General features: G+C 37.0%; 2 protein-coding genes and 2 long non-coding RNA genes across 5 annotated transcripts; all 4 read right to left on the minus strand.

Annotated features, from left to right (window-relative positions):
• Positions 1–15,198: 15,198 nt before the first annotated feature.
• Positions 15,199–38,787, minus strand: LOC117672382 (uncharacterized). Its single transcript, XR_015732904.1, has 2 exons — positions 38,721–38,787; positions 15,199–15,595 (listed from the first exon to the last, which is right to left on the minus strand). It is a non-coding gene; the product is annotated as an uncharacterized LOC117672382 (long non-coding RNA).
• A 13,361-nt stretch (positions 38,788–52,148) lies between these two features.
• On the minus strand, positions 52,149–58,285 carry LOC148114900 (uncharacterized). The gene is made up of 2 exons (XR_015733355.1): positions 55,439–58,285; positions 52,149–52,556 (listed from the first exon to the last, which is right to left on the minus strand). It is a non-coding gene; the product is annotated as an uncharacterized LOC148114900 (long non-coding RNA).
• A 3,992-nt stretch (positions 58,286–62,277) lies between these two features.
• LOC117672734 (desmocollin-2-like) lies at positions 62,278–94,414 on the minus strand. 2 transcript variants are annotated; one of them, XM_034429654.3, is made up of 17 exons: positions 93,983–94,414; positions 86,536–86,620; positions 85,434–85,636; positions 84,144–84,254; positions 82,613–82,768; positions 80,347–80,491; positions 78,999–79,171; positions 77,998–78,132; positions 76,134–76,319; positions 74,799–75,058; positions 73,730–73,869; positions 71,765–71,977; positions 71,427–71,669; positions 69,767–69,894; positions 67,067–67,333; positions 66,457–66,502; positions 62,278–66,372 (listed from the first exon to the last, which is right to left on the minus strand). In XM_034429654.3, the coding sequence occupies exons 1-16, from the start codon at positions 94,058–94,060 to the stop codon at positions 66,467–66,469; spliced, it is 2,559 nt and encodes an 852-aa protein (XP_034285545.1). In that variant the 5' UTR covers positions 94,061–94,414; the 3' UTR covers positions 62,278–66,372; positions 66,457–66,466. The 2 variants fall into 2 exon arrangements, with proteins under 2 accessions (XP_034285545.1, XP_034285544.1); XM_034429653.3 differs by lacking the exon at positions 66,457–66,502 and having other exon boundaries at positions 93,983–94,115.
• Positions 94,415–98,981: 4,567 nt separating this feature from the next.
• Positions 98,982–121,580, minus strand: LOC117672409 (desmocollin-1-like). The gene is made up of 16 exons (XM_087890511.1): positions 121,189–121,580; positions 114,649–114,733; positions 114,084–114,286; positions 111,903–112,028; positions 110,799–110,954; positions 109,055–109,199; positions 108,216–108,379; positions 107,619–107,753; positions 106,636–106,821; positions 106,083–106,339; positions 105,821–105,960; positions 103,927–104,136; positions 103,559–103,831; positions 102,525–102,751; positions 101,423–101,668; positions 98,982–99,340 (listed from the first exon to the last, which is right to left on the minus strand). Exons 1-16 carry the CDS (start codon positions 121,267–121,269, stop codon positions 99,134–99,136), a joined length of 2,841 nt encoding a protein of 946 aa, XP_087746637.1. The 5' UTR covers positions 121,270–121,580; the 3' UTR covers positions 98,982–99,133.
• Positions 121,581–138,473: the final 16,893 nt, after the last annotated feature.

Below are 138,473 nucleotides of genomic sequence, written 5' to 3' on the forward strand. Positions count from 1 at the left end.
AAACATTCAAAACAAAAAGAAGACAGGTGCTTATTGTCCTATTATTATGGGGTTTTTTTCAAAATAAAATCCATACTGTTTTATAAATTATAGCATAATTAATAACTGGGAAGGAAAGCTTTGGCAAATCTCGACAACATACTAAAAAGCAGAGACATCACACTGCCAACAAAAGTGCATATAGTCAAGGCCATGGTTTTCCCAGTTGCATGTATGGCTGTGAAAGTTGGACCATAAAAAAGGCTGAGTGCCAAAGAATTGAGGCCTTTGAACTATGGTGCTGGAGAAGACTCCTGCGAGTCCCTTGGACTGAAAGGCGATCCAACCGGTCAGTCCTAGAGGAGATCAACCCTGATTGCTCTTTAGAAGGCCAGATCCTGAAGATAAAACTAAATACTTTGGCCACCTAATGAGAAGGAAGGTTGGTGCTGGCCTCCCAGGAGGTTACACGAGGCTGGCTCCAGGGGATTATAAATGCTTCTTTGAGTGAGGGTGTCTTCCCCGCTGCCCTGAAAGAAGCGATGGTGAGGCCCCTCCTCAAGAAGCCTTCCCTGGGACCCGGCAATGTTAGCAAATTATCATCCTGTCTCCAACCTTCGCTTTGTTGCGAAAGTTGTTGAGAGTGCGGTTGCGCGACAGCTGCCTCAGTACCTGGATGAATCGACCTATCTAGATCCATTCCAGTCAGGCTTCAGGCCTGGGTACAGCACGGAGACGGCATTGGTCGCATTGGTTGATGATGTCTGAAGGGCTCGGGACAGGGGCTGCTCTCTGTCCTGGTCCTATTAGACCTCTCAGCGGCTTTTGATACCATCGACCATGGTATCATGCTGCACTGGTTGGAAGGGTTGGGGGTGGGGGGCACTGTTCTATGGTGGTTCTCCTCCTTTCTCTCCGACCAGTCGCAGTCTGTGTTGACAGGGGGGCAGAGGTCGACCCCGAGGCCCCTTGTATGTGGGGTGCCGCAAGGATGAGTCCTCTCACCCCTTCTGTTCAACATTTATGTGAAGCCGCTGGGCGAGATCATCCGTGGTTTTGGGGTGAAGTACCACCATACGCTAATGACACCCAGCTGTACATCTCCACCCCAGACCACCTCAATGATGCCCTCGAAGTGATGTCCCGGTCCCTGGAGGCCGTACGGATCTGGATGGAGAGGAACAGACTCAGGTTCAACCCATCCAAGACCGAGTGGCTGTGGTTTCCGACGTCCCGATATAGTCAGTTGGCGCCATCACTGACTATTGGGGGTGAGTCGTTGGCCCCCACGGATGGGGTTCACAACTTGGGCATCTTCCTGGACTCACGGCTGTCTTTAGAAGTGCATATGACGGCCGTGGCCGGGAGGACTTTTTATCAGGTTCGCCTGATTCGCCAGTTGCGTCCCTTTCTGGATCGGGACTCGTTACGCACGGTCACTCATGCCCTTGTCACCTCACGCCTGGGGCTCTACATGGGGCTCTCCTTGAGGAGCACCCGGAGGCTCCAACTGGTGCAGAATGCGGCCGCGCGGGTGGTGATGGCAGTGACGTGGCGCTCCCATATGACCCCTCCCTGCGTGAGCTGCACTGGCTCCCAGTGGTCTTCTGGGTGCGCTTCAAGGTTTTGGTTACCACCTTTAGAGCGCTCCATGGCTTCGCAACTAACAACAACATAATTAATTAATAAACAAAATAATAATAAACACCTGCTTAATCTATATAAATAAAAATGTAAATGTCCGTTTGTACATAATCGCACATCTCTGAAAATTCTTCACAGATTGCTTTCAAATTTTGACACAATGTTGCATTTGACTATGGGAGTGTTTTTATATACATATATTATATACATGTCACACCGGTGACAGGTAAAACATGAAAAACATTGGAAAACATTGAAAGACATTGACAAACATTGAAAAACATTGAAAAACAGCGCAATCTGCTGGACATAAAACCAACATGGCAGCCTCCCAGCCCTGATTACGCTCAACAGATTTCTGTTCCTTATATTTAGACTCTCCATATTGCTTCCAAGAAACTGCGCATTTGGAAGGCAGAGACGCCCAAGGGCCATATCCTGCCACCAGGCTCAGCAGGTAGGCAGCTGGCTCCCCGCCCAAGCCTGGCTCTGACCTCCTCCTCCTCCCCTGGCTGCCCCGTGAACTAGCCTTGCCCGCTGCTGCCCATCCCCCTCACCAGCTGCTCTCGGGGCTCCCTCCAAAGAACACCTGGCAACGAGGCTGCCTGGGTCCGCCAAGCGGGAACCCTCAGTCCCTCGCCTGGCCTGAATCGTGCCTGGCCCAGCGCTACCACGGGCCCCAAGGTCAGAAAGACCAGCCACTAACCGGCTCTATGCGAATCCAGTCGGTGAGTGGGAGATGGAAGCAACTGGAACCTTGGGGTTGCCTTTGACCAGCACTGCCTTTGATTCCCAGGTGGGCGCTCTGGCAGTTCATGGAGCCTACATGAAAATTTTGGCCTCTGGCAGAAAAGGGGCTCCGGGGAGACTTCGGGGGGCAGAAACAGGCAGGAGGGAGGATGGCCAGCCCTCCTTCGTTTCACCTGGAAGAGCAGAGGATTTAATCATTCCCCTGCCCTTGGCAGGCGGGGGAGGAGAACTGCGCAGCAGGGGTCCAGTGGGGTGTGTGTGGCTCCTGGCTTTGCTGCTTTCTTCCTTTGGGCGGGAAGCCCCAAACCAGCCTCAAACCCTCACCACACCCCCTCCCTCCCTCCCTTCCCTTCCCTTCTCTGCTATGTGTCTCCCTGTCGAGCCACCAGAGAACATCTGTGTAGGGAGGACGGAGGGCCCCCCCGAGTTTCTGCTGTGGTGCAGAGAACTGCGAAGGCCTGGCCTGAAAAGGTAAGGGTGATGGAGGGGGATGCAGAAGAGACCGGGCCAGAGACAGAGTTAAATAGAGAGAGAGGGAGAGAAAGACATAGAGAAATACAGAGAGACGGGTGGGAGAGAGAGAGACACATACAGAGATACATGGGGGGGAAGAAAGAGACAGAGAGAGATACAGAGAGGGGGGAGAGAGATACATAGAGAGATACAGGGGGAGAGAGAGACAGAGAGAGATACAGAAGGGGGAGAGAGAGAGACATAGAGAAATACAGAGGGAGGGAGAGAGAGACACATAGAGAGATACAGGGGGGGAAGAGAGAGAGAGACATAGAGAGATAGACGGGGGAGAGAGAGGGAGACATAGAGAGATACAAAGAGAGAGGGGGAGACAGAGAGGGAGGATTTTATGGTTCCCATTGTTTTTTAGCAACCGGTTCTCTGCCCTAATCACCAGCTGGGTAGGCGTGGCTCGGGGGCTGTCATGTGACTGATGAAAGTGAGTGATGTCGAGTTGGCCACACCCACCAAATGTTCGTGGAGAGTTTGTAACTTCAGCCTCGCTCTTTTAACAGAAGCACCAGACTGGGCCACAGCAACGCGTGGCCGGGTACAGCTAGTAATAATATAAGATAATAAACATATTTTCATGCACATGAGGTAATAGACTTCTATCATGCCCTGCAGGCTAAGAGGTGTATCTCTTCCACCCTAGAGACAGGACAAATAGAAAAGCTATATTGGAACTATTGGAAATATTGGAATACAATTTCATTCACAATCTACTTGCTTTCAAGTAAGTAAAATATATATGTACTCAGGTTTATGGGAAAAGTCTGTAAAAATCTATTTCCTGAAGGAATTTCCATGTGAAACAGTCCCAGTGATCCCAACACATTCTTTACTCATGTCTTTTAAAGTTTAAAGAAACTTCCTACAAAGATTTACCAGCATAAAACAAAGACTGGTAACTTGAGCTGATTTTTTTCCTACAAATCAAATTGGTGTATCTGCAGCACTAGCTCAAATATTACAATACGTTTATGAACTCAAAAATATTAGACTATTTTCAAAACTATTTCATTTGCCAAGGTATCTTATTTCTGTTCTGCCCCAACTACGGACCCCAAAGAACGCAGCACACACAAAGTCCATTAAAACCTTAGTTTACTGAATAAACCAGTTTTTTACAACAACGGCTGTTAATTAATTGCATTAACAGCCGCCAAGAATTCAAAAAATAATAACTGAAAACTTACTGTGGTTGGCAGAATGCCCAGAAGCAATTTGCAGAAAGCTAATAAGATAAGCAAGACAAGACACAAAGGTATGTGAACTAAGTTGTTCCCTGCAAATTGCTTCAGTCGGTGTTCCTCCTTAAATAGGCTAAGGGAGTGGCCAATTAGCCACTTACTCTCGAGGAGACCTCCTCCTAAGGAGCCACACCTGCCTTTTGACAGCTCTGCACACCCGTGCATCGAGAAGAGGCTCCTCTTCTTCATCCTGTTTACTTAAGGGAGCTTCTGGAGGTTCTGAAGGCCCTGGCTGAATCCCCACCTCTGGCACCACATCTTCTTCAGCCTCCTCATTGTCTGACTTGAGTGCCAGCTGCACAGACTGCTGGTGCAGCATCACACCAGCCTCCTCGCTGTCTGAATCAGCTACTAGCTGCACAGGCCGCGAACGGGCCACAACTATTTCAGAGAGCAGCATCTCAACATTTTCTGAGATTTTAATAGTCTCAAAATAAAAATTTTGATTGTGCATATTCAATATCAGAATTAAACAGTGTATAATAACATTCAAGTTACTTCGGATTTAGAAAATCAGAATTTTTTCCCAATCAGGTTTGGAAAAAAAAAATGTGTAAACTTTGATTGAGCTTTGCATGATAACTGTTACCATGAACATCACCAAGAATTAGCAATAGCAATAGCAATAGCAATAGCACTTAGACTTATATATACCGCTTTGCAGTGCTTTATAGCCCTCTCTAAACAGTTTACAGGGTCAACATATTGCCTCTGACAATTTCGGTCCTCATTTTATCGACCTCGGAAGGATGGAAGACTGTGTCAACTTTGAGCCTAATGAGATTTGAATTGCCAAATTTCAGGCAGCTGGCAGGCAGCAGAAATAGCCTGCACTACTGCACTTTAACCACTGCTCCACCATGGCTCATTGTATTGTTAATTCCTCCTTTCTGCCAGATGTGAAATTATTTGGATCTCATAAGGTGAAAAATAAGTAACTTATTGTTTATTTTTGTAGTAATAGCTCTAAAAGTTTATCTGATATAGTAATGTAATGCATTCAGGCCAAGTTTAAGCAATTAATATTAAACAGAATATTAATCATCTTTTTGGCATTTTTATTATTTGTTTATCAAATTTAAATGTCAAAAAGATGACTTTGGATGGCATAGAACAAGTAAAACAACAAATTTATTTATTTATTTTAATGATTTTAATAAGCATTTTTAACTGTATTAAAAAATTGTATTAATTTCCTTTGGTCAAATATTTCCTAGCTGATTTAGGAAGTTGGGTGGAGTTCAGTATACCTTGCTTATGGTCGCTTTTTAATTCACACGAATTTCCAAACTGTTTAAAAGTTAATACTGTACTGAAACAATTAGTGGCATGCAAGCCTATTCATCTTTCTCTGCCTCATCCTTAAAAAATGGATTTTTTGAACATTCCTGATTAACATCTGATAACTGAATATGTTTTCAGCTGAAATATTCAAAATGTGAAATATATCATAAAAGAATTGCCAATTCCAAGTCTAGTTCCTGTACCTGTTGTCATTAGTTTGCTCTTCTTTCTATTTAATCTTAGTCCCATTTTTACTGTGTTCCTTGACTTTTATTACTGCAGTTTGCAGATCATTTGCATTTTCAGCTATCAGAGTTGTGTTATTAACATAGTTCAAGTTATTGATATGTATGCCTTCAATTTTAAAACCACACTCATCTTCCAGTCCAGTTTACCTCAATGTATATTCAGCATTCATGTTGACTAAAGAAATATATATAACTTTAAGTCCAGGGAGAGAAAAAAAAATGGTAATGGCAGATTACAGGAACCATAGCACTACTCAGGTGACCCTGAGGATACTGATATACCTGCAAGTGCTTCAACAACCCTCTAAAACAGAGGTCTTCAAACTTGGCAGCTTTAAGACTTGTGGACTTCAACTCCCATGAGCTATGCTGGCTGGAGAATTCTGAGAGTTGAAGTCCACAAGTCTTAAAGCTGCCAAGTTTGAAGACCTCTGCTCTAAAAGGATGCAAATTACCAGCTTTCTGCAAGGAATATAAATCCTTCCATTCCCCACTATCTTGTCAGAGCTGAAGAAGCTTCTTGGATGGGAAGTGAAACATCTTCAAAAGGAAAAAAAAACAAGAAAGTCCAGTTGCCTCTGGACTTATAGCATCTTTGGAATATATAGGTTTATCTCATTTCTTTGGCAACCAGTTTGTTTCACCATACGCTGTCCAGGCACAACTTCCCAACCTGACCATTCATGAAGACAATGACATATTTTGAGATTCCTCTGTTTCTAAGCAAATTCCACAAATTGACATGATCAACACAATTGGATGGAGCACTGATAGATTTTGGGGAGTATGCTTTGAGTATGCTTTCAATTATCTAGCGTGCATCAGCAATAATATATTACATTTCTTGGTCTTTTATAAAGCTAGCTTGAAATATTTGGAAGCTCCCTTTCCATGTAGGGCTCTAATTTATATTGGATAAGCCTAAGTATTATTTTATTTGAATGTGAAATTAAGGATAATCTATAATATTTTGCACATTCTATTAAATCCCCTTTATTGGAACTGATATGTTGACTGACCTCTTCCAATCTATTGCCCACTGCGTCATTCTCCAGATTTGCTGGCATGGCTTAGGCAAAACCTTTACAGATTTTACTTCTGTTGCTTTCCATATTTCAGTGGTTACTCCATCAGTTCCTGAAGCTTTCTAACTTGGTAATTATCTAACTCAGGGATGTCAAACTTTCATCATCATGGTGGCATCACGTGACATATCATGACCTTTATTTCCCTTCGTTAAACCGGGCATGGCCAGCGCGTGACACATCCAGCCCATGGGCCACGAGTTTGACACCCCTGATCTAACTTCATCTTGTAGTATTCTAGTTTCTTGTGAAATAGGGAGATATCAATATGCAATTAGTCCAGTGGAAACATCTCTCTTGAATGTCTGGGTTTTAAACACTACTTTTGTCAATCAGAAATTTTCAAGATATGACATTAAGATAATTGACACTTCAAGACTTATTTGCAGAAAACTGATAGAAAACTGTTGTGACCTAGGCTTCCTGAGTCATTAAAACACACCAGTAGTTCCCAAAAATCTCTTTTATTACATTCATTCACAGCTGAGTCCCAATTAGTTGCAAAAAGTCCTTCGGGAGAAGTCCTTCGGGATAATCACCAACCTTTATCTTCCTTGACAGTCTGCCAAAGACCTACTTGGCAAAGCCACACAACAGAATCAAACAGAGATGCTGACTGGGAACAGAATTAACAACGTTGCTTTCCTGCAAAGTGCCCACGTGCGTTTGCTCCTCTTTTAAGCCTTATGGGAGGGGCCAATCATCTCCAGGCCTTACTCCTGAGTTGTCCTTTTTGTTTTAACTGTTCATGCCTTCTGGGAGCTCTGAGCATGCATGCACTAGGAACAGGCTCTTCCTATTCCTCTGCCTCTCTGCTGTCTGACTCTGGAGGCTCTGGAGCCCACGCATCACTCCCAGATGGCTCTGGCCCCATCTCTGCCTCCGACGCAGAGTCCACATCCGGGCCTTCCCGAGACTTCAGGACTGGCCCATGTTCCTCCCCAGCCTCTTCACTGTCAAACTCCGCTGCCAGCTCTGCAGGCTGCTGGTGGACCACAACAAAATATTTTATCATATCAACCTGAGAACAGAATATATCCACTATGCACATCCATGATTGTGGGTATTTGTGGATACATATCTTTGCAACAACTTATGAAGCATATATCATATTAATTTTTTAATTTTTCTGCTACATCATCTTTGGCATATTCAAAAATATATGTATTTATAATCCATATTCTGTTGTAGATGGAATTACTCGCTTCTTATCCCACTGACTCATCTTCTTTCATACATGCATTAATGTAAAAAGTAAAGGCCTGGATTATAAGGGAAACTGGCAAGGTGTAGAGAAATAATGGAGATACAAAATATAAGGGATTCCTATTTTGTGAAAGCCCTTTAAAGCATTTTGAAAAATAAGAGCAGTCTCAAAGGATTTCTGATGGAGTGACTTCACATTTGGCAACTTGCTCTGGAGCTCTCTGATACCTGTAGAGTCTTAAGATGTCATCATTTCTCTTCCTTAGTCTCTAGGAATGTCCAGCAAAATGCATCTGCCAGGTGCAGAAGATGCCCTGCTGTGCAGTTATTTTATACAGGGCAAAATGAATTCTTACTGATTTTCTTTTGAGGAAAAAACTAATTTTAACTCTTTAATACAGACTCTAATACATTACAGCTTTGAATAAGTGGCTTTTTGTGTCCCACTGATTTCTTTGGAATATATTGGTCCAAAATTTGACACAATCCGTATAAAAATGCTGCTGCTTCTGTTTGGTGAAGCTTTGATTGAATCCCTCTGTCCAACTAGATTTTCAAATTCTAGACAATTTTCAAAAGAAGGAATTAACTCAAGTGGCTCTGAAGCATTTCAGAAATATAGTTACTTTTCTGTTGCTTTTTGTATTATTACAAGCAATATATAATTATTTTTAAGATATAACACTCGATACAAGTACAATGCGTGAACAGCCCATGAGTGAAGGATCATCACACATGGATCATCATCATTATTTAGGGCTATGTACAAGAAATTCTTTCTCCATTCTGCAGGAGGAATATTTAATTCTGCTATATAGTTATTCGTAGTCATAGTAGGTTCCTAACTACTGGTAGGGCAGAGAGGGGAAAAGCAATGAGTTCTGCAATAGTTAATAGTGACTAATTCTGTTCCACAACACAACAATCCACATCCAGTCACATGACTTTTCTTATTCACACCTAGCATCCCTGTTTCCAGTCTCTAATGTTTCTGTTCTCAAGCTAAGCAACCTGTCTTACAACATCCTCCCCCCCGCCCCAGTAGTCCTTCTACTGGCTCATCAAAGTCTATAGAGTCATACACAAAAGAAATCCTATTATTCCCATATAAGTGATGCTTGAGCAGGGTCCACAGGATTGTCTGGGATATCCTCTTCATGACCTGTTTTCCTTGTTATCTTCTGGGAGAAGGCTTTGTGGTATCCAAAGCAGAACAAGATTCAATCACAGTTTTGTTCCATACAGTGTCAACCTTGTGAACTCTCAAGTTTCCTCTTTCCGCTAGGTATTCAAAATGGACAGTGATTAATGTGTGTGTGTGTGTGTGTGTGTGTGTGTGTGTGTGTGTGTGTGTAGCATGTATATGTGTGTTATGTATGTGTATGGGTAGATATATACTTTATTTTGAGAGCAGGCAACAGAATTTCATTTTAAATGTAGGCCAATAAGAAAAAACGATAAAAGTTTTCCTCTCTTATCTTATTCAATTGGTGTATTTCTTTCTCTGCAGTCTCTCCTTAGCTCAAATTCTATTTCTTAATACAGAGGTCTTTTTCTGTCCACCCGTGGCCTGGGATTTGGTTTTGACTTTCCTGCTTTCTTGAGGCCATTGAACTCTCTAGCTCAGGGGTGTCAAACTCACATCATCATGGTGATGTCATGTGACGTATTGGGACTTTTTTCCCCTTCGCTAAATCAGACATGGGCATGGCCAGCGCATGACACATCTGGCCCATGGGCTGGGATTTTAACAGCTCTGCTCTAGCCTCCCTAAAATTTTGGGAGCTGAATTTAAAGGTGCTCAGGTTAAGAAATGCTGCTCTAACCATATCTCACTTTGGTGGTAGTACTTGTTCTGATCTAGGTTTCCTTAACAAGTGGGAGGCAGGAATTGGTCCCGGCAAAACCTCTTTTATTTACACGACTGTGAATTACATTCATTCACAGTCAGCAAGGTTTGTCCAAACAGTTTTTCAAAGGAATATTTCTCAACACACCTTATCTCGTTTGGCAAGCTGCTATGTAATTTGTTTCCAACCGCAGTACAAGGCAAAACTTGACACAGAGTCTCTCAGAGTCACAGAATGAACTAATTGTTTCCTGCAAAGGCCCACTCCCTGTTCGCTCCTCTTTTATTTCCTGTGGGAGGGACCAATCACCTCCAAGGTGTGGCTTTGCTCCAGAGTCAACCCTGCTTTCTGAGCTGTTCTTGTCTTCTGGCAGCTCTGCGCATGCGCACACTGGGAATGGGCTCCAGGTGTTCCTCTGCCTCACTGCTGTCTAACTCCCTCTCTGCCTCCAATGCAGAGCCCTCCTCTGAGCTTTCCCCAGTCCCCAAGACTAGCCCAAGTTCCTCCCCAACCTCCTCACTGTCCGACTGCTGCCAGCTCCACTGGCCACCGGCAGGCCAGAACAGTTCTACATTCCTAATGCATGCTTTTTCCACCTGCCCCTTTTTCTTCACTTGTTCCTTCTATTTTCCCACACTTCTATTTCATTTTGTCCTATTTTATAGCCTTGCCTTTGGGGAACAAGAGATTTGGCTCTATATTAGCTAGAGGTGGCAGACATTGATGGCTGCTCCTTTCCCAATCCTCAGAAGAGGTGGGGAAGGGAGAAGGGGAAGAACAGATGATTTATTTAGCTACTTTCCGTCTTCTACAAACCCTCTGTGATATCATCTGCCCTATGGTGGGAGGTTAAGAGAGCTAAATCTGTCTTCAGATCAAATTTAGTTAAACATACATGAATGTTTATGAAGTCATTAATGTTTATTAAAGTTCAGACCTATCTAAAATTAGATTGTAGCCCCCACCTGAATGAAAATCGTCAAGATACAAAAGAGGCTTTTTATTACATTAGCAGGGTTGTTTGTGTATTTTGGTCATTTCTATGGTATCTGGGGTACCCTTTCTTCCCAATCTACAAGAAACACTAGACAATGCTTTGTTGTATATTCATTGCTTTAATTCTCCATGTCTCCTTATGGGAGTGCTATACCATATTAAAATAGCATTTCAGTTGAAGGGCTGGTTCACATATTACTGTGGGTTAGTTTTTCACTCATGGGAGCTGTTTGGTGACCAACAGCATGATTCTAGAGTTAGTCACCCAAGGCACTTAGCCATAATTTCTGCCATCTCTCGATAAAAACATTTTAGAAATGTTTGCCTGTGTGGGTATAAATAACTCCCATGAATGGAAAAATCGGCCCCTAAGTAATGTGTGAATTGATCAAAGAGTTATATTTCCTAGGAATACCTTACATATTCCCCACCTCCCTCTACATCTTCAAACAGACTAGGCCACCCAGCATTTCTGCTCCTGGGAGCCATTCATTCCTATCAGTATTCTTAAATTCACATTACAAATTCTTCCTGTGGTTGAGCTGCAATTTCTTCTAGCCTTGTGAAATGATTTGGAGAATTTTTTTTTTAAAACAGTTTATTTAATATCACTTAATTCTTGCAGCACAACACTGTCTACTGCATTGTTCTGATTATTTTTGCTGGCTATTTTCTATGATTTGCACATTAAAAAGGGGAGAATAACATGGTTAAAGTTCTCTGTGGGTCACTGTTAAGCAGTAAAGTAACTGAAGTCAAATCCTGGAATAAGTTCCAGATGGTTGCATCTTTTAAGTTCAATAAAGAATGACTGCAGTGATAGCAAATTGATCGTCTCTTTTCTGAAAAAAAAAAATAAAAGATTCTGTATTATAGTCTGGTGCTAATCAACAGCACCACCTTCAGTTTGCAAAAGCTGAACAGTTTACAAAAGGCTATTTTTACTTCTTTTTCACATTAGATCATGCAATTATGTCATTATTTCTCGGTTTTTATTTGTGTACTTCACTTGTTTCTGTGATGTGTGAACATGAATCTGGCCATAATAAAGAATCAAATGGCATTCATTCATTAAATATAATTGTTTGATTTCTCCAATTACTTTTGGAATGCTATGCTAATACTCACCAATTTATCTGTAAGACAAGCATAATAGAGTGATAAATAGCCATATCAAGATAATTTGATTATTTTTTTTAAATGGTTACATTAATACAATTTCCATTAAAAACTCTGTTTGTTTATTTATGACAGCCAAGATCTCCTCATACAGCCTCACATTACTAACACTTCACTTGCTATTATACAATTTATATGATGGGTTTCTTGAAATTTTGATTGATGCTATAGTGAACTTGCAATGGCAAACTTGCCACAGCCAACTTGTTGTGGCCAGTTTGCTGTGGGACAACTTGCCAAAGCCAACTTGCCTCAGGGCAACTCACTGCAGGACAAGAGTTACACTAATATCAAAGAAATTGTGGAATAGGTTAATTAAAGGATGCAAAAGGAGAGACAGAATGAAATGTAATGGTAAATGGTAAAAATTAAAATAATGTTTTTATTTATTTTAAATAATTAAATGAAATTGTTATCTTGTCCTGCAGCAAGTTGTCCCATGGCAAGTTGGCCATGGCGACTTTGTCTGCAGTAAGTTGGCTGTGGTGAGTTGGCCACAGTGAGTTGGTTGTGGCAAATTGTCCCATTCCGGTCTCTATCTACTGGGATAAAATGCTGAGATCAAATCATCTTTTCTTTTGTCTTTTGTCTATCGGTGTTGTGACCTAGAGTCCCAAACAAACCTATTTTATTGTAACAGCTGAGAATTGCGTTCATTCCCAGTTGAGTTTCAATTAGTTGCAAAACAAGACCTTCGGAAGAAGTCCTTCGGGATAATCACTAACCTTTATCTTCTTTGACACCCTGCCAAAGGCCTTACTTGGCAAAGCCCCACGAAGTTCAGAAACAAACAAGAGATGCCAACTAGAAACAGAGTTAGTGACGTTGCTTTCCTGCAAAAGTCCCAAGTGCCTTTGTTTCTCTTTTAAGCCTTATGGGAGGGGCCAATCATCTGGCCTTACTCCTGAGTCGCCCCTTTTGCTTTAGCTGCTCTTGCCTTCTGGCAGCTCTGCACATGCATGCACTAGGAACAGGCTTCTCCTGTTGCTCTGCCTCTCTGCTGTCTGACTCTGGAGGCTCTGGAGTCCATGCATCACTCTACCAGATGGCCCTGGCCCCATCTCTGCCTCCGATGCAGAGCCCTTGTCCGGGCCTTCCCCAGACTGGCTCATGTTCCTCTCCAGCCTCCTCACTGTCCGACTCCACTGCCAGCTCCACAGGCTGCTGGCGGACCACAACAATCAGGTGCAGAGACTATTAAATTATTTTTGAGGCAATTTACATGATAGATATCTTGAAAGCAGCTTGGAACCATACACCTCTTTTTGATCCTTTTTTATGACCAGGTGGAGAGGTTTTTATTAAAAATTTTATTAAATCTCTGATTTCAGTAAAAGTGTTAAAAGCTCAGCATTGTGCTCTTAATTCACAAGGTTTAAGATGATAGAAAGGTGCATTTGCTTGTTGGTGTTAAAAGAAAATGGATATAGTTAGGAATGAAATTGAGATTTATTTTAAGTGATCCTTTTACCTTTAAATAGGTGCATGAAACATAAAAGTATTACAAGCCATGCTTTTAACATTCCCTTTTCTACATTATAACTATCTGCTTCATAAAAGTGGCCACCATCATCTTAAATTTTGCTTTAGCTTTAACACCTGTACCGAACCTAAGACCCATCGTGAGTGCAGGAGGGGGATAAAATAATCATTTCTAATAATACTTTGTTGCAATATTATGTTTTTAGCAAACTCTAAATAACTTTCCTATCTTAAAAAAAATTAGATAAAAGCGGTCATCCCATCACAGTCAGCCTTTTATCTTATCGGCTGTTCATTAACATCAATTTTTACCAAATTAGCACTTCTCATTTACTGCACATTTTGTTGCCATGCTGCCAATACTTTATTTCTTAGCTTTTTTGCTGTCACTCCATTAAACAGAACTTGCTATGTTACTTAGAGTCTCTGTTACTCAAAATCTGCCAGGAAGCAGCAAGTAACTTCACAACATGAGACCCAGTATCAGAAACATAACAACTAGGGGATTATTTTTCTCTTTTAAGCTCTTAATTGCTGGTGAGGCCAACTTGCCTTTCTTTGGAAAGAAGAAGCAGCAAGATATTTTTATAGATGTCACATTCATGATTCTGGCATTTGTAATGCATGGGAGCTATGACAATGATTGGGAAAAGTAAATACCAAGATATTTAAGCTATTTGCTTATTCAGGTTCATCTCTGCCAAGCAATAGCAATAGCACTTAGATTTATATACCACTTCACAGTGCTTTACAGTGCTAAGCAGTTTACAGAGTTACCATATTTGCCCCCAACAATCTGAGTCCTCATTTTACCAACCTCAGAAGGATGGAAGGCTGAGTCAACCTTGAGCCTGATGAGATTTGAATTGCCAAATTGCAGGCAGTTGGCAGTCAGCAGAAGTAGCCTGCATTCTAACCACTGCCCCATCAAGGCTCAAGAAGCCATTTGTGTTCTCCCTCTTGATTTTAAAGTATCATATTTTTCAGAGTATAAGACGCTCCGGACTATAAGAGTCACCTACCTTTTTTTGGTGAGGAAAACAAGAAAAAAAATCTGCTCCCAGCAATTTACATCCTTGCAGCAATCAGCAGAGGCCCACGCAAAACAGCTGAGAGCAAAACAGCTGAGAATCAGGAGGCCGATCCAATCAACTTGTGCTAATTAGGCTGTGCTGAAGCTGAAACGAGCTGTTTCTTCTTGCTGCTTGCTGCAAGGAGGTAAACTGTTGGGAGGCAGAGGCCAAAGGGTAGGAGCCAGTGGGTGGGCGGGGCTACATTTGGTGTATAAGACGCATCTAAATTTTCACTCCCTTTTAGGGGGAAAAAAGATGCATCTTATACTCCAAAAAATATGGTAGTTAATTTTAAATGACTTAAATCTACAGAATTCACTCAGAATTTATCTACAGAATTTTGGAGAATCCGTACAATACAATTTTGGGTATTGAGAGCAACATTACATCACCAGCATATAAAGAAAAGAAATTTAACAATTTCCAGTTCATTGTGGGAAAGCAGTAGTCTCTACTATCTTAAGCAGGACTTGCCTTAAGCTACATTTTATAGCTATAATGCACCTGGAAGAGCATGTCATCAGAAATATCTATTTTTTTTTTCTCAGATAATAGGTCTCACCGGCTTTCTTTACCTTAATCAGTTTCATGAAGTAGATCCCTCAATGATGAATGAATAATATTGTTTTTCATATACAAGAAGAGGATAAAACAAATCAGCTAATTATGCTTTAATTCATTTGAAGGTTGCAATAACGGCTGCAAAATAAATGCAAAATCTTCTGTCATGGAAAGAATTAAATTTGCATACAGATTTGCTGGATTTAGGACAGGCTTCAGTATACTGGATCAATGCTTTATATTGAAGCATTTGATTTGGAAGTTGTCTGGAAAATCTATCCAGCAGCCTTTAGGTGGTATTCATTGATTCATGTCCAGTGTTTGATTTAATGAGTAAATAAATGAATATGAAATGCTTTGTACAAAATATGTCTCTAATTTCTGATTCTAACATCTTGGCAAGTGCATCTAATAATAGAGGCCAGCTCTGAATGTACATGTAAATTCATTACTTTGTCTTTCAAAACACTGTCAAGTATACCAGCTGGAGTTCTGTAAGAAAAAAAAATAAATATTACATAGCTGGGTAAACTTTATAATAATAATAATTTAAAGAAGGACATATTTTGAACTTGGTCACATTTTTAGCAAAAGATGAATAGAACCCATTTTTTTACAGAGAAATAATCATGAAAGATCAGAACAATATTAGAATTTTACTTGAAAACATGAAAAGAAAGTCTGAAAGGAAAGATTGATTTATTATTGATTATGTGCCATCAAGTCATTGTCAACTCCTAGTGACTACATAGATATATTTTCTCCATTATGTTCTGTCCCTAACCTGGTCTTTCAGCTCTTCCAATAGTGCAGTTACCACTACTATACCCAAAGCCATTCATCTTTTCCATGTCTTTGTATAATATGTTTAAAGTAGGATAATTTGAGCCTAGTCATTTGTAGTTCAAGTGAGAACTCTGGGTTGATTGATGATCCATTTGTTGTTTCCTTGGCTGTCCAGAGTATTTTCAGGAGTCTTCTCTCCAACACCAAGTTCAAATACACCAATACACTTCCTAACCTGCTTCTTGAAAAACTTCAGGTTTCATGGAGTATCACAGCAGCTACTATGGTTTGCATGATTCTAACTAATTTGTAGCTATAGACACATCACATTATTAGAATATCTTTTCCATGGCCTTCTGTACCAAGTGTTAATCTGTGACATATGTCTTCACTGCTTGTTTCTTTATTTTAAAAGTTAATCTTAGTAGTCAGAAGCTATCTACCACTTTGGTATCCTTAATGCCAACTCTAAAGCTAATTGTTCTACCTATTATCATTAGTTTGGTCTTTTTCGTATTTAATTTTAGTCCCATTTTTTCACTGTGCTTGTTAATGTTTAGTACTGGAACTGGGAGGTCCTTTGTATTTGTGGCTATCAGGGTAGTGTCATAAGCATAATGCAAGTTATTGAAGTTTCTTCCTTCAGTTTTAAAACTACACTTGACTCTTTCTAATCCACACTACGATTATAATTCTAAGAAATTAATGTGCAAGACAAAGAGTAAATAAAAGACTGAGGCTGGTCAATTTCCATTCTGTGATCCATTGAATCCAGACTCAGCATCAAAATAATGTAACATGATAAAAGCTCTATCCCTTATGTATTGAGTTGGTGCAGAGCCGTGGTGGTGCAGGGGTTAGAATGCAGTATTGCAGGCTAATTCTGCTGACTGCTGTTTGCCAGCAGTTCGGCAGTTTGAATCTCACCCATTCAAGGTTGACTCAAGGTTTTATCCTTCCAAGGTTGGTAAAATGAGGACCCAGATTGTTGGAGGTAATGTGCTGACTCTGTAAATTGCTTAGAAAGGGCTGTAAAGCATTGTGAAGTAGTATATAAGTCTAAGTGCTATTGCTATTGTACTATTGTGACATGCAGTGTCACAATGCAGCATAAAAAGAGCGGAATTTGCATCATAATACTATGACATAAACATTTCCCTACTTTCCCTGCCATATTCCTAGGCCCTTTGATGTCCCTTTAAATCTGGCAGAATACTGAAGCAGTTAAAATTAAAGGTTGGCATAATACAAAGTGACCACATAAAGAAAATCTTACTGCAAGTTCTGCATTGACTGTTTCACTGGTTCATAAAAGGCAGCAAATACTGCAGATAATTTTGTTCCTGTTCTCCCAACAGAAGCATCTACATTATTATTTCCTCAAATGTCTGCAGGAAATATTATTTTACTCATAGCTGCAACTGGCACAGTGACTCATAAGGTTTATAAAGCTATTTTTGAAATAGTCCCTAAGGCAGAGGAATTGGTGGGCGCAGTTGGATTTATATATTCTTAAACCTGTCACTTTCTGCATTCAATTCCCATTATTAAGTTCCTAGAATAACATTTGTAACATTGTCATTTTCCTCATACGTTAACCCTTCTTCAAATGGCCATTGCTGTCATTAGCTCCTGATGGGGCTGTCTTGCCTAGCTGCGGTTATTAATAAGAACATAAAGCATACTGTCACCAAATTACCTCAGTTCTTCCATACTTCAGCTAAAGAAAGGGAGAAGGAGCTGATTTCTAAAGGGAAAAAAACAGGCAGTACAAATTCTTCCACTGCCCAGAGATTAAAGCAAAGCTTTAATAAGCAGATGGTGACCTCTGTGAATCGGCCTGCCTATAGTGATTTATTAAAGTGGTTCTTACTCTAAGTTAATACTTGATAAACTTTGAGGCTTTGGGTCTGTGAGCATTCCTTTGTCAATTATTTGTAGCAAAGGCCACATGCAGCAGATCTAGAAAATAGACTAGGTGTATGAGTTCAGGGTGGATACAGTCTTTATAATATTAAAGTTGTAGGATGTGCAAAAGTCTCTACAGACAAAATTCTGCTCAAGCATTTTAACTCTGTTCAAACAGTCATTATATTTGACTGTTCTTAAAAATTTGCCCTGCTTTCACCTCCATCCTCTGCTGGTCTCATCTTTTGGGCACCTTTTCTATTGGCTCTCTTACCATTGCTTTTCTTATTATAGAGCTATCAGCTATCGTTTCCTAGGTTGCAAAAACTGGAGAGCTACTAGATGGCAGCAGACTTGTGAGAGTATTATCTCTTTACTGCCATGCAATGGTCAGCCAAATTTTTTTTTTTTTTTTTTTTTGCAGCCAAAATATGATAGCCTTATGCTAGGGGAGAAAAATGTCATTTTAAAATCCAAGCTAAATGGGAGGTGGGGAGATTTAAAAAAAAAAACTCTGGAAAGGAAAACATAAGACAGAGTTGGAAGGATCGGCTAAAGATGAGTAGGGCTTTATTAGTTCCCCTGAGTCTTAAAGTAAACTTGATACAACTGAAAAGCTAAAAACAAGCCAAAATAACATTGAATTAAGAAGGAACTTCTAATTCAAGAGCTGTTGTTTGTGTAAAGGTAAACAAGTTCAGCTAAAATTATCTGTCAGGATTTATGCATTCTTTCATGGGTATCCATCCGATAGTTAAATGCTGTGATGTTCCTGAAGTTTTTGGACCTGATATTATTGTCTCTCATTTTCATGTTCTCTGCATATGGTTAGTGATTTACTTAGTTCTTTGTTTCTGTGCAGTACAGAATCTCATTACATTAGAATATTTCCAAACAAGAGCAGGCTGTTAAACCTTGCATAGTCACTCAGCTCTCTTATGTGAATTGCTTCACATAAGAGAGAAGAGATTATTTTTAAGATTCTGCCTATGATTTTAGTGGTACTGTAGGATTATTTTCTCCAACAGTGATTGTTTTCACAGGAGCCTAGTTAAAATGGAATGGGAAGTTTCACATCCCTTTTTAAAAAATTTTTAATAAAGTTTAATTCGCCGTTAATGCCTTTATATTATTTCGACTCCCAAGTGGGGAAGGAAATAGCTTTTCCCCTGGCACACATCTCAAGCTCACATTACAGCAACAGAAGACGGTGCTACAAAATCTATTTCATTTTTGTTCTTATTTTTCTTTGATTTGCCATTTTGGACTGTGGAATTTCTTTTTCTCCCATACACTGGGGTTAGGGGAAAGAGTATCCCTTCAGCAGATTGGGGGGGGGGGAGTATAGCAAAAGTATTACAAAGCAGTTAAGGCAGGAAAACAGGTCAGGCTATATAAAACCAAAGTATTCCTGGGAAGGGAAAGTAGAGAGCCATAAATTCTTACTCTTCAGGCTCAGCCTTTAAGCATTAAAACTACAACATTGCTCTTTATTATTAGAAGGTTATTTTTTAATTGAGGTGTGTCTATGTCTATGCTTGTGTGTAAAATCTTTATCATTACTATCTTCCTATCTTTCATAATGTCCTTGGTTAGGGACACTATCTTTCTTTCTTTTTTTAGAGTATTATAAAGGCCACCCTCACTGCACAGGTACTTAAAGTGAATACCTCTGAGGGAATGAATAAAGAGCTATTTCAAGTCAATCAAGTGAGTGAAGGTAGCAAGTACAGTGGCCTCTATCAGCTCCAATGTTACCAACTTGAACAGAAAGGTTCAAACCATGCCCTGTTTTCTTTTTCATCTCCAGTTCTCATTTACTTAGATGAAAGATTAATTGCCTTTGAATTTTCATTCAAAATAGAATCTTGGTAGCCAGGGTGTGTGCATGAATATTCAGTCTTTAGCACTCCAGTCACCTCACTTGCAGTCTGTAGCTTCCCTGATCGTCCATGTTTGAATAAAACCACAAGGGAAGCTCTCATAAATCCAAAAAGGACTTTGGAGTGATGGGAAAAAATATAACCGAAAACAATATCAGAAGAAGTGTCCTTGACCACCTCAATAAAAAAAAGGACCCCCAAAAGAAATTCAGTCAAAAATCTCAAGCATCCTCAGTGTAAGAGAGAAAAACAGAAGTGTTTTTGAGAGGAGCAAGGGAAGGAATGTTTTAAGGAATTGCAAGGCATCTTTAAGCATAATACTCATCATAAGAGGGTCCTTGTATTTGCTTCACCTAAAAGATATTTTCTTCTAATCTTGTCATTCAATATAACAAGAAGCAAACCCAGGAGATGGGGTGATGTGTATATTATGTATACAAATGTTTATATATCACCTGTTTCCTGTTGGCTCCTTGCCTTTTAAATGTGTTTAAATTAATTTTTGGCTGAAATCTGATTTTCTAACTCTCAAGTTTTCTTCTCTCACAAAATATGCTTGTTCCAAAGCTTTTTAAAGAGGCAGGCTTTTTCAAGAAGCAACCAAGAAGTCTCTTCAGTTCCAGTTGCCTCTTTAAAAAGCACCTTTGGGACAACCATGACCTGGATGACTGAGAATCTCCCTAGACAAAACATGCTTGTGTTTTTCTATTGCATTCCAGATTCCAAGTATTTCTTGTGAAATTCTTTTAAACTTCCGTGTTGTTTGAAAAGGGCAAAAAAATGTTGTTGCTACTAATGTTACTCCCTGATTCTATGGTCTCTGTGGTTACCTCACCGTTCTTTTCTTTTTTTTTTAAACCCTTCATGGTAAATCCCAAATTTAGGTTAATGAAATACAATCCTATAATGACATAATTTTCTATATCCAAACAAATAAGCTCTATTATGCTGACTGTATAAATCGCTTAGAGAGGGCTGTAAAGCACTGTAAATCAGTATATAAATCTAAGCGCTATTGCTACTGTATATTCTTAAGATTGTAAAGTGAAAAACACATATAACAGATTGCAACTTCCCCATTCATTTAAGAAAGCAAAAGATCTGTTCTTATAAAAAAGGCAGCTACCTATTTGATTTATCATCCATATTTGTTTTATTTGCTCAGCAATAATTCTCATTAAGTTGAATAGAATATATTTCTCATCACATAAGTATTCTTAGGCTGATGAAGTGATATTTAACTCTAATAATGCTAAGGTCACATATGGTCTGTTTCAAATTTGGTTGTGACCCCTCCTGCCCATGAGCTCCCAGACTTGTTACCAAATTGTAACTTTTAATATGGCATAAGGGGAAAATATTAAGGAAATGGAGAGTAATCAATAATATAAACTGCATTTAGTGTTAATTCAATTTAAATCAAATCAATTTATTTATTTATTTTTTACTTGACTCAAGCTTTTGAGAAGGGTCCCAACACACTACTCAAAGATCAAATCAATCTGTGGTTACAAAAAAAAAACATCTTCAGTAGCTGGCTGGAGAATATAATATAGAGAATAGTGTGAATTAATTGCTCTTTGGTCTCTATTGCTAAATGAACTTTTATTAAAAGGATAATGTTTGAATGTAGTTGGCTTTTACTTTCATTCTCAAGTGAGCTTTTCACAGTGTAAAGTGTACAGTTGTGTAAACAGCATGAAGTCTGTTTATTATGTCAGCCTTATGAAGCTGTTTCCATACCTATCAAAGTTTTTAAAGACATCTTTGTAAAATGGAAATTAGAACACAGAAGAGAAACATATGCCTGAAAAATAACAAGGTTATAGAGTACTGAATTTTAATCTACATATTTAATTATTACTGAGAAATTTCAAACAAATTAACAAATCTGAACTCTAAATTTGTTTTTGATCATATTTTTTTATCCCACCTATATTATTTTTACAAAAATAATAGCATATCTCATGCTCCCTCCTCCTGCTCCTATTTTACCCACAAAAACCACCCTGTGAGGTGAGTTGGATTGAGAGGGAGTGACAGGCCCAAGTCACCCAGCCCACAATATATGAGAATGAAGATTCCAAATTATATTGAAGTTAGCATGTAGACTTAAATAATGTCTTGTAAAGATGTAATGTTTTCATGCAGTAGAATCAAGCAATTTGTCAATTGCTGAAGTGAACCTGGCTGAGACCATCTTGGAAGCTTCAGGATTGCCACACAAAAGAGGGAAGGGGAAAATAGTTAGATGGGGCTTTGTAGCCAAAGCAATAAAGCTTTCCTGTGGGAACCAAGGACATTCACACAGCAGGAAGAGGAAGAGTCAGCAACCAAGCAACCAGCCAGCCAGCAATTGGATTGGACAGTGTGACCAATAACTTGGGAAGAAAGGGGAAACTTTTACTTTTTAATTAGGTGAAAGTCACAGGAACTTTAGAGTTAGCTTTTACTAATTGTGCCAATATGATGTTTCCAATAAACCGTTCTTTGAGGAACTTGCCTGCCTCAAAGTTCTCCTTTCTATGGGCACATTACTTGGAACGCTGACACAATTCCTCTTTCACAAAGTACTAGAAAGCACCAATATTCATTGCCTTACTAGTACAATGATGCAATAAGAGCTATGTTACCAAGGATTTTTGTTCCTTGAAAGATAGAAACAACAGAAATCTGCACTGGAGATTAAGGCATCAACTATTTGCATGTTTTTCCACAAAGTACATACAAATCTTGTTTTTTTATATCAACTAAAGCCAAATGTGCTCACTGAAATTGTACAACTGACATCTGGAACAAAATGATAGGATAATCTGCCTATGATATACAAGAAGGCCACTTCCAAACAAAATAACTTGGAAATATTCAAGAAATGGTATAGAGTTTTCTGCCTAAGAAAGGGGTTGGACTAGAAGACCTCCAAGGTTCCTTCCAACTCGGTTATTCTATTCTATTCTATTCTATTCTATTCTATTCTATTCTATTCTATTCTATTCTATTCAAAAAGGTTGCATTATAGCTTTTGGGACCATTTGTGGTTGGTCTCAAATCCTTCCATGCCCAGACAGGAATTCCCCAGTTCTTCATTCTGCCACATTCATCAGCTCTGCATTTTGCAAAGCCATCTTCAGTCCACTACATTTTCCCCAGAAACCTAATTTTGTTTCACTTTATACAATTAAATCTATTTTTAGAAGTAAACTCTTTGACTGTCTCATTGACCACTCTTCAGGATTCTTCCAGTTTAAGAACATATGCAGAGAACATTGTTCCCAGTCTATGAACTCATTCTTGTCCTATGGAATGCATTCTCTTGGGAGTTAAGCTTCATCCCACCCTTTAGGAAAAAACTTAAGAGTCTTCAACCAAATTCTTTAAGTTAAATTAAAATTATTTTTGCCTTTTAAAAAGTTTTATTAGTAAATTATTATTATTATTATTATTATTATTATTATTATTATTATTATTAAATATATTATTATTATTGGTTAATCTTTAGTGAGATTCACAGCCTTTGAGGCTGGTTAATAGCTCAGCAGCTCGAATCCTAACCAAGGACCTAGGAACTGTTAAGGTATCGTCGGAGGATGTAAGCTGTTCCGAGTAAGGTGGTTTTTTGTAGAGTCAAAATGTTCAAGTCCGGCAATTTTAGAATTTCTAAATAGCGTGGTAGCCCTTTGGGTATTGCTCCAAGGGCTCCAATTACAATTGGGACAACACACGATTTCTTTTTCCACAGTCACTCAACTTCAATTTGTAAGTCCCGGTACTTTGTGATTTTTTCTTGCTGCTTATCTTCAATTCGTGCATCACCAGGTATTGCAATGTCAATGAACCATACTTTTTTCTTTTCAACTATTGTTATGTCAGGTGTGTTGTGGACCAAGTGCCTGTCAGTCTGAATCCTAAAGTCCCACAAAATCTTGAGTTTCTCATTCTCTAAAACTTTCTCAATCTGATGTTCCCAGTGGTTTTTGCTGTACTCAAATCCAAACTTCTGGCACAATTTCCAGTGAATGATCTTAGCAACATGGTCATGGCGTTGTAGGTAGTCAGTTTGTGAAATTTTGCTGCACCCACTGATCAGGTGGTCGACTGTCTCATCTTTCTCATTGCATAGGCAGCATTTGCTGTTGGTGGTAACATGTTGAATTTTTGCCTTCATGCAGTTTGTGGCTAGGGCTTGTTCTTGAGCTGCCAAAATAAAGCTTTCTGTTTCTTTTTTCAGTACTCCTGATCTTAACCAGTTCCAAGTTAGTTTCTGGTCAGCTCTGCCTTCAATATTTTTCAAGTATTGGCCATGCAGAGCTTTGTGTTTCCAATTTTCAGCTCGCTGCTCAATTACTTCTTTCTTATATTCTGCTTTTGTTTTGATTAGATACTCTGCAGGAATAATTGACTGGACCCAGATGGAGTTAGACAATTTGGACAGAAAAACAAGGAAGCTTATGACAATGAATCATGCCTTGCACCCTAAAAGTGATGTTGGCCGATTATATTTACCAAGAGCAGAGGGTGGTCAAGGACTCCTACAAATAAAGCAGACTGTGGAAGAAGAAAAATGCAGCTTGAATGATTACATCCAGAAAAGTGAAGAACCAATGATTAAGGAAGTAAATAAAGGAGGCCTTTTAAAAATATATTATTATTATTATTATTATTATTATTATTATTATTATTATTATTATTTGCTTACATTTTTATTAAACTTAATGACTGAAGAGGATAGTAACGTCTTTAGCATAGTCTAATCCTAATTTCTAACCAAATCTTAATAATTCCCAATGTAATGCAAATGATAAAAGAATTTAAATTGCATATATCATGCACATATTAATATATCCCAAGTCCATAGTTCATTTGACTCGGTGGGGAAAACATTCAAAGAGTAACTTATTTTATCTAGCATTTGGGGTTGTTTTTTTAGATTTTCCCTCCTATCTTTTTTTTTTCATTTCTGATCTTAACTGCTATAGACCTTGGCTTTGAGGATTCTTGTGCTCTGCATATTTTTAGTAAATGAAAGCAAGACCTTATAATCCCAAAGCGTGAGGCGAGCATTATCTCTCTGTATGCTACTACGCCTCATTTCACACTTGATGAAATATGTTCCACTGCAACCACATCACATAACAGCTTTAATTATTTCCAAGCTAAAGTGGATTAATGTATTTATTTGGTAGAAGTACCAGCAACTGATAAGTTATGATCCAGCAAAGATGTAGCAGCCAAATTCTTATTATATAGTAGTTTCCCTTAGAAATATGAACACCATATGGCTCTATAGCTCTTGAAAATCAGGCTATGAGATGAGTCAGCACAGCTATCTATAAGCCAAAAGAATGTATGTATATTGGAAAAACAATAATGTTTTTCATGGACAGCCATATATATTAAATCTTCTGTAAAAAGCTTTGGTGAACTTGCAAAAAGAAAAAGCCTGCTTTGCCACAGAGAATGGAAGGAAGGAAGGAAGGAAGGAAGGAAGGAAGGAAGGAAGGAAGGAAGGAAGGAAGGAAGGAAGGAATCATTGTTCAACTTTTCCACAGAGATCCGACACTGAAATTCCTACTAGGGTGAAATCACACAAAAAAGGTATGATGTTCATCCTTCTGGCTGAAATTGTTGTTAGAAGGAAAATTTCCCATTTATATCAAGTTTTGTATTTCTTTAAAATTGGAGTGGCAGAAAAAGGAAACATGCCTGCTATCATAAGAGCCACGGTGACGTAGTGGTTAGAGTACAGTACTGCAGGCTACTTCTGCTGATTACCGGCTGCCAACAGTTTGGCAGATTGAATCTCACCAGGCTCAAGGTTGACTCAGCCTTCCATCCTTCTGAGGTGGGTAAAATGAGGACCCAGATTGTTGGGGGCAATCTGCTGGCTCTGTAAACTGCTTAGAGAGGGCCTAAAAGCACTATGAAGCAGTATATAAGTAAGTGCTATTGCTATTGCTATCTGCTGGCTGGAATATATAGTACACTGCATTCAATTTCCCAAAACAGAGGACTTCGGGGAAATGGCAAACTCCATTTTCAGCAGAGTCAATGACTGGCAGAATGAAAAACAGGCAAGTATACTGCCTCTTCATAATTTCTTTTCTGGACAAGAAAAGGATTTAAGAGAGCTCCAGAGCTTTACTTGTTGCAAGGAGGCCACAAAACAGGCAAGGAACAGCCATTTTTGCTCAAACCACAGTTGATGCTTCTCAATGGATACTGAGTTCATATATTTCATTTTCGGGTCAGTTTTGAAAACTGTTAACCACAAAAGAAGTTTTAAATAGATTAAGTTTATTTATTTTGTCGCATTTCTATGCCGCCCAACTCCAAAGGGACTCTGGGCAGCTTACAACAAAGAATAAAACAATGAGAACAATCCATAAAAAATGTTAAAAGAAAAACATTAAAACTTTAAAAATGTTAAAACACATGCACTCCAATTCGTGGCTGGATCTCGCAAGATCATTATAACGAGATCAATGGCCCCAGGCCTGCCGGAAGAGCCAGATCTTCACCACTTTGCGGAAGGCCCATAGGGTGGGGGCGGTCCGGACCTCAGGAGGTAATTGGTTCCAGAGAGCTGGGGCCACCAGCCAACATTGTTTAGCTGAGGGGACCCGGAGGAGACTGACTCTGTGGGATCTTACCGGATCTTCAAGACCACCTTCTACCACATAGCTCCCAGCGACCGGTAAGATCACTGGGAGCTATGTGGTAGAAGGCGGTCTTGAAGATAGCCTGGCCCTGAGCCGTATAGGGCTTTAAAGGTAATGACCAACACCTTGAATTGCACCCGGAGACCAATAGGGAGCCAGTGCAGCTCGCGGAGAATTGGGTAATGTGTAATGTGGATGTATCTAGGCGCACCCACTATAACTCATGCGGCTGCATTCTGGACCAACTGTAGTCTCTGAACACTTTTCAAGGGGAGCCCCATGTAGAGCGCATTGCAATAATCCAACCGTGAGGTGACAAGGGCATGAATGACTGTGAGGAGAGCCTCCTGATCCAAGTAGGGTCGCAATTGGTGCACCAGACGAACCTGTGCAAAAGTCCCCCTAGCCACAGCTGTCAGATGTTGCTCTAATCTTAGCTGTGAGTCTAGAAGGACACCCAAATTGCAAGCCCGTTCTGAGGGGGGTACTTTCTCACACCCCAGAACCAAGGATGGACAATCGACATAGTCTTTAGGGGGCAATACCCAGAGCCATTTGGTCTTGTCTGGGTTAAGTCTGAGCCTGTTGACTCCCATCCAGGCACTGGCACATCACATCTACTGCTCCACCCCTCATCACTGAACTGATGAGGGGTGGAGATATACAGCTGGGTATCATAATACGTTTTAATAAGTATATTAAATCATATTTTGGAATATACAGCAAAAGGGGATTTAGAATTTTGATTTTGAAAAATTACAAATAGACTAAGAATCTAGCTAGATTCAACTAAGATTTTGAATTTAACTAAAAGGAATTCTCTCTGTGGGAAAATATTTTTGTTTGAACTCTCTTTTTAAAAAATGATAGGATGAAATTTTGAAGGTTGAGCAATAGAGAGAACCAGAAAGAACTAAAGATTACAACTAAAGGAGAAGAACACTTAAATTCTACTTACTAATACAAAATGGAACAAAATATTTTAACATTGGACAAATTGAAAGATATTTTTCAACAAGAGCCTCAGATGTTTGTTTTAAGAGTCTCTGCTTCTGTAGACTCCATAGAAGTGTAGAATTTAAAACTAACAGTGAAAAACAAGCATGGCCTCTAGTGTTGACTCAATGAATATACACGTGGCTAATTAGCTTGGTCAAGGTAAACACTATTAGTGATAAAAGTAGTATTATACTCAGTGTAGCATTTCATTAATAAAAGAAAGGAACATCTTCACTCTACATGAGAATCGTAAGTACTTCAGGCCAGACTAACTGGTGAATCATGCAATCTGATATAGGCATTTAGAAATGGAATGTATTCTTTTGAATGCAATTTACAGTCAGGTGAGTGCATGCTCCATTCAACATTCAAAAAGAACAACTGCAGGTTATTTATTTATTTATTTATTTATTTATTTATTTATTTATTTATTTATTTATTTAATTTCTATACCGCCTTTCTCCCGTAGGACTCAAGGCGGTGTACAGTCAAGAAAAATATAGATACACAAACATCATAAAATTGCTAATTAAAATTATTATTATAACATAGTTTGGCCCAATTAAATAGAACCTAAAATTAGATAACATTTTAAAAACATTCACATGTTCATATGTTTAGCCCTGCCTGTTGGAACATAAGGGTTTCGAGGGCACGGCGGAAAGCACAGAGATCAGGGATATTTCGTATCTCAGGGGGCAGTTCATTCCAAAGGGTTGGAGCCCTCACAGAGAAGGCCCTCCCCCTGGGAGTTGCCATTTGGCATAATTTGACTGACGGTACCCTGAGTAGTCCCTCCCTGTGAGAACGAACTGGTCGGTGGGAGGCTATTGGTGGCAAAAGACGGTTTCGTAGGTACCCAGGTAAAGAACTCTTTGCTCCTATTCAATTTCTTAAGAAACAATTAGCAGCCCTCTGTTCATTACTGAACTTCAATTTCCAGAAGCCTAAATATTGGAAACACCAGGGCTTAGAGATCTACTTTAAGTAATGCTCCATTTTCTAATGAATATGACTGTCTGTTTGCTTGTCTCAGCTTCAAGATCTCCTTATGAAGCAATACAGTACAACAGTTCATTTAGTAACCATTCAAAGTTACGACGACACTGAAAAAAATGACTTATTACCATTTTTCACATTTACAACCTTTGCAGCATCCCCATGGTCACGTGATTTACATACAAATGTTTGACAACTGTTATGACAATTTTAGTGTCCTGGGGTCATGTGATCACCTTTTCTGACCTTCTGACTAACAAAGTCAATGGAAAAGCCAGATTCGCTTAACAACCATGTTACTAATTTAACAATTGCAGTGATTCACTTAACAAAGGTGCCAAGAAAAGTCGTAAAATGGGCCAAAACTCACTTAACAAATTTTTCACTTAGCAACATAAATGCTGGACTCAATTGTGGTCGTAAGTCAAGGACTATCTGTATATGTGCTCAGTCTTCAAATAATCCTGGTTCTCTTTACAATTGCTGTGACCTTGCTTTGTGATTGATTCATTAGCTGAACTGTAAGTCTTCCATTTTTGCTAAACCTTAGTTCTTCTTTTGTTCAGTATTATTTCTGTGTTTCTTAATTCCTAGCATCCTGGGTAGGGAATTCTGGGAGTTGAAGTTCATACATCTTGAAATTGCTAAGACTGAACCCACTGGTGTTGGAGGTTAAAACTTTTTTTTTTTCTGTGTGAGTTGTTTGTGCCTGCTTATTTCATTTGTGCTATTTGAAATAGATTTGAAATAGTTTTGCTTTCCTTGTGGCTGTCAGGCTACAGACCTAATGATTAAGGTAGGGAGGATTGGTGATCAATGTTCACATGTTCTTGTAGTAAAGGAACATATCTTGAGCATACCCTGGTTATGTTGGGAAGCCACACCATTCTTTCCAGCATCCTTCCAGCTCTAAAGGTAAATGTAAAGGTTCCCCTCGCACATATGTGCTAGTTGCTTCCAAGTCTAAGGGGCGGTGCTCATCTCTGTTTCAAAGTCGAAGAGCCAGCACTGTCCAAAGACGTCTCCATGGTCATGTGGTTGGCATGACTAAACGCCAAAGGTGCACAGAAGGCTGTTACTGTTCCACCAAAGGTGGTTCCTATTTTTCTACTTGCATTTTTTACATGCTTTCGAACTGCTAGGTTGGCAGAAGCTGGGACAAGTAACGGGAGCTCACCCCATTACGCAGCACTAGGGATTCAAACCGCTGAACTATCGACCTTTCGATCGACAAACTCATCGTCTTTGCCACCAAGCCACCACATCCCTTCCAGCTCTACTTATATGCTATATTTGTGCTTCTAGCTCTGTTGGGATTTTATCAGATATGCATTCTAAACTATATTCTATCCAGCAAAAGTATGATTTCTTTCCCCGTCTTTGTACATTCTTTCTTAATCCTTTTTATATTGATTGCTCTTATACCTGTGTTTCTATGTTTCTTCTTTCTTCTAACCCTCTAGAAATTACCTAGGTGGGCAATTAAACCTTCTGGCAAGGTCTTTGAATCATTATGTTCTTTCATCAGAAGAATCACTTATGCTGGAAATGTTTATGGCTAATCCCATCAATTAAATTTTTAATTGCTCATAAGTGGTACTACATCATGATCATGTATAACAAAGAGATGGAGGGCTATAAGTCATATTTTTATATTTACCTATAAAATTCTAGACAACCGCAATTTGTAAGACTTTTGGTGGTTCACAACATAATCAATAAATTATTAAAATATTCACAGTATACAATAAAGCATCCAGGGTAAATATCAATAATTAATTTAAAATTAAACTTAAATTTCTTTAAAAAACAGCATACAGAAATAATCAATTAAACCACAAAAGCTTCCAGAAAGAGATCTACGTCAGGTCAAGATGTTGTATAACACAGAGGCCATAATGGAGAAACACTACCTCCTATTCTTCTCATCTCATGGAAGATATGTCACTATTAGTACATGTTCTGTGGACCTGCACTGTGAAAGATGTATTTGGAATCAGTTATTGGAGGCCATTGTTGGACTTATAAGTACCTTTAAAGCAATCAGGTTTAAATCTCCACTCATCCTGAATAGAAAAAAAAAATCCTATTTTGCAATGTCTATGTGCTTTTTGTCAGAGAACTCTTTATAAGAAGGGAACATGAGTTTTAGCTTGAAGAGAGCCTAAGACTTAGCATAAGTTTTTCCTCAAGTATTAATCAGTGTAGTTTTAATAAGATAACCTGTGTCTAAGTGTATTGCTAAATGTTTTAACTTCTACCAAATATATGCATCAATCACACCTATTTCGCATATTGAGTTGTTGATAGCATACATTGCTTAAACTAATTCCTATGCCAGCCAGCAAAATCAATAATAAAAGATGCTGAGAGTTATAGTCAACCCTAAGTTGCCACACACTCCTCTTAAACAAATGGCTCTTTATGTATAATCAATTTGAGGTGCTAAGATACTAAAAGCATGTGGTTTAGGAATAGAGCTCTGTATTAAGATATCTGGATCAGTGGTGGGTTCCAACCGGTGTTACCACTGGTTCTCTTCCCGCTTGCGCTTTGCGTGTGATCGCCGCCTGCGTGCTCATGGCGCTCGCACACACGCTGAACTTGTGCTCCATGAAAGCACATTAGATTTCTGCCCAGCTGAAGCACAGCAATCCACTCTGCCGCGCCTATCAGCTGGGCTAAAAAATGACAAGTAAAGGTAGGTATAAAGCGGGGGCGGGCGGGAGGGCCCAGCTCACAGTCATAGAGAACCGATTTGCTGATGTCATATCATCACCACTACTGGCTTGCCCGAACCGGGCCAAACCGGGAGCAACCCACCACTGATCTGGATGCATATCTGGATGTATAATACCTAAGAAATCAGTATGTTTAAATTCTGTAATCAAATTATAGTATAAAACAACTTTGCATCAGATATCTATTGATCACTGAAATCTTGAGATTTCCTAAACACACAAAACATAAATTAATTTGTCATGCAATTAATTCAAAATGACTGCCATGGGAAATTAATATTATGGAATATTTGTAAATGATAATTTTAGTAACTATGGTAAATGATGTGTCAAACAGATCTCATAATTGTAGTATCAGTTAAATTGGCTTGAGGAAGGGAACAATTGTGCCTTGTTAATCACCCATCTGTAAGCTTTTTTTTTTTTTTTTGGTGATTCTTGTAGTCCCCTGCATAACACTGATAGCACTATGTTCTATTTATATCATAACGTTGAGGGTACATTCTAGAAAATGCATGGAAATATGTTTGAATTATCCTAAGGCACATTAGAATGGGTCATCTATTTAAATCTTCACCTTTCTTCAGTTGCACCCCTTTGCGATCACCGGTGCTGTCCGGTCCTCCTTCCCAGTATGTGAGAGCTGTTTATCTGCCCCAAATGACTAATAGATCCTATAAGGTTGAGATAGAACTCCTGTTTTCGCCTGAGCATCTGATGGGTAGTTCAATGAAGCCCTTGTTCATAGTTTAAAATGGTTTTGTGGTGGAAGCATTAGATTGGATTGTTCCTATGCAGTTTCTCACTGTGCATCAGTCCCAAAGTGCTCCTTGGTTTTCTAAGGAATTTTAGAATATAAAGCACCAGAAGAGATGCCTAACTGCAACATTTATAATCCAACATGATCCAAGTGCTGCTCATCATCAAACAAGTTTTTATTTTTCATTCTCTCCCTTTCCTCTAGTGTTTTTGTAGCAGAAATAAGGAGCCACAGTGGTTCCTGTGGTTAGAATGCTGAGTCAAAAGACCATTGAGAGGTCAATAACTTAGCAGTTCAAAACCCAAGAGTGAGCCATGTGATGGAATGAGCTCCCATCAGTTTGCCCTAACTCCTAATCATCTAGCAGTTCGAAAGGATGCCAAGCAAGTAGATAAATAGGTACCACTTCAGTGGGAAAATAAAGGGTCATGAAAGGAGCCTCTTTGGGTGTCTCCTGGATAACGGTGATATCACCAGCTAATCTTTTCAACCCAGAAGCCCCTTGGTAGGGGCTTCTGACATGAATGTAGTAGTAACAGTAGTAACAGAAATGCTAAAATAAAGCATGCTGTCTTCTACTAACTTCTTAAAATAAGATAAATGATTAACATAATTTAGGAGATATCTATAAACTGATTGTAAGAATGCTTCTCAAAATCTGGGATGAGGCAATATAGTGTGTCTATATATGTGAATCCTCCTGTTAAAAGATTCCTATGCTCAATTTATTAGAGAAAGGAAATCCACAAGCTATTAATTATGTGTAAATTAAACTTAATCATGGCATCATTGGACCTTTCTAAAAATGACCATAAGAAGCAAGGGATGGAGTTATATCTAATCCCTTATAATTCTGCTTATAATATTAATATTATCCAAAACTTTTTTATGCTCAGATAGACTATTCCTGCTGCTTTTTGATGGTCAGGCTAGCTAAGAATTCTGGGAACTGGCATTCAGCAGGAAAAAAAATATTTTTGAACAAAATGCCCTAATAGATCAGCAAGTTGAAGTCAAGTTTGTTCTGCAAAGAACTTTACATAGTTCTGCATGCAGTTAATTAACTGCACAATAGGCCTTTGATATTCTAATATGTCCACAGAGTCTACTAATTACTCTGTCTGTACATACTAAATTATTATAATGTGAGGTGTATTCATCAAGGGTTTTTTTTCTGGGGAGGACCAAAAGTGATTAATGAATTTTATTCAGTGGAGGGGAAGGAGAGAAAGACCATGTCCATGTGCTTGTCAACTCCTAGTCAGATTATCTTTTTAGCTGGTGACTTCCTTAGTTGCTGGGTACAAAAATACTTAGCTGATTCCCATCCCGCATACATGCATCTTTTTAATCACCCTGTAGATGATTCTTCCTAAGTCGGGATCAAACCATTAATTAACATGTCATTTTCCTTGCCCACGGAATTCAGAAAAACATTTGTCATCTGTCATGGTTCTGGGGGAGTTCAATCTGCCAATGGCCCAGGAGTTCATGACCACCATAGAGTTCACAGGCCTAACCCAGATCATCATGAGTCGAACTCAAGATAGTGGTGACACACCAGATATTATCATCTTGGTTCACAGAGGAGCTGTGAGTTCTGAAAAGGATTAAGAGATGCTAGAATGCTGCTAGAGAAAATGAAGGATGATTCAACTGTACATGATTTAGAGCCACTATTAAGCCCATTTTCTCTGCCCTTATTGCATCTGTAGAGTGTCATCCAGCCACCCTGTTCTGAATCACCTGGTCCCTCCTGGGTCAGGAGGACCCAGGTGATCATCTTCAGGACCATGCAGATGAATTTGTTCAATACCAGACGGTTAAAGTCTGTAGCTGAACGCATGCATGGCGCAGGTCCATGTGAGATGCAGAGGAAAAGTCTTGCCCAGTTACCTGGGATCAGTTCAGTTCTGTTGGACCTGAGGAATGGATGGGGTCCTTGATGAGGTCAGTTCAATCATCTGTCAATTAGATCCTTGTCCATCATGGTTGGTAAAAGCCTCCAGATGGTGACTAGCAGGTGGGTCCAGGCAGTGATAAATTCTTCATTGCAGGAGACAATGTTCCTGGGGCCTTTTAAGAAATTTTCATCCAGTGTCCCATTTTCTCTTTTTATGGAAGTAGTACAGTAGAAAAGGTATTGCTACAGAGGGTCCTGGATGAAATGAATTATCTCTTCCAGTTAGGAATCAGGCACAGGTATGAGACAGAGATAACTTTGGTTGCTCTTGTGGATGATCTTGATGAGAGCAAGCTAGTGGAGTAGCCTGCTCAGTAGAGAAACCATTCTTATTCTCCTTGATCTCTCAGCAGCCTTCAATACCATCAACCATGGTATCCTTATTGGCTGGCTACACTTTTGTGCTGGTTTAGTTTCTTTCTCCAAGGTTAGTTCCAATTGGTGTTACTAGAGATCCAGCACAGCACACGGCTGTTATTTTATGGTGTGCTGCAGGGCTCAGTACTCTCTCCACTCCTTTTTAACATCTACATGAAGATGTCACCATGAGTTGAGATATCATCAGTATGCCGATGATACTCAACTGTATATATCCACTGTAGGTGACCCAAGTGATGCTGTTGCTACCCTTTCATGGTGCCTGGAGACTCTGGGGCCTGGATGGGAGGGAATAAAAGCCTTTGGATGAACCCTGGGGAGACCAAATGGCTTTGGGTGCATGGAGTTTCAAGATCCAAGATTTTGATATCTTTAGTTTTGGATGCGGTTGCACTACCCCATACAGATCCGGTTTTAAACTTGGGTATTTTCCTGAATTCACAACTCCTGCTCAAAGAGTAAGTGGTAGTCATAGCTAGAAGACTCTTTGCACAGCTTCAGATTATGCAACAGTTGCAGTCTTTACTAGATCAGGAGTCCCTGTGCTCAGTTATTCAAACCCTGGTCATCTCACCCTTGGAATACTGCAATGCACTCTACATGAGGATGTCCTTGAAGAGCATTTGGAAGCTTCAACTGGTGCAGAGTTCCATTTTGGGGACTTAATGTTACACCACTATTCTGGAACTGAACTGACTGCCAGTGAGCTTCTAGGTATAACTCAAGGTGTTGGTTATTACACATAAAGCCCTGCATGGCATGGGTTCAGTTTACTTGAGGGACCACCTCATCCCTATGGGACAGGGCCGCCCTAACCTTGCTGGTAGAGAAAGCATGCTGTGGATAGCATAGCAATAGCATTTTAGACTTATATGTCACCCCATAGTGCTTTATTGCATTCTCTGGGTGGCTTACAATGTCAGCATTGCTTGCATATTGCTCCCAACCATCTGGGCCCTCATTTTACTGACCTCAGAAGGATGGATATGTCAGGGTCGAATTCCAGGCTATCAGCAGAATTTGCATGCAATACTGCACTTAACCACTGTGCCATCAAGGAAATCCAGTTGGCAGTGCCCAGGAAGAGAGCCTTCTCTGCCATGGCCTGTTCCTTTGGAACATTTTACACCCTGAGATGAAATTGGCTCCCATCCTTCTGGCCTTATGCAAGATCGTGAAGACCTGGTTCTGACAGTTGGCCTGGGACCCAAAAGGGACAATCATGATGCTGGAGGTGGTCTAACAATAGATTAGCTGGACAGAAAGAGACTGAAATATGGATTATTTATTTAAAAATACAAAATATAAAATTTGCCCAGCTGAAGCATACTTGGAAATGCACATCAACAATGGGAAGAATTAATGCTCCCCAGGAAAATGCATTCTTAGGTAGAGGTAATTGTCATTTTTCTTTCATACCATTAAATCCATCATTTATAAATGTAAAGATTAAACCTTGCTGTTCTAAATTATTCATTATAATTTACGGCACTGTTACATGGTAGATTTGGGCTAAGATACTTGATTTGGCAACTCTCTAAATGTCACTAGTTCCCTGCAACTCATTAATCATTCTGTTCCTAGCCCCCAAACACCATTTAGCAAAGTAGAAAACATTGTGCGTGGAGTAAAGTTATGTCAGTTCTTTGCCCCAAAGTAATCTTTCTGTATTTTCAGTGGAACTCAGACAATATAATCTAGTAATAAGATTCTAGGCCTACAAAGCAATATTGCTGAATGTTTTGGTTTCTCCATTAGATTGAATTGGTTAGTACTGATCAGTACTTTTATTTTAACACATGAATGAAGAAGTTTAAAAGGAAATCTAGAATAAAAAATTGCCCCAAATACACTTTTTAATAGAGTTTCCTTCAGGAAAAATAGTGCAATTTATTCTTTTTTGATTATGTGTGCTTAATCAAACCATTGGCAAATTTCTAGGTAATTGACTTTTTGTTCCTGTTTAAATACCAGAGGGTATAACATAACCTGAATTATGAAACAAAATATTACATTTTATTTTTGCATCAGGATATTTTAATGAGAGGAAGAAAAGACTTATTTAGAATGGCAATAAATATGCAGAATTCCACAGCTAAGACAAACATTTCAATAAATAACTTAATTGAACTGTGCATATTCGGTGATTGAAATCCGATTACTTTGTAACTTAATTTGTGTACTGCTTGACTGTTCTGCTGTTTCAAGCAATTTAACATTGTTGGCAGTACATGAAGATAGAATGTTAAACAGAGACTAATGCACAGTGATTTTTTATTATTATTCATAGTAGGAATTCTAATAGCAATAGTAGTAGTTTTCAGCATGCTGCGCTATATGAGATACTGCCATTATTTGAAAACCATAAATAAGCTTAATTTTAGACTAGGGGATCCAAGCTGGGATAGCAGAAACATGTGTAGCTTTGAGTGTGTGCATGTAGCATTTGCACAAAATTATTTGTTTGTTAATATGTACCTTTTTAAGATGGATATGTTGACATTTTAGCAGAAGCAGTGCTGTTGGCATCAAAGACAGCATTAATCTTGCAATGGTGGAGAGCACTTAAACTGTAAAGTCTTTAGAAAGAGGGGAAGCTGAAATAAGCACTCAGGACAACTACCAAGGTGAATGTGGACAATTGCAATGTATCTATGTATCAGAAAGCAACCCAAAAATCAGGCAACAGCCACCCAGTATTTTATTTCCTAAGAGTGCCCATGAGGTCTATGTGAATCTCTGAATCCTTGTTAGAAATATAGGTTAGGCTTCAGATTGCTGCTTTGAAGCAAGCAGCTTCCCTTTTCATTTGAAATAAGGAAACAAAAAACCCTAAAATGAGTAGGACAAGAAGTTTGGCACACATCAAGGCATAAGCCATATGTTACATCATTACACTATGTCATGGGCAAATTGAATGTTAGGACAAAGTGAAGATACTGTGGTTTTGCAGAAGGTACCAATCAATCTACAATTTCCAGGATTCTTCACCAGGCTGATTGGAACTATTAAGAAGATCAAAAGTTCCCTACCTTTATAAAGAGTTCCCATTTTCTGTTCTGTAATCCATGCCTTGCAAAGCTAATATCAGGACCAATTAGTACCCAGAGCTTGGGTGGAGTCTGAGAGAATATGAAGACTCAGCTTCGAGTCACTTCAGTGCTGAACAAAAAAAATCTTCAAAAACCTTTTACCTTGACATTTAACCTGTGTATGCTAACTAAAATCTCTTATCTCCCTTTGATTAGTTTGATGCTATGTGCTTTGCCACCCTGTGTTTCTATCTATAGAAATAGAAGAACCCAGGGATGCTATTCAGCAGGTTCAACAGGTTCTGGAGAACCGGTAGTGGAAATTTTGAGTAGTTTGGAGAACCGGCAAATACCATCTCTGGCTGGCCCCAGAGTGGAATGGGAATGGAGATTTTGCAGTATCCTTCCCCTGCCATGCCCACCAAGCCATGCCTACAGAACTGGTAATAAAAAAATTTGAATTCCACCATTGCAAGAACCTATTTGTATATGAACTTGGGCTGAATTTGTTTACAGTACACATGCTGGCTGGGGAATTATGAGAATTGAAATCCATGCATCTTAAAGTTCCTGAGGTTAAGAAACAGTGAGTTACACACACTGAGACAAAGAGCACTAGAAGAAGGAAGAACTGGCAAACATTGGTTCCATCCCTTTTCATCTGCAGGGGCTCCCACAGTATTTGCCTCGGTTCCATGAACAGGACAATTTATTATACACACAATGTAAAATAATATAGAACAGTGATTCAATGCTGTCCAATGTCTTTTTAAGTATCCATTTTAATTTGCTAGATTTTGAATATAAACTATAGCTTGAAGCAAGTCTTCCACGCAATACTTTACAAGATTCCTTAAACTGTATAAAATATATAAATGTCCATTTATAATTAACTTTCCCATTTATCTCATCTACCAAAATGTTTTCACCCAGGATCCATCAGAATTCTTTAGCCCACATATTTTTATTTTTATTATTAGAATTTTTTTATCCCACATTTATTACTTTATAAGTCACTCAAGGCAGCAAAAATGCATAACAGAGTATGCATCTCCTATTTTCTCCACAACAATAACCCTGTGAGTTAGACTGGGCCGAGAAATGACTAGAAATCTCAGTCTCCTGTTTCTATATGAATAGCTAGTAAGTTCATAGTGCCAATTATGTAATTCAGTACAAATCCAAGAACTGTAGGAGAGAATGCACACGATTTTCTACCCTTGGTTTGTCTGAGCCTGAAATGTTTCTTTTATTTATTAATAAGAGTTATATAGCCATCCATTCACATGACTCAGGTCAGAATAAATCATCCAAAAATGACAATTATGAGCATATAAAAATGATGCAATGTACCAGTTAAAATATAAGGACATAAAATGCCAGGAAAATTTCAGCCAACAGGATCATATCATTGTCTATCCTTAATATGGAAAGAGCTAGATCTTTAATATCTTTAATACCTCTTGGCTCCCCAGATTTCACTGCCTAAACAATCTAAACTTTACTGACCTTATCAGAAGTTAAAGGATAGGCAGAAGTGATAGGAAATGGATGATTCCACAAATAATCTGGACCTGCACCATGAAGTAATAAACAGGTGAGGGAGAAAATTATTTATCATGGCACGTAGTTTTAAATTTCATTGAAATCCAAGATATTCAGGATCATCTGATTGTAAACAAACACTGCAAGACATATTGTTAGAGTTACTTATATACTTGTTCTCACCATGTGATCTGCTGAGCAGGTGCTCTTCATGAATAACAATAAGATAGATATCTCGGTTACTTCAACTTACATTTCATTCATATTATTACTTTTTTGCGTTATAGTAGCCCAGCATGACTGCTGTGATTTGAGCAGTATATGGATTATTTAAATTAAGTAGATATTTAAATAAATGTCTGAAACTATTGGGACTTAGGAAGTATGTCTTCTCTTTCATCTGGAATATCATATCTGCAGAGACTTGGATGGCCCTTCCGCTGTCAATCTTTCATAAAGTAGTAAAGATCTGCTAGCTAGACTACTGCGTGAACCCATCGTAATATTGTATTTTTAGTCATCCAGAGTATAATGTGCCTTTTTAAAATATTTGGTTTATTTGTTATTTTAAACTGATTGCTAGCCACTCAGAGTTCTGTTTTGAATGGGAAGCCATGTAAATTCAAATTAATTAATTAATTATTAAATGAATGAATGAATGAATGAATGAATGAATGAATGAATGAATAAATAAATAAATAAATAAATAAATAAATAAATAAATAAATAAAATGGTGTAGGTGTTTTTTCATTCTATAGTCATCTCTTAATCTGTGAACACTCCTTGCATATCTCTACTTTGAATCCCAAAGTAAAACATCATGAAGTAATTAGTTCATTGTTTCTTAATTTTTAGATTAAGAAGTAATGATGAAAACCAAAAATAAATAATAGAACCCTTTATCACTTTATAAAAATATAGTTTCAATGGGAGGAAAGGCTGGAAGCTGTGCTAATGGTAAATCCCAACTGAAATCGATAGAGAAATTTAGGAAAATAGTACTGTCAATTTCACTGCTGAAAATTAGCATGCAACATTTTCAGAATCTGTCCACCCCAGTTGAATAGTAATTCTTCTAGGATTTAAAAAAAAAAACTGGAGATGGAAAATCATTTGGTTAGGAGAAAAAAGAATTTGGAGTTGGTATGGCAGCAGACTAACCAGTCTGCTTTAAAAAATAGATAAATCAGGAATGGGGGAGTTGTTTTCAACAAAAGAAGAAAACTATTGCTAGATACTTTCTTTAAGTAATACATTATAAAGTTATACTTTTAACTCAGGAAGTATTCTTAATCTGATCCATCTATTGCTCTAGCCACTAGTCTTTCCAAAGAGAAAAAGAGAAAAGATGCTTCAAAGTGCAGCACTTTGAAAGTTAAAGAGTATCACTTGTATATGTGTACAAGTGATTGACCATATGCATTGACCATATATTTACTAATTAAGGTAGGTTTAAAAATACATATGCATGTATGCATACATATGCATTGACCATATATTTACTAATTAAGGTAGGTTTAAAAATACACATCAGTCAAGGCAACTCATCCCTGAAAGAAGGACCACATAATATATGACATTCTGCCACAGATTCCACTGGGAATGTAGCATTTCAGTCTTGGTGAATCCATGATGACATGATCAACACTACAAGAATAGCATTTAAGTTAGCATTTGAAGTTGCTATGAGACTGATGAATGGCAGTGGATTTATTTCATTCACTTGTAAAGTAACCATGGCAGCACATGCTACCACAAAAACACTGTCTCTTTTGCAGTGCTTTCTGGAGTGACCATGTAAACCCGTACTATCAGATGGTTGCATGATTATGTCAGGAAACACTGCAGGAATAATACTATATCTGTGATGAGTCCCAACTTCAAGAATTTTAACTTCTAAGAAAGGGAGAAAAAACTAAAAGATGAATATATTCCAGCTATCTTGTGCAGGAAATAAATTAATCAGGCTAATTTTCTGGGAAGATTTAATTTAAAATCTGAAGAGAAATCTGTCTCCAAAAGTGTACTGTAGAATGTGGCTGCTGGGCTTTTCCTTAATCTGCACATTTTTGCTAATGATTAATAATGGTTAATTATTTAGTGATATCTGGAGCACAAATGTTTTGGGGAAACAGTCGTGTTTTAAGTCTAAAACCATATCAATAATTAAGAAAACAGCATTCAGCAGCCTTGAAAATAAGCAATATGCTTGGGAACATGAAAGGAATTGCTTTATTATTATTTATTATGTCTTGATGATCTTCACTCTGAAAGTTTCCTGGCCTAGCTTAAAATGGTTTTAATGGGGTTCTTAAATTTTCGATTTTATTGAATCTGGGTTTTAAATTGGGAATTTTTCGATTTTGCAGATCTGGGATTTTAAATTGGAAATGCCGATGATTTAATTTATTTTAGTTTTTTCTTAACTTTTGTACTATATGTGTTTTAAGTTTGGCTGTCCACCGCCCTGAGTCCCCCTGGGGAAAAGGGCGGTATATAAGTTGAATTAATAAATAAATAAATAAAGGCCTGTTGTCTTTCAATCAGCCTGCTTGGGGGGAGGGAGGCTTGTCAACAAAAAGAAAATACTGGGAAGTAAGTATGGAAGAAATCGGGAATAGCTCACCAGATAATCTGTGGGGAATACCAGGTTTAAGAATGCAATATGTTTTTTATATCCCAACAACTTTCTTGTTACGCTATCCACCCTGGGGAAACACTTTCTATTTTGGCATCCCAGGACACTATTCAAGGCAAGGTTAAAGGACTGGCAATGGAATGTGCCTAAAATCATAATTGAGAGGAGAATTATCTTCCTGTGTTTTTCAGCATGAATAAACTTTTCCCTCCACTGTTAAGGAATAAAGTCTAGGGCCTGGTGGCTCAGCAGACTTATAGCATTGTGATTAACACCAGCTGTCTGCAATTACTGTAAGTTCGAATCTCACCAGGCTCAAGGTTGACTCAGCCTTCCATCCTTTCTAAGGTAGGTAAATTGAGGACCCAGTTTGTGGGGGCAATAAGCTGACTTTGTTTAAATATTCAAAAGTATGAAGGCTATTGCTTAACGCATTGTAAGCCGCCCTGAGTCTCCGGAGAAGGGCGGCATATAAATCAATTTTTTTTAAAAAAAAAGTCAAGTTTTAGCTTTGATGATACTATAAGACATTTGCCATTATTGGAGGAAACACCGATGAATGCTCAAACTCAGGTAAGCATGCCTAACTTTTTCTAGCTTTGTTATTCTGTCAGCTCATACCAGCCATCCCTTAAATAGTGGGGCTAAAAAGAAACAGCCTGACAATATTCAATGTTCTTTCTCTTTCTGCTTCTGTTTCTCTTTCTCATTCTCTGTCTCCCTCCTGCTCTCTGCTTCTCCCTCTCCTTCTGTGGGTGGGTATGCGCATGTGTGGGTCTTTGTGGATAGAGATTTTTTAATAGCATTTATTAGTATATATATTTATTTATATATAATATAATTATAATTATAGTATAATTATATAATTATAATATAAATTTATTTAGGTTTAGGTTTAGGTTTATTTGATTTGTATACCGCCCTACTCCCGAAGGACTCAGGGCGGTGAACAGCCAACAATAAAATACATAAATACACAAAATTTAAAAACCCGATAAAATCAAATTAAATTATTTGGCCCAGACAAATTAAAATGCCCCTATAATTTAAAAACAGATTAAAATTTACGTATTTAAAAAGGGAAGAGATCAGGCCAAGCCCGCTTGATGGAATAAAAAGGTCTTCACAGCACGGCGGAAGGAGTGCAGATCCGGGATCCTCCGTATCTCCGGGGGGAGCTCATTCCAGATGGTAGGTGCCCCCACAGAGAAGGCTCTCCCCCTAGGGGTCGCCAGTCGACACTGTTTGGCTGACAGCACCCGGAGGAGTCCCTCTCTATGAGAGCGTACTGGCCGGTGGGAGGCTCTTTATTATATATATTCATGTATTAGGATATATATCTATTAGGATATATAAGGAATTATATATAAGGAATTATATATTAGGATATATAAAGAATATATGAGCCTTGGTGGCGCAGCAGATTAAAGTACTGCTAATTAGCACCAACTGCCTGCAATTACTGCAAGTTCGAATCTCACCAGGCTCAAGGTTGACTCAACCTTCCATCCTTTCGAGGTAGCTAAAATGAGGACCCGGATTGTGGGGGCAATTAGCTGACATTGTATAAAAAAGAACACCGCTTGTGGGGGGGGGCGAAAGCCCTACTAAGCAGGTATATACAAAAGTATGAAGGCTATTGCTTAACGCATTGTAAACCTCTCCGGAGAAGGGCGGCATATAAATTGAACCAATAAATAAATAAATAAATAAATAAATAAATAAATAAATAAATAAATAAATAAATAAATAAATAAATAAATAAGGAACATGGTGGCTCAGTGGCTAAGATGCTGAGCTTGTTGATCAAAAAGTCGGCAGTTCAGCAGTTCGAATCCCTAGTGCCGCATAATGGGGTGAGCTCCCGTTACTTGTCCCAGCTTCTGCCAACTTAGCAATTCAAAAGCATGTAAAAAACGCAAGTAGAAAAATAGGGACCACCTTTGGTGGGAAGGTAACAGCGTTCCATACACCTTTGGCATTTAGTCATTCTGGCCATATGACCATGGAGATGTCTTCGGACAGCACTGGCTCTTCGGCTTTGAAACGGAGATGAGCATCGCCCCCTAGAGTAGGGAACAACTAGCACATATGTGCGAGGGAAACCTTTACCTTTACTTTTATAAGGAATTTCAGCTTTTTAAACAAATCTACTTTAGAGTTGGTTAGGTACAACCATTACTTCTTTTAAAAAAAAGAATGTATATGTTACAATGCGTTATAAGTTGCAATATTTATTTAGAATATACATTGGAGATAGAAAACAAGATATATTATGGAGTAGTGTAGAGAAAACTAAGTGAATATGAAAGTTATATTTAAAACTATGCAAGTAAATATAAATTTGCAAAAGATAATGAATAATGATTGTCCACCTACAGTATGTAAAAAAATATGAAGCAGAATAGATTTCAAAAATTCTACTGACATGAGACTAATCCATATATCTCTTCTTGGAAAAGTAGATTCTCATATGATTTCTGGCAAATTTGTTGCTCGCATATTGGATATAAATTCTTGGTGAATGAATGGCTACATCATTGTTTATTTTTATTCTCAAAAGATAAATTTAGTGGGTATTTACTTTGGGGCAACACTTCTATGCTACAGTGATTTTGTGTTGGCACATACCAAGTTATGAAGTTCTAGTATAATTATGCTTTTGCTAAGTATGCCATTGCAAGCAAATTAATATTTTATCACAATAACTCCTAGCATTAATAATGAAATTAGTGCCACAGTAAACACAATGGAATCTGTGTAATTACTATGAGTAATGTTAGCTAATAGTTAAAGCTAATAATGTACAACCCCCTATATACCACAATTGCAGTTAAGGGGCAACTTAAAGAGGATTTAAATCCTTTTTGAGAGCTTTAAATTAAATAAATGACTAAATAAGGGTAAATGAAAAGCTCTCTGTATGTTTTGTGGGTCTGGATACCATAAAAGACCATTTGTGGCTTACTTTACAAAAGTAGGGCAATTACTGCCAAGAAAAATAGCCGAACTTCATACATTCTGATTATAGTTACAAACCAAATATCCCAGTCCAGGTCCATTCATGAAATCCAAAACACTTGAGCAAGCAGACTGGCTTAATTAGGCAGGATAGGTAATAACTCATTAATCTTATTCAAGCATTCTCCTGGGGTCCTAACTCCTTTTTACGCCTTGGAAATAGATCATACGTTCTGTTAGTCTAAATCTTAAAAAGGCAGGGTTCAGTGCCACAACCTTGGAAATGAGACAGATAACAGAAACCAGACAGCTGTCTTTCCTTCCAAGTGAGAATGGAATGGTCTAAAGGGATACAGATACAATAAACAACGTTGTTGATGGTATGTGCTAATATTATCTAAAAGGATTCTGCTGGTGTGAAAAGAAACAGAAAGGTTCTAATAGTTTATCAGAAGTGTAAGAGCCACTTTCTTTTATCTTTCTAAGGGTAACAAACCAAACATAAATAACCTTCGGTTGTTGCAACTGGAGCTCTGTGTCTCCCACAGTTTCTTGGGTGGTCACTGGAACATGTTCCAATAAACAGTATGCTTTGTTGCATCTCTCTCGGATCATTTTGGTTTCCTTGTGTAAAGAAAAACTGCATTTTTTTCTCACACCAACAACATGCATGACAAAGGATGGGGCTGTATAAATGATTTGTCCTTTATGAGCAGCCTCCTGGCCTCCCTGTCCCAAAACCTCCATAGTAAATATGATGGCTTTGGGAGGGTGGGGGTTGCTGTTTTATCAGTGCTCCTTTGGAGAGGTCTATTTACATTCACATGAACAAGAATACATTTCTAGTTTGCATTCATAAGTATTCATATTCAGCATGGAAAGATAGGAATTGCAGGAATGATAATGCATTTTTCATGCTCTGAGCCCTTTTATTTCTTATTTTTATTTCCTATTTCTAAATTGCCCAACTCCTTCAAAGAGGACCTCGGGCGGTGGGGAGATGTACAATATCAGAAGGGCCTAAAAAGATTTTTTTTCCCCTGTTGGTTCCAAATAGGCTTTTTGTGGAAAGAAAAGTAAGTAAGTGCATTTCTATGCTTGGGGGGAGAAATCATCAATGAAAATATATGTGTGTCTGTGAAAGAGAGAGGCGGGGAGAGGAGAGAGGAGAGAGAGAGAGAGAGAGAGATTTGTCATCAAAATTGTCCTTTTTCAAAAAAAAAAAAAAAGATAAATCATCATATAAATATAGCCCCAAAGCAAACCTCATAAAAACAACAGAGAGTAACTATGTCCCCCTTTGGGGTGAATTTGCAGTGAATTAAATTGTCGGCCCTCAATTTTTCTACTTCCATTTTCAGGATATTGTCTTCTTCTGTGCGCTCTCTCATTTTTCCTGTTCTATGGGCAAGTTCCAATGATTTAGTTGAGAAGCTGACTTGGCACTTTCATTTCCCTATTATGTTATGTTGTCATGTTTTCTCTCTTCAATTTCCAATATTGTTTTTAGCAATTATGTTGTTAGTAATGGTATTTTAATGCAAGAATTATTATCCAGCAATGAAAAAATTAAATTTCTTAGACAACTGCACAATATTTAAAGTTTATTTTAACATGTAATTCATTTGCTTTGTTTTTCCAAAGTATGCTTATCAAAAATTGCCCTAATAATGTATGCAAGAGCACATTTATCTTTGAAATTGTTCCTAGCTTTGTTGTTATGAGTTTGGGTCACACATGAATGTTTGTAGAATGGTAATTCTAATGGAATTCAATGTTCACATGAAATGAAAGGAAACTAATGAGGAAGTAAAATGCCTGTATTTGTTCTTCATCTTTTTTTTTAAATGTTGCAACTGCTCACTGAGGTAGCAAACAACTCTGTATGGCTTAAATAAAACAAACAGATTGGGAATACTGAATAAATCACAAATAAACGATGGCTGAGGTTAGTTCATTTCTTGAAAATTCTATGAAGAGTTCTCACATGCAAACAATATGGAGGGATAAATCACCATTGTGCCCATTGTTCAGTTAGGAAGCAGATTCATATACTGTCTGGAATAACAAATTCTTGGACATTTCATTTGGCCACTACTGCATTTTTAAAAATATGTAAACCCATCCCTTTTTGCAAGACTTAATTATTCAATTAAAATCAATAGTAGAAGTAATTGTGCTTTTAATTTTTCTCTACTATTAAAACTGAAAGTCACACTAAATATTCACTTGGGCAGAAGGGCAAAGTGTAAACTAAATATATGAATGAGTCATTTTTGCCAGGATATGAACAACCAGCCTGAGTCTAAGGGACTTAGCTTCATACTCATTTTTCCCATTCTCTTGAAAAGTTTAGAAGCTTGCTTATCTATATTACAAAAATTTCCACAGCACCAGCTTGGGGTGAAGATAAGTGGTATATTTAAACCAGCGGGCTGAACTATGGCAACTACATGGTGCACCCGTTTTAAATCATTTTCTAAAATTGGACTGTCAGCCAAACCAATCAAATGATGCTTTAATGGATACTTGGACAATGAGAGCACTGAAATAGTTCCACTTGTGAATGTGAAGGAAGTGTTCCTCAAGTGGAAATCTAATCTGTACAATGAGTAGTGAAGCAGATTTATAATCGCAACATAAAGATTTGTGTAAGAAAATGCCTGATAAGGAGAGGCAAAGGTTAATGCCTAGCTAATTATGTCCTATCAAGAGGAGAGTCAGAGACCAAGAACTCCACATTGAGCATGTCTGGGAATAAAAGCAGAAGGAACTTCTGCAGTGTATTGCTCTTCTTTGGATTTTGCATTCCTCGGGATTTTGTGATGCATTTCTTATTGACAGCACCAGGCTGACCTTCTCTAGGTTCAGAAACTAAGCTGGTCTGGTTAGCATCTTGATCGAAACCCACCAGGAATTCCAGGGCTAAAAATTGAGAAAATGTCTTGGAAGACATCATACCATTGCCAACTCTAAACTTCACTGAGGTATCCATGTAATACAGAATACAGAACTACAGAATTGGAAGGGATCTTGGAGGTCTTCTGGTCCAACCCCCTTCTTAAGCAGGAGATCCTATACCCCTGCTGGTGAACCTATGGCACGAATGCCAGAGGTGGCACACAGAGCCATTCTGTGGGCAGACAGACTGTTGCCAGCTACTCTCCTGTTTTCCGGCGTGCACATGCACACCAGCCAGCTGGTTTTCAAGGGCGCCAGAGCACCGAAAAACAGCCTGAAAATGGCCCCCAAAACAGCCCAAAATGGCCAAAAAACATGCGCACTGGGCAGCTGGTGTTTGGGTTTCCGGTAGTCCAGCGCATGCAAAGACAAGCTGGCCAGCATACATGCATGTACTGGAAACCCGAAGACCAGCTGGCCAGCGCGCGCATGCTCTCCTGCCAGCTGGTCTTCAGATTTCCAGTGCTCTGATGTGCACATGTACGCAAGCGCATGCACGTGCGCTCCGGTTTGGGCACTTGGTGCCAAAAAGTTTTGCCATCCCTGTCCTATACTATTCCGGACAAATGGCTGTCCAATCTCTTCTTAAAAACCTCCAGTGATGGAGCATCAGTGGTGGGTTGCCCCTGGTTCACACCAGTTCTATAGAACTGGTAGTAAAACTGGCAGGAGGCTCTGCCCATCAACCCCAATGTCATCAGAATGCTTCTGCGTATGCACGCGCGGCCCCATTGCAAACTGGTAGTAAAGGTAAGTAGAAGCCACCCCTGTGGAGCACCCATAACTTCTGAAGGCAAGCTGTTCCATTGGTTAATTGATCCACTGTCAGGAAATTTCTCCTTAAATTCTAGGTTGGATCTGTCCTTAATAAGTTTCCATGTGTTACTTCTATCACTAGGATTCCTGATCACACTGAAGAAGAGTTTACTATTATATTCTTAGATAAAGGTAAAAGTGTGTAGGGGACATTGGATGGACCGAAGGAAAATGGAATTCACCAAAACTGAGTCTAACTGGGTATGACCCTCAGTATCCACCACCCTGAGAATTTCTCTTCCTTGTCTCTCCTTGCCTTCACCTATCTCAACTTTACTAACTACTAATTATAGCTCTCTTTTGTCACATTAAAGAAAACTCAGATATTAGCAGCAAGTTACCATTGATAAAATCAGCACAATTACTTCATTAAAAGTCAATGAGAAAATCAAGTCTAAGTTCCCCCCCCCCCCCATCCCAAAATAAAAACAAAAGAGACATTTTGAAAAGATATCAGGAGGGACAGTTCCTAAAAAAGGGAGTATCCCGTATGTCCAGCTTATAAAAGTGAATGACGAAATTTCCAATAAAGATTTCTAAAACTCTGCAATGTTAACTGCAAACATGTCATAGATTTATCTTGAGACAGTGGAGTCTTTGGGAGGGAAGGGTCAAAAAATTCAAGATGACAAACATGATTGCATAACTGAAGCCTCATCCCTTTGTATCTGTGTACATTGTACTCATATAAAAATGGGTGGGGTTTTAATTGCATGATCACAACAGATAAGCTTGAGGTTGTATTTTTTTTAATATTAGTGGTTTCTCTTCCCCTTTCCAACCATCAGTTAACTCATGATTGATACAGGGAGACTAGTATGTTCAAGTAATGCAAAATTAGAATTATCATTTCAATGTTTCTACTTTCACAGAAGAGATTCTTGCAATTCCCACATAAAACAAATTATATTGAATAATTGGAGAAGGATGCTCAGTTCCCCTTAGTCGAAATGTACACAATTACTAGGGTAGGCTGGCAACTTGAAATATCTGGGAAAGTAACTGTTTTTCTTGCTATCTATTTAGACCAAAAATGAAATATTTATTATTTGTTCAAATGAGCTCTTCTTGAATTGATAGTTTTATTCTATGACCACATGATGGCAGTAGTTTCCATAAATTGTCTTGTTAATGGCTAAAATGTAATCATCCTTAAATGTTCTTCTGAGTGATGAATTACAGTTACGAAATTTTTGGAGTTGGGTTTACTATCTGAATTAAATATTAAAATATAGATAAATAGATAATTTAAATGCTAAATGCTAAATTATTGTCTACTTTCTTTCACTTTATTTTGACAAACATCCTGACCAAATAAGAAATTCATCAAGGTACATCTGCAACATATGTTTATATTTCAAGATTCTTATGAACCCTGGACTACGGAACAAGTACGTTGCTCACTTTTCCTTCTCTCTCTTCCCATTTCCCATCTCATTTAATTTAATAATTCTGATGACGGTTTTTTAATCTTACAAATAATATCATGCAGAAATATAACATATCATTCCATCCAGATTTTGGCTTTCAATATGCTTATGTTAAATGTTGTTGTTTTTTAATCAACTGTTTTGCTTTAATGGAGGCAACTTTTGGTTTCTTGTTTTCTTTAATTAATGATGAGTATTCTTTTAGGCTCCCTAAGGAATAGGTAACTCAGCCCGCGTAACGGGGTGAGCTCTCATTACTTGTCCCAGCTTCTGCCAACCTAGCAGTTCAAAAGCACATAAAAAATGCAAGTAGAAAAATAGGGACCACCTTTGATGGGAAGGTAACAGCGTTCTGTGCACCTTCGGCATTTAGACATGCTGGCCACATGACCATGAAGACATTTTTGGACAGCGCTGGCTTTTCAGCTTTGAAACGGAGATGAGCACTGCCCCCTAGAGTTGGGAATGACTAGCACATATGTGCGAGGGGAACCTTTACCTTTACCTTTAAGGGATAGGTGCTTATGGTCCCTAAAGGACATACATGATTTGGGATGGTTCTCCTTTATCAAATAGTATGGAGTGTGATTGTGTGATTGTGTGATTGTGTGTGTGTGTGTGTGTGTAAATGCATATACATTCCTTTCAAGTTTCATCAAAGTCTGTTAATGTTTACACACCTTCATGCAAATCCTTAGACATGGAGGACTTTGAAACTACCAGTACAGGAGCTCTAATAACAAAGAGATTCAGTTAATCATGTAGACAATCTAGAGAGGCTTCCTTCATAACCTTATCCTTTTACTTTTAATAAATTTGAAATAAATAATTAAAAAATTTTTTAAATAATTTGTAGGACAGCCACATCTCGACGCATATCAGTCTGAAAGCAACTCTAGATTCCATGACATCAAGCAGTATCAAAAAAACCTGAACTGATTCTAGCTTATTTATTTTTATGGATCCCTTCTCCTGGACCACTCCAATGAGAACAGACGGTGAAAATTATGCTGTGGATCCATTTTCCCATTACAGACCTTTGTCAATTTTTGGTTCACTCTCCTCAATCTGGCTACTGAGTTTCAGATCCTGGTATAGAAACCCTTGTTTAGCAGCTTTGCAAACTTTCTCTTGTGTTTTCTCTGTTTCCATTTAATCTTCACCCCTAGAGCAAAGCAACCAAAGGGCCAGACTGATTTGATTTGATTTGATTTGATTTGATTTGATTTGATTTGATTTGATTTGGTTTGATTTTCTTTTCTTTTCTTTTCTATTCTTTTCTTTGCTTTCTTTCTTTTTTCTTTCTTTTTCATTCATTCATTCATTCATTTTGTGTTGCAAGAATTGTAGAACTTGAAAGAGGACAGAGATTTGGGCTACTTGTTCTCAGTATTTTTAGTCAGCAGAAATAAAGACCATGTTAGATCACCTGCAGACAGTTTATGAGAGTTTGGGGAGTAAAAATGATGATGGCATGGAAATGCCCACCGTCCCTCAACTGCTTTTGTTCTTCTTGTCTTCCTGGCTGTTGAACAGGCTACTATGACACTAAAATTACTATCAAAAGAGGAATCTTTATTATATAGCACTTAAGGAATGAGGTTATTTATGGGCTAAGCTGTAACGAACGTCTATGAATATTTCAATGGTATTACAATTACCCAGAGAATGTGCTGCAATGAAAGAGTTGTAATCCAGGTGCTAGAACTAAAAAATATTTTGTTGGAATTAGTATCTCATTGAGGGGATGATTGAGTGATTTCCCCCCACACACACACTTTTTTCCATTTCTTCTTTTTTGCAAACTTAAAAATAGGAAGGTAAGTAGAAAAGAGCAGTGAAGTTAAGAAGGCAGACAATTTAAGAAGCAAGAATATCAGAGGCAGAATGCCTGAAAACCATCACAAACTGATGGTCAACAAAATTTATTCTGAAGAATTTTTTGTTGGCTTTTTAAAAATATCCAGTGCACATTAAGATAAAAAACCAATGACAGTCGAGGTTATAAAAGATGATCAGCTCATTCAATTTCAAATATTAAGATTTGAACTCAATTTATAGCAAGATTTCAGTAGTCTTATAATTGTTTCCATAAAATTATTAATTCACAGTTGATTTTTAGCGATAGGTAGGTAGGTAGGTAGACAGACAGACAGACAGACAGACAGACAGACAGATGAAAGATAGATGATAGAGATATAAATAAGATACTCTTCTTTTCTAAGTATTCCCTTTAATTAATGCTGTATTTTGAATTGAGTTGTGCATAATTCTATTTTAATATACACAAGGGCCATGGGACCCTTTCATTATCCATCACATACTGACATCTTGTGGCCAATTTTTGCTATATAAGCATAACTACCCTGATAAAATTACTCATCAGATTATTATAGGAAAGAAGAGAAAAATCTTTATCTCTCCAGTTACCATGGAACAATACCTTTTGTCTTTCTTCATCACTGATTGTGCTGTCTTTGATTGCGAAGAGATACTTCAACAGAACAACTCTTGGAGTGCTCCAAGTTCCATGGCTCTGTTTTAAGATATTCTTCATTATAGGATTCAAAACACATAGATGGGCAAAGGTGGCATTTATTTGTCTATTTATTTATTGAACTTGGATGCCACTATTTTATAGATCCCTTAAAACTGCTGCCAAATCATTCTACATGCAGTGAATTTTCCTCCCAAAAGAAGATCTGTATTTATGTATTTGGAGATCTGTAAGTGAAGAATGGGAAGTTCATTAAATGTGATGTTCTGCAAAGAAAGGCTTCCAAATATTTCTTACAGACAGCTGGATATGAAGTAGTTTCTGAAGCAAAAACAAAAAGAGCCCGAAGGGTATTGTGCCTGTTCTTCTGGCTCACACAAGTACACACATAGAGTTTCATTTTCCTGGGATAGCAAAATACTTCTGAAAAAAAAAATTGGCAGTTCCTGGATGACACTCCCATGCTGATACTTCCATAAACGTGATCCAACCCTGCCTGGAAGGGAACATTTCAGTTAGTGCACTGATGCAACTTCCATTAGCATGCTGTTCTCAGGTTCCCAACACAGCCTCTCAGCCACTCAACCATTACCTTTCTCATATGTTCTATTTTGCCCAGTATTGGTGCCAGGATGTCAGATTTTAATAAGCAAATAAGATCCAATAATGGGTTTGACCAGTAAATGTTTCTTAGTATCATAATAAACAACCGCAAGAGATTTATCTTAATCTTTCACCTTTAACATGAATCCTAAACAAGAAATTCATTTTTCTCTGTAGCCTAAAGATACTTAGTTTTAAAGATTCGATGTAGCACTTTTTATATTTTTGTAGCTGAATCTATAGGTATGTGGACAAGCTCCAAGGTTAGCCCAAGGTTAAATGGATATCTTGCATCCCATCAGGAATGGATTACATGGAAGTTTGAGCTAACAGGAAACCAGTCCAGCCACAGGACCTTAAGAGCTCAGTTTTACCCACAAACTCTCCATAGCTTCCTTTCGTAAAAGGGAAATTGCTTAAATTGTAATTTGAGGTACACCACAAGTGGGAAATCAATGAGGTCACCTGAACAGAAGGCCTATGTGCTCTTTCTGCCTGGCCTTTTACAAATATAAGTTACTCGCTGCTGCCTGAGTTCAGAAGTAGATGACACTGTCCTTTTCCCATTCCTGATGAATTATGTGCCATCAGTTATGTGTCAGTTCTTAGCAACCCCAGAGACAGATCTAGCCCATAGTATCCTGCATCTTTGTTTTCCAACTTCAGTTCAATGCTATCCAAAAATCCAAGCTGTGTTAAGCGCTTCAGAAAGTCATTATCCCAAAATGCTTTTTCAAGAGGCAACTGGACTTTCTGGTTTTTCTTTGAAGACGTTTCACTTCTTATCCAAGAAGCTTCTTCAGAAAGCTTGAAAAAGCACCTTTAGGACAAACATGACCTGGACGACTGAGAATCTCTATAGACAGAAAGTCATAGCAATTCTAGTTCTGATTAGTTGCAATGCCTACACGCACCCCCCCCCTCCTTCCAGTGACTGCACATGACATTATGCAGCATATTCATCCTGGTCTGCCAGGCTGCTATGTTCTCTACTGGTTGGCAATTGCTATTTTGTAATTCATCCAACAATGGCTCATTAAATCAGTGAACTATCTTCCCCCTAAAAAAACCTTGCTCTATTCAACACCTATATCACCCTTTCTGTTCCTGTTCAGGCTTCTTTTCCTTTGCCCAAAATACTGCAAAGCTTTTTTCGTCCACTCTACTATTTAACTATAACAGCATAGTAATGTCCCTGCTTTCTTTCCATGAAGCCAAGTTACCCATTCTTCCTTGCTATAAAATTTCCACAGATCTACCAAAAAAAAAAAAAAATCATAGGAATGTTCCTCTGCTCCTACCTGTTCCCCTATTGGTCTGATTACTGTACCATCAGAGCAATAACGGTACCACATGGAGAAAAAATAAAAAATGTGTTGGTGTTAAAGAAGATAATGTGGGAAGGAGGTTGAGAGAATGCATGTGTGCAAATATCTGAAAAGCAAAGGAAAGTAGGCTAGTGAAGACAGAACATCCCTAAAAGGAAAAGTAGGGCAATGCTAATCAGTCCATACCGGAACCAGCAAGCCTGATTACAAGTCAGGCCTTGTAGTGACTATAGTTCAGACTGAGCCACCCCACAGCAATCCAGAATGGTATTTCTTCAGTTGGGTGTAAGAAATAGCTGGGAACAGTCAGGAAATAAGCAGCTTAGGTTCCAGTGTGGAACTGCCCAAGGACAGTAGCATGGAATCACACAACTGCAAACATCTGGTATGCAGACACTCAACTTGTATTAGCACATCTTTTTCTAAGCATGCTTGCTTACTGGGATATTTTTTAAAAAGCTGAAGGTCGTAATTTAATATGGCTGTGTTGTCCTATTATAGAAATATTTCCTACATTTTGCACTTTGCTTTTATATATAGATTATACTGAAGACTGTCCAAAAGCTATAACAAAATTATTATAAATAATATTGTTAACTTATTTAAATAGCACTTAAGGCCAAATCATAATACAAAACATGAATAAAACCATCTAACTAAAAACAAAAATTCAAATCACCATCCTTATAATTGTAGTACCCTGATATACAAATGTTGGCTCCCTTTTGGTCTGTTTCATTCAAAGAAGAGACCATTTTATATGTAAAATTTGGGTTCCCACATAAAATATGTTGCTCTAGACTCCACATCCCAGTGAGCCATCCATCTTATATATGTTTCAAGATAATGATAACTTCCAGATGCAATTCAAGATTCTGGTTCTCACTTGTAAAACCTTCAGAGCCTAGCTATCTGAGGAACCACTTATATCCAGTTGTCTCTGCCTACTCAGGACAGTTTAGTACTGTACTATAAATTCTTCCCAAATATACACTTAATTTATTTCTCCCAACCCTCAATTGCAATAGTCCTTGCTGTAAGACTGAATATTAACAAGTCTGATCTGGGTCCAATGACTCTGTATTCAAAGGTTCAACAGCTGCTCCAAATAGAAATGAACTCAGGCTGTCCCTCTCATTTACTAAATACTGAGAGTGCCAATATCCTTTCTTCTCCTTCTCCTCCTTCTCTTCTCCTTCTCCCTCTTCCTCTCCCTCTCCTTCTTCTTCTAAACACAGTTGGAAATTCTTTGTTTCTTAGTTGAGCTAGAATTTAACCATCTCTCAAATCTTCTGGGCATCACCATTTGCCTTTATCAGCCCATCGCTTCTTAGCCTTTTGGCTAAGATTAAGTGTATTTAACATTAAATAACACTTAAATAAGAACTGAAATGCTCTGGAAATATTTGCGAGAAGGTAAGAATGGTAGCAGCAGCAAAATACTTACGAAAATCAGGAAATCCCCTAGATTAAAACCATTTTTTCTGCTTGTTAAAAAATAAGGGAGCAGAAGAGTCATTGGAGGGGGGAGGGAATTCAACTCTGGAAAAAACTGAACCTTGAACTGAGACCAGACCCATAGCTGGGAATCAGCCAAGCTGGCAAAATGTTTTGCAATCTTAAACTTTATAGATCTCTTTGTAGATGTACTGAGATAACACGTAGAATTCCCAGCCAGGATAACATATGAGAATTGGAGGAATTGCAGTCCCAACATGTCTGAAAGGTGCCAGGTTGGGAAAAACTTGTTTGGTAGATCAAATCACTTGGCTGTGGAAGCAACAAAAAAAATCCTTTTGAAACAACCGTGAAGACTGACTGCAAAGGAACTCTTCCACAGAGTATGTTAGTGTAATAACATCAGTTACTATTTAGCCTACTGAGTTATTTTATAGTTATTGAGAATAAATCAGTCTTGATTATCAAAAACCAGCAAAGATCCTGAAGAAAATCCTGTAAAATGTGAATCTATTGCAACAGGGTTTGTAGGGGTTGCAACAACATCTGGATTTAGATCATCTGATGTTTGCAAGCAGACCTATTTTAATTCTTATTCCTCCACGAAGCTGAAATAAAAAGTTACTTTAATCTATGCATTCAAAGCCAAATTTGGAGCCAGGAATTCACTAGTTGAGTGCAAAATGCTGGCTTGGTAAAAAGGAGAAAGATTAATGACGTGGCTAAACAAGCTTTAGCAAAGATATCCATGCTAATTGAGCAGATGCATATTAATCAAATGGGCTCCTCCCTTTTACTTTTGGTAAAGTTACTTTTATTTCTCTCTCTTTCGTTTCTATTTTTCTTGCTGAGGTCTGCAAAAAGTCAAAAATCCCTACCTGGTTGACCTGTTGTCCATGCATTTCTGTCTTTAAGTTAGTATAAGAACCTTTAAAAATAGTAACAATTTTGGAGGTTTTATTTTTAAGAACGTTTGAGAAAGCATCCCTCACATGGCAGCGACTAGGATTGTGTGTTCTTTGGAGTTTGTTTTAACCTGTCAGCAAATGAGTCATGTCAAAATATTATTTTGCAATCTTTGTTCTTCAGAATGTTAAGTAGTGCAGTCACCTGGACTGATAAAACATGTTTGAACAACTTCATGAATCTTTTTCTAATAGCAGGGTTGAATCACACTAAACATGAAAAATCATGTACAGTATCTGCATTTTCAAACATGCTTTGTGGGAAGTATGTGTAGCTCTGCAATAATGTCAAACCTTCCAGAGAAGGAGGATGTTCTTTTCTTTAGTTTTGGCTACCTAAACTAGGTAGGACCAGTTTCTCTGCCAGAGACCAACTTTGGCAAAAGAAAAACTAGAATGTTTATCTTTCTTAGAGACAATAATGCACTTTCTAGAATTTATAGCCCTCCCACGCATACAGCCCAAAATTTGGATCCAGTATGTAGATACCACAATAAAAAAGACCAACTAGAGAAAACCCACAAAATCAACATTTTCAAAAGAATAAAACACACAAGAGAAGAAGACAACTCATGCAACCTTCCTGACTACCCTCATCAGCAGAAACAGTGATGACAAATTAAAAGCACAGGTCTATTGTAAAACTACCCACACCATCCAAGTGCTCCACAACCAGAGTACAACCCAACCTTCCATAAGAGAAGCTCTGTAAGTATACTATTCATATTAGCACAAACACACTGCACCATCCCTGAACATTAGAAAAACAAAACTAAAAGACCTAACCCACATATAATCACAATATTAACTAAGAGATCGGGAGAGAAAGAGCAGAATGTACAGGGGTCCATCAACTATTGCTATTGATCCATTGCTATTGCTATGGACAGTCTTCGGGCTCTTGTGGAAGTCAGGAGGATGGTAGCCAATCTCACCTCAAGGGCAAAGATGTTCCAAAGGCCACAGCAGATTTCTTTCTTGGCCCCACCGGTCAGAATTCCCTGACCTACAGGGTTTGTATTTGGGAAATAATTAGAAAATAACCCTAAAAATCAAACACCAAAACGTAAGAAGAGTAATGTAGTGTATTCAATCCAGTGCAGTGAAGTGTGTTCAGAGCTCTACATTGGAGAAACCAAGCAGCCTTTACACAAGGGAATGGCCCAACACAGGTGAATCCATACCTCAGGACCAGAATTAGTAGCATACCTTCATGTAAAAGAAAAAGGACACTCTTGAGGACAATAATATTCACATTTTGGACAGGGAAGATAGATGGTTTGAGGGAGGAGTGAAGGAATCCATTTATGCTAAAGTGGAAAATTCTTCCCTCAATAGGGGTGACACAACCTGCATATTTTTTATGCTGCTTTTTCATCAATCCCCAAGATTGATTAGGACCACTTCAGAGGTTCAGCAGAGAGGTTGCACTTAGTGACCTACCTAGGATAAAGGATTTAGGACTTGGAACATCTACATTCCAATGACTCTCTGTCTAGTCACTTAATAAGCATATCCAGATTAAGTGAAACATGAAACTCCCTGGAAGACATAACACCCTAACCAACTAACCAACTTGCTCAGACTGAAGAAGCTACATGTATAAGCAACAAAACATTTCAAAGCAACAAGAAAAGAAATCCAGTTGCCATGCCTCAACTTCCAGACAACTCTACCTGAATGGCTGAGAATTTTCATCAACATCAAAGGAGGATGTGAGATGTTTGCAGTCTTTGAACTGATTTTCTGGTTTAACTTTAATTGAAGATGCAAAAGATAGACAATAACATTTGCACAATTCTAGCTGCCCAAATTGAAGAGCAGGATTTGCAATTTCATATAAATCTTGCAAGAACATATGTTGAATTTATACACTTGCCTTTTCTTAAAAATGTCATTTCTTTGCCACTAAGGCAAAAAGAAACTGGTATTTTCCCATTTTATATCCATCTCATGCACAAAGCCAGACTGATGGCCAAGCTGAATTCACGCTGATTGGCTCATGTGCAGCAAGTATCATAGTATCGCTGGGCAGACTAGAGTCAGCATACAACAACTTCCAGTGACTCATACTGCCTCTCCACCCCAATCATCCATTGTCCCTTGGGAAAAATGACTCACCCCACCTATTGGTAGAGCTAAATTAATAACTAAAGGAATGTGTGTTGATGCATGAAATGACATTTCTATATAATTGCAGTTACAAACAGTACTGTGCGACTTTTCTGTTTGTTCAGCATGAAAGCTATAATGAAAAGTTAAATGCTTGGGAATAATGGTGGATATATATTTTGGAGTTCCTCGAAAAAGTTATTGCATAATTCATATATAGTGCAAATATTATACTTATAACGTCAAATATAGCGGGCAAAGGTTATGTACATAGACCTTTACTTTTATTTCATGCAGCCTTTAGCTTAATTTCAAAACTGACGTGCCAAACATATTATCATGATTCTCATAAGGCTCATCTGTCCTTTCACTCTCAATATATTTGTATGAAAGAAAAGAGGAAGGGGAAAAAAGTGAGAGGGGGACAGTGTCCTTAACCACTTTAAACTCTGGATTAGTAGTGCTCACATTCCAATTAAATAGTTTCTTTGCCTTTTCAATCCATTTATGCTGAAGAGTTAGCCATGTATTCTATGTGTGTTGAATAAAGCTTTTCAGTTTTTCATGGTTCTACTAATAGAAACATCTACTTGAGGCTGTGTTTGAAAGCAACTTAGTACTTGGACTTGGATGGAATATGGCCGTTCAAAATCTCATTGGAGTTATACAAATATAACTTATTGTTCAACATGTTCTCTCAAAGAATTTAAATGCTTTATATTTCACCTGAGATTTGCTAGATATCCTGGCTTAAAGCACCTGCTGTGTTTTATTTTGGAAAAAGGTTGTCTGGGTAAGAACAGCATGAAGATTTGACAAGAAGAAAATGGATTTCATTGGGTGTTTTATTATGCTCCTGTATGCATAATTGAATCAAGGAGAAGAACCTATATAGTGCTGTTGATTAGATTCTGGATAATTTCTCCAAGAGAGTAGAATTATGCCTTCCATATCTAATTAAAAACCACTACCTTGCCTGCCAATCTACAAAGGCTAACTTCTCAATTTGCCAAGCCTGGCAGCAAAACAATGCAATGATTAAATATTACAATGTCTGCTAATGGCAAGACAATAGCTCCAGGAGTCTTTACAGCAATACTTTGTTCTTAGCCTTCTTCCTTTATTAGGTAGCTCTGAAGAAAAATAAATTGAATTTTCTTTTTACTGATCAAGACATTCACCAGCTATTTCTTTCAGTACAAAATGAGGTTTAAGGAAGAGAAAGGCAAAGAACATCATCCTGTCCTTTACTATGCTATCCAAGTCAAATTAACAATTTATTATAAACGCATTATCATTTTTATCTCTTTAAAGAGGGCTTAGGACCTATGGCTCTTTTATGACTTGTGGACTTCCACTCCCAGAATGCCTGAGCCAGCATGGCTGGCTCAGGCATTCTGGGAGTCAAAGTCCACAGGTCTTTGACTCCCAGTCAAAGTCCATAGGCTTCCAAAACTTAGGAAGAACTTAAAGAAAACCAAGATGGTGGTAGTAATTAGTCAAGCTTTAATCTCTGTACCTTTGATTTGCTTAGATTTTCTTTGTGAAATAGTGCAGGAGAAATTAAGAGAGTTACCAATGAACTATGGGAGATATATGGATGTGTATCCATATATGTATTTCCATTTGCTAGGTAGATTTTTTTTTCCTCCAGAAATCATGAATGATACTAGAGTACATTCAAGGGGAAAATAATTAATTAGGGTAAGTCCCAAGTACAGAGCACATAATTATTTAGTTAACTGTAGCATGTACGTGTTTTTTTTTTCTCCCATTCAATCGTGTCTAATTCTCAGAAACTGCCAAGAAAGTTCTTGCAGCTTTTTTGCAAGGTTTTTCTAGAAGTTGTTTGTCATTGCCTCCTCCCTAGGACTGAGAGAAAGTGACTGGCCCAATGTCACCAAGCTTTCTTTGTGCCTAAGGCAGGACTAGAATCCAGTCTCCAAAATTTCTTTATGCTTTAACCATACTACCAAACTGGCTCTATTGGTCAACGTTCAGCCAATGTATTTAAACACAAACATTGCTTTGGAAATTTCTATTTAGCGTACATTTTTTCCAGATTAATTTAGATCACTTCTTTATTACGCTTTCCAACCCTGTTTTAGTCAGGGTTGGAAAAGTATCTTAAAACCTATTTTTAATTACTTATAACTAGCAATCAGATATATATTGCTGACTGAAAGAGAAAACAAACATGAAACAACAAAGCAAAGGAAAAAGGAAAACCCGAAAAGCAAAGGAAAACCTGAAATTATTTATTGCAATCAACTTTTAACAAAATTTAACAATTAAATCTTTTGACCTCACTTCTTTTCTTAGAATCAAGGATGAAGATTGCATTTTGGCCAAAGAAATGAACAAATTTCAGGTAACTAAATTGCCAGCAATATGTTCTCGGTGAGCAGAACCATTTTACTGCATTCAAATTGACCCAGATGCCTGGTGCTTGTCTGGTGTTTTCCCAATAAATGTATGGGAAAATATACATATACAATCTCTTGAAATTACCCTATAAGGACTCTAAGTCTCCTCCATGGATCCTATAGGAAGCATTTTAACATAAGACTACACTTCAGAAGAGCTATTTTACCAGTTTTGTAAAACAAAGAATTAGTCCCTTCACTAGACAAAAGATTTATCTTTCAAAAGCAAATTCCAAAGTAATTCAGTTTTTAAAATAATCCACATTTATAATCTTGGTGCACCATAACAGGAAAATTATTCCTCAAGTTGTGATGACTGACTCCTTAAATCTTAGTAAAATGTATGAATGAATAAAAAACAAAATATCGGCTCAGATATTCACCCAGAATTCTTTTTTTTCTTTCTTGTATTTCCTTCAGGATAATTAAAATGACAGAAGGAATGGTTTTATCTAGATATATTATCTGAAACTGTATAAAATGATAAAACTGTTCAACTGCCTATGAACTGATCAGATCACAATAATTAGCTAAACCGACCTGTATATGTTTATATTGTGCTTAATTCAACATTTGTTGAAAGAAAAAAGTGAAAGCAACAATGATTTTCAGTGATCTGGGAGAATGTGATATTTTAAAGCATAGCATATCCAACTCCAGTGAAATAGGCAGGAATAAAATAACTTAGAAAAATACCTTAGTAAAAATGTACATTGTGCTTTTAATTTGATTTGTATTACAATTTTTTTACAGCTGGATGAATTTTACTGTATCATTTTATATAAAATTGGCCAAATGCAAATACAATATAGCTGATACACAATAATGAGATATAATCCTTGATAAATCAAGGATTAAATACAATTGACAGAAATTGCTATGTAGTAATTGGTGAAGATTGTAATTTAAAAATGTATGTGTAGGAATCAAACCCTGTAACAGTTAAGAACCATTCTGGCTCTATTCTTAATCTACCATCACTGAAGCTGTCAAAATCCATACAATCAGAAAGTTCTAGAAAAGATTTACATTGTGCGCTCAATGCTTGGATTTTTCACTCATCAACTCACATATAAAAACTGTTTCTGCATTTTCTTCTCTGTTAAATGTCATTTGATTGACAATGGTATTCAAAGCGCATCATAGTTATTATATAACTGTGCAACTTTGCAACACTTGTAAAGGATTTTGACTCTTAATTATTTTTCTGCATTGTAGACAGAAAAATGGTAAAGCCTGAGCAATAAATAAACTCAAGCTACAACCTCAAACTATATCTATTCTTCCCAGTGAACATTAGTTAGAACATTAAAGAAATAAGCAGGTTTTACAGAAGTTATCTTTATTTTTACACAAAAGACATTGTATTGTTCATGTAAAAATGCTTTGAAGATAGGAAGTTATACACCATGTTTAAACAACTAGAAACTACTTAGAAACAGTTGCAAAAAACAGCAAATCATTTTAAATTGGAACATACTTTGCTGGTAAATTGTGATACTTTTAACTATATTTTTGTAATTTAATACATAAAATTTCAACTTTACATATTTAGATTTAAACATGCATTATTTCAGTCTTTACCTCTTTCCAAATGAGAGATTAAAGACTACAACTTTTAACATTCTTTTTAAGGGAGATTTTTCTTATTAATCTGACAAAAATGCATGGAAGGGACAAGCGTATGTCCCATTCTAGCCTGAACTATAGGTCTCAGCATTGCTGTATAGGAAAAAAATCTGGATAACAACCAACAGAACCAAAACTGAAAGAGAGAAAGAAACCTAGAAAGAGGTTTATCTGCTATTGACCTGATAAAAACATCCCTAGTTTTAAAAAAATACAGACACCCTAATATATTTTCATTCCATAGCAATGAAGAATTCTTAATAATATAATTAAAAGATTTGCTAGTACAGGAAGTCCGACTTATGATCACGATTGAGCCCATTTCTGTTGTTAAGTGAGACATTTGTTAAGTGAGCTTTGTCCCATTTTACAACCTTTGCTGCCACAGTTGTTAAGTGAATCACTGCACTTGCTAAATTAGTAACCTGGTTGTTAAGTGAATCTGGCTTCCCCATTGACTTTGCTTCTCAGGTCGCAAAAGGCAACCACTGGACACTACAACCGTCATAAATCTGAGTCAGTTGTCAAGCATCTGAATTTGGATCCCGGGGATGCTGCAAAGGTTGTAAGTATGAAAAAGGTCACATCACATTTTTCAGTGCCCTTGTAACTTTGGTCACTAAATTAAGTGTTATAAGGACTGCCTGTACTAAGTAGTTATAAAAAGAGGAAAGCAGAGAAAACCCATGTCTAATCTACTTAAAAACCAAAAACTGTAATAATATATGTACAAAACTTTGCCTGAATGTTCGAAGCACCTCAAATACAGGGCAATACTAAGTATTATCCCTATATTACAACTACAGGGCTCAGAAATCAACAACTTGGCTTAAGCCAAAGGCCAATTTTATGACCAAGAAAGCACATGATTTTAACAATACTGCATGCGTTCTTATCAATTTTATTTATACCAAGTCTGATCCTGAATTTCTATTTTATCCTTAGCACATTATTTTCTTTTTTCTTCTTCTCTTAATTACAGCCATAGGCTTTTATAATGACCATAATTTTTAAACTGACAAAAATTGAACTTGTTTTAATAAACTACTGGTAACACAGGCACTGGCAAAAGTTTGATAAAGAGAAATACATTCAAATCTAATTGCTATTTTAAGACAATGTAGCATTCTTTAGAGTATAAATTATTCTGGAGGGTTTTATTTTTTATAATAGTTATGAAGAGGATACATTTAAATTATAAATGTCATATAACTGGGAGGAAGGGAAAGGAGCAGAAGATGGAAAACCACAACTACCCTCTATGGTTATAGTCATATAACCGTTAAAATTTACATGTAGTACTACAGAGCCACCAAATATCAGAACCTCCAGTTATACTGGACTAGAATTCACAGAATTCCCACCCAGCATTTTTGCTTAAATGATGCATATGTTTATCAAATAACTAAGATAACTTTAGTTAGTTTTAAAAAAAGTTTTCTCAAAACTTACAAAGTAACCCATTCTCTATGATTTTTTGGAAAAATTGTTAAGAATGAAGCCTTGATAAAGTCCATTTTCTTGCTTGTACTTACTCTTTTAAAGTTCACATTTGTTTTTGCCCTTAGTTTACAAACATACGAGTAAGCTAAAATTAGTAAAGTCTATCAAACTAAAAATAATGCAAAATGCAGCGACTATTAACCTGTTCCACTGCTTTGAGCGTGGCTTAGTAAGATTAAGTGGCCACACATGGGATGGACTGTGAGAAAACACTATTAAATTTCAGAAATTGGAGTCAAGTTGTTTAATAAAATCTTGATCTATAATTTATTTCCTATTTTTCTGAGTTATTTCTTTTAATATTTAAGATATTAGGTACATCAAAAGTAACAGGATTTTGCGCTTTTATATCCAATTATATCAGACCTGGTCATTTCCTATTGATGCACTTAAATGTTCATATCAGGAATACAACCCGAAGTACTATTAGTAACAACAGCAATAGCAACAATACTTTTCTTTGAAACTATTTATATTCGCTAGTACATATAGCCTATCAGAACTTTCTCTCTTATTAAAATATCTGTAAAATGTATCTGGACTCAATTGTATTTAGAGCACCTTAATCAAAATTAATTAGATAAATGGGTTATAATTTTTTCCAATTATTTACTTTAAGGAAGACTAGAACCAGTTCCATATTGAGGCTACACCTGTGAAGATAAAGCTTCAGTCTATTAAAAAAAAAGTACCTTCAAATACTATACTTCTTGCCATTTTTTATGATTATAGATTTCTAGCATCCTATGTATTTCTCCAATTCTCTAAGTATAGGTATACAAATATCATGAATCTATATTACACCAGGATAATAAGGATCATGTTAGTTCATGCATAAAAATTGCAAAGCATGATTCATTACATGAATGGAGAGTCAGCACACATTGTCCCTTAACCAGTTTGGCTCTCTAGTTTGCTTTTGATGAAAGACAACAAAATGCAGTGCTGATATTAGTAGTTCTTCCCCCCCGCCCCGCCAAGTTTTACCTCTGCTTATGATATGATTAAAAATTACACTAAAGGAATAGCAGTAGTCCTCAGATGACCAAGGCAAATAACACTTTAATTTAAACTCTTGGAGAAAATTGTTGCCTTTGCATTTTGCATTTTCACTTCTATGCTTGTTTCTGCAAAGACATTAAATACATCCATTTATGCTAGCTGTACTGTTAAGATTATACACTAAATCATTTCTGCTTTTCATTCTGTGTATTGTCTAATTAAAAAGAGTTATTTAACACAGACATTTTATTCTATATAAGCAATTTTTTTGTTAAAATATCTTTATTAGTCAAAAGAACAACATCCACATAAAAGAGGAAAGCATTAGCAGACTTAGGGGGAAACCAAACTTTGCCAAAGTACCCTTGCCAGTCTCCACTCCCAATCCTAAACAAAGATGATAAAGCCCAATTATGCTTAGTGATCATAAAATACTGGGTGTTTGCTAAGGAGAAAAATAGAGGAAAGCTAGAGATTATTTGACTGCAAAGGAAGGTCTTACAGAAAAAAATGGCATCTTGTTTTGAAAACAGAATCTTTGTTTTCATAAGATGCAAATAAGTAATAACTGAAATCCTTTGTCATTTCTCTCTATAAAGCTAAAAATTTTGGTAAATTAAAGAAAGCTGCTGACACCCAGGCAAAAATAGATATTTTAAGGCATAATCCCTAAAATAGGAAATAGTGAACTTCGCTTTCCTATGGTCAATTTCCCCAGTGGGGATATTCTAGGTGTGGCAGAGCTGCCGTTCCCAAAATTCCTAGTCATCATGGTTGAAACCTGAAAATTATGGGAGTAGCAGCCCCAAATAATCCCCATGAAACCCAGAAAAATAATAAAACGAGAATCTGTTGCATTTGGGAAGCAAGTTAATTACAGATTGACATTACAGCTAAAGAGAATCTAAAACAAAATAGAATGCAGCACCTGAAGTTTAGATATAGAAACCTTAGTCCTGAAAAACCTAATGTTAGGATGTACTTTTGATTCACCACCCATTACAGGAAAAACAAGAAACATAAATCTGGTGTATTCAAGATTTGAAACAGCTATTCTGCATAGCAGTGATGATTTTCCACCCTGTCATCTATCTCTTCACGCAGGTTTCTGCTAATGTCCTAAACTTTGGTTCCAACTGATCTAAAAAGTCAAGTGCCTCTTCTTCTTGCTGATCAGTACAGCAGCCTACAGAGCCCGCTGGCGATCCTCTTCCTTCATAGTTATATGAAAGAATATAGTCATCGGAATGCTTATGCTCTTCATCTTGCCCACAGAGATATACTTTCTGCATAGGAAAAAGAAAAAAAAGGTCATTTGTTTCCTTAAACTAACCACAACATATGCCATAAAATAAATTTCATTGATTTACCTTTTAATGTTTAATTTTTAATCAGAGTGTGTCCTCTAATGGGTTCCTATATACAAAAAATGCACATGATTGGTCTATATCATTCAATCTATGAAGACTTTAACAAAAAAAAAATCAGATTCCCACTGATCACAAATATACAATTTAGCATTTCTAAACCAATTGCAAATAAAATTAAATAACATTTGCATATAAATTAGTAATGATACACTGGTGGATCATACTGGCTTAGGTTTATTATTGACATGTGTACCTAGCCCTTCTACAACAAGGAGTCTCAAATTTTTAAAAATCACTTGTTTGGGTCAAATAAAGAAGAACGAACAGTATGACAGGTGGGGACAAAACAAAGCAAACAGACATTACAAATCCCAAGTCCAAATATACAATCTTTCTAAACAATATGATAATTTATTAGCAAAGCAAAAAATATTTCACCTAAATCCAGAGACAAGAAGGCAAATAAAAAGAAGGTTCTATACACAGTAGATAATTCTTTATTCAGAGAATTCAGTGAGATTCCAAATAATTTATCAGACTGTTTCACAGATTTAGATAGTTAAGTGCAAGACTAAAAATACATGCTAAAGAAATTGGTTAGCAACCTTACCTCATTCAGACGAGGGTGTGTGAAATTCTGCCATTCTGAATAGTTGTATCTGTAGGTATCCATCATGGACTGCCCATATCCTCTTCCATCTACAGTATAATGCGCTCCTTTGGCAGATCCCAAGGTGTGTTGTTCCCTAACCGATTCTATGTTCTGGTTTCCTTTGACCATTTCGAAACTTTCCTGTCCCCCAGTTTTTACTCCAGAAGCAACCCCATGATCAGATGTAACTATATTTCCTGTTTTCACAGGAAGTATGTTCGGATCCTGAAAGGGGGGAAATGGCAAAGGTTTTTTTAGAATGTTTGAAGAGAAAGCAGTGAAGATTTAGATGTTATTTTACAGCTGCTTTAGATATTAGAAGAACCGTAGAAACAAAAAATACAAACTTTTCCAAGATATTCCATTTACGATGTGTAGATTTACTATGTGACCAATTTATTAAGCATCCCTGAACCTGCTTAATTGCAAGTAACTGTAATTTGTTTATCTTCATCACCCTTGTGTATGACAGAATCTGGAAAGTTCTGTGATATTAGGATTAAATGATTACATCTCATTTAATTACAAATGATAACCTCCCACCGGCCAATACGCTCTCACAGAGAGGGCCTCCTCGGGGTGCCGTCGGTCAGGCAATGTCGGCTGGCGGCCCCCAGGGGGCGAGCCTTCTCTGTGGGGGCACCCGCCCTGTGGAATGAGCTGCCTCCTGGAATACGATTGATCCCGGACCTCCGGACCTTCCGTAAAGCCCTGAAGACGTTTTTATTTCATCAAGCCAGCCTAGCCTAAATGGTCTTTAATTGGGATTTTAAATTTTATGGAATTGGGGTTTTAAATTTGGGTAGCCAATGATTTAATTCTTTTAATTATCTTAACTTTTGCATTTGTATGTTTTTTAATTTTGGCTGTTCACCGCCCTGAGTCCCTTCTGGGAGAAGGGCGGTATACAAATTAAATTAATAAATAAATTAATAAAATAAATAAATAAATTTCTACCAGGCTGCATAGATTTATTTATTTTATTTATTTTATTGAATTTATATACCGCCCTACTCCCGAAGGACTCAGGGCGGTGAACAGCCATAGAATAAAACATATAAATACAAAATTTAAAATAAAATAAAATGAATTAAATAATTTGGCTGAACAAATTTAAAACCCCAATAATTTAAAAACAAATTTAAAATTTCCATTTAAAAAGGGGAAAGACTTAGGTCAGGCCAGCTTGATGAAATAAGAAAGTCTTGAGCACGCGACGGAAGGTACGCAGATCCGGGATCCTCCGTATCTCCGGGGGGAGCTCATTCCAGATAGTAGGTGCCCCCACAAAGAAGGCTCTCCCCCTGGGGGCTGCCAGTCGACATTGTTTGGCCGACGGCACCCAGAGGAGCCCCTCTCTATGGGAGTGTACTGGTTGGTGGGAGGCTATTGGTGGTAACAGGCGGTCCCATAAACTTGAAGTCATCACATACAACCCATGGTAGAATACCAATTTTGATTCAAAAATCACAATCCAGTGGAAATTGATATTACATTTTTGTCAATGCCATATACATTCAGAAAACCATTAATCTAATGGCCAAAACTGAAAATGTTGCTCAGCATAGCCAATTCTATTTAAAACAGGGCAGTATGTGCATTAGAAAGTAACATATTTGCATTATTCTTGGGCTATTAAAATAATTCTATTGAAATAGCAGACTCCCGTGCAATATAAGAATCTAGTTAATACTCAGAATTTAAGAATTAAATGAAAAGATCTGTTTTTTAAATTAAAGCCATGATCATTTTTTAAAAACAAGCCTGATATTAATGGAAATATTACAAAATATTTGTTGAATCCCACCAACAAAGCTATGGCTTTCCCTTCCAGGCACTGTAAATAATGAGAATTATCACATCACAGCTGACATTGCCATCAATCTCCAAGATCCTTAGGAAGAATCCAAGGTTGCATCAGTAGCATCACAAAAGTTGTAGTTGTTACTGTTGTTGTTATTGTTATTATTTTATATTTAAGGAGAAGTTCAAGATTTCTTCCTCCAATGCAGATTTTTCTATCCCAAAAAAGGATTCAGGATTTGGGAGGGCTATTTATACGCTATTTATATGCTGAAGTTTACATATTTTTTAAAAAAATATTTTCAGTCTTTCAGTGTATCTTCTTCGCATTCTCCTTTCCACATTGTCCTGTGACTAACTTGCATCTTTCTTTTAACATCTGGACAAGAAGCTACTTAGACAAGCTGGCCCTACCTATTTACTCTTACAAGCTGTGCGATAACAAAATTCCAGCTTTAACTCCAATCAGATAATTATTTTCTTCTTTTGTCTTAGCAGCATCCAATGCCTACTAGACAATCCTCATTATTATCTAACCTTCCTTTGTAGATGCTTACTTTGGTGGTGGAGGGTGAAAGAGAGGTCACAGGGCTGTAAAACCTGCCCAACCAAATCTGCCCCTTTACTGTTCACTGTGGCAGATGGAGGAGCAGCCCCTGGTGCTGTAATTAATAGGAATAATTTAAGTAAATATGATTCTATTTGTTACAGTCCTAGCACTTGTTTTAATAGCCTCCTGCTTTGGTATCCATCCTATAAATTCTAAAATAAATGAGCAATACAAGAATTTCAGAAAAGGCTTAAGTACTGGCATCGATTGCAAGCCCACTTGCTAAGCATCATAATGTGACTTACCATCACTTCTTCTCCAGGTGCTTCAGTATTAGATATGATTAAATTCTGATTGGCTAAATCATCATGAACATGCTTAGTACCAGCCATGGGTGCACCACCAAAACATCCACAAAGCGTGATCAGGATTACTACAGAAGGACAAAAACCAGTAGTAATGAGATAGCAATAGCAATAGCACTTAGACGTATATACTGCTTTTAGAATGCTTTACAGTCCTCTCTAAGCAATTTACAGAGTCAGCATATTGCCCCAACAATATGGGTCCTCATTTTACCCATCTCAGAAGGATGGAACGCTTGGACTGAACTGCCAAATTCCAGGCAGCTGGCAGTCAGCAAAAGTAGCTTGCAGTACTGCACTCTAACCCCTGCACCACCGCGGCTCATATTTAATATCAATTAAATATCAGCACATTTGTTAGTAATATTTATTACATCTACTATCCATCAAAGATAGCGTTATTTTCTCTGTCTCCCTCTAATAGAGCCATTTCACTCTCTAAGTCTCTTAAATTTCCAGAAACTGCATGCTAGCTATCATCATGTCAAATTTTAAAAGCAATAAACTTGCTTATTATTTGCCACTGCAAATAACAAGAAAGCTTTGAGCTATTTGTAGTTCCCCTATCATTCAAACTATGACAGGAAGACAAAAAGAGAGCTATTCCATCAAAACATTGTACGTTAATGTGGTCTACCTACCCTAGAACAAGAGTTTCTCTATAGGGTGAATGGAACCACCTTCCCTCACTTTTCCAAGGGGTTGGAGCAAACTAGGAGAGCTTGGCAAACAGGTAGAGGAAAGATGTAGGCTGAAACTTGCCGATGCATTCAATGTGCAAGAAAATTTACTGTTTTAATATTTGGCTGGCCCACAGAAATTCCCAATTTGGAATAATTTGTTCTAATAAAATGCCTGAAATTGATTTAAAGGGGCGAGGGGACTTTTTAACTTCTAAATAAAAAAAAAATTACCATTGGGAACATTTGTAGCATTATATAACTACATTTAGTTTCAACAACCTTCAATACAGGGATAACTGAAAATGTATCTTCACGGCCAATCCAGATTCAGTAGCATTTTAAATAAATAGTAGTTGGCCCTGATTTATAGTGCTTCTGGTACAATAAAGATAAAGCCTTATATTGAAAAAGAAATTCTAAAGCTTTTTAAGCAGAAAATTGGTCAACTGTGAAGTACAGTAGACTGGTGAAGCTGTTATTAAGGTTATTTACAATCTCTGGCCTGTTTAAATATGAATCGACTATTTTTTAAATTTTACAGATATGCAAATTGTTGTGTTATATGTTGATGTAAAGAGTGAGAGAAGGAGAAGACTGGGATAAATATGCAATAAATGCAGCCTTCTTAAACGGCAAAACCAATTCCCCTACAGCCCTATCTAAGTATGCCATGCTGACCTCCCTGCATTAGGATAGGACAGAGACATGCAAAACCAGGGTTCAGTATTGCAGCATCTAAATAGATTGAAATACTGTCACAATATCTTTTACTTGCTTCAAATATTTCAAAGGACAAATTTATACATGAACGAATTATAAATAAATCAACTAATTTGATTTGCAACCTTAAGATGTCAAAAGCATTCCATAATTCATTACCTCAGTTCTATAGTCAAAAGAAGAAAAAATAAGCTTACACAATAGCAGCAGTGATCCCAAAATCATAGCAAGGATGGCCCAAATACCCAGAGTAACATCTGAGCCCTGATGTGGTAAATCTCTTGGTGGTTTGTAAATACAATCTTTAGGAACTGTACAATCACACAGTGAAACTTTGATTTCAGAAATCCCAAAGTTGCCTTCATTATCAGCTACTCTAATAGGAATTATGTACTGGCCATAGCTTAAAGCATCGGATGGTTCCAGATACACTGATCTCTCTGCAGGGGGAAAAAAATATTTAAAAGGAGTGAATATTATTTCAAACATATTAGGTCAATTGTAAAAGATTCAGATTTTAGAAATGAGTACCTACCATCATTTTCAGTTAACTTCCAGTTTTGAGTATCTCTTTCAGGAATGGAAAAAGTAAATGGAACTGTGTGAGGAGCTATGTCAGCATCCACAGCAGTAAGACAAATTGGTTTTCGGTCTCTGCATATGATATACTCTTTTGGAACAATGACTGGGTAATTATCGTTCTCATCTAGTAGATTAACTACAATTGTTCCAGTGCCTGTTTTGCCACCTAAAAAATATAAGCAATTTTAGAAACAGATGAGAAGCTCTTGTATTCCTGGGTTCCCCTATCCAAGTATAATCCAAATCTAACCATGATTAGCTTGTGAGCTAAATACAAGTTTTCAACAAAGTAAAAGCTAGTTCCAAGAATTAATACCACACCTAAAAATTTCACAAGGCTTTTCAGGTTGACTCTTCAATTTTGCATATGATCACTAGCATTAGGAAAGGTAAGACTTTTGCAATTAATATAAGAATATATAATTGGCTTCATTCGCAATATAAGGAAGACGATTCTCTTTTTCACATGGAAGACTGGGAATATTATGCAAATCCCAAGAAAAGGCCAAACAGTGTATCATGTAATCAAGGTGACATTAACAAAGGTATTAACACAATGGCTGAATGTAGCTCCTCCAAATCCAAGTAAATTAACACCTGCTTATTTGCCCAATATTTTGTGCCCTTTATAATGTTAATGTTTTTTTTTCAAAATAATATTAATAATCATTTTCTATATATTGCTTTTAATTTTGTTTTACACTGCACAAAGACATTTGTTTGTGAGCAAGGCAGCCATGTACATATGACAAAAAATAAATAAATGAATAAACAAATAGCAATACTAGGAACATGAATATCTTTTAAAACTGTTTGGGCTTATTTCAACTATATGTATAGAACTTCAATTGTTGCTATGCATGTTTAAACTGAGGACAGATTCTCTTTTTTTTAATGAATGAGGAGGAAGCATTGTACAGGTAGTCCTCAATTTACAAACATTTGTTCTAAGTTACAATGGCACTGAAAAAAAAGATGATTTACAACTAATCCTCACACTTATAGGGATTCACAGTTGCATGAACACATGCTTAACAGTTGACATGTATTTACAATAACTACAATGTCCCAGGATCATGTGATCACCATTTGCAACCTTGTCAGCCAGCTTCCAACAAGCACAGTCAACAGGGGAAGCCAGGTTCACTTAATGACCATGATTCACTTAACAATAGCAATAGCACTTAGACTTATATTCACAGTGTTTTACATTGTGGTTTACAAGCGGTTTACAAAGTCAGCATATTGGCCCCAACAATCTGGGTCCTCATTTTACCAACCTCGGAAGGATGGAAGGTTAAGTCAAGCTTAAGCCAATGAAAATCGAATTGCTGAACTGCTAGCAGTTGGCAGTCAGCAGAATTAGCCTGCAGTACTGCATTCTAACCACTGCGCCACCATGGCAACTATGGCAAAAAGGTCCTAAAATTGGGTGGAACTCACTTAACAGCTGCCTTGCTTAACAACCCAAATTCTGGTCCCAACTGTGGCTATAATTACCTATACTGTCAAAAACTAATTAAATTGGAAATGCCAGATGATAGTAGCTGGTGTTTGGTGGTAATAAAAGAACTGGTACCACTGCATATTAAATCCTTTTGACTTTCAATTCACAAGCCTAAATTTTGACTTGAAAGTGTAACTATGTGCAAATGAGAATAAGTTAGTATCTTTGATTCCATTTAACCATATCACTTAACGATTATGTTGCCAATCCTGACTGCCATTTGTAAGGACTATTTGTATATCCAATATATTTGAAAAATAGTCTTAATATGCTGCTTTACTTTTATGTTTCTCATCAATACTCCTTGCATTTCTTTAAGGGAGGATCTTTCATAGAAAATCATAATAAACATAATAAACATACAGCAGAAAGTAACTTAAAACATGTATGATTTGTGGAATTTCTACTCACTTCGGTCTACTGCTGCAACTGTTACGTTACATTGATATAACTGTAAATCTGGTGCATCCCTGTCTAACATTTTAGTGGTGCTGATCTGACCTTCATTATTCATGGTGATCCAGTTACATGGGTCCCTTAGTATTTTGTAACTGCAAGGGGAAAAAGTAACATGTTAGAAACAAACACATGAAATGTTTTCTTCATAGTATCCTAGATATCTTTAAATGGTTTGCAAAACAGGCTAGTGCAAATGTATCATTACATCAGTTCCACAAAACAGCTAATTCAGGAGTATACTTTTATGATTATATAGGCAGAAAAACAATTATTTTGAATCTTTGTCATCAATTTGTCTCAAATATTCATGAAGCGGAACGACAGTTTTCCTAAATTTGATCCATCCCACTGGTATTCAGGAAATATGTTAATAGGAAAATAAGGCTTTGTAAAGATTTGTAAAGCTATATATGCCAACAGCAATAGAAGTGCACATATACTCTCACCAATGGATGAAGATGGAACAGCATCCTTATCTGAAAATGAGGTTTTTAATTCAGGTTTTAAGGGTACCCTAATCCCCAGCGTACCATATTTGTGCAACCAAATACGAAAATTTTTGCTAATTTTTTTTTTTAAATAATGTGGGGAATCAAGGTTTCAATCATGCACGCCATTTTGACACCACTAACCCCATCCTCCTGCTGTGGAAGAAAAATTCTCCCATTTTAATTCTTAAACTTTCTCCCAATTCCCTTCCCCATTGCAAATTGAATTTTGGATCATGGAAGGCTGTTCAGATTCAGATTCAGACATCAGATTCAGACGATCTGAAGATTGAAAGTGGAAGCAGTTTGGTCTCTTCGAAGTTTGCTACTTCCATTCTCACTCTTAACACAAACCTGAATTGCCTCTGTCACATCCTGTAATCTCACTAGCTTTCCAGCACAACAAACCCTTCCAGTCCTCCAGCTGCATCAGAAACTTGCCAGTCTCTGCTCTATGCCTATAATTCCTTAACAGCAAAAATTGTTCATAATAAACAGGACAAGAAAGTGAATTAAGTCACAAAGTACAATACCGTATGTCTTCACTATTTCCGGTCTCTGGATCACTTGCAGAGTAATGGCCAACCACTGTTCCAGCTTTCAAACATTCTTTTATATCCAAAATATATAATTTAGGATTGAATTCAGGCCCTTCATCCACATCTCGTACTTTAACAACAACAACACAAGTGCTTGTAGAAATTGGTCCTGAATTCGGTGCCAAAACGTAAGGTACTTCATTATTCACAACAATTTCTAATCTTCTCTCCTTGGTCTTTTCATAGTTCAGACCCTAGAAAATATATTACAAGATTTACTACATGTTAGTAGGGTTAAACCAGCATATATATATATATATATATATATATATATATATATTTAAAAAAGCAATTTCCTGTTTAGCAACAATTTGAGGTTTAGGAAAGACAAGAAGAAAAGTCAAATCTATCTCTCTCCTTTCTTTTTGCTGATTATAAATTCTGTTGAGGAAAGAATGTTCATCTCTATGCTTCTGTTAATAAAACAAACTCAGAACAAACAGCAACATAGAATCTCTAACAGTGCTAATCTAGAATGCCATTAATTTTTTAAAGTATCCGCATCTCATTTGACTTTAATGAATAATTTTCGGATCAGGCCCACGCAAAATAGCTGTTGCTGTGGTGCTTGAGTTTTTTTTTTAAAAAAAAAAGCTTAAATGCTTCTGATTCTTTTTTTGTGTCTCACATTTTGATTGTTTTGTAATAAAAAGAACATTTCATCAATAAAAATATTTTTATTTGGCCCCAAGAAGTCATTTTGGTTAGGAATAAGAGGGAGCTTGGGTAACTTTAATGCCCTGGATAAAACAAGTAGAACCTGTAACAAAACAGGATAGCATAAAGAGGGTCCCATTTATGACTCCTTTTCTCCAGTCAAGTTCAGCGGTTTGTTTTCTTATTATTTCTTTGCATTTCTGCAAACCTGCTCCCATTTCCTCTTTGTGTAATGAAAATGAGAGAGCCATGGCGTTGGAAACCAATATAAAGCACTCAGCCATGAAATTGGAATAGCGTAAAGAAAAACAGTGTATTCAAATGTTCATAAAATAAAAACTACATCCGCTTTATAATAAAAATAGTGAGAAAACTAAAATATGTTGTCAATACAGCAAACACAACTACCTGGAAAAATTCAATACTGAAAAATTATTGCAACTGTAACTTTTAGGGGGAACTATATAACTACAGTGTTAGCAGTGTTAAAGTATCATGATAACCACTGCCACCTTCAATACTGGAAAACAGGACTGCAACTCCCAATACAACTCGAAATAAAGGTGGAAATATATATCCTGTAAAGTTTTGCATAATTCTTTTCCTTATTACCTTTTTAATACATAAGGTCCCAGTGTTTGAATCCCGGTTTGTTTCAATCTTAAAAGAATCATCTTCATTTCCCTTTATAATATTGAAAGTAGCATGCCAGGCTGGAGTTCCCTGTACGTCTTTGTCTATCACACCAATTTTCGTTACTTCTGCATTAACTGTGTTTTCAAGTACAAATACTTCATACTGAAATTAGCAAAATGTTCATAGATTAATTTCATTATGCAAAGTTTAAAAGTATATTATTAAATCAATAAATCAATTTTATTACAGTCATAAACCAGAGACCAGAACAAATAAAAACTCAGTGAATATCCAGTTAAAAATTCTAGAATAAAATAATAAATAACAGATAAAATCTATATTAAAATCCAGTCTGTCAATTACACATGACCTAATTTTACTAAAATAGCAATTCATAAACTGTGAGGCCCTTAGTCAATTAAATACTAAAATGCAAAGGAATAAGCAGTGCAAAGGGTTTGCCACATTTGTTGTATGAAACAGTTATGGTGGATTAGACATGTGTTTCTGACGAATCCCCAGTGCTGCTGGCAGAATCTAGCCACTGTGCTGTAGTTATGGACTATTCAATCTTAAACAGCCGCTTAATAGTTATGGACTATTCATCCTTAAGTAGTGTTGGAACAGACAGGATACCTAGCAATTATTATTCCAAAATGCAATAATCCCAGATAGCACTCTTTTTGCTTTTGTGCATACAGACAATTATACAGACTATATCTAAATCAAAAGACTATGAATTCTGTTCCTGCCTTAACCACAAAGCCAGGGGGGTGACCCAGGACCATTCAACCTTTCTAAGACCTAGGAAGAATACCAGAGCAAATTACTACTGAAATCTTCCCCCCACCCCAAAAAAAAAGAAAAAAAACATGCAAAGACTTCTCAGGTAATCATCAGGATTCAAACAATGTCTTGAAGGAATAAAAATGAATGAATGAATGAATGAATGAATGAATGAATGAATGAATGAAGCAATGAAGCAATGAAGCAATAAAGAAATAAATACAAACCCCTTTCCAATTACACTCTCCCTCCTTTACCGATCTCAAATTTTAATTTTGTTATATATTATTTGTAGATTAAGTCATTCCAAACTAAACATGGAAGTGTTGTGGGGGATATCATTTGTTTTCTCTGCAACCAAGAGGAGGACAGGAATCATGGCTTAATAAACAAGTTAACTTGTAGGTTTCCTTGGGGCAATCATTTTGTGTGAAATTTTTCTGGCATGGCCAGTTTACAAGTTAAGATACAATTCAATAATCATATCAATATTTGACTTCCACGGACAGATTTCAACTGGGCTTATTTATCTGTCAAAAATAAATTGGGAAGGGGGGTATAAGGGAAAAGCTCAATGGAACACTCCCGCCGCACCATCCCTTTATTAGGTATGGAGAATACATTCCCATGGATACAATAGAGAAGGGAGAGAGAACACAATCAGATTTGCAAGATCATTTTATCATAGCCAATCTAAACTAGTCTTTACTCTATTGGAACTTATTTCTTGGCTTCATAAAGCTGAGGTAAAATTGCAAGTCTGGCTGTGCTTCCCCTCTTCTCTGTTTTATACTTGTGGAAATTAGGGAGTTTGCATACAGTATGCTTTCTACATGTGCCAGACGTAGTGTATGTTTTCCTTCACATCCCTTTGGTAAAGGATCTCTCCTCTCTTCCTCAAAGCCATTCTTTTTACTCTCTATACTAGGCTAATCATACAGGAGTAGATTAAAACATGCAGGAGATATACATATATTCAATAGACACATATATGTATAGACACATACATAATGACAAAAGTAAAAGAAAATTAGCTTGAACATGTCACACATACCACACCATGTTCACACATCGGTGCATGGTCATTTGCATCACCAACGTCAATTATAACCGTTCCAGTGTTGCATAAACCAAAACTCTGACCTCCCATATCTCTTGCTTCCAGTAATACCGTGTATCTATCTATTTTCTGAAAGAGAGCATTGTAGACATCAATATTGTTTATTCATTGTTAAAAACCAAATAAATTACATAGAATTTATAAATATAAAGAGTAATGAATCATAGGGGTTTTTTAAAAATATATATATAATGACAATTATAGAAGTCATTATAGAAGAGATAAAGTTGGATAAGGCTGCAATAATTTTTATGATATTGTTGCATTGCCAATTACATACTGGTGACAATTTCTGTGATTCCAGAAATCTGTTTAAAATACTAAATGTTAGTATGGAAGAAAAAGAAAAATAGCTTTTACCAATGTATTATTAATGGACATGTTCATTCTGTGGAATGAATAGCCTTACAACACAGAGAAGGAAAGGTCCTCTTTAACATGTAATTATCTCAAAAATAAAAGCTGTCAATATGGAAAATTACAATCTTCTTCATCAAACCATTTTCTACTGGGAATTTTTTTCTTCCAGTTCTATGTACCTGGCTAGCAACTGACTTACTAACCCATTTCCAAGCTTCCATTGCTTCCCATACCCTCTTTGAAAGTGCAGCCCAGAGAATTTGCATATGCCCTTGTCTGTACTTCAGATACAAATATTTTATCCACCATCTTTCAGTCAAGTCAAGATAAAGGACATAAATCCAATTTTGTTAGCACCATCAACCAAATCTGCAGGACGCTTAAGAATTTGACGATTCAAATTGGCTCCATGATCAATAAAACTTTTGTTACAAAGAAACTGTACATTCGTTAAAACCACTTCAGGTCTATAGTTCAAGGGCAGGACTCTGATTCCAAACCCTCTTTAAAAATTGTCCCTGAAAGTTGCAAAGGTAAAGAACAACAACACTGGGTTTCATGGGGGGTGAAATTACCTCTCTATCCAAGGACGGAGTATGCAAAGAAATATCACCAGTATCTGCTTGTACAGTAAATAAAGAGCCTCGAGATGAAACAGGAATTTGTCCCACAATTCTGTATTTCAGTTTAGTGTGCAGGGTGCCAGGTTCATCTCTGTCTGTTGCAGTCATTTGCCCAATGAAGGTTCCTACATGGAAAAGAAATGTAGTCGTCTACCATAATATGCTTCTCACATTATTATTAGAGAGCTAGCTTTCAAATAGTATTGTATATATGCTACTTATCAAGCAATACTTAAATTAATGCAATAAGGACATTTCCAGTTGCCTTTAAGTTTCCCTCTTCCCATAAAAATTTCTACAATTTCTCAACATATTTCTACAATCCAGTCTTGCTCGTTTTACTAAAGCTGTGATTTATCATACTGCATGCAATTAGTCCCGTTTTCATCAACAACACTTAAATTTAAAACAGCTGAAAGAATTTTAGGGAAAGTGTTTATTCACTTATATATATATATATATACAAACACGCACATGCATATAATGTTTAATGAAGGCTATATCAATTTCTGACTGTCAATTTTGCTACAATATTACAGTGGATCCTTAAAAATAAAAATATCCAGCAAATTAATAACAAGTTTGATTTCACTGTTCACATTAAGATGCAATACTCAAAACATATGATCTAAATACAAACTTTCATATTCTAACCCTAAACCTAAATAACAGAAGCTTCTTTAGTTTTTTATTAATGGAGTTAGAAAAAGATTCAGTAATGTATCAAACTGACCCAAATCATCAGAAACCAAATCCTATTGAGCAGGGATGTCAAACTGGCGGCACACGGGCTGGATATGTCACGTGCAGGCCATGTCCACCCCAGTTCCACAAAGAGAAAAAAAATCATGAAACGTCATGTGACAGCAATGTGACACCACAAGTTTGACACCTGTGCTATTGAGGATCCAAGGAACTTCAAAGCAGTAGAGGATAATAGTCTCTGAGCAACACAGATATAAAGTGAGTCAGATATTTAAGTGAAGATATTTTCAAGATAGAAATGGTCATCTGTGACTGTTTCCAAGGTAGAAAATTTTACCTTGAAATTCCAGGTTAGAGAATTTTATGGCTTCATTCCACATAAAAATTTAATAGTTATATGTAATTAGTGTACTTTTATTTATTAAACTATCCAATTCCAAAGAGTTGATGTAATCATTCTTTTAGAAACCAGGTTCAGTAACTATTCACTCTTCATTGGCTGAAATTGTTATCCATTAAACTGCAGTCCCAACAAGGTATTAAGTTGTTAACAGAATATAAAACTAAAATGTTTTCAAATTATATGTATGCTTACCAGATCTGCTATTCTCTAAAATAGTGAAAGTAACTGTATCAGGATTAAAAATTGGAGGATTATCATTATCATCCTCAATTCGGATTAAATGTACAAGTGGAATCTCTGGTGTGTAGCCATCTAATGTCTTTGCATAGCAAATTATCTGTAAAAAAGAAACTATTTTAATTTGCTATCTATGGAAAGTTGATTTTCTTTGCTGATCTATTTTAACAATTAACATATGTTATTACATTCCTTGCACACAAACCTTAGTATTTATTGATTTATATATTTAATTTGCACACAAACATACTTCCATAACTCTGGGCAGTTCACAAACTAAAAAGCAACAGAAAAAAATAACAATAAAGCCATATGATAAGAAAGACAAGAGCAAAAGATGACAAAAGTGTGCAACAATGAAATCATTACAGAGTGTTCAGAAGGGACTTCAACCATCCTAGCCAAAAGCCTGGGTGAAAAGCCAGGTCTTCACCACCCTATGAAACTTCAATAGATTTGGGGGCAAAGGGGGCTTCAATTCAGACTGTAGACTCTGTGACAGAGAAGATGAATGTCTGGCATAGCTTAGTTTCATTGAAGGAATCCAGAGTGCACCACCTTGTCAGATCAAAGGAAGAGAACCATCATAACCCAGTTCCCCATCTCTAAGTCATGAAGTCAAGACATCATGCCAGTGATAACAAAAGTCTCTGAGAGATCAAGAAGCACAGACACAAATGAACCATCCCCATCTTGGCTCTGCCACAGGACATCTACAGCGCAACCAAAGCTGTCTCATTACTAAATCCCAGCCTGAAATCTCGCTGAAATGTTTCCCTGAAAATAAGACCCTGTCTTATATTTTTTTGAACCCCAAAATAAGTGCTTGGCCTTATTTTCGGGGAGGTCTTATTATTTTGGGGCTCATGGAGCAAGATGGGGCTCCTCTTGCCATCTTACTCAGCTCCACATTTAAATATTTTCAGGGAGAGCTTATTTTCAGGGGGAAGCTTATTTTACCGCATGCACTCAAAAGCCCCGTTGGGCTTATTATTAGGGGATGTCTTATTTTCAGGAAAACAAGGGTAGGTATAATCTGCTTCCTCCAGAGTACTCATCAACTTAAGGACAACCACTTTCTCAACAACCTTCCCCAGAATTAGAAGCCTGGAGTTTGAACAGTACGTATTGAGAACCACTGAATCCAAGGACAGTTTCTTGAGGAGGCCATGCAACACAATTTCTTTCAAGGCAGGAGCTACCACCCCATCTCTGTCAAAGAGGCTGACACCTCAGCATGAACCCAAATGCGGGTCACCTCCCTTGATTATGACTGATTCAAGTCACTGGTAGCTGAGTTGACAGCACAGAGAATCTACTATCTACTTCCTCAGGAGTCACCAGCTGAAGCTTATCCTAGATCACATCATCGAACCATGTCACAGTGTATTTCAATGATGCTATCCATCAGATAGCCTGAATAATCCTTACAGTGTTCCAACAGTTACTCCCAGGGGCCCTCCCTTCCAACAAAGATCAAGGGATCTTAATCAGAGCTGATGAATGGCAATCAGCAAATGCAATAAGAGTGGAGAAGTAATAATAGCTTAGCAGCCAGGCCCTTTTTGAAATGTACTAGTATGATTAACTTTAAATAGAGTCTCCAAAGGATGAAACTGCTTTTCTGAGTTTCATAAAATCTAAATTTTGGATTTCTTCTAATTATTAACAACATGAACGAGTCGTACTTAAGACCATTCCTCAGCATTCCAACTTTTGTGGTGTCCGCACAATCATGTGATCGCGATCCAGGTGCTCAGCTTGTAACTGGTAACAGGTAACAGTAACAGAGTTGGAAGGGACCTTCGAGGTCATCTAGTCCAACCCCCTGCTCATGCAGACGACCTGTACTAGGGATTCAAACCATCGAACCGCCGACCTTTCTGACTGACAAGCTCAGTGTCTTAGCCACTGAGCCACCTAGTCAGGATAGGTGAGATTAATTATAAGACTGGAGCATCCAGCAGTTACTGTGACTTTTTTTTTTTTTTTTGCAGGACAATGGGGAAATCGTAATTGGTGACCATGTAACATTCTTGCTTAATGACCCATGGTGATGCACTTAACAATAGCAACTACAACTGCTGGAATTGCCATAGTTAAGTGATTTGGTCACATGACACTTTGCACTTTACAACCACATCAATTCACCAGTCCCAATTGCTACAATGAACTGAGGACAAACCTATATTTTAGAAAATGGTAAAATTATGACTCTTACCTGAAATTCCGCATACTCCTCCCGATCTATTGGGCAAGTAACAAAGAGATTTCCAGTTTCTTTTTCAATGTAAAAATAATTCAATGGTGGTTGATCCACACCAGGCCCACCAATGGAATAGGTAATGTTGTATTTTTGAGCTGTATCAGAAGATAGCTATAAAAAAAAAAAGTTGGGGGAAAAAGGAAAACATAACCATATCCTCCATCCCAGAACTGAAGTAAAACAATCCTCCTCTCCACAGAAAATATCTAAATTTTAAAAAGTATTCAATATACATGCCAAAAGATGATAATGTTGCTGGATTGTAACACCCTATTTCTCATTGCTTCAGATAGCAGTTAAAGTGGATAGGAGTTGGAATTTAATATCTAAAGGGCTACATATTGCCCATAATGGATATATGTATTAATTATATATTGTTTGCTTTGATGTATACTAAGAAGGTAAATATAAACACCTAATATGGTTTTAAGGAGATTTAAATATTCCTTAAACACTGCAAATAGTTGGTGTACAGAGAAGGGAGTATTAGAGATAAAATATCTATAATTTTCCTTTTTTTCCAAATAACTTTTCCCCTTTTTACTTATAAATAATAAATAATAATAAAGAAGTTAGTATTGAGTTCAATGATATAGACTTTTTCATATTACAAAACAATTCAATGCACTTTGCAACTTTTAATCAATATTATATTAAACATCAACTGTATAGGTAGGGGTGGGTGTGTGTGTGTGTGTGTGTGTAAATGATATTTATTTGCTATTTGGAAGGTTTTATCTACTTTAACCATTACAACATTAACAGTACACATATCAAAATACACCTCAAAAATTGCAAACATTATTGGTTTTGCTGCTCAACTTTCCTTTATTGTGTTTGAGAGCTATGTCAGACTAGATGTTTAGCACACATTTGCATCAGGAAAATAATTTAAAAATCAATCTCTTACAGAAGTCCTTAGAAATCTCAGTAGGAACTACACATATAGCAACTAATCATATTCGAAACTGCAAAATCAGTTTATATTATTGTGCTGTTCAATCTCAGTATTTGAACAAGGAGATGAAGTCTGCCAATAGCTTCAATTCATAAAATGTGAGTCAGATATATACTAGTATTTATTTAACAAAGACACATAAAACAATGTGTCATAATTCTTGAAAAAGAATTATTTGTATCCTCAAAAGCAGAATTTCTTTATTTATCAAAATTTAATTGGAAATAGAATGGTAACTCATTACAGAGTTTGGATACACCATTCTTCTAGAAAGGTGGTGCCAAAATAAAAAAGGAAATTAAAAACTAGATTTGTATCATACTGTGGTAACATTGAAACAACTTGAATAACAAAGTGACTAAGTTATATCATCAACCGTTTTTTATGTAATTTGCCATTTGAGCAAGATGAGCAAATTATTACTAATATTTGTGTAAGTGACTACACAGGAGACTAATTGTATTACATATAGGTTGCTAATAATACATATTCCTATTTAAAATAGGAAAAGGAAGCTTATTAACTTACCTGCTGAATTTGCATTGGGAAAGGTCCCAGTGAATTTTCCATTATAGTGGTTGGTACAGGAGCCCATCTTCGTTTACTGCGTCTAAGAACTATCTCTCCTGTTTTATGTGTCTAAGTTCAAAAGATATACAAACAGGCAATAGCAATATATTTGCAAAATGTATAATTTATTCTAGTATTTTCAGCTGACTTCCTTACTTATATTTTTCATGGAATGAAATGGAAAATATACTTTTTTCATGGAATGACTTTACTATCATCATTCTTTCTCCAACACAACAGTTCTAACAAGATAAACTAAGAATTTATCTTTCATCTATAGCTAAAGGGATGCTAAAAACTTCTGTTAGAACTATATATTCTAATGACATTTTATAGGAATTGCTAGGCTGTCAGAAGAGTGTTGTCTCTCTATTATTCTCCTTTATACAATGTGCTTTTAAATACATCATACATTTAACATTCACACATTGCCAAGATCTGAGAAGGAACTTCATGTCTACAGATTCTTGCTATATTTCATCAGTCAAAACTCCTAGAAGAATGTTTTGATGTCAAGCATTTTGATTAATTCAAATTTCCACAATATGATTAGTCCCCATCACGGTGTCAGCTCTGAAACTGGCTAATGTTGACTGATTAATCTAGAACAGAGGTCAGCAACCTACGGCTCCAGAGCAGCATGTGGCTTTTGGGGTCCTCTGCTGTGGCTCTGTCAGGTGATCCCACCATTGGCTGGCCCGCCCCTTGCCTTCCCCTCCCAGTCACTCCTCACCTGGCCTGAGAAGGTAAGGGCAATGGCGGGGGATGGAGAAGAAGCCAGGGCAGAGACAGAGAGAACAGAGAGAGGGGGGACAGAGAGAGACAGAGAGAGATAGAGAAAGAGGAAGAGAGGGAGGGAGGGAGAGAGGGGAGAGAGAGAGATGTCAAAAGGATTTTGTGGTTCCTGGTGTTTTTTAACAACTGGTTCTCTGCCCTAATGACCAGCTGGGTAGGCATGGCTGGGGGGGGCGGTGTGTCATGTGACCGGTGAAAGTGAGTGACATTGAGTTGGCCACGCCCACCAGGTTTTGTGGCTCCTGGTGTTTTCTTTTCTGTGGGAAACCCAAAAGGCCCAAATGGTTCTTTGAGTATTTAAGGTTACAGACCCCTGATCTAGAAGTTACCAGGTTTGGAAGAGCTGATTTACATATGAATGAGGATAAAGTAGTGGGAAAAAAATCATCAGGATTTTCTTAGAATCAGTTACAGTTAATTAACTTTCATAACATCTAATTCCAAGCCACTTACTTTTGGAGCGTGTGACAGTAAATTAACATGGATTTGCTTTTGTTGACTGTTTTGCAAATTCTTGAGCAATATGGTGAATGTTTTCTTCCCAGAAGACAAAGAAACTGCATTTGCTGTAAATATAGAACCATCTTCCAGAACTATGAAATCAGGGTCACTGGTACTGATCAGGTGAGGAGTTCTAAGACACCCTTTCAAATTTACTAATAAAAAGATGAAAAGAAAGTTGTTAAAAATCATTCTCAATATCACCCAAATAGACTAAAGATACAGGTGTATAATCTAAACATTTTACACTGTGTACATAAGTGCATTAAATAAATCATAGTATAGCAAAACTGCTTATAATCCTCTTTAAAAATATGTGTGAAAATCAAAAATTAAATAAACAATCAAGAAAGTGAAAATATTTAGGAATGCATAAAATTCCAATATCCTCATAGGACATCATACAATCAGCAATCTGTACAACTCTGGCTGTTATTTTTTAAATGTATTGGCACCAGAACTTAAAAGGGTAGGTAGATAGGACTGTAAATCATATCATATACATAATACATTTGACCATAGATAAATAGACAGACAAACATACAAAGAAAAAACTTAAAAGGAATCCAGCTTTAAATGTCTATTTTCACCTATTTACCTTGGCTTAAATTATCTCTAAATAATAAAATTTAAATTAATATCACCTGGTTAGACATTGCTCAGAAATGCTGAGTGAAGCAAATAAATTGCATAAAATAAATAAAATGAAATGGTTGCTGGTATTCCAAATATATGCCAAGGTAGAAGGAAGTAAATAAATAGCTAGTTCCATCTATTTCAGGTAAAAAATGTAATTTTAGTATACTTTCTCCCAAGGTGACATTTGGTCTGTTCATTAGTGTATTTTTAAATTTAGAATCCTAAAACCTTGCTGTGTTTTACTCGTCTCACTCTTCAATAAACATATTTAATATCCAATACTCTTTAATCAGGAAAATTATCTTTGAAATACAATACTTGAAGAAAAGTTCTTGGTATAGGGAGGAGGAGGGGATAAAAATAACCAGATATTAGATTTTAATTATTATATTTAAGAAACTTGTCATTTTCTCACCTTGGCCAATTGGTGTGCCTGGATTTAATTTTGGAGGCACATTTAGGGTAACCTTTTTACAAGCTTCACAAGATAAACTTAATACCTAGATGGGAACAAAAGAATTAGCACTCAATTATATTTGTATTGCAGAATTATAAATAATGGAAATAAATATAGCTTTGCACATCCCTGCTGCAATTTGCCAATTATTTAAAATAGTAAACATGAATTATAAATTATGAAGCATTTATTAACAAGAGAAAATCTAGTCTTAGTATATATTTTTCCGTATAAAAGAATTTGATGCATGCTATATCACTATGCATAGAAATTTCCAACATTATGCAGAAAATAGACAAAAACCGTATCCGGTGTATTACAAGCAAAAATTGCAACACGTCAGTTAAGCAGAACAAATTAACAGAACTCCATGACACTCTGACCCTACATATTCTTTATTTATTTATTTAATTTAGATAATTTATATAGCCCCTGATAAATATATAAAAAATAAAAATAATAAAAAGTAAAAAAAAATAATAAACCCCTCACCGCTTTCAAAGTTTAATAATATTATTATAATACATGAAGATACAGAAGTTTTACAAAGGGCCATTACCTGCAGAAACAGTTGCGCAAAATTATGTTTCCATTATGGAAGGGAATGCTACAATTTCCATCAATTAATCCATGCACATTTACTAGGGACTACAAACCACATCACAATGACATGCCACTGACTTCATAGGAGAATTAATTTACAATAACATACTACAGGCAAAGTAACCATGTATATATAGTATGTTTCGGCAAGCAGGTGAAACCAGTCAATATTCAAGCAACACATCGCACATCAAGGGACACAATGCAAGGCACAAAAAATAGCAAGGCCTTCTTCTTCAATGGATTTGGAAGAATATACTCAGTTCTTAGTTGAACCAGAACTAATTTTGCCGCTTCTTTATGCCTTGCCTACAGTATGATTCATTTGAACAGAGCCATTGATTGGGGTTAAAGAGCCTACAGACTTCTCCAGTTCATTATGGCACCAAGAATACCACCATCATGCCCCATTTCAAATATAACTTATTTTATAAGGCAAAACTAATGAACAAAGGAGAAATGCAAATATCTAAAACAGCACTGAAGGCTCAACAAACTCTCATAATAAGCATTAGCAGTTTTCCTTTTTAAAAAAGGGTAAATCTGGCAATTTCTACAAACACAACAAAAAACCTGATCATATTGTTCAAAAGTCTTTTTCTTTGCCTTTATTAAAAAGACTTTTAAATATTGTATTATCAAATATTGGCAATACAATACATAGTAAGAGCAGTGCTTTTATTTAGATGTCTTCTTCCTATGTGGTACAATAATTCTTATAGCCAATTTGTTGATCATTCAATATTTTGCATGTTAACAATCCTGTTCATATCTACCCTGGATGCAACAATAACAAGAAAATATAAACCGCATGGATTAATGTTGCAACTGAAGTGGAATGGGCAGTAGAAAGGATGCCAGGAATTGCAGTTCAGCAATATATGGAGGTTTGCAAGTTCCCCATATCTGCTCTAAATCAGTGGTTCTGATTGAAGTCAAATGCATAAATATTTTAAAAATACTCAGTTTTAACTACCAATACAGTAAATATTGATATATATTCCACATAAACCAAAGTTCAAAGTTTACGGTCCTCAATCACTTTTAAGAATTCAAAGGGGTCCTGAGACCAAACTGTTTGAGAACCATTGCTCTAAATCAAAGATGCCAATTGTAGTGAATAAAAATAGTTGTAATGCTTTAACAGGGTTTCCAGGGAAGTTTCTCAAGATGCTTTATTGGAATATCATCAATACAGTAAACAGTAATTAGATCTAGGAGGTCACTCTATTGTGAGTGCCTATAAAGCTATAGTTAACAAAATGGATATAAACAAGGTCAGCATTCCAAAGTAAATTGCAATCACTATATAGACACAAACCTCTAATCAATAACAAAGGTAGCCCTCACTTAGTAACACTATCTGGTATCAGAAACTCAGTTAAGCAACATGGTCGTAAGTCAGAAACCAGCATGACCGCACTATTTAGCAATGGCAATTTTGGAAGTCCCAGTTGCCATTAAGCCAGGACCATGCATATCATTAAGCGAGAGTGTCATGTGACTGGGTCTTGTGACTTCCTGCCAGCTTCTCCATTGACTTTGTTTGTCAGGTGGTGGATATGGAAGTTTCAAATCACAATCAGGTGACTTTGGGGATGCTGTTACAGCTGTAAGTATGAGAACAAGTCACAACTATCACCCATTCAGCATTGTCATAATTACAAATGGTCAAGAGCCAGCTATGTTTCTTCTATGATAAAATGCTCTTATAATTAGAAATTTAGAATTTCCTGGAGAACAATAACTGATAGAAAACTGTAAGCAATAAGTCCCAAAGGTGCTTTTTCAAGAGGCAACTGGTCTTTCTGGTTTTTCTTTGAAGACGTTTCGCTTCTCATCCAAGAAGCTTCTTCAGCTCTGACTGGATGGTGGGGAATGGAAGACTACCAGTCAGAGATGAAGGAGCTTCCTGGATGAGAAAGTGAAAGGTCTTCAAAGAAAAATCATAAAGTCCAGTTGCCTCTTGAAAAAAGCACCTTTGGGACAACCATGATCTGGATGACTGAGAATCTCCATAGACATGTAAGCAATAAGGGTCATTACTGAGCCAGTCTACTGAAAAGTGTCAAATTTATAGAATTCTTTTTTCCAAAAAGATATGTCTGCAAAGTGTGTGTGTGTGTGTGTGTGTGTGTGTGTGTACATGCTTCTTCAAGTCAGTCTTGACTTTTAAGGACTGCAGGGACAAGTTCCAGCAGTTTTCTTGGCAACATTTTCAGACCCACTTCCTAGGGCTGAGAAAGAAAGGTCACTCAGTTAACTTCATGCTGAAGGCAGGACTAATGGTCTAAGGAGTTGTTCTAAAAAAAAAAAAAAAAAAACCAGACCAATCCTCAGGAGGCTGAAAACAATGACATACAAGTTTAAACTGAAGCAATATAATCAGAAGCTGAAATCTATGGCACATATGAAGTATCTTTACACTTCTCTATATAGGATTGTAGAGATGCAGCCCCAACACGTCTAGCAAGACAGTAGCTAGCATTTTGTTGGGCAACTAAGAGTTTCGGCCCAGCATGTTGAGCAGTTGCAGTAGAAGGTCATGATGAGTTGAGATATCCTATGAACTTAGGTTAAGTCAGTATTTTTGCTATAGTCACCCACAAAGACCACCAAAAATATTGGTATAGCAAAATAGAAAACACAGATAATGAGCACCACCATCAGGAAACAAGGATTTCAATTCTGTATTCTTTATGTAGCCAATTATTGTATGGAAGAGTAGCAATTTTCATGCTATTTTAGGGACTATTAAAATGACTACAACAGCACATATTTATAAGACATACTTAAATGCAGTGAGCTATAGTTCAATATTCTCACAGATTTTAATAGCCTATTATATATTAAAACAAAGTAAAAATGTTAAAACATTTGTATATTATTTTCTATTTTATTAATCACTCAATGCTAAGGAGGGATTCAGGAGATATAGCTTAACTAAAGGCAAATCCTTCAATCCAGTTCTTTGTGTTATAACAAAATTATAAAGGCTGGGAGAGGGAGAAGTTCAAATTGCATGTAAATCACTGAATACAATGGGAAAAAAGGACGTTTGCCACTAAGACCAAGTCTTTTGTTCCTAAAAGGTTCTTGAGCAGATGATTCTTCCACTCTACTTAAGTATATCCAATAAATAGGGGCACTTTATATTTCTGATTAACTGGTCCTATTGTCCTTATCGTAGGAAAGGGTTTTTTTTAATATTCAAGAGGAATTATTTTCTGTAAGTTAAATTATTTATTCCTGGTCCTAAACTCTGGAATGAAAGAGAATGACTTTTGATCTTTTCTGTATAACATCCCTTCTGGTATTTGAGAATGCTGTTCTATCTCTCCTCAATCTTCTAAGCTCAAAACTAAACATGTCAACTCCTTTAATCTTTTTTCACATAACTTTAGTTTCCCATTTTTTTATTATCTTTTTGTTCTTCACTAAACCCATTTGTTTCTTTACCTAATCCTTCTTAAAAGGTTATGTGCAGAAATGATATTGTACTTGAGATGGGCTATGGTCCCTGCTTTGGAAACTCTTTAAGGAAGAATCTCTTTTGAGTCCAGTTTCTTTATGAAACCATCCGTGCAATTTTGTATGGAAGAACAGGGGAAAGTTTGCCTTTGGCTATTATTATTATTATTATTATTATTATTATTATTATTATTATTATTATTATTATTATTATTATTATTTGCTTCCTAGTCTAATTCTGCATTGTTATTTTCAGGTCTCTCATCAAGCATAAACAAGGTCCAATTTTGCTTAGTTTTTCAACATTATCAGAAGACATAAAATTTATTGCTGCAAACACAAATGTCAGCAAATAAGTTACAAGTAGTGTTTAATATAAACAGTACACATTTCTCATTAATTAGAACAAAGAGGTTTCACTAACATTCTTGGAATATTGCCAAGTATTAAATGTTAAATCCAAGAGCACACCACGATTTCATTAAATACCATTAACTCAAATTATTACTTTGCTTATAATATAAAATGTTACCAGTAGCAAAGACTATTAAAGGGCTACAAATAGAAAGCACCTTACCATAAAAAGAAGAAAAAAGCATTTTATCATCTTGAAAGGGGAATAAATGAATGGTTTATTTATTTATTTATTTGATTTTATCCTGCCACAGTTCTGTGAGATGAGCTGGGTTGAGAGACAATAACTGATAATCCACTGACTTCTGTGTCTAAGAAAGGAATGGAACTCATGTCTCTATCTAGAATAACTAGATGCACATAAACTAGATGCTTATAGTTAAATGCAATAATCAGTGTTTTAATACAAAATTATTCATTGTTTTTATTGCATTAAATAATCATAAATGTTCATTAAAATCAGTTATCTATGAAGTTAGAATAAGCAACCGCATAGTTACTTGTGTCATAAGAATAATACAAAGATTTTCACATTTATATTTAAGTTTTAAGAGTAAGCATAGTTCGACCATTCTAATTAGGAATGTACTATGAACTAAAAATTATATTCTATTAATATTGTTATTAAATTTTCTGATAATTTTCAACCACTCATTTTTACCACCATTTTCATTACCTTGTTGGAGAAAGGGTTAGATAGAGCACAAATGCAAATATTATAATTACCTGTTACTCATAAAAAAATTAAAGTATATGATCTAGGAATGCAACTATAACAGAATTGTGCAGTAAAATGTACATTTAAACATTATTCTTAGGACGAAGCAGACAACAACCTTGCTCATATATGGACTGTCAGATTGGAAAGTACATCAATCAGTAAAAAGAGTTTAGAGTTAGTAAACTAATTATTACATTCATGTTTTATCAGAAATAAAAATACCTGTAGGTCTCTTTGAATAATGAATTACTGGATTTACAGCTGCATCCAACTAAAAGTATGTGATGGTATACAACAAATCAAGCAATATTTCCTGCCCCAAAATCCACATTTAAAAAATGTGCGTATATGAAGATACAAAAGGGAGATCATAATTAAACAACTAAAGAAACACCACTCAATCCACTCAACTCAACTGGACAAAGAAGCCAGGTCTTAACAGCTTTTTAAAGGAAAGCAGAACTGGGTCCTTTGGTCTATGGATGGGGAAATTATTCCAGAATCATTCCAGAATATGGGGGAGCCTACTAATTGAACTGTCAAACTATGCTTACTCTCAAAACTTAAACATAGAAATTCTGGAGTTTATTCTTATGACATAAGCAACCACACCCAGTTTAAGTGAGTTAATTGTATTTTTAAGTTCTGCTTCTTATTCGAAATAAAACGTACTAATCGCTTTTCAAAATCATTACTATTTGAGCTCATTATGATTACAATATATTTCTTGAATGTATCAGTATCAATTAAGGTATTTTTTTCAATTCTAACTTGGACAAAGAGTGTTTTACAGTGTGTGAAATATAGATCCAGGAAAATCAGTATAAATATTTCCATTCAAAGGAGTAGCATTCTAAAATAATTAAATATTTCAATTTCACTAAACTGTGCATACACTGCCTCTTTTTGAAATTAAAGCAGGATATATTCTCATTAAAAATACACTTCCCAAGAAGTGTGCGTACACTTCATTTGCAGAATTTGGCTAATTCCTTATTTTCCTTTTTGTCATTAATATAAACACTGTAGTTCATAAACAGTTAATTTATACAGCATGTGCTTCCGTATTTTGTTGAATAACCATCTAAAATTATCATTCATGACAAATAAATACAGTCATTTTCAATATTAAATTCATTTCTCCAAGATATGGAGTACCACCTAAACATTATAATGATCTTGGTGTTTTCTCTCCAGAGACAGAATATTTCCTTGGGTTTCAGCATAGGGATATGCAAGCAAATTAACCATCTGATTGGTATAAACAGGTAAATAACGGCTTTCAAGTAGGAAACAGGAAACATTATTTCATGACAACCCCAGATAAATCAAAGAAACAAATAAACTATAGTGCAGCAAAGCCTGCAAAAGGTAAATGCCACTCTTTCAAAATTATATGCACCCTAAAAGATAAAGCCCTTCTAGGGTATGAAATATACAATATTTGGTTCTATCTTCTCTTTCTTTGCATGATTTCTTCCCACATGACTCAAAAGCTGCTTAAATTCCAACTTTTTAAAGAACTCCTACTCGCCTACCCACCCTTCAACCTTTGTATTAGGTTAAGGAAAATAGGGATAAACTTTTATTTATCATCTTTTGTTCTGGAAGGGAGGAGTGTGAAGTAGCCTTGGACCGTCACCTTATTTTAAAAGCAAATTCCACGCTTGGTATAGTTTGATCCTCACTTCCAAGGAAAAGTCGATGCCCATTCTTTAAAACCAGCCACACCTTCCACCCAATCCTCTTACTTCGCTGCCCTTCTTCACAATTTCATTTATCGGATTCCCCCCCCCCCACCCTCTCTTTCCCACACGTGCGGGCGAAAAAAAGAGAAGGAGTGAAAGAAAAGGTTAAGCCTTTAAGGTTTTGCCTTTAACTGGCATTTTCTCTCTTTAAAAAGAATAGAAAGAAAACAAAACAGTATTTTTTTCCCCCAGTGTTATGCCAGGCGTAAACTTTTGATATCTCCAAACGGACTTTCCACCGCGCCAGGGCGCAACTCGGCACAGGCGCTCCTCCAAGCAAACAGTTCCACATCGGCGCAAACTTAGCCTTTGCCACAGGCGAGCGCAAACCTCTCAAGGTCCCGCGTGGGCTTCGTGGGATTTTGGCCTGCCACTCCCGCGACCTTCCTGCCTCCCCTCATTCCGGAAGGCGACCTCCCCCCACCCTTCCCAGGAGAGCCCCACTCACCAGGAGGCTGAGGAGGAGCTGGAAGCAAGCGGCTCCAACCGGGCCCCCTCCGTGCCTTGTTCTTGCCCGCGGGACCATATCCGGTGGCTGGCGGTTTGGCGGGAATTGTGGCCACTGGGCTGCACGCCGAACTCCTGACGGCTCCGACCAGGTGAGTGTGAGGTTTCCCCCGCCCGGCTCACCGGCTGCAACTCCAAGGGCGGCCCTAATGAAAAGGAGGAGGAGGAGACGACTTTGTTTTCTCTGCCTTTCTTGGTTTGCTCAGGCTCCAGCTGGCGGCTCCTCCCGTCCGCAGTAGAATTTCGCTCCTAGCCAGGGTGGGGCCAAAGGAGGGGAGGAAGGTTAGTACGGCACCTTTGAGATAACCTAATTAGTTTCCCTTGTTCTATTTGACCAGGGAATGGAGCCCCAACCCCGCCCAGCTTTGGGAAGGTAGGAAAAGAGCTGGAATTACATGGCCGGCCCGCCTATTTTGTCCCTGACCGCATAAGCACAGGAATGTGTGAGATCGGGGTAGGCGAACCAGAAAGGCGGCTCCTCCTTCAACTTCGTTACCTCTTAGTAATTGCCTTTGCCTTCGGCTGGCCTTACTCTCTAGACAAGTCTGCTTGCAGCGGTGTAACTTCGAAACGACGCCCTCAAAACTCCCTCCACGAATGGACTTTCCTTCCTGAAAAAAGGGAGTTGAAAGGACTGAATATATTTGTTCCTAAACCCCATTTGGCTCAGGGCGTCGTTAACCTCGTTCGCTTTTTCAAGTAGGAAGTTCAATGGTTTTAATTTCTCTTTAGCCGTGTCGTCCGGCAACTCGAGGCTTGTTTCACCAATGGTCGTCATTTCTTTTTCCTGTTCAACTCTGGGTTAAATTAATATACGCTGTTCTTACAGAGCTTGTTTATCAATAGAATTTGGAATTGTACAGAATAAGCCATCTTCGGGAACAAGGTGGTCTTCAAAAGAAATTCTTTAATATACACAATGGGGGTCGGTGTGTTGACTAACACAATGGTGCCTGAGAAACTATTAAGAACATTTTAGCATTTGAAATTGTGGCAGGATAAACATTTACCTATTTGAAATGCAAAGTTAAACACACATATTGTCAGCCCTTCAAATTACTTCAGACAGGAAACCAGAAACACTTTAACTCTCAGGTTACAGCAACAGAATCTTTAAATCCTTGGTAGTACTAGGGTTTAAGGCACCCTGTTATTAAGCTGCTTAAGACCAGCTGCCTGCAATTACTGCAGGGTTCGAATCTCGCCAAGGCTCAAGGTTGACTCAGCCTTCCATCCTTTCTAAGGTAGGTGAAATGAGGACCCAGTTTGTGGGGGCAATAAGCTGACTTTGTATAAATATACAAAAGGATGAAGGCTATTGCTGAGCACATTGTAAGCCGCCCTGAGTCTTCGGAGAAGGGCGGCATATAAATCAAATTTAAAAAAAAAAAAAAAAAAAATCTGAAAGCATTTCTTGCTTTGTTTACTTTTCAGAAAACTAGGGAGAGTCCCTTCTGACACCCCATTCTCCTTCTCTCTCCCCATTCTTCCTTTGGACTCAAATTTTCTCTTATCAAATTATTGTTTAGCCTGCTGCTCACATCCTCTTGTTTCCCTAGGCTATTTTTGCAGTTCATTAAAATATAGAAGTGTGTTGTGAGCTATATATATTCTATTGATAGAAGTGTATGCTTGGGGAAAGACATAGTATCTGAAAACATTTTAATCAAGATTTTCATACAGTACCTTTTTCATTTGATTAACTAGATGGCTAACCTTTTTGCCATCATGTGCCAGGAAGGGGGGGAAGGTTCACGCATACGCGTGCCCACCCATAATTCTATGTACCCCACCCTGCTCATCAGGGCCGGATTTAGATGAAAAGAGGCCCTAGGCTATTCCACTTATGAGGCCCTTTCACCTATAGTGAAAGTGTAATTTTAATTTTGCTAACAATTTGAATGTAGGCCCCTCTTGATCTTGAGGCCCTAGGCTGAAGCCTAGTTAGCCTATAGGAAAATCCGGCCCTGCTGCTCATGCAAGCGCATCCCCCTCCCCCCCCCCCTCTGCTCCTGGCACGTGAAGGCCCGGTAGGCCCATTTTTCTTTCTCACCTGGCTCCAGATTCTCTCTATGCATCTGGGGAGGGCGAAAACAGCCTTCTCCACCCCCTCGGAGGCCCTCCTGATATGCCATAGATTCACCATCACTAGAAATAGATCATCTGCATGAGTGTCAAGGCAAGCATATTTTTGCCTTGATTCGGATCTTGGGAGGCCAAGGAAATTGCTACAGAAAAAACTCCCCATTAAGCAAGAATGGTCAAATTGGTAATCTTTTGTAATATTTGTAATCAGCTATGCTAAAGCAATTTTATAACACGTATTTGTGAAATAAATAGTTTCAGAGGCTATTTTGGATGAGGAACATTAAGAAGCTTTGGAAAAAAAGAACTGAAAGTAGCAGATGGTAGGAGATTTCATATGTACACACAGGTATGTGCTAATTAATAAGGTACAGGGAAGTAACTTCAGTAAAATTCCATTTACTGAGGGGCCATCTGAATAAAGGTATAAAAGAAGATGATGTGTCTCAGATCAGGGCCACTGGCTGTAGCTATTCCTTGCTGGACCTAGCTATCGTCTCCAGCTCATTGCAATGGGTTATTGATGTAAGTTGTGTTTTGATGGCTGTTCATGTTCCAAATTGCTCATGAAATAAACCTCTGGATCTTAAAGTAAGAATTGTTTATTGTATTACTGTCTCCTGTTTTCTTATTGGAATATTTTTATTTCAGTAAATAAAATGTGATAACTAACAAAGTATACATCACTGTTCTTGAAAATGATTTTATTGAAGAAATAGAAATAAGTCTATTTTATTTTGATCCAGAGTAATCCAAATACTTAGCATATGTGTATTTATACATAAGGCACCAGACTCAATATTCCTTCTTGTCATGGCTGTTTCTGTTTTCTTTTCTGCATCTGTGTATTCGTAATTTCTTGTATTTATGCATGCTTATATGTGTACTGAAAGTAGATATCTGAAATCTACACTTAATCTTCATTTTTCTTTCTTCATATTACCTATGCTTATGTGAAGCTGTGTGGTTAAATAAAATGCTTAATTTGTTCATCTAGCAATAAATATTATATTCAATATCCATGTTTAGATTAGTTAAGTACTACAGAAATTCAAACATAGGACTAAAGACAGATAGTATAATCAGTATATTTCAGCATAATCATCAGCTTCATTGAATAGATAAAAATAATACGTAGGAGTTGGGAAGAAAGTGATAATATAGTATAAAATGTGTGGTATACCACTAAACTGACAGGTTCTAAAACAGTAGAGTTAAAGTGGTACTGTGTTTGTATAACTATTATAGGTATGGATTTTATGCATGCTGATTTCTGCCATTATTTCTGAAAGGAGCTTGTAACCTTTTAACTTTTTAAAGCCAATTTTAATGAGCACAAATTGAAAAATATATAATTTTGTATGTAAGTCCAGTATGTCATTGAAGTAGCCATCAGCTTATCATTGATATATTAATACATCTAATAATAGTTTTTCTGTGGCAGTCCTTTATCATTTTCATTTCATTACAGGAAAATCTATAAAAACTGGATGGAAATGCATATATTCATGCAAACACTTTATGAAAGCAGAACATCCCCCCAAAATCTATGAAGAGACAGGTTAAGCAATATGTTATACTATATTAACTAAATTTGAATTTCTACAAAATTTATTAAATGAGCCTAGTACAAAAATCTATAGAATTTATTAAATGGCTTAAATATGAAATCAAGTGGCCTTCAATCTAAATTGAAGATTATTTTTTTTCATCTCCTTTTCATCATAAAGGTACTGGACAAAGATGCTCAGTTTCTCCTTTGATTAAATGTACTTTTATAGCCAGTGTTTGCTATCAGTCAAAATAATAAAGCACATGGTTTATCTCACAATTAATTAAAAATATAAGTTAATATACAGGTAATCCTCAATTTATGACCACAGTTGGGATCATCTTAAGATGAGGATCCACATAACTCATCCTGATTTTGTGACATTTTTTCTGGCAGTCATATAGTGAATCACTACAGTTGTTAAGCAAATCGACAACTTCTGAATTGGCTTTTTTTGCTGAAAACCAACTAAAAATGCCAGGAAAAATATTGTAATTCACAGTGTCCCCTCTGTCTGTTGGACTGTCTTAAAAGCAAGCCAAGTCCATTGTAATTTCAAATGGTTATTAAGCAACTGGTCATGAGTCAAGGACTACTTGTATCTTGATAACATTGCATTGCTTAATTTCAAATAAATAATATCAAACTTCAGTTCTGGCCTTGATGTATTTCAGATAGATGAGATGCTGAATTTTATGATGATTGGTTTACATCAAAATTGAGGCCAATAAAAATTTGTTTTTCAATATAATAAAAAATATACATTTTCTATATGTATTGAATATAGTATTCTTATAGCATAGTGATATTTCTCAAAGCACATTAAATATGAGTAAGATCTTAAAGAGGTTTCTCAAAATAATGGAATATATTATATTTTGCACGGAATTAATACAGAGAGGGAAAGAGAGAGAGAATGAGAATACATGCATATTTTTGAAAACTCCATAAATTTCTATGGGATTCTCCTGTTCTGAAGATATCTTTGAAAATGCTTGAAGTATGAGTTAAAGATGAGGATTTGAGTTTTCTAAATCCTGAAGTACATTCTTTTTATACATTTTGTGTACCACTGTTTACCTCAAAAGGAGATAGTGGATTGGGTATAGAAATACTTGTACTTTAAATTATAATACACATTTTGAACAACATAGTTATTTAAGGATGTAAAAATAAGTAAATTTGTAATTGAATTATTCACATAAATCAATTTCTGTCAGAGATTTCAAATCCTTAATAATTTAAATCATTTTTTCCGTTGTACTCTGTTTAAAATAATTCTTTAAAAAATTCCAAAATATCCCATAAAGAATAAATGGGTAGACACAACTGTGGGGAAGAAATTCTTTTCAATTTCATTATAGTTAACTAGGGCTTCTCAAGACCATTCATTCATTTCAATGGAATCTGCACAGGGGAATTTCCTAGTGAAGTGTGCTGATTTTCAGGAATAATTTAAACGCAATCCTTCTGTACAAAAACTTCAACTAATGTCCGGAATGGAGGTTCTGGCTGGTTTAAAAAACTCAGTTTTTCTTCTTCTGACTCTCCTGTACAGGAACTTAGAGTACCAGTTGGTGAGTCTTTGCCTTCGTACTTATATGCATGTAAATACTCTTTAGCCAGGTTATGTTCTTCATCTTCTCCACAAAGAAATACCATCTAGACAAGGAACAATAAAAGTATAATCACAATTTTTAAAAATATGTGTATCATGCAAAAATACATTGTCTTCTAATTGTCTGTTACCTCTTCGTCATCTATATCATACATACCGTATTTTCCGGCGTATAAGACGACTTTTTAACACATGAAAATCTTCTCAAAAGTCGGGGGTCGTCTTATACCCCGGGTGTCGTTCTCCTGTAACCAGGCAGACCAGCCCGAAAGGCTCTGACGAGCCTTAAATGGCTCTGGCGATCCCAGCTCTGACGATCCCAGCTGAGTTCCCTGCAACTCAGCTGGGATCGCCAGAAACCACGTAAAAGGAAACAAGTTTTTTCCCTTTTACTCTGAGGATCCCAGCTCTGAGGATCCCAGCTGAGTTCCCTGCAACTCAGCTGGGATCGCCAGAAACCACGTAAAAGGAAACAAGTTTTTTCCCTTTTACTCTGAGGATCCCAGCTCTGAGGATCCCAGCTGAGTTCCCTGCAACTCAGCTGGGATCGCCAGAAACCACGTAAAAGGAAACAAGTTTTTTCCCTTTTACTCTGAGGATCCCAGCTCTGAGGATCCCAGCTGAGTTCCCTGCAACTCAGCTGGGATGGCCAGAGCCATGTAAAAGGGAAAAAGTTTTCCCCCTCCAGCTTGCTTACCTCAGCTGCTTGTCACAACGCTTGCCTTGCTTTGCTTGCCTGAATCTATTCAGGCAAGCAAGCAACTCCCTGCCTGCAATCAAGCAAGGAGTTAGTTGTGGACTTCAACTCCCAGAATTCCTCAGCCAGCAAAGCAAAGCTGGCTGAGGAATTCTGGGAGTTGAAGTCTACAAGTCTTAAAGTTGCCAAGGTTGGAGACCCCTGTTCTATTGGGTAAGTTTTTTTCCCCTTTGGGAGCTTTAAAAAAAATAGTCAATTGGGGTTTTTTTAGTTGTTCTTTTTTAGACCTAGCCATTTAAAGTTTAGGAAGTTTTAAATTTAGCTTTCATATAAAAATAAAATAAAATAAAACAATATTTGTGCATCTTTCTGAGATTCAGTGTGTTTCTGTAGTGTTTCACTCCAACTACACACAAAACACACAAAATCTCACAAAGCTGTATGTGGAATTTTGTGTGTGTAAAGTGTGAAAGTTGGTTTTTTGGACTTTTTGTGGCTGTGTGAGGTTCCTGCTTGTTGCAGGGGCCATTTTGGGTCTAGCACAGCTGCTTTTACATTGTGGGTGAGCCAGTTGTGTTGTGTTGTGTGTGTTTAGAGTGTGAAAGTTTTTTGGGGGGGGGCTTTTTGTGGCTGTGTGAGGTTCCTGCTTGTTACAGGGGCCATTTTGGGTCTAGCACAGCTGCTTTTACATTGTAGGTGAGCCAGTTGATGTTTTTTAATTTTTATTTGGTGTGCATTGGAAGAGGGGCAGTCTTATATGGCGAGTATAGCCCAAACCCTATATTTTAACAGGAAAAGTTGGGGGTCGTCTTATACGCCCAGTCGTCTTATACGCCGGAAAATACGGTACTAAATTTCACACACATAATAAAATGGATTTTTTTTTTAAAAAGTATCTTTTTTAGAAGAATGTACTGTTTTATTTGAGAGAATACAACTATCATTGTAATTCTGTCCTAAAGTGCTTGTCTTAAATTTCAGCATTAAGTTTTTCAAGTCAAATATTGGAAGCATGTTAACAGCTGTTTTCCCCTATATGGTATATTCTAGATGTATTATCTTCAGGTCTCAGATTCCCTATAGCTGTGTGAATTGATGTAAATGTTTGTATGTGTTACCAGAATGGGAATATATGAATTAAGATTGCTGCAAAATCTGGGAAATTGTGCTGATTTTCATCATGCTTCCTGTCTCTTGCTTGATTAGCTGCTCACCTTTTAGATAATTGATATACTATTTTTATATCAATGGGATAATAATATTGTTTTTTGTAAAGCCACCCATTTTGGATTATTTTTAAGAACTGTGATACCTTAGTAGTAGTAGTACCTTAAAATTAATGGCATAAAACCAATATGTTCTTTCCAACTCTGTAATACTCAAAACTAGAAAATTATACGCTGTAAGAAATCTGTGTTAGAACACTTACTTCAGATAAGCGAGGGTTAGTGAACTTCTGCCATTCTAAACAGAAATCTTTGAATGAATTCCTTAAAGAAGGCGCACAGTTTTGTAAAGATAGTGCCAAATGATTCACTTTTCCTCCCTTGATTAATTCTGATGTGGAATGCCATCCTCTTTTTCCTGCTTCCAAATCTTTCCTTTCAGTTTTTATTATATCTGTATTCATATTTATGAATTTATTCATTGTTGACACGGGAAATATATTTAAATTCTGGAATGTGAAGAATAACAATAGAATTTCATTCTATTTTAGAAAAAAATTCTACATTTTTGAAAAAAAATACAGTCTGTACCCAGATCTAATTGTATATTCCAGTGTGCTTACTGGCTGAATAATAATTCACTTGTCCCCTAAACTGTCATCCATTTCTTCACAATGTTTATCCATTGCCTACACTCAGGATTCATATAACTTTATAGCCCAGTACATCCCAGCCAGTGGGATCAACTATATAATGTTTCAGTTAACTTATTACTCTGATCATATGAAACTTCAAGATGTTTTTGGTGCTCTCTGAGTTTGGTCAGAGAACACCAAAAAACCTATATGTTGAAATTTCATATGATCAGAGTAATAAGTTAACTGGAACAGCATATGGTTGACCCCACTGGCTGGGATGTACTGGGCTATAAAGTTACAAACTAGATAACATCATCACTGTATTCATTATCATTATCTAGTTTGCTAATGAAATTTCTGCAAGAAATCACCAAGTTCAGAGAGCACCAAAGACCTCACAGTTCATCCTGACTCGTAAATATTCTATTCTGTCAAAATATTCAGAATATCTACCTTTTCTGAATTCAGCCAGAGCAGTTTTTTAATGGAAGATTTACACTTCTAAACATTTAAATAGAAAAGGATGATGATAGATAATACATTCCCATGTACAAAAAGTAGTATTTAGCTTTAAGCATATGAGCACATCACAATCCCCCAATTTACTGATACAAATGCAATGTATTTTGCTTTCTAAAACAATGAGACAGTATCTTTTTCTCTTACACATAATCTATCGGAATAAATCTGTTACATTTGCTAGTATACAAGGCAAAGTGTCACTTACTGTATTTCCTGATGCCTCAGTATTTGGTCTTGTGTTTCTTTCACCTGGTGCCTCAGTGTTTGGCCTTGTGTTTCCTTCACCTGGTGCCTCAGTGTTTGGCCTTGTGTTTGCTTCACCTGGTGCCTCAGTGTTTGATCTTGTTACATTCTCAAAAGTTAAATCAGATTCTTCCTGAGATGTGTGACGTTTTCTATAGAGCCAAACACCATAAGGTGCACCAAAGCCTACTGCAAGAAAAAAATACAGAAAACAAGACGGCTTATTTATGCATTTTAAATAAATACATAAATTACAATTTATTAAATAATGAAATTAAGTTGGGGTTTAATTTTATAAAAGCAGAGGAAGCATGGATCAGACAAAAAAAATCTTTATAAAGAAAGAATTTTGCTTAGATACAATGGCTATATAGGTAGCCATAGGTAGGAAATAAGCAGCTATCCCCTACATTAGGACCTAGGACCGTAATGGCGAACCTATGGCACATGTGCCCAAAGTGGCATGCGGACCCATGTCACCTGGCACATGTGGTGTTGCCCGTTCCTTTTCCAGGTGCGCATGCGCACGCAACAATCGGCTAGCCTTCGCACGCAAAGTGCTCCCTTTTCAGCACTTGGTGCTGCACTCATGAACTCACACTCCCTTTTCGGTGCTGAAAAGGTTTGCCATCACTGACCTAGGATTTTCTTTTTAGCTATATTTTTAAAATATATATACCCACTCCTCATATAGCAATAAAATTCTGTTCCAACAATCAAGTTAGCAAAATGGTTGATAAGTGAACATGTGACTGAAAGCAACACAGCAAAGATCATCGCTTGCTGCCATCTCATTTAAATAAAGTCCTCATATGTCACATTCTCTCTGGCTTGCATTATTAAGCACACAAAATTTGGTCAGAAATATGTGCATTTATTGGAAAATGGATTTTTTTATATAACCTAAAGATAGTTTAGGTATTTGCTAAGCAAGGACTGAATGTAGATTGACCCTTCACAGTTCATGTTGCTTCTTTAAGACCTACGCATACTTACATAGCATTGCAAGTGAACCCATGACCATTGCAGGAATGCTCCAAGCTCCTAAAACAGGTGCTGCAGCTGGAGTGCGCTCTACTTGAATGTCTGAAGGAGAATAATCCAGTGACCTGTTTGTGGTGGATTCGGAGCAGCTACTTGGAACTATGCAGTCACAATAATGAACTATTATTTCACTTTTTCTGATGCTTTCCCCATTACATATTCGGAGAAGAATAGAATAGTAGCCATAGTCTATATCTTCATCTAGAGAAAGCAATGCTGATGCATCTATGAAAGAAATAATTCAAAACCACAAATTACACTTCAGATGATACTTCGTTAATCACAATGTATTTTGTAGATATTAAAAACCAAAAACATACCATCATTTGGAGTTAACTTCCATTTTAAGTCCATTGGCTTCTCTATTTCAAAATGAAAAGGTATAGTGGACATTGGCAAATCAATGTCAGTGGCGTTTATACAGATCGGTTTTTTATCTTTACACATGACATAGCGTTTACTGGTACTCACTGGGTAATTGTTCTCAATCATAAGTGCTATCACAATTGTTCCATTTCCTGTTTTACCACCTAGGTAAATTAGAATGCTTAGTTTAATACAGTAATGAAAGTAACTTGATCCAATCATATAACATTACAAAAGTATTGTTTTTCTGTGAAAGCTAAATAAAACATTTTATTGATTTCACAAACTGTGCTAATCCATAATCCAAAGGAAGAAAACCATTGTAACAGAATAATAGAGTGGGTGCGGACCCTGGATATCTTCTAATCCAGCCCTCTGCTCAAGCAAGAGACCTTATTGCCGTGATGGTGAACCTATGGCATGGGTGCCACAGGTGGCACGTGGAGCCATCTCGGTGGGCACACGAGCTCAGCTCTGGCACACATGCATGCGCTGGCCAGCTGATTTTCGGGCTTTCTGGGCCCACCAGAACTCAGAAAACACACTGTTTCCGGCCTCCAGAGGGCCTCTAGGTGGGGAGGGGAAGGCCGTTTTTGCCCTCCCCAGGCTCCTAGACAGGCTCTGGAGCCTGGGGAGAGCAAAAAACGGGCCTACCGGGCCCACTATGCCATCACGTGGCAAAAGGGGGGAGCATGGGGGGGCAGGGTGCATAAAATGGATGTGGGCACGCATGCGTGTGACCCCACCGCGCTCCCCCCGCTTTTGGCAAGTGATGGCAAAAAGGTTAGCCATCACTGCCCTATTGCATTCCAGAAAAATGGCTGCCCAATCTCTTCTTCAAAACCTCCAGTGATGGAGCACCCATAACTTCTGGAGGCAAGCCGTCCCACTAATTAATTGTTCTCGTCGTCCTTAGTTCTAGGTTGGATCTCCTTGATACATTTCCATTACTTCTTGTCTTGCCCTCAGGTGCTTTGGAGAAGAGGGTGTTCCCGTCTTCTTTGTGACAGCCCCTGAAATATTGGAAGAATGCTATCATTGTTATCCCCAGTCCTTCTCTTTGTTAGAGTAGACATAGCCAGTTCCTTTGTCCTAAATTATCCTTGTTACTCTTCTCTGCACTCTTTCTGGAGTCTCAACTTCTTGTCTGTATCACAGTGACCAAAACTGGATGTAGTATTCCAAGTGTGGTCTTACCAAACCAGTATATAGCAGTAGTAATACTTAATGTGAACTTGTTACTATTTCTCTGTTGATTCAGTCTAGGACTGCATAGGCTTTTTTGGCAGCTCCAGCACATATCTACAGAGTTGTAATGTAGTTTGTTAAACTGCAGAATTATACATTGCTAACAGAATGAATTACTGCCAAATATATTTGTTGCCTACATTCTCAGAAGAAAAGTACAGTAAATATCTAATAAATGCAAAGGTAAATTAAATAACAATCAGCTCATGGTTTTCTACTTGGTAGACGAGATCCTGCAGAGACTACAGGGTAGGGTGGACAAGGATGATTCTATTCCACTATAGACAATATAATTCAGGCTCTACACCTAAAAAAGATGGATTTTGAAGAAATGTCAAATAATCACCCCAAGTAAATATTGTGAAACAATCCAAAGGAGATTGAGTTAAAAAAAGATGTACAATTAATGGATTTCAAATATTAGACCTGTCTACTTAGGGCTACAGATCAGAGTTGCAAAAAATTGAGTGATCATTAGATTACAATAAAAGAAAATATTTTAATACAGCTATCAGTATCTGATCAGAGTTTTGTAGGCCACATCGTGTAGCTTTATGCATGTAGCAAAAATACCAACATTTCACAATATTTGATACTCACTTTGATCAATTGCAGATACTGTTACATTACATTGACTGTATTCTATGTTTTTTGAATCTCTTTCTAAAATGTCAGTTGTTCTGAGGTTTCCTATTTCATCAATGGTGATCCAACCACATGGGTCCTTTATTATTCTGTAACTGTTAAGAATAAATATTTTAACAAGGTTATGTACTTCAAATTTATTATAACAATGTAAGTTAATTATAATTGCTTTATGTTACAACCTATAAATGAACCAAACAATATAATAATTTTGTACCTCAAATGTTTGTTTCCAGTTTCTGGATCCATTGCTTGGTAATTACCAACCACTGTGCCAACCAACAAGCGTTCATTTATGTATAGAATATATTCACAAGATTCAAATACAGGTCCTTCATCCTGATCCTTAATTTTGACCACAATGCTCGCCATACTTGTTTGAAGAGCTCTTGAATTTGGAGGTGGAAAATAAGGTGCTTCATTATTTATGACAATTTCTAATCTTCTCTCATGGCTTTTCTCATAATCCAGTTCCTGGAGGAAGTAAACGCTATTCAAATAAATATACTTCTACTAAGACATTTTACTACTATGATTTAAGGTTATTGATGAAAATACAGTGTCTATTACTATTTTAAAATTTCATTTGAGTTTCCTCTCCCTCCTTTACCCCAACGTATTTTAATGGAAAATAGTATTACATTTTAAAAATGTAAAATATATCTTTAGAAATTGATGAAAAATATATTTCAACAAGTAATTCACACCTTAAAATTAAGTAAAATTTAAATCATATTATTGCAATAACACTTTTTACTATCCATAGTTACCTTTAAAGTGCTTAAACACCCAATATTCTGCTGTTGATCAACTCTAATAGCAAAACTATTATCTTCATTTCCTTTAGTAATAGCAAATATACCCATCCATGACGATGTTCTGGGTTCATCTTTATCTTCAACAGGAATACATAATATTTCTGCATGTTCTATGTTTTCATATATCTCCACTATATACTGAAAAAAACAATTTTCAAATATTAGTTTATGAATAGTTCTAATGCCAGATAAGATTCATCTAATAATCATGTGATCCTGCTCAGTTTTACCTGGCTTGTTAGCCAATTGCTCAGATCCTTTGCCAGTTTTTTTCTAAAAAAGCAAAGACATCATTTGCTCTCCAATCATTTTGCAGTTTATCCATCCTTAAGTATTAATACAGATAATATAGCTAATTGTTAGGCATCAACAAGTTCCTTCAGAAGTACAAGACAGAATTCATCTCACCCTGAAAATTCTTTCCAAGCTAATAAATATTTTCTGACTATCTCAAACTCTAATCCTTCTACTTTAACCCCCCCCCCCTTTCACCCATTACCTTCTTATTAGAGAAGACTGTGCCAAAATACAATTATTACATTTCTTTGTCACCTTCTAGGGTGTTGTCATGTTACTGAGCAGCTTTTTACTATGTTGGTTTTTTTAAACATCTAGTTGTTAAGCATACTTGATGCTTTTTTGTTCCTCATTCTGACTTTTAACCTTCCTGGTACTATCTCTATTCTTTGAATTGATTCTGGTCCATTGGTAAAATAAATTTTAACCCTTCCAATCCCATGGCATCCCCAAAATTTGCTTTGGAAGGGTGAAACAAATTTGGGACATGCATAATGAAAGCAGGGTAACAGAAACTCCAGAGTGTAAGTGGAATTGCCCAATTATTTAAAATTTAACATTCACTGTAATTGGGTTAAAACCCTAAAAATATCATACAGAAGTAACATCCTCAATAGGTTTTACTATGATAGACTTACCATACTTTGTGCTATTTGAGGAAGATTATCATTTACATCTTTAATCTCAATATGTACTGCTGCTGTAGTGTACAAACCAAACTCCTCACCTCCCATGTCTCTTGCTTCTATGTATACTGTGTATGCTGACATAGTCTGAAGAACATTAGAAAAAAATATAATAATTTTCCTGGGCTGATTAAAAATACTTATTTTTAAACAACAAAAGCAAAGGCCATGGGATTATTCACTTAATTAAGAATTTAGTCAATATTGCCATATCATCCAAAGGTTACTCTGCAAAAATATAACCTGGCTCTGTTTAATGCTCAGATACTCGTGATATATTTGCTTCATTCCCTTCACTATCCCACATCATATCTTCATATTTTATGAAGTAGGTCAGACAGACTAAGACATTGTTCCAAAATTACCCACTAAATTATCTGAACTTGGCTTCACAATATCTATATAACTTCTAACTACCAAAAGGACTTTTGACTTCAGCTTTATTACAGCTATTCTATCTAAGACCAATCTATTTTATACTTTATTAGTTTTAGGCTATTTCATTTATGATTTCACAGTTTTTGGTATTGCACTAAATTGAAAAATTACCTCTCTGTCCAGATGTAACGCTACCGTAATACAGCCTGAATCTGGATCTATAACAAATTCCTGAAGTTTCTGATGACTCTGGGATATAATTCTGTATTTCACTTTGCTATGCAGTGTATTGGGCTCATCTTTGTCCAATGCAGTCACTTGTCCAACTAACGTTCCTGTATATAGAAGGCATCAATTTTTGATTTTTATAATATTCAGGACTTCTTCTTTAGAAGAAAAGCTTTGCCCACATTATTCAAATATCAAAGTGAATTACATCAATTTCCCCATCTAATATCACTCTAGCCAATCTGTTGGTTAAGGCAGCAGGCTAGAAGCCAGGAGACACTGAGTTTTAGTCCCATTTTAGGCATAAAGTGCCTGTGGGTCAGTCATACTCTCTTGGCCCTAGGAAGTAGGCAAGGCACTTCCATACAAAAATTATTTGACATGTTATTAAACATACCCTTCTACTGCTACCATCATATTTTATTTTTAATAAATTTTGCATTCCTCAATAACAAAGTCTATATTTGCATTTAAATAACTGCTGTGATAATTTCACACAAAACATATCAAAACAGATACAGGTAGTCCTCGTTTACTGATGGCCTTGTGCAGTGACCTTGTGATGGTGAAAATAAAGAAATTAGCAACCGATCCTCCCATTTACAATCTGTGTAGGTCTCTAAAGCAAATGAAAGCTGAAGTAAGATCAAAAGCATAGTCACAATTTCATTTAGTGATTGTTTTGTTTAATAACCAAGTTGCTGGCCCCAATTGTAGTTGCTAAATGAGAGCTACCTGTATTCCAAATCCGTCATCTGAGATTTATTTAAAAGTTCAATTACCAATTATACTGTTTTCAGGTACATGAAAAGTATAAATATTATACTCAAATTCTGGAGTATTATCATTATCATCCTCTATTTTGATGATATGAATAAGTGGGATTTCTGGGGTATATCCATCCGGTGTCATTGCATAGCAAATGAGCTGCAGAAAATGCAATAAAAGAAACACTTATTCCTCTGTAGCAAATGAAAAATTTCTGATAAATCAGGACACAATTATTTAATCCATGTGCTGTACAGAATTTATTTTGATGAATAGCTATTAACCATATTTGTATGTGCACAGGGTGAATGCTTCTGCATTAGTAAACTCCTTTCTTATAGCAAGGTATATTGCTAAGTTCTAGAGATGTTAAAAAAATATGTAAAGAGCATACAAGTATCAGACATAAAGATGAGCTACAGATTAAGTAAATGAAGGGCATAAGGCAAAGCAAGCTATTTTAACTTAAAATGACATAAGAAACCATAAACATAAAAAGATAGTTACGAACGTTGGTAGAAGAAAGAATCAACAGAAAATATTAGTTATTTCCCTAAGAGTGAGGAGGCAAGGAATGTTGCAGGTCCAGTCCCTAATGAGATATATCTGACGGAAACGAGAAGAAGGACCTTCTCCGTGGTGGCTCCCTTCCTGGAACATCATCCCTCCAGAAATTAGACTGACCCCCACCTCACCCCGACACTCTTTCAGAGGGCTCTAAAGTGGTGGTTTGGTCAGGAGGCCTGGGGAACCCAGGGTGGGATGGAGTCCATTAAATGGCTGGTATGAATATGTGTTGTCACTGGGATGGGGAGTTGGGGTTATTTTACAATTTTTTTTTTTTATTATGTTCATTTTATATTGTGTTTTAATTTCTCATAAGCTTGAGTCACCTGTGAGTAAGTAGGTGGCAATATAAATTTTCCAAATAAATGTTCCCTGCCTTAAGTTGCCCAAATATAAAAAAGACATTAGAAGAAGAAGAATAGGAAAAAGAACCTATTAAATAATCAAGGAAAGGAGAAAGATGCAAAGGTCATAGAAAGGATGTCTTTGTGTAAGCACAGAGTCTTGATGGAAGAATACTGATAAGACACTGGCTAAATCAATATAAACCCAGGGAAAATGATAAAGGGTGAAATAAGAAAAATGAAAGTTCAGGTGGGAACTGAGAAAGAACTATAAGGTTTGCATTCTTCTACAACCCATTATTATATCCATAAGATTAGTGGTGGACCTGGACAGCCTCTCATGGATATGTTCTTTATTTCTAGGTATTTGTAAACTCTCTATTTTTCCTGGCAGGATTGGATTATAGGGAAAAAGTTAGGAGCTTTTTTGAAGGAACCTGGTAAGAAGGTTGTGTGCTCAGGAAACTTTGTGACTGACTAACAAGTTAATGCTGTTTATCCCATACCTCAGATATAAAAAGTTCCTACAATCAAATAATTCTCATTGTATAAGTATGCTTTTTAAGTATAACCACAAGAATTCTCCAAAAATTGCCCCAAGTAATAATTTTTAATGTAACAGGAGGTAAATATTATTAAATAAATAGGGAGTAATTATATTAACACAATTTAATTAATTTCATACTAGCTGTCTATTATGGATCTGATTCTTAAATATAAATTCAAAGAATATTGACAGATCAAAGTCATATGTCTGTCCTTCTTAAATCTATGCAGTGCATACAGAGTCATATCATTATTTGTGTAGTGTGTATATATGTCTATGTCTATGCACAGAATCACATACCTGAAATTCTGGGTATTCTTCTCGATCTATTGGGCAAGTAACAAAGAGATTTCCAGTTTCTTGCTCAATGTAAAAGTAATTCAGTGGTGGTTTGTCAACACCAGGACCAGTAATAAAATATCTAATATTGTACTTTAGTGCCATGTCAGAAGACAGCTGAAAATAAAGACATGAAATTAGATTGACAAATATAATTCTTTACTTCTTGTCTACATAATTCACTTCAATTGAACTGAATTCATTGAAAATTCATTAAGAATATTTTGTGCATTGGAACAGCTAAGAATTATAGCAAAGGACTTTTTTATAGATCATTAAGATCACATACACTTCGGTGCACAATAGGCACCTTATAAGGTGTGTAACGTTGTAACCTGCTAACCAAATGGGTTAGCATATGGTATAGCATATTAACTGTGCTAGATCAAACTCATATTTCAATGAAAGGTCTATAATGCAAGTAGGCTATCTCAACAAAACTGTTTCAGAATGCATCTAAGACTATCTTAATTTCAAAAAAAAATTAGCAGTGGAAAGGCTATTATGGCCTGCCAATCAACTCTAAAGACAAAATCATTTAAAAATTTAATGGGCACTTATAATTGGTAGACTCTTATATGGAGTTCCATCAGATGTTACTGTATGCATGTTATTTCTAGATCGACTTAGTAGCAATTTAATTTCATTTCTGAAATTAAGTAGAATGCATTTCATATGCCGTATATGCTTTAGTTTAAGTACCATATAGATTTCTTCAGATTACAACAAATAAAATATTATCCTCACAACAATGAGTATATTATGTGTCTGCGGTTTTGCAAGTGATAGGCCTTGCTTGGTGAGACACTTTGCCTCATGGAGGTACTTTGCCTTGCTTCAGCACTGCAAAGGATTTTGCAGAGACACTTTGTTTCTCCTCAAACAAGAATCCCCCAGTGCTTTAAAAAACTAAAGGTTGATAACAATCTATTGGGAAAATTAGGAGGAAAAAAATTTACATTCTGAGAAGAAAACTACTTCTATGACTACATTTCATTCATTGGCAGGTGTAACTTAGATGTGGAGATCATTGAAATGTCAAATGAAGACTACTTAAAAACATGCCTGTTGAATTTGCATAGGATAAGGGCCTAGTGAGTTTTCCATTATAATAGTTGGGACTGGAGCCCATCTTCGTTTTGTTCGTCCCACAACAGTTGCTCGGACACGTCTTCTCTTCGTTTTAGAGTCCTAGAAAAGAGAGAAACCTAAATACATATCTATCACAATCATGCTTTTGTTTTTAGTTACATCTTTTAATCTCTGTTATAATGTAACAGGTAATATTAATTCCTAACATAATTGTACTGAGGGAAAAATATAATTCTTTTGCTTTTTAGAATAATTTTAATACTTTACATCTCAGATTATGCAATTAAATTGTTTTTCCAATTATTAAAACATTAATGCCGCTGATCAAGTTTGTTTGATAATCCATTTTTTATTTCATAAGAATCCATAAATTAAGAAAAATGCTAACAGTACATTTTCACATTCTGACTTTTATATCAACATCATATAAACAATATATAATAAATATATATATATAAAATATATATATTTATATATAATAAAATAGAAATGCTAAATGATGCAATGCAAACATGAAAATAAAACATATACATATTCCTAATATGCAACATTATGCAAAGCACAGAAAATAAGTAAGAAACGGTAGGCAATCAAAAATGAGATAAGAAAAAAGGAAAGGAAAGATCAAATTTAATTTACTTAATATGAGCTTAGTTACCGGTGTGTGCAATGGACATATCTAATACTCCTTCCTCCTCCTATTTTCCTCACAACAATCCTGTGTGATGAGTTGGGCTGAGAGACAGTAACTGGCCCAAAGTCACCCTGCTGACTTCCATGCCTAAGACAGGACTGGATGCACCTTCAGCACAATATTGAGCCTCGTATAGAAGGCCAATAATACTAGCATGGCTAAATTACTTTGTTTTGATGGTATTAATGGTAAATTAAATAATATATGGATAAATATTTAAACTGAATCAGTTGCTCATATATCTTGGAGATCAAAGCTAATCTCCCTATTAACCATAAACCATTTGAACTGTTCCCATCATGTTTCTGTGCATTTCTTACTGTATATTTTGAATTTTCTAGAAAAGAGATAAAATTTTGGGCTGCAGCAGTTATTTCTAAATGTCGTTGAATCTGCATGGCATGGGTCCAAATTACTTGAGGAACTGCCTCACCCCATCTGAACTGGGTTGCCCCAACCCTGCTGGCAGAGGAGGCTTCCTATGGGCCCATCAATCAAGGAATTCTAACTGGCAGGGTCCAGGGAAAGGGCCTTCTCTGTCATGGCTCCTGTCCTTTGGAACATCTCACCCCTTGAGGCGAGATTAGCTCCCACCCTTCCAATCTTCTACAAGAGCCTAAAAACCTGGCTCTATCAGATGGCTTGAAGCTCTAGCAGGGGAGCATAACACTGGAGGTGATTGATGAATTAAGAGGCAATCCCATCTTGCCCACACACATCCTGTTCCCTTTCTTCCCATTATTTAACTATAATTTGATTGCGATTGCGATTTCTATTTTTATTGTTTTTAGAATTATTTATCTGTTAGGGTTTTAGTATTTTAAAACTAAATGACCCAAAGTCATTTTGATATGAGATGGGTGGCAAATAAATTTAATAAATAAATAAAAATAAAAGTAATCCAGTTATGATTACTTTCTGTAAGAGGGACTTATATTGGATGCTTTGTTTTTTATTTATTTTGATCTATGGCTTTCTCTCATACTTTAATAATTTAGTTTATACCAACACTTCTTTATCCTTGCGAACCATCCTTATGATAATAAACTGTTTCATACATTGCCTTTTGTGCTTTAAACTTCTCACCTTTCCATTTTTGAGAATGTCATTAACTCCACCCAACCACATCTTTTGCCTTCAACCCATTCACTTTTCTCTGTTATATTTGTTATGCAATTCAGTCCTCATTCATTCTCTCTACATCATTAAGTCTACTGGACATACTTTTTTCTTCCTGAACATCCATGGGTATTCATCACCTATTCATTCTTGAGCACATGTCTTGTTCTTTTATCAACATACTTAAATGTCCCATTTTCACTTTATTAAACTTACTGTTACGTTACTCTCAAATAAAGTAAAATGAATGCAAGTAGGATGATAATATGTGTGTGACAGTGAGTGATAGATTCAAGAATGAAAGAAATTGTATGTATATAATATATTTTAATTATATATACCTTTTGGGGGTATGTTAGCAAGCTAACATATATCCGCTTTTGCTCATGTGTATAAATATTTTTTAAAAATACAGTAACGATACTTTCATTTGTAGTCAAAGAAATAGCATTTTTGGTATACAGTGAACCATCTTCCAGAATTATAAAATTGGGATTGTTTATGCCAATAATTCCAGTATCATTAAGACAATGTTTCATTTTTACTGTAAGAAAAAAAGAAGAAGAAATTCAAAAACCAATTGAAAAGAGAAAGGGCATAGAGAATAATCCAAAATCACCCAATATTTGGGGACAACTTAAACTCTGACCCCCCCATTCTAACCACTACATTGCTTGACCCAACTGTACAATTCATTGGGGGGGGGGATATAACTCTTAAGGCCTAAATAATTTAAAATAAATACATGCTTATATTAAATCATAGGAGTCAGAACTTTTCTAGCTACCACTTACAGTGATGATATTGTTAGCCTCTAGCAAATTGCTGTTGCTGTAAAACACTTTTACAAAACCCAGATTCAAATTCCAGTGTCTACAAAGCATGGGAGGGAGGTTGTTATCTCACCTCTGCCAATAAACATTCCCATCTTCATTTTATGAGGTACATTAAAAGACACTTCATTGCAAGCTTCACAAAATAAGTCCAAAGCCTAAAGGAGAGAAAGAAAATACATAAAGCATTGCATTAAAACAGCCTTTCTAACATAAAAATTCTATTCGTTGACTAACAATATATTTGAAAAGACAATAGCTTTCTCCAAATAATTTGGTTTAAAAGTCAGCTTAGATTCACTGAGAATGTGGCAATACGCTTTTTTCTGTTTCATATTCCATTTCAAAAAGGTGATGTTACATTGAGCATTGCTGTCATTTCAAATAAACTCATTTAAACATATGTTCAGCAATTCAGGTATAATTATCTTACTAGCAAGGCAAAAATCTTTACAAAAGGTATAGAGAACTGATTCTCAGTCCTGTAATCTTTTTCTACCAAATGTGTTTGTTCATCCAAATTAGAAAAATTTGCCAATGGGCAGGATGAAAAAGCAGAATATTTATCCACTGATTTTGTTATTTCTCAGACATTTTCAAAAGAGACCATTTCATTTCCTCATTTTACCGATCTCGGAAGGCTGAGTCAACTTTGAGCCGCCTTCTTCCAAACTGCTGGCAGCTGGTGATCAGCAGAAGTAGCTTGCAGTACTGCATTCTAACCACTGCACCACTTCGGCTCATATTCAATTAATTAAAATGTATGTGTAATACATTGATGTAAAATACTAAAAGTGTGTCTGTGCCTATGTATGTGGAGTGGGTGTATATATGTGTGTATGTGTTGTATGTGTTTAGTCTATTCAATCTATGCTTGAATACTAGTCTTAAAATGATTGCTTATTCAGTATATTTTTTTTTATTTCTATACTGGTGCTTCACATACAGCAATTAAAAAAATGAGTGCCAGATTTTGCTGCATTCTACAGGACTCAGTACAGTTTCTAAATAGTCTTCAAAGGTACACACACACCGACATTTTAATTTAAAATTTGGAAATTCCAGTCTAATCAGATCCAAGCACCACCTTCTAGGTTTTCAATTTCTCTGGTGCACCTGTCCATCTTGCACTTTCCTTAAGACTGCTGCTATAGGCATCTGCACAAAATGAATTGTGCCAAATTATTACTTATATTGCCTAGTGACATCATGATGTAAATTCCATCCTTAATTTGCATCCTTAGTGGTTGATGTAAATGTTTAAGTCATCTTTTTTTTTTTATCAGGACATGCCTTCATTATTTGCTACCCATAAATGTCTCTGGCTATTGCTCTACCAATGAGGCTAGTAAAGGAGGTTCTTCTAAAGCTATAGAAAATCTTTAAGTTGTAAAAAAGACAACAGAGAGAACTTTCTCTTCTTTATCATCACCTGGGCCTCAAGGAGCCTTGATAGTACAGGGGTTTAGTGCACCCTGTTATTAACACAGCTGCCTGCAATTTCTGCTGGTTCGAATCTCTCCAAGGCTCAAGGTTGACTCAGCCTTCCATCCTTTCTAAGGTAGGTGAAATGAGGACCCAGTTTGTGGGGGCAATAAGCTGACTTTGTATAAAATATACAAAAGAATGAAGGCTATTGCTTAACGCATTGTAAGCCGCCCTGAGTCTCCGGAGAAGGGCGGCATATAAATCAAATTAAAAAAAAAAAAAAAGGAAATAATTAATATGTTGGAGAGAAAGGAAGGAAAGCTATAAAGTCTTCTTTAATTTTGGTTTTAATTGTGCTCGCTGGGTACACTTGTGTACGTGTCTTATCTTTGAAACAAGCACATACAGATTTGTTTTCTAAGCCAAGGAACAAGAAATTCAGTGAGTTCACTAAAGTAGTGATTGTGAAACTAGTAGTCTACAGAGGTTTCTCTCAGTGCCTCAAAACTCCACCTTTCTATTTTCACAGTTAGACAGCTGGCTAGACCAGCCACTTATCAACTCAATCCTTGCAACACTGCCAAACAGCAGCTCAGAGCCCACCTCCACCTAAGATTTTGCCTTGCCATGTTAACTTCCAAGCTTTCTTGTTACTGATTCATTGTGGAAGTGGTTCAGTGGTTCATTAAAACACAAAAGTTTTGATCCAGTATGACTTTTACAAAATCAGAGAGCTGATGGAAATAGCAATAGCACTTAGATTTATATACTGCTCCATAGTGCTTTATGACACTCTCTGAGTGGTTTACAACATCATTATGTTGTCTCCAAAAATCTAGGTCATTTTACCAACTTCAGAAGGATGAAAGGCTGAATCAACATTGAGCCCCATCAGGATCGAACTTCTGGCTGTGGGCAGAGTTTGCCTAAAATACTTTAAAGTACTTTAAGGACTGTGCCATCAGAACTCTTTTAAAATGATAATAGTGAATTGGTCTTAAGAGTAATTACTGATTTTGAATCAATGTTCTGTGATAAGTTAACTTGTGTTCTTGCCTAAGGAACTCCAAAATATCAGAAACAGAGCAATAGGATTTCACTGGACTGAAAACTGACTTGCCCCTAGTTCTATTGTACTCAGAATTTTCTACTGAAGAATATTTTTCAACAGCTTAATGCTAAGAGCTGCTGTTATATGGTATTAGGTACATAATTCAAGTGGTTAATTTTAGATTAATTTTTTTATTATTATTTTCATTCTAAAACTAAGTAAATGAGCTCTCATGTACTAAATACAAAAAGTTGAAGAAAGTGTGTGTTTAATTGAGTGGGTTCCACATTTCATCACTGCAGAAAGTGGTATATCACTAGAAACTTTGAGAAACATTGCACTAAGGAAACAAATTTAGGATTTTATTAACTATAATAAAAAGAGGAAACAAAAGCTTGTATAATGAAGAGTAAGATGTTGCACAAACATGAGATGCAATTCCACTCAACAATCAAGCAGGGAATGTGAACTGCTGGGAATGTCAACTTTGATTGTCACTCAACAATCAAGCAGGGAATGTCAACTACTCTTCTTGCATGGACAAAAGAGGATTAGACATCACACATACCTAAAACAAGTGGGTTTCAGCAGGTTCTGACCAGTTCTGAAGAACCGGTAGTAAAAATCCTAACTGGCCCTGCCCCCATCTATTCTCTGCCTCACAAGTCCCAGCTGATCGGGAGGAAACAGCGATTTTGTAGTAACCTTCCCCTGGAGTGGGGAGGGAATGGAGATTTTACAGTAACATTCCCCTGCCACGCCCACTAATCCATGCCCAACAAGTCACACCCACAGAACTGGTAGTAAAAAAATTTGAAACCCACCACTGACCTAAAAATAGTAATATACTACTTTTGTAAAGTCTAGAAGAACAGATTACCAATGTTTCTCGGAGGCAGAAACTTTTTCATAGGAAAGAGGAATGATAGTTTGCCCCCCCAAAAAAGGAGGGGCTGGCTAGACTTGAGGAAAGAATTTAGGGGAAGAAGAGATGATAGCTGATCCTAGAGGATGAAGTACTCTAGAGAAAAAGAGGGGCATGTCTTCTTGACATAGATATCTCAATAAAGCCTCAAGGAAGGCTTAAGAAAGAAGACCATATTTTTTAGCTCAAGAAAGAATATCAGCACCATAATTAACTTCTTTGCTCATCTCTAAGTAGAAACAGGATTGCAGGTAAAGCTATAAATAAGTACAAGCTTAGGATAACTTCATTACCAATAGTTAAGATAGAGTCTCAACACAACAAGCATTTTGCAGGAGAGAAAAAGTAAGTAAAGAAAATTGGTTAACTAAAGAATTTTAGAGCAGGGACATGGAGAATGTAAGATGAAATCAGAACAATTGACTGCAGATAAATTTAGTTTTTAATGGTTTTAATTTTGAGTAGACAGTTGAAGGAAAATCTGAGTAGATAATAGGACATTTGGAATTTAGCAGCAGAAGACAGAATTTGAAGTCGAATTATGTACAAGTGATAAACATATAATTGCTAAAATGTTTACATTTATACTGAAATTTGATGTGGAAGAAGTAGTGAAAGAATAAATGATAAAATGGACTAAAAACTTACATAATGTATGACTAGAAACAATGGAAAAATATGTGGTTAAAAGGATCAAAATGAATATTATATCATAAAAGAGAATTTTTATAAAATGACATATGACTCCAGAAAAAATTCCCTAGAATATATAGGGTACTTCAAATTTATGTTGGAAATGTGATGACATGCAGGATCATTTTATCATGCTTGGTGGACGTATAAAAAAGCCACAATTTTTTGGGTTCAAATACATATAATGATAAAATAAATTTGAAGATCAGTATTCAACTGAAACAAGAACTTTTCTTGCTGGTGTTAATGGACAATCAATTAGAAAAGAATCAAGGATGTGGAAGAAAACCAACTATGCTTATCCGGCTTTACAATATACTGCATAAATTGCTTTAATGCCTCTAACTAAGAAACTGGTTTAGTTCTGTTAATAAACAAAGGAAGAAAAGGTGTTTGGGTGCTTTGTTTTGGATTATTTCCTACAGAAACAAGGCCCTAACAAGATGAACAATATTTTGTCCTCTCAGGCTTGCTATGGCCTGCAGCTTCACTTACTAAATTTTCTATACCATACTAAATTTTGTCCTTCTATTTTGGCCAAGAACCATTAGAACTTGGTCCATGGAAATGGATTCTGCCTCTCTACTGCTCCTAAAGTCAATGCAGATTATTTTGAATGTTATTGACCATGTTATCAAGTTTTAAGAAATATTGATAGCTCAATAAGATGGTTTGTAATGCATACTATTTTAAAAAATTTACTGTGAAAAAGGTATTCGAATATTATACTTGTATTTTAACAATAAGATAACAAAAGTCAAATTCTGTTTTACTTTTACTCTAAATTCATATTGGAAACACTGATTAGCCATATTTGGTGACAGAAACCATATTAATCTTGAATTAAGTAAGTAAAGTAAACCTCAAACCTCAAACAATTGATAATATTTTATTGTTAAAACAGGTAACAATGTCACAATTGTTTTTGCTTTTAGCCTAACTAAGGTGCAAGGATTTGCCCTACCTTGAAGGCTTCAGCAGAAACTACAAATCTGCTCTTTTAACTGACCTAATTAACTGGAAAGTTTTCCTGAAAATAGGAAATATAATGAATACATCATGTGACTTTTTATAATATTTTATTGTTACTGAGTTGTAACTTTATCCTATGACATCTTAAAATATTTTTCAGTTAGTGAGTTTGAGGGAAAGACGTTGTTATTCCAAAATCCAGCCAGACTTTTCTCCCTTCATGACTTAGTCACAATCTCATTTTTTCCTAATTGTCAAAGGATTAAATGTCACTTCTATTCATCATTCTTTTTCTTTCTCTAGCATTTTCCATCCTATTTTATTTTATATGTTCCTTGTTTTAATTGGTTTTAATTAGGATTTTCCTCCATTATTGTATGTTTTTAACTTTTGCTCGCCGCCCTGAGTCCTTTGGGAGAAGGGCGGCATATAAATATTTGAAAATAAATAAATAATAAATAAATCTTACATAAATACTGACAGCTATTTCAATACGGTAAAAGAATCCTAAAATCAGCATGCTATAAAACTACAAAAGAAAATGTCTCTATGGTACTAACATGTTTTTTAAAGTTATACAAATTCTAACCACTAGTCAGTATGTAATATCAGCAACTAGTTACTGATAACAAATTCATATAGTGAATCAAACAGAGACAAGAGAGATGAATAAAAACAAACTGTTTTTATTTAATACCCACTCCCCCCAAAAGCAGATATTAGTTAATTTGCTTAATTTTCTGCTATTATAGTTCACGGATTCACTTGTACTGTTACATGGAATAGAAAAAAATACACAATATTCACAGTGAAGTTCAAAAATAGATAGAATAATTTTTCCCAAAGTTGGTTGAATTGTTTAAAATTAGGGATTTTTAAAAATTTTGATACCTGGTTCTATAAACCATGCCTTGCTAGAACTGACCCAAAGAGGTGGGACTGTATACTGTTTCTGTGTTTTTAAAAAAGTGATCTACATAATATGCAATTTCTGTTTCTCAAGAATTACATAAGATTTGTATGGTAGATCAGGGCTACACTACTGAACTCCAGGATCAGGCACATCTGAGGAAATTGCAGGAGTTTTAAGCAATGAGCTGAGAGAGATGTAAGCACCCTCAAGGCTTAAGGCTCTTGTTTTGTCCTTTAAAATCTCCCAAGTTTCCGTAAACACAGAATATTCCAATATTCTGGCCCACAAACATTGCAGACTTTGGATAATTATGATTATGGGAGGCTACCTGTAGCATTGAACCCCACAATTTACATCTTTGTCTTAATATAACAAATGAAGCATCATCTATTTATTTATCTATCTATCTCTAACACATAGCGAGAGAGAGACAGAGAGAGAAAGAAAGAGACTTTTAATACAAAGACAATGCCCTCTCTTTCTCTCTCAGTCTATTTATATAAACTTCATTCTCCATGGAATACAAAAGTTAATATTAATTTTAGTATATCCTATTTCAGTTGCATTAAAACTGGACAGTAATTAATAATGCTATTGCTACTTCATCTGTTCCAAATTCTTTTCTACTCACCAATAGGTTTAAAAAAAGTTGCAGCCAGATACGTCTACGAAAGATGTTGCCTTTATCCATCACTTCAGCTGGAAGTACCATTTTCAGCACTCAGCAATGTAGCTTTCAAGTCTATTGAACTAGAGATCTGTCAAGCCCAGTGATGTTTCACTGGGAAGTGAGAGTGAAATGAAAAAGTAAACCAGACTAATAAATGAACAGCAGGAAGCAACAGGTTTATTATGCAGAAAGTGAATGGGGCTGCTTTCTTTCTAATTCAAGCTTTGAGTATCTAAGGTTAAGTACTAGTCATTAACTCAGTTCTGCTAAATTTGAAGAGGGCTTGTCCTAAAAGAAACTTGTGGAACGTGCTCAGTTTCATTTCAGAGTTCTCATCCTATTCTAAAATCCTGGAGGGTGGAAAAAGTAGGATGAATTGGGATCAGAATTTGCCCTTCCCTCCTCAGCTGCTAGAAGGAAATTGTTCTTCATTTCATAGAATTCCACCAATCTAGTTATGAGGAAGAGTGCTGGAATGACCCTCCAGCTGAAACAGTTTTGCTTACCAATGAAGTCCTCAGTCCCCCTCCATGATTAATGCCACTTGCTTCTTCTCTACCTATTAGTTGAATAGAACATAACTCTACCCTATAGAATAGATTCAACATTATCTTCTTTTTGCCTAAGGTTTTTGAGTGTTCCTTATTAAATACTTGTCAGTTATTTTAAACATCTGCCTTAAAATATTTCTTTGTAAACATAAGCATAAACATAAAAATCTTGTTTCAGATTTCCCCCCCCCCCCAGAATTCTCCTATGGCTCACCACTAATTTCAGTTAGCTAGGATGCTGCAAACAATATGAGGACAAATTAAGGGAGGGAGTGCTTTGTGCTCCAATGCAGATTTCTTAACCGAGTATTCTCAATTTGTATTTGGCTTCTATATCCAGACCATTTTAGTTTGCAGGTAATTAATCATTCCATCAAATTTCCAGAACTTTATATATATTGCTCCTGTTCCCATTGTTTTTTCACTTGCTCTTCATTGTGTTCCTTTGTTTAAGTAAGGAAATATCTCTGAAACAATGATCCAATAGAACATGGGATGACTAGTTAATTATTATTGCCATCATTTACTAACTTCATCTCATTCTCAGCTTTTACCTAACACCTAACTCTACAGTTTCAAAATACCTATATTGTTTCTCTGTGATGTGGCCATCTTCCCATTTTTATATACTGTATGCCCTGTTGTTGTTTTTTTCCCTTTCACAGCATTGTTAAGTTTATGTACATTGCCGTCAATGTGTAAAATTAGGCATTTTATAGAATGCCTAGTAAATCTGTAGAATGTCAAAAATGGGACATCAAAGTATGAAACCCTTAATATTTCAGACATTTTCTAGGCATTCTATGCAATGCCAAAAGGCAAACCAGTGAAGTATTGTTGCAACAAATAGGTCAATACAATTCATTTTTGTCTTGTTTTTTTCAGTAAGAAAGTCCCGTACTTTATTTTGCATTTCTTTTTTCATTTTCATATGTCTTTTCAATAAAGGGTTAGAATTAACCCTAACCCTAATCCTTTTCATGACTCTATTTTCATACTTTGTGTCAACTCTGAAGCGAATCTGACTGAGGCCATCTTGTGTTGCCTCACTTTCCACCTGAACTACTGTAACACTCTCTACATGGGGCTCCCCTTGAAGAGCACCCGGAGGCTCCAACTGGTCCAGAATGCGGCTGCGCGGGTGATTATGGGAGTGTCATGGTGCTCCCATGTAACACCTCTCCTGCGTGAGCTGCACTTGCTCCCGGTGGTCTCCAGCTGCAATTCAAGGTGTTGGTGACCACCTTTAGAGTGCTCCATGGCTTAGGACCTGGATACTTACGAGACCGCCTTCTGCCACCGAGAGCCTCCCACCGGCCAGTACACTCCCACAGAGAGGGCCTCCTCTGGGTGCCGTCAGCCAAACAATGTCGACTTGCGGCCCCCAGGGGGAGAGCTTTCTCTGTAGGAGCACCTGCCCTCTGGAACGAGCTCCCCCCAGAGATACAGATGATTCCGGATCTACGTATTTTCCGTCGGGCCCTCAAAACTTTTTTATTTCATCAAGCCGGGCCGGCCTAACTCTCCAATGGTGTAATTTTAATTTGAATTTTAAATGGGGGATTTTAATTGTCGGGCCAAATTGCTTAATGTATTTTTAAATTGTTTTTAAATTTTGTATTCTATGTTTTTTATCTATGGCTGTTCACCGCCCTGAGTCCTTCGGGAGAAGGGCGGTATATACATTTAAATATTAAATTAAATTAAGTTATTAAATAGTTGCTATAAACTCTGAGAGTGGGGGAAGGGAGGTGAGAAAATAGATATGCTTGCTAATAGTCAAAACAAAAAGTTTTCTTGTGGGAACCAAGATAATCTCAACACGTGGGTGTTGAGGGAGGAAAAGAGTAACCAAGCACCCTGCCAGTTACTCCCATTGGACAATGTGACCAGTGACATCTGGGGAGGGAAATATTTGCTCTTTTAACTAGAGAAAAACCACAGGAACTTTTAGAGTTGTCTTTCACTAGCTGTGCCGATATGTATCCAATAAACATGTTCTTTGAGGAATTTACCTGCCTCAGAGTTCTGATTTTAGTAGATGCATTAGTCGGAACACTGAAACTTTGTCTAAATAGTTCTTGTTATTCTGCTTAATGGCTAGGTATTACAGTATGTAGAATGCCTAGGAAATGTATATAGTATATTAAAATAACAGATGTTTCATACTTTGCCTACAAATATCTCACATTCTATAGATTTCCTAGGCATTCTATACTATGCCAGCTTTTCATACACTGCCAGTAACATAACATATGTATGCCTTTCAAAGCAGGAATCAATGTTTTTATTGCTGCTCTCTTTCCATTGCTTCTGTTTCTTTTGAATGAATTCAAAACAATCTTCCAATTGTTCTATTTCAGTCAGATCTGTACAAGAGCTCAAAGGCTATGAACTTTATGAGTCAGTGTTCTTTCTGATTTTTCTTGGAATGGTTTAAGAAACCTTGTTTCAGAAACACCCTTCTTTCTGCAATATGCCTGCTTTTATCTCTGTTCCTTGCTTCTGGGGTTTTATCAAATATTTTTTACCAGTCCTTGTGAAGTTCATGCAATCCCTAATGCAGAGGAGATAGACGATGATCTAAGAAGTCCAAATTGTCCTGCCAACATCATTTGTATAGACATTGATTCTATGTATTAGAGGAGAGAGGCCCCTTCCCACGCCTCTTCCATGAGCTGGAAAGACACTGAAACAGTAAAAGGTATGATCTGAAGAGAAATCAACATTGCACAACTCCATTGTAGTGTCCACTCAGGTACCTGGGTACACCACATCCAAGCCTTTTACTGTGATCTTCGTGCTAAAACTTATGTGATGGATGTACCATTATCTTCACTACCATAGTGGCCCCCAGTCACATGCAAAGAAGTAACCAGTTCAATTGGTTAAGAGCTGTGGTGGCACAGTGGTTAGAATGCAGTAATGCAGACTAGTTCTACTGGCTGCCTGCTGCCAGGAGTTTGGCAGTTCGAGTCTCACTGACTCAAGGTTGACTCAACCTTCCATCCTTTCGAGGTCAATAAAATGAGGACCCAGATTGTTGGGGGCAATATGCTGACTCTGTATTCTCATATAGATACCACACATCAAGATTCGAGAGGATTGGGGGAGGGGGGAGGGGGGGAATCTATAATTGTTTCTTTATATAAAAAGGGTGACAGGCAAGATCATAGGCCAAGGGTGACAGGCTAATCATAGGCCAATTAATCTATTAAACATCATTAGTAAACTATATGCCAGTACAGGTAGTTCTTGACTTACAAAAGTTCATTTAGTGACCATTCAAAGACACAACAAAACTGAAAAAAGTGACTTATGACCATTTTTTACACTTACAACCATTGCAGTATCCTCATAGTCACATGATCAAAATTCAGCCACTTGGCAACTGACTCATATTTATGACGGTTGCAGTGTCCTGGGGTCATGTGATCACCTTATGTGGCCTTATTACAAGCAAAGTCAATAGTGAAGCTAGATTCACTTAACAACCATGTTACCAACTGAACAGTTACAGTGATTCACTTAACAACTGTAATACAAAAGGTTGTAAAATGAGGCAAAATTCACTTAATATTTCACTTAGTAACAAAAAATTTGGGCTGAATTGTGGTCGCAAGTTGAGGTCTACCTGTACTCATTTACCAAACTTCAAACCTAGGGAATAGAGGAGAGAATAATTGACTCAGGGCAATTCCAACCAAGCAGTCTACTATAGACCATTGCCTAGTGCTTCAACATTTGGCATATAAATATATAAACCACTCTGATTTGAATTTATATGCAGTCTTTATTGATTTCAAGGCATATTTTGATAATATCTTAAGGGTAAAACTTGGGGACATTCTGAGCTGATCCTCTACAGATAAAAGACTTATGCTCCTATTTCATAAACTATATGATGAAACTGGCCTTAGATTAAGAGGTAACCAGGGAGGGGATCACTTCAACTTTATTCAAATGAAACAAGAATGCATCCAAGCACCATTGCTTTTTAACATATATCTTAACTCTTTGATTTAAACTCTCCAGAGTGTTGGTATCCATGCTCCTAATTTAATTGACAGATATCTCCCAATCTTACTCTATTTAGATGATGCAGTCCTTCTCTTCTTGTCTTCTTTAGGCATAAAGCAGGCACTGAGAAACCTAGCATTCTATTGTAATGAGAAACAATTAATAATATATTATGACAAACCTAAATTTGTATTTTTTTCTAATAAGACAAAAGCACAAGTGGATGATTGATTCCAAAGAACTGGAAAAGATTAAACTTTTTTTTTAAATGGTCATAATATTTCAGGCCTTCAGGAAATTAACAGTCCAGATAAATTATGCCACTTCTATGGCCCAAAAGAACACACAAGCAATAATTAAATTTCATAGGCAACAGGGGACAAATTACAGCAGCAGTTAAATCATTAATGAGTATAACAGTTGCCCAATTATTATATGGGATACAAGTTGGCCATACACAGATCTGTAGTTTATGAAACCATTTAATCAACTTCTCATACAACTTTGGTAACCCAAATTGCACCTCCAATGTAGTCTTGAAATTTGAAGCTACTGTGCTGAGTATAAAGGTTCAGGCCTGGATTAGGATTCTAATGTGAGGATTTAAAATCATGTTTGACCCTGAAGGCCTGATGCCTTTGCTACTGTCAAACAATTATCAGTCTCATTAACACTGCATCTGTACAGCAGAAATTGCAGTCTTGGCCTCTCTCCTGAATAATTAGGTCAATTAACCCTAGAGAAGGCAAAATTAACCTGGAGAAGATAAAAGAGAAAATCAGGGAGATTGATTGCCAAAATGATATCTCCAGTGCCCGTGAATTCTACTGCCAAATGCTAGAAAGTTGCAAGCCCTCTACTGTGGGGTATCTATACAATTTAACCCTAAACAAATATAGATGGGCCTCTTACAGAGCCCAATTTGATGTGCTTCCGTCAGCTCTGCTGGCAGGAAGATTTCATGAGATTCTTTATTGACAGAGATTTTGCCCTTGTGGATCCAGGGAGGGAAATTCTCGGTTATCCTCTCATATGCTAGTCTTTCTATGATGTCCCCAAACACGCTAGCAAACCTTAGCATTCTGAAAGGCTCAGAACACTGGCATTTGCTAACACTGGCATTTGCTTAGCATTAGAGAATACTAATGTTTCTACCCCTCTGGAGGAGAAAAAACTAGCAAACGCTAGCATTCTGAACCTTCTAGTATGATAGCATTCACTTACTTTGTACCAAATTTGAGATCCATTCCTCCAATGCTCCAAGGGATTTCCCGGAAATCACATGGTGCATTGGAAGAATAGACCTCAGTTTTGGCAAAAATGCTAGCTAATACCATCATTCTCACCATCACTCTTCCCAGTGGAGCAGAGAGAAACCACAGGCCTTCCTCTATGCTTGGGAGACCCAGACCCTTTTCACCGCACTCCATTTAACAATGTGCATGGTTGAGTAACAACCATAACTGGAAGAGTTAGCATTGTAGCCATTGACTGAAGCAGTCACCTGGCATTTCACTTAACAATTGCTTTGCTCAGTGACCAAAATTCCTGGCCCAATTGTGGTGGTAAATGGAGGACCAACTATAGAACAACGGTAATAACACTTAGACTTATATACCGCTTAATAGTGCTTAAAACAGCTCTCTCTAAGTAGTTTGCAGAGTCAGTATATTGCCCCCAATCTGGGTCCTCATTTTACCTACCTCAAAAGGATGGAAGGCTGAGTCAACCTTGAGCCGGTGAGATTTGAACTGCCGAATTGCAGCTAGCATTCAGCTGAAGTAGCCTGCAGTACTGCACTCTAACCACTACACAATCTCAGCTCAAGCATTTCTATAGAATAGTTGTCCATTCTAATTATATGTCCCACTCATCACATCTGAGCTCTGATCATCAGGAACCTAATGTTGGTGGATTTCACATGACCCAAGACCAGTGGCGGCGGCGGTGGGAGGCTCCTCCCACCCACCTGGACATCATCATGGACACTCTGTGCATGCGCAGAAGTGCACACGAAGAAAGCAAGTGTGCGTACATGCATGCTCCAGATTCCAAACCAATAGCGAAGGTTAGTGGAACCCATTACTGCCCAAGACCATCCCAGGTTGAAGACATTTGTCTTGCCAACAGATGTAACAAATCTCAAGGGTGAAATAGAGGGGGTTCATCTGAAATGTCTCCAATCACTAATATAGAGTCCAGGACTCACATCCATATAGGACAGAAGAGATAACTACAGCTCTGTAAGCTTTCAATTTTGTGGCGATGCAAATGTTGGGTTGATTGAGCACTCTAACATGCAGCCACCCCAAAGCCTGGCTAGCTTTGCTGACCCCTGAGTTAATTTCTTTTTCCAGGCATCCATGTCTTGAGATTAGGCTTTCCAGGTATTTGAAGCTATTTACATTTGTCAGCAGGGTGTTATCAAAAATGAGTTTTGGTTGTATAGGCTTGGTGTTTGACATAGTTTGGTAAAGGTATTTCATGTAGTTTAGGCTGAAATGTTGAAGACCATAGCAGCATCTGAGACTCTGTTCAGCATCAGTTGATGCCAGAAGTGCAAAATCATCAGCAAAAAGTGTTTCTTGAAGACTGTGTGGAGGCACTTCATCCAGTTGTTCAAGCAACAAAAGTCAAAGAGAGAGACATCCAATCAATACCTGATGTGTGTACTCTCTCCTTCAGTCCTCAGACATATCACCACTGTAAAGGGCCTGTCGTATCATTCCATCATGGAGCAGCTGATTCAATTTCACAAATTTCCTCAGGTATCGATAACATCCTAGAATTCACACATATATACAGAATATTTGGATAATATATAATTTACAGAGAAGGAAATTATTATACACAGTGAGTTAATGTTAATATACCTTCTGAGTCTCCTGGCTCTGATAGTTATTTTGATATACATGCAACTTTCCCTTATTGCAAATACTTTGTCTTCACATATATTTTGCTTTATTGATCTGACATTGTTGATTTTTATAATTGCCAATTAAATAGCAAAATGATTTATGAATATGACTTAATCATAATGTAATTGTTTTTTTCATTTTATTTAATTATTCCTTTGTATAAATTGGCATGCCATCTGCCATATGTGAGTCTGAGCAGCTTACAAGACCCACCTTTTATGGTTAATTCAGACTCAGCCTTTATAGTTTAAAGTTTTATGCAAACCAAGCCACTTAGTCTTGTTAAATAAAATGTACACTAATTTTATACAGAGTATTTGATCATTTTGAAAAAACTCTTAGAATTGCAGTATTGGAAGGAGGCAGTTCATTGGATCCAACCTTCTGCTTAAGCTAGGAATGCAAATCCAAATTAAAACATCCCACAGATGTTCTCTCTAGCTCCACTTCCATATGTACATGAAAGGAAACCCATAACTACTATGGGTACTTGGTTCCATTATTGAACTGCTCTTATTATTGTAAGGTTGTTCTAACATTTGAGTGAAATCTGTCTGGAATCCATTATTCCAGGTCTTATACTCTGGAATGAGGGAGAGTATGTGGAAAGTTAAGTCCTCAAAACCACAACAATATTATTTAAATATAGTGGTTATTTTAGCCCAAAAGTGTGTATAATAAGATTTTGTTTGGATCTTGATTTAGTATTTTTTAAACTATACAATTCATCCTGAATTTATTTGCAGCTTACTCTGTTTGACTCAGTGGTGAAAATCCAAACACAGTATGAAAATCTGGACTTTCATACTAATCGTCATCATTAATAACTATCAAATGGCTAAAGCTCTTGTTTTCTTACTACTAATTTGATTAAATTTGTAGGCTTATTATAAAGTACAATTCCAAACCAACAGATGGAGACTAGACAATTTTGAATTTCAGTATGTATTTGTTTCTTCTATTTCAGTTGAATTTCTGAATCAATCTCATTCAATTCTGAATTCAGAACTAGCAACGCATTGCTAGTGTTTTCTCCCACTTCTTTCTTCCTAATGTCCCTGCAAAGCTTCTCTTGAGACGTAAACAGATATCAAGCATTGCATATAATGCAGCCTAGGCACATGGTGATGATGATACGATACGATGTGATGCAGCTTGGCAGGAACCAAGAAAACAGATATACAGTACCTCTTTGGTTTCCATTTATGCAAGGACAGCCAGTTTGGTCTAGCAGTTAAGGCTTCAGGCTAGAAAGTGGGAGACCATGAGTTCAAGTCCTGCCTTGGCTATGAAAGCCAGCTGGGTGACTTTCAACCAGTCATTCCCTCTCGGTCCAAAGCACCACATAGGATTGTTGTTGTGGAAAAATAGAAGGAAGGTATGTTGGATATATTATCTCCTTGAGTTATTTGTATAAATACAAGCAGACTAAAAATAAAGTGCTCTAGATTAAAATTAGGAGTTACTAAACAGTAGGATAATATGCTATATAAGCATAGTCTTTGTATTCTCTTTCTCTTACAAGTAGCAGTTAGATCACAGGCTTCTTAAGAAAGGATCACAATTATAAAACAACTCAGAGTTCTTTGGAAGTGTAATTCAGTGAGCGTAAAGTCTCCCAGAAAGATGTGCAGGCTTTGAAGCTGTGCTTGGGCTTGTTCTAGTTCATGAATATGGTGTCATGTCATCCCTAAGAAGAAGAGGAAGAGGAATGTCAGATTAGCAAGAAACCCAACCAAAAAAGGAATATATTGCACCTTTAGCAAAGACTAGAAGAGCAGGTTAGGCCTGCTCAACATTATTGCTTTTTCTCCTAATCATGAGTTGTCTCTTATGTTGGGCATGTTTGGTATCTGACTGCTCAGCCCTTGAGTGTGCCTCATTTCATCCTGTAGAAACATCTCTAAACTGAGCATCATCATTAGTAAGTTCCAAAGGGGTGCTGTTCATTTTCACCTTCTTGCGACAAAGCTTAGAGGAAGCAAGCTTCATGATTCAGTGTCTAAGAAAAGGACATTCACAATATTTTGGCTAGGTAACAAGGGAAAAATAAAGATTTCTTTGAGACTTGCATAGCTTTTAACACACCCTGTGCTCTCTGGAATCAAGTGGTGGCAGCTTCACCTTAATATGATTATGGCTTTAATTGGATAGAAAATCACTCATTAAGTGATTTGTGAAATAATATAAGGTGTTTATGCATTTGGAACACATGTTGTCATGCAGACTGCAGAAACCCTACATTAAATATCTATGGAGATTCTCAGTCATCCAGGTCATGGTTGTCCCAAAGGTGCTTTTTCAAGAGACAACTGGACTTTCTCATTTTTCTTTGAAGACATTCCGCTTCTCATCCAAGAAGCTTCTTCAGCTCTGACTGGATGGTGTAGCAAAATGCAACCATTGCAAGCAATTCACAACAACAATAGGCAAAGACAAGTTAACTTAGTTTTGTTTTAATTTTTATCTTCATATTTAATCATTTTAATGTATGTACAAGATAGATGATCCCACCCTTACATGAGGTCACATGGGTGAGCTCTTTAACTTGGATCCTTGAGGCATTCGGGCTTTCCAAAACCATACAGAGAAACAATCTATATATTTCATATCCCAAGATTCATGTCCTACAAATCTCAATTCCATAAGTAATTCCCTTCCCTGCCTTTCAACCAGTAGCATAAACAAAGTGAGGTGGGACATAAATAGATTATGAAGATAAAACACACCCATTGGATGTGGAATGCTTACTGTTGGGAGGAATTGGATAAACTGAAGAAGGACAAAGACTAGAACACAGAATTGGAACCAGTGGTGAAATTAAAAAATTTCCCTACTGGTTCTGTGGGTGTGGCTTGCTGGGGGGAGGTCAAGTGACTGGGTAGGCTTGGCCAACTTGACATCACTCATATTGAGGGGCTCACCGGCCCCTCCCCTCCCAATGGCAGGAAAATATTCCTGCCTAACCATCCTTCCCTCAGTCTGTGCTGAGATTGAGGAATGTATGACAGGCAGGAAAATCCTCTTCTCCATTTTCCTGCCTTTCACAAAAACTGCTTCATTCCAGCTGCTCCCCTATCCCCCTCCCTCCTGGGGACTACCTTAAAGGGATAGACTGCAGCAGCTCTGTTCTGAATGGAGGGAGAAAAATTAGCATTCTCTCAGCTGCATTTAACATTGAATTCTGTGGAGCGGCCGGAAGAGCTGAGCAGTGACCAGCCGGGCATGGGTGGGGCCAAGGAGGGGTAATTACTACCGGTTCAGCGAACTGATGCCCATAATCCCTAGCAGTTCGCCCGAACCGGTCCAAACTGGTTGGATTTAACCCCTGATTGGAACTCTCCTTTCTGCGACATTTTGTTACAAGTACCACTTGTTTAATATGAATGGATGCACCATGAAGTATATCCTTATTGGTGAAAAAGGATCCCTTCCTAGGGGGAAAAAAGTAGTGATTTGTTCAGAAACATTCCAAACTGTGTGCCAAATCAGCCCCTTTCAATGATCATGCCAAAGAAGCAACTTTCCTACCACTTGCTGAAAAAAAATCGTTATCTAATGAGCAATTGTAAAACATTCATTTTAATTGCTAGGGAATCCAAATGAACTAACATACTAGTAAATGTGTGTGTCTGAAAGAGAGAGGTTTGTGGGTGTCATGTTAAAGGACATTACTTGTGATGGGTTCCATCAAGTTGAGTTGTGACATCTGAATGTGAACACTAAATCTCATCAATTCAGTATTATTTGTAAATTTTAAAATTTGCAAAACAAAATTTGTATACAAATATGCTCTAGCCAAGATATTAGTAACAAATACAATTTATTCTTACCACCATCCCAAAAGGGTAGCAGAACCGGCATAACTACATCTAACAATATTTCTTTTACAGATCTGGCCCAGAACTCTTATTTTCTCCTGTCCTAAATCTATATTATCATAGGCTGAATAGTACACAAAAATATCAATCAATGTTTTGAGCTAATCCTAACTTTTCCAAGTTTTTTCTAAAAGTTCTGAATCTAATCTTCTGAAGATAATCTGGGAGAGTATAGAGCCTGGAGAAAGAGAGAGACATTCTGAATTTGAAAGCAGTACAGAGGAAGACAGAGATGGTCAAAGACACACCTATGGATACCCAGCTTTGCAATAAAGATAATGCTTCCCTTTCTTTCCTGAAAACAGGAAACTAGTCTCAGAAACTCCTTAAGTTTTGTTGTGTCTAAAGTCATCAAAATACAAAAGTACAATTTTAGGTATGTTTGAATAGCCTGTGTTAAAATATTTCTCTGATTAGTAATGTGAATGTTGGCCTGAATACTTGAAGGAAATGTTTGCCAAACAAAAACTAAATGGAAAAACTTGTTTATTAATTGCTGCAGTTTTATTCTTGAAATATATATATATATATATAAATGTATTTCTGCATATAATCTATTCTTTGTCACTGTTACATTTGGCTGTAGAACTGAAGAGTCTAAGAATCAAACACCACTGGAAATCTATTGTTTTTGCAATGAAACAATGTTGATATTTTTTCACATTTCTCCCTAGGTTGGCAACGCGGTGACCAGTCCTTGGTTAAACAAATACCAAAGCTAAAATCTATAAACAGAAGATGGGGAAAAGGTCAATTTACAATTAAGCACATATAAAATTTTAATATTGTTTATATTTTTATTGTTTGATCTCCAACAGGACTGTTTCAGACGATAGCACATTATAATTTATAAATAGGACTGATCTAGATGAGAAATAGTAAATATGGGTTACATCTTCTCATCTATCAACAGGATTATACAAATGTACCTTATTAGCCAGATTTCTATTAGCACTTCTATTTCATCTGTGTGCTAAGTACTTAGGGAATATTTTGTTCTTCCTTCAAATTTACCACTTACTGGTATTCTACAGAAAAAGACACTGGTATTGTTCACTGAAAATGTCAAATTGCAACATCCTGAGCCAAAATCTTTATATATATTTCCAGGGGGATGTATTATTCAAGCAGTATCAGATAAGAGTCCTCTGTTTTATATAAAAATGTGTGCGTTCAGGAGAAGGAAAAGTATCAGCAGCCAAGACACTTGTGGCTGAAGTGCCTTTTCCTAATCTCCTGCCTCTGTCTTTTCCTATGTAACCTCACATCATGGCAAAAGTCCTGTTACCACACAGCTGTGTCTAACAGTAGCAGCTATATATTTGGCTGGCAACATACTGGGAGACCATCTGCACTCCTTGGTTTTTCTGGCCTGGAACACAGCAAGACTCAAAATACATGCACAGACCAGTAATCGATGAAAGGATGTTCAAGAAATTATTCCAGTGGAACAGATGGTAAACCATTTTCATATAGCTGAAAATACTATCTGATTTACCATAAATGTAGATATAAAAATGCCCTTTTTTCCTTTAAAAAAAAAGAGATGAAACTCCAATTCACAGCAAGACTACTGGAATGACAATGAAATCAAGATTCCCCACCACCCTTTTAAGTTTTCTCTTTCACCTTTTAAATATACGCCTTCAGCACAATCGCTGAACCATTATCACAATAGCCTAACAATCTGTTCATGGACAAAATTGATTCACAAAATAATTGTCATGGATGAAATTACTCTCCCCTACATACAAGTGCCTAAGTATGTTCTCTATCATTGCATTTCTCTTTTTTGTGGCAGATGGCACATCCAAATAAAGCACTAACTTTTTATTTCCTAAGGATGCTTGCAAAACCTATGCATGCTTAGATCATTCTTGATGAGGAAGAAAATGTTAGAAACTAGCACTTTGCTTTGCAACATGCCATACTCCCATTTATTTATTTTTAATTAATGTAACATTTTTTTATTAAAGTCCCGGGTGCCAAGGGAGATATCTCTATGCACATTGATGCCTACAGGCATCCTATTGCCTATGCCTGTCTTACAAAGCATCCAAAGCACATCTAAAGCTCTGGCACCAGTCCACTTCACTTTGAACATACCTTGTTAAAGTGCTAAGTGCCAACAAACCCAATGCTATTGTTCAGCGTTCACTATCAACGTTTTTGCTTTCCTGGTTTGGGTTTTAATGTAATTTTAATATTTATTTTAGATGTATTTTCTATTGCTTCTAATGAAAGGCTTATAAAATATAGGTTATATTTTTAATTGCTTATCAAATAGCAATATTTAAATATATGACTCAAAATCTGCAACTTGTAAGGCAAGTATTCAGCATGGGAATAAGTGAGCACAAGGGGTCCTTAACTTACAACTGGTTGCTTAGCAGCTGTTCAAAGTTACAATGGATGTTCCTGGCAACTAGTCTGCATTTATGACCCTTTACAGTGTCCCATGGTCATATGATGGTTTATGTTTTTTTGCTGAAAACTGGCTTTTATTTCCAGGTTCCAGCTAAAAACACTGGAAAATAGATTTGCTGAATTACCACTATGTTCTCTTTATGACTACCCTTTTTGCTTAATCACCAGTGCAAAAAAAGGTCATAAAATCAGGCATGGTTATTTGGTACTCCACTTAATGACTGACATGACCTACGACCATACTTCTTGGCTCAATCACAGTTGAAAGGCAAGGACTACCTGTAAGAGAGAGAAAGTTGAAGCCACCTTAAATCTGAAGAGTTTCCTGTCTCAGATCTATTGTTGCTGGGCTATTCCTAACTCTCCTTAAAGATACTCAGCTTCACGTCTCCCTGCAGATTCCCACATTTTGTTGTTATTCAACAACATGGATACTTCTGAGAAATCTTTTATACAGTGAGATTTGTAAGAAGCAGCCCTGAAGTGCTGAGTCATTTGAGCCTGTCTGGCTGAGAGAAAACTTTCATTTGCTTACTTTCAATGAAAGTTTTCCAAGATTTATTATTTACTTTCTGAAAGCTTAGATCAAACAGCTATAAAGATAAAATAAGCATCAAAGTTTAATTTTCCACCCAATCCTAAACATGTAGAGAAATTATATTACTGGGAGATTTTTTTTCCCCTTTCTCCATATGCCCCACCCACAAATATTTCTTTGTGACAGCCAGTATTTATGCAGGGAGCTCAGTCAGCATTTTCACACAGTCGCCCTGCCAATTAAAAAAGGGCTTGGTACTGAGTCTGCAAGTTAATATAAATACTCCTCCTTCGGGTAAAGAAATGCTTCTAGGGAGGGTGGGGCAGGTACTTATTTTGTACCAGATGTCACACCTGTTTGGCTAAGACGCTGTGATTCATCCATTAGTTGGCCCTGGGACTGGAATTTGGTTTCCGTCTGTTCTATCCCAGGCTCATGATTAAACAATAAAGATACCAGACTTGTGTTGCTTGAAAGGATGTCCTTCAAACAATGTTGTCAATTAATTTCTTCAATACCATTCATTCATTCATCCATCTATCCATCCCTCCAATATTTATTTATTTATTTATTTATTTATTTATTTATTTATTTATTTATTTATTTTATTGGATTTCTATACCGCCCTACTCCCGAAGAACTCAGGGCGGTGAACAGCCACAGAATAAAACACATAAATACAAAAAATTAAAATAGAATAAAAACAAATTAAATAATTTGGCTGAGACAAATTTAAAATACCCAATAATTTAAAAACAAATTAAAAATTACATTTAAAAGGGGAGAAGATTTAGGCCAGCCCAGCTTGATGAAATAAGAAAGTCTTGCGCGCGCGACGGAAGGTGCGCAGATCCGGGATCCTCCGTATCTCTGGGGGGAGCTCGTTCCAGATCGTAAGTGCCCCCACAGAGAAGGCTCTCCCTCTAGAGGCCACCAGTCGACATTGTTTGGCCGACGGCACCCGGAAGAGCCCCTCTCTATGGGAGCGTACTGGCCGGTGGGAGGCTATTGGTGGTAGCAGGCCGTCCCGTAGATAACCAGGTCCTAAGCCATGGAGCGCTTTAAAGGTGATAACCAAAACCTTGAAGCACACCCCGAAGACCACCAGGAGCCAGTGCAGCTTGCGCAGGAGAGGTATCACATGGGAACTCCACGTCGCTGCCATAACCACCCGCGTAGCCACACTCTGCGCCAGTTGGAGCCTCCGAGTGCTCCTCAAGGGGAGCCCCATGTAGAGAGCGTTACAATAGTCCAGATGAGAGGTGATGAGGGCATGAGTGACTGCGTAGGGAGTCCCGATCTAGAAAGGGATGCAACTGGCAGATCAGGCAAACCTGATGAAAAATCCTCCCGGTCACGGCCGTCAAGTGCTCTTCTAAAGACAGCCGTGAATCCAGGAGAACACCCAAGTTGTGAGCCCTTTCCGTGGGGGCCAATGATTTGCCCCCAATAGTGAGTGATGGCACCAGCTGATTATATCGGGACATCGGAAACCACAGCCACTCAGTCTTGGATGGGTTGAGCCTGAGCCTGTTTCTCCCCATCCGGATCCGTACGGCCTCCGGGCACCGGGACATCACTTCAAGGGCATCGTTGGGGTGGTCCGGGGTGGAGATGTACAGCTGGGTGTCATCAGCATACTGATGGTACTTCACCCCGAAACCACGGATGATCTCACCCAGCGGCTTTACATAAATGTTGAACAAAAGGGGCGAGAGGATCGATCCTTGCGGCACCCCACATATGAGGGGCCTCGGGGTCAACCTCTGCCCCCCTGTCAACACAAACTGCGACTGGTTGGAGAGAAAAGAAGAGAACCACCGTAGTACGGTGCCTCCCACCCCCAACTCTTCCAACCAGTGCAGCATGATACCATGGTCGATGGTATCAAAAGCCGCTGAGAGATCTAACAGGACCAGGACAGAGGAGCAACCCCTGTCCCGAGCCCTCCAGAGATCATCAATCAACGCGACCAATGCCGTTTCCGTGCTGTACCCAGGCCTGAAACCCGACTGGAACGGATCCAGATACGTCGTTTCATCCAGGTACTGGGGAAGCTGTCGCGCATTTATTTGTTTTAAAAGCCTCATGTTTTCTGGATCTTTCTAAACCTATTCCTTCATAAGAAATGGAATGAATGAGCAGGTCAAAGGATTGCGAGAATGCAGCCAAAGGATTTGGTACCTTAACTTTGAGCAATCATGTATGAGTTACCTCTATTGCAATATGAAAACCAATAAATTAGAGAAGCCATCTGAAAAAGAGCTTATCTAGTTCTCGTATGTGAATTGTTGCTACTGTTCTGATTACAGTGCACTAACAATAAGATTTAGTTTCAACAATTTAACAGTTGGACTAATTCAACAAGTGAGTCAACGATTGGATTAATTAGAAGCTGCTCAGTTCAATTTAGGGTGGAGTCAGACGCAACTCACCAGATTCAGAAATCTAAAATGTTGTGCCTCTTATTCACCAGTATTGAAAACCATAGATTACTGTCATTATCAGAATTTTCTTTAACAATTTAATCACATGGAAAGATATTTGTATCTGAATTAAAAAGGTACATCCATGAGTTTGTGTTTGTGTTAATATGTTGTCTTCTTGACATGTCCATTTGGCTGGAAGAATTTATCAGGTTTAGTTACTCTCACACTACTAATCAGCCATATAATCTCCTTTATATTTTTTTTAAAAGGTAATTTACATATAAAGTATATTTGGCATTAACTGCCAGCTTTACTTTTCCCTATAATAGCACAAATAAAATCTTTTTGACAGAGTAGTGCTGCTGTTATTTCAAATAATTATACCAGTTACACTTGCTTGTTACTAATAATCTGATAGGATTTAGAAAAGTACCTGTTCCACCCAAATGACAGAAAGAAAGAGCAAAGAAAAGCCACTATAT

The sequence above is a fragment of the Pantherophis guttatus genome, chromosome 3 (genome assembly GCF_059756535.1).
Source record: "Pantherophis guttatus breed Tessera chromosome 3, ASM5975653v1, whole genome shotgun sequence".
In the NCBI taxonomy this organism is placed as follows: Eukaryota; Metazoa; Chordata; class Lepidosauria; order Squamata; family Colubridae; genus Pantherophis; species Pantherophis guttatus.

Excerpts from the sequence above, each read along its gene's own strand:
- LOC117672734 (XM_034429653.3), bottom strand. The coding sequence starts at position 94,060 with ATGGTCCCGCGGGCAAGAACAAGGCACGGAGGGGGCCCGGTTGGAGCC. Across the intron at positions 82,769-84,143 it reads TCCCAATGCAAATTCAGCAG|CTATCTTCTGATACAGCTCA; the intron begins GTAAGTTAATAA and ends TTTTTTTTATAG. Across the intron at positions 66,373-67,066 it reads CACACCCTCGTCTGAATGAG|AAAGTATATCTCTGTGGGCA; the intron begins GTAAGGTTGCTA and ends TTTCCTATGCAG.
- LOC117672409 (XM_087890511.1), bottom strand. The coding sequence starts at position 121,269 with ATGGTACTTCCAGCTGAAGTGATGGATAAAGGCAACATCTTTCGTAGA. Across the intron at positions 114,287-114,648 it reads GGGAATGTTTATTGGCAGAG|TAAAAATGAAACATTGTCTT; the intron begins GTGAGATAACAA and ends TTTTTCTTACAG. Across the intron at positions 108,380-109,054 it reads ACCTGAAAACAGTATAATTG|GAACGTTAGTTGGACAAGTG; the intron begins GTAATTGAACTT and ends TTCTATATACAG.